This window comes from Adiantum capillus-veneris, chromosome 24 (genome assembly GCF_014529385.1).
Source record: "Adiantum capillus-veneris isolate H3 chromosome 24, ASM1452938v2, whole genome shotgun sequence".
NCBI classification, from domain to species: domain Eukaryota; kingdom Viridiplantae; phylum Streptophyta; class Polypodiopsida; order Polypodiales; family Pteridaceae; genus Adiantum; species Adiantum capillus-veneris.
The window spans coordinates 102,937,850-103,082,028 of NC_140954.1; positions in this window are offsets into that span (position 1 = coordinate 102,937,850).

Below are 144,179 nucleotides of genomic sequence, written 5' to 3' on the forward strand. Positions count from 1 at the left end.
CCACATGCATGAGCACGTTGACACACAAGGGCAAGGCCCAACTACTGATACATTGCATACTCTCACTGCCAAAGAGGTGGATGACTTGTTAAAGAACTTTAAACCACCAGTCTTTAAGGGAGAAGACCGAGACCGCAATAAGGATGCAGTGAATATCTTTCTCAGCAAGTGGGATGGAATTCACTCCTTACGGTGTACTCCGGATGCAGTCAGAGCTCTGCAGACGAGCTTAACTCTGGAAGGCAAGGCCTACAAATGGTGGATGTCTCTTAAGGAGAAGAACATCATACCACATAGTTGGGCAGCTTTCAAAGCCATGTTTAGCAAGGAATTTTTGCCTACAAACGAGGCCGATCGGAATTGGACGGCTTGGGACACATGTTCCATGCGCCAATACCCATCACTCCTGGAATATATCTCTCACTATCGGGACATTATCCTCAAGCTGGAAGTCTTGGATACCTTTCAACAAGTACGAGGGTTCATACGAGGTCTGACAACCGAGCTTAAGAAGTATGTCAAGACCTAAGACCCTAAGACACTTGAGGAGGCCATAGTGAAAGCACATATTCATGATGATCCTGATGAGAAGAAAACACATAATAGTCACGTGCCTGCTAGCATACATGGTAATACACGCACTCAGTATGGGCACAATAAAAGAAAATTTATAGTTGCTAATTTAGATGCATCTAAAAAACCCAAGGGGTCCAGGGGTCCTCTCTCTCCTGAGGATTTTGATAAAGCCAAGAAAGAAAAGTTATGTTTTCAATGTTTAGGAAGAGGTCATGCATTGTCCCAAGGGGAAATATGCTGCTCAGGGGAAGGAGAAAGCAGTGCACATGGTGCAACTGCTACCTCTTGAGTCTTCCTCAAGATTCTCTACAGTGGAAGTAACACACACTGAGGTGGTGCATGAATGCTGTCTCACAGCTTCCATGTGGCAACCAACCTTTGGACCACATGAGTTAGTACGTATGCATGGATATCTACAAGGGCACAAGGTACGCATCTTGGTAGATGACGGTGCTACTCACAATTTCATCAATTACGGATTGATGAAAAAGCTCAAATTGCCTCAAACTCCGAGTACCCACCTCTACAAGGTAGCAATGATGAATGGCCATGATACTAAAATAAGGGATACTCAATGTCGAGCTGTTCCATTGGAAGTACAAGGGTACTCTACTTGTTTGGATTTTCAGGTTATGACATGGAAAGTGATGTGGTTCTTGGTAGGGAGTGGTTGCATAGCCTAGGACCATCACTGAAGTGTAGCTATGAGCACAACATCTTGATGTTTGAATCCCATGGCGCACATGTGTTATTGTTAGGAGAAAAAGATATACCTTCATCACCACTGATTTGTACCGCTGAGCTTATACAACTCGTTTCTGATAATGAAATAGGTCAGGTTTTCTTGTGTTACTCACTGTCTCATTTTCTTTCTAACATTGAGCCTGTTGAACATTCCTCAACGCCGCATGCTTCTCTCTCCTCTATTCCACCAATTGCTAATTCTAAAAAAGCAAATGTTTCTAGTCAATTACAAAAATTATTAAAGGAATTTCAAGATGTATTTCCTAATGATTTTCCATCAGGATTACCGCCGACACGATCAATACAACATAGCATTGACGTGGCTGCAAGCTGTAAACCTGTTAGTAAACCACCTTACCGTATGAGTTATTCAGAGGCTGCTGAGGTGGAACATCAGCTTGCTGACTACCTTAGAAGAGGGTTTATACAACCCAGTTCTATACACGGGCTTCGCCTATCCTTTTAGTGAAGAAAAGGGACGGTAGTATGCGTATGTGTGTAGACTACTGGGGCTTAAATGAGGTTATAGTTAAGAACAAATACCCATTGCCAAGAGTAGATGAGTTATTTGATAAGCTAACTCATGCTCGCATTTTTACAAAAATCGACTTGCGGTCATGATATCACCAAGTCCGTATTCAGCTTGCCGATATACCTAAGACTGCATTTCGAACATGGTTTGGACACTACGAGTTTTTAGTGATGCCCTTTGGGTTAACCAATGCACCCGCAACATTCATGACACTTATGGATAGTGTCTTAAAGCCATATTTGGGCAAATTTGTCATTGTTTTCCTCGATGAAATCCTAGTCTATAGTGCTTTTGAAGAAGAACACTTACAACATCTCAGGCAGGTGTTTGAGTTGTTACGTACAAACGAGTTATACTAGAGAGTGAGGCATACATGAGAGAGAAACTTTTCAAAGTTGAGGATTCTCAAAAGATGATATTGGCATCTATTGAGAATCTTTGAAAAGAGGCTTCGCGGAGTCAACGTGAATCAAAAGGACAAATGCAAGACAATAATCTACGACAAATCATGCCAGGATTGAGAAGTATTGTCAACAAGCTCAGTGCTTTGACAAAGGTTCAAAGTTCAAGACTTTCAGATATCCGAGCTACCTAAATAAATTAAGTGCTTTGGCTAGATTAGTTCAACCAAAGCAGTGTCAAGTTTCTCAACGACCTAATCCTACTAATATGTAATGTTATGCTGTATCTTCATCAAACTGTACTTTTTAATTGAGTCACTATCAATGTGTCAAATGTATTTAGTCCTACTTATGGTAGAAATATGTAATGTTATGTTGTATCTTCATCAAAATGTACTTTCTAATTGAGTCACTATCAATGTGTCAAATGTATTTAGGTTAGAGGATATAATTAGATGTTCCTTTTTATATTGATTTTCTATTATGCATAAGAATTTCCTTTTAGTGACTGATCAAAATTATAGCAAGTATATTATATTATAATATGAGATCTATTTGCACTTGATTTCATAGATGATATCTGGACCACGTATATTATCACCTGGTCATGCACGACGTAGTCTACTGTGTGATGAATCGTGAAAGGCGAGGCGCCAAATAGCACGAGAGGGAACAAGGCATGCACTACAAAGTACTATTGGAACTTTATTGGAGTGCAATGAAAGGTAGAGCATGCATGATGTACATGAAGGAAACTCTGAAGCCATGAATGTTGGGACAACAATGAACATAGTAGAGGGAAACTACTCTAAAGCAGAAAAACATTGTTTGTCCATCCGCTTTGAATATCCAACGCCTCTCCTTTTACATCACAAGTCTATGGCACCAGTTCTATCCCAAAAGTGTGTGTTGCACAACTTAGGAAGCTTAGATTTTGTTTGCTCCAAATGTGGAGCAAAGGCATGGAAGGATGAAGGAAAGACTATCCAAACATTTGTGGGTAAATATTGCTGCTCTGATGGAAGAGTTCGATTACTTCCTTTGAATGAGCCACCAAATGAATTGAAAGATTTGATAAGCTCAACCACAACAAGAAGTAGACAGTTCTTACAAAACATTCGGGGATATAATAATGCATTGGAATTTGTGTCTCTTGGTGTCCATATCGATGAGACTATTAATTATGGTGGGAGAGGTGTATACACTTTTAAGGTTCATGGCTCTATCTATCATAGCATTGGTTCTTTAGCGCCTGTTGAAGGACAAAATGAAGTTCCACGCTTTGCACAATTATATTTTTTTGATACCGAACATGAGTTGAGCAACAGATTGCATCATGTTTCAAATTTAGATTGTAGTATTCTAAAGTGTTTACAATTGATGATGCATAGAGTAAATCCCTATGCAAATGCTCTACGATCTGCCGCTTCTTTGTCTCGAGATGCTATTGTACCCAATATGAGGATGGTTATTGTGGGCATCATTGTGATGGTTGGCAATATCTTGCTCCAAGGGGTTCGGAGGTTGCTGCAATTATGCCAGGACAAGGGGATGATAGAAATATTGGCTATCGCGACATTGTACTGAATTTTTGACACGGGGACTTGAAAAGAATCTCTAACATGCATCGAGCTTAAATTTCCTTATTGTATGTTTTATTATTTCCAAGTGGAGAGGATGGGTGGCATCTTTATTTACAGACTACCGATGGAAAAAAAATGAGTCAAAAGCAATATTATGTCTTTCGCTTACAAATAAGAGATGATACCATGGAGTGTCTTCTTTGAGGTGGTAGGCTATTACAACAGTATGTTGTGGATGCTTATAGTACTCTAGAGGAGTCACGGATTTTTTGGATTCTAAATAACCAAAAAACACTTCATGGTGAAGTGTACCAAGGATTGGTTGACATGGTTGAGGCTAGAGATGGCTGAAGGTCAAAATGTTGGTCGTAGAATTGTTTTGCCTTCATCTTTTGTTGGAGGTCCAAGATATATACTATTTCAAGATGCAATGGCAATTATTTGTAGTAGGGGTAAACCGGATCTCTTCATCACATTCACATGTAATCCACCATGGACAAAGTGCTATTGATCGTCTTGATCTGATTATACAAGTGTTTTATCAGAAGTTCCAAGATATCATGCATTTACTAGCTTATCAAGCAGGCCGTATTTGGGAAGGTGATTGGACATGTTTTAGTGATTGAGTTTCAGAAGAGAGGTCTTCCTCATGCTCATATATTGTTGATACTTGCATTCGAATATAAACCCATAGATACATTACACTATGACAAGTTGGTTTGTGTAGAGCTCCCTGAGAAGAATGTGTTTCCAAAATTATTTGATGTAGTGAGTCGTTGTAATGTTCATGGTCCATGTGGTCCTTTGAACCCAAGTTCTCCATGTATGGTTGATGGAAAGTGTAGATTCAAGTTTCCACAAACATCTTCTACGTCTACAAATGTAAATGAAAGTGGATATCCTATGTATATGAGACGAGATAATGGAAGGTTTGTTCTGTCTAAAAATTACAATTTATAAAATTGTTTGGTTGTACCTTATAGCCCTCTCTTATCACTAAGATACTGTAAGGTCTCTGACCCGATCACAAGAGCACCCTTGTACCACAAAATGAATACAATGGAATAAGTTACTATTTTTAGCAGTTTTTCAGATTCTGTCAGTGCCATGATGTTTAGAATGTTATAAAGCTTAAAAATGTGAATTAAAATAATTTTTGTGAAAAATTTCCAAAAATAGTAAGTTTTTGGTCACCCGACCCGTCCAGTCTTGACCGTCTCGAAAATCTGCACCCGTACCCCGAATTTGAAAAAAATGCATTTTCAGACCCCGGGGGCTGCTAAATATGGCAGGTACTCGGGCCAGTACGCCTTAGTTAGAGCTTCGTATGGCAATTTACGGCATCAAAATCCGATTCGTATGACCCGTTTTAGCTTAGAACCAAATTTCCTAAAAATTGTCCGGGGAGGCACCGGGGGCCCGGAACTGTGTGGGAACAGGTCCCAGGCCACTCCAGATCATCTTTAGCAGCTAGGGGGCGCCCTCTTGCTTTGTGGGAGTCTTGGGGAAGCTGCCAAGCCTGCAACTCAGTCTCAGAACTAGTTAACCAAGCCAACCTGACACTTGGTGGGCAGAGAACTGGACTTGCCATGCTTAACTGGAGAAGCTCCCAGATGCATTTAGCAACCCAGATCGATTTTCAGCTTGTAGGAGCCTATTTAAAGACCTGCACACACACACACACACACACTTATGATCACACACACTCACACAGTGCATACACACACACCCACATACATTGGGGAGGTGCTGCCGAATCACACACCTATTGAAGAAGAAGCTAGGAGGGAGGTGCTGCCGAATTTTCATCTCAAGAAGCTCGATTAGATCAGAAAATCGAGAAGATTACCAGCTCTTAATCACGGTAACGACAGTTTAATTAATGCCATCTGAAAATCCCTTTTCCCACCATCAAATTTTCTCGTACATTATGTCTATTCCTAGCCGAAAATCTCTATGACTATTCTCTAAATTCTCCTTATTCGTACTCTATTATGTAATCATCATTCCATAGCTGAATTATCAGCCATTCTTCACTCTCGATTAATGATTAGAGCAGAATTATCAGAATCTTCTCTCTCTAGATAGCATAGTAATTAATCGGTAAGCTAGTATTTGTGCAGATTTAAGAGAATCACTATTGTAATCACTCATTAACATTGCAGCTTAATTGAATTCATTTTTTTCTTATGCATTAAGACGTAATTAAGGAGAAGTTAATCCGTCATTAAGTCTCTAAGAATTGGTTTTTCCTCACACATATGCATAGGGTAAATCTGCATCATCTAATTGCTAGGAAATAGTCTAATCATACTTAATCCAATTCTCTGGTAATTCCAATAATGAGATCCTAATTATTCTTGATCATGCAAGCCGAATAATTATCTTAGAGCCGGTTCCCATAGGATTATGTGCCATCCTTAATGATTGCTTATGAAAGAAATCTAGACTCTCATATAGGAGGAATTAATTGATGTCACTAATCTACCCATTGGACTGTTATGATGCTTGTGAACATTAGCTCTTTCTCCAAGCTAATCATTTAAAGTAGTGAGAAATGGCCCCGGTTAAGAGGACACGCTTCGGTGGTGCCCATGATCGCGAAGCAGGAACGAGCAATGTCAACGGAAAGGGAAAGGCTCCCTTGGCTGAGCAAATACGGCCATCTCACGGGCCATCGATGAAGAAGTGGAAGAGGTAGATCATATTTTTTCTCAAGTTGTTTAAATTAACATTGCATACGCTAGTTAGGAATGCTCATATCCCCAAACATGTTGGAGAAATCCGACGGAAACCTCGGCATTGAAATCATTATACATTAAGTTCTAAAGTAGGAAGGTAATGTTTGATGGGTATGCTGTTTGCAAGAGGAAAGAATGTTTGCTAGGAAAAATTTAGCTCGGCATGTTCATTTTATTTCCAATGTTGAATCAGTCCTCGTTAAGGGCTCTTGAATCCACGACTTGCTTTCTATGCGGTGGATACCCACGACTTGCTTTCTATGCGGTGGGAACCCACGTCTTGCTTTCTATGCGGTGGGAGTGTCCATGACGTGCTTTCTATGCGGTGGACATATCTAGTTGTATGGGCAGCTAGGCGACAACGGGAGGAGTGAACTCTCGCTAGAGGGGGGATGTTGTACCTCCAGAACATTGGAATTTTTATGAATAAGTTTGAGTATAATTTTTACTAGAATTCTGTCTTGGTGTTGTTTGCAATACTGGTTGAAGGGCTGTTTTAACGAACCATGTGATTCGGAATTAAACAAGGAATATTTATGTTGAACAACCTTTGTAGTAGTAATTAGGTCACACGATGAAGTGCGAGTGTGGGGGCTTGGCTCAGGTTGCCAATGCCTACGAGATGGGTGGTCCCGATTGGTCGGGAACTCTCTGTCCCCATAGTGCTTACTCGATATTAGTAACGCTCATTGGCCCTAGAGCGGGGAATTCTCGAGAGTACGTGCCTCTGAAACATGGGGAAAAAGGCACTCGAGGTTTCTCTCCTCTTGGAAGGTGGGTCTTAGGATCGTTAGATAGTTAAGTACGCTGTCCCTGCGAGGTGGAGCTAGATCTCGTTGCTAGTAGGCTCGAACTCGACTCACTTTGTGATGAGAGATCGTCCGCTAGTGAACCCTGAACCTTTTTGTTTACTTCCGCTATAGATCTAGTGGCCACCAGGTTTACCATCAGATCCGTTGTTTGATACGACGAGGTGGGGACCTCACACCTGGTATCAGAGCCTAGGTTAGGCTAGGAAAATAAAGTCGTATTGTTTGAACATTTAAAAGGAACTGAAAGTATATAGGTAGTTGATCCGAATTCCTTGCATTGGTGTTGCAGGAAGACCCCGTGCTCGAATATCGGAAGTTCCAAGTGTTTGAGCTTATTTATGAGCAAGCTCGAAGATCCCCTGTTTACCACTTCAGGCGAGATGTCATGGAGATACTGTTGAAGGCTTATACGCCACACTCCACTCGCATTGATAAAGGATGGGAACTTGATTAGACATTTCCAGAAGGGGTTTACTACATCAACGCTCGGAAGCTAGGATGCCTGGCTACCGACTTGAAGAAGATACGTTGGGGAGAAGAGTTGAGAGTGATAGAGATATTCTACTTGGTGCCCACACGATTGGATCAGACTGTTTCGGGAAACTCCAACCAAACCATCAACGACTGGCTCTTGGAGAAGGTCACCAATGTGATCCCAGCAAACCGAGTCAAAACCTTTGGATTACTGAAAGCGGAACTCCGGCCCGATATCTTAGTTTATAATCCCCTCAAGAATGTGTATAAGAACTATTACACGAATGAAGTAGTGCATCATGTCAATACCATTTCCTAGGCGTATGTTATACGCAAATCCATTAAGCCATGTAATAAGCGGTCATCAGTCATTCTAAACCTTGAGGGGTTTCGATTGTAATAAATTTCCATCAATAAAGTGCTTTTTGCTTTTTGTCTCTGAATCTCTGTCTCTTGATAAAGTGGAATTTTGAATTTTATTAAAGTTTCGTGTCTCTTGAAATTCAAGTAATGGTAGCAAGAATTTCGTATAACCCATGTAGGTACCGTCTATTGCTCTGTACTCGGCAGCGCAAGAGAAGAAGCTCCTCCTTAAGCAAGCCCAACCTCCGATCTTTAAGGGCGAGGGGGCAAATGTGGAGAGAGATGCGGAAGTATGGATGGAAGCCATGGACGATTACTTTGAAGTTGCGGGAACCCAACCCGTAAATCAGACCATGCTTGCGATGTTCCGCCTGACTGGCGATGCCAAGATATGGTGGAAGCAACATTGCAGGGACATGGATATTAAGGGATCTTCCCAGTCCTGGGAAGACATCAAAGCTGCAATAATGGGACGTTATTTACCGCCTGCCTATAGGACCTTGAGAATGAATGAATTCTTTTCACTTCGGCAGCTGAATTCAACGGTTGAAGAATACTATGCAAAGTTTGTCACTCTTCGGAGATATGCTCCTAAGATGACCTTGGAACAACAGGTGGCAAGGTTCTGTCAAGGACTAATCGATCCCTTGAACACTCGACTGGAGGCTCTCAGGCCGTCAACGCTACAGGATGCCTTGTTGAGGGCTAAACCTCTAGCTCTCGAAGTACAAAAGGCTAATCAGAACAGGAGGAATCGTTGGTCAAAGAGGGCAAGGAACACTGCTGGGGACAACAGACCAGCCAACCAAACCTATAACCAGCGCCCTATTGTGGCTACCACTACAACCATGGAGTTCCCTGATGTCCGATGCTATGGTTGCGGCGAGCATGGACACTACAGATCAAATTGCCCCAGGAACATTCATGCAACCAACGCCAATGCCATACCCTTGAATACCCGTGGGCGTGGCCAAGCTAATGGAAGAGGAGGACGCGGAAGAATGAACAGAGGTCGAGGGCGTGGAGCTACCGCCAGAGTGAATGCCGCAGTAGTTCAACCAACTGTGGGTGACGAAGCAGTGGAGAGAGCAACCCTGCATGCTGCAATTGACAATCCCAATGGTTGCGAGCAATACGCAGTCATTCATACGCCAGGATCTCTCAGAGGTGAACAAGTTAACTTCCTTATAGATTGTGGCAGTACTCTTTCATTTCTTTCACCCAGATGCATGAGAAAGCTTAAGCTAGATAAGTATCCGTCAAGTAAACTAGTTGTCGAGTTAGCAAACGGCAAGGAGGTAGTATCTCAACACTCTTCAGGCAAAATTGACTTTGATTTAGGGGGACACCCAACTTCTGCCCAATTTCGAACCCTACCCTTAGGATTCTTTGATGGGATATTAGGGATGGACTGGCTAAAGCAAAATAGGGCCCACATACATTGTGCACAAGGGAATTTTACCTTTACAGATAACTTGGGTAATGAAGCCTTAATTCAGGGGGAAAATGGGAGACCTAAGGCTACTCTAGTTAAGGCCAGCAGACTTTTGAAGGGACTAAGGAAGGGTCAGCAAATATATGCAGTTAAACTCAATAAGGTGGATCAATCAGATACCTCACTTTGACCAGACTGGCTGAGGGAGTATGATGACGTATTCCCCGAGGACCTTACAAATCTTCCACCACACAGAGAGGTAGATCATGAGATTGAGACTATCCCTGGGTGTGAACCTATCTCAAAAAGACCTTATAAAATGTCACTTCCGGAGGCCATCGAACTCAAAGAACAACTTAGGCAACTCATTGAGCAAGGATTCATTCGACCCAGTACTTCTCCTTGGGGTGCTCCAGTTCTTTTCCAAAAGAAGAAGGATGGGACCTTAAGGCTATGCATAGACTATCGCGGACTGAACCAGGTAACTGTCAAGAACAAGTATCCAATTCCAAGGATTGACAAACTTTTGGACAGACTCCACGGCGCCAAAATATTTACAAAGATTGATCTGAGGTCAGGATATTACCAAATCAGGATCAAGGAATCAGATATTCCGAAGACAGCTTTCAATACTAGGTATGGGCACTACGAATTCACAGTAATGTCTTTTGGTCTAACAAATGCTCCTGCAAGCTTCAACCGACTTATGCAGGATATTTTTAAACCTTACGTGGACGACTTTGTCTTGGTTTTCTTTGATGACATTCTAGTCTATTCTAAGAATGAAGCAGATCACAAGGAACATGTTCGCAAAGTACTTGATCTCCTTCGAGAACACCGGCTTTATGCTAAGGAGAGCAAGTGCACTTTTTGCTCACCAAAGGTCAACTATCTTGGATTTGTCATTTCGGCTGAAGGGATTTCAGTGGACCCAGACAAAGTCAAGGACATCGTTGACTGGCCTCAACCATCCACTGTCAGCGAAGTAAGGGGATTTCTTGGAATAACGGGATGGTACAGGATTTTGTCAAGGATTATGAACGTATTGCTGCACCTTTGACGGGACTCCTGAAGAAAGGAATGAGGATCGATTGGAAGACCGAGCACGAGTCTAGCTTTGCTAAGCTAAAAGAGTTCTTGGTCTCAGCTCCTATTTTAAAGCTTTCAGACTTCAGTAAAGAATTTGAAGTAGCGACAGACGCTAGCAAATTCGCTCTAGGTGGAGTTCTTACTCAAGAAGGAAGACCGGTGGCATATACTTCGCGAAAGCTGAGAGATCGTGAGAAGAATTATCCCACTCATGATCTGGAACTTTTAGCAGTTATACATGCACTGAAGTTATGGAGACATTATCTTCTTGGACGCAAATTTCAGTTGATTACAGACCACAAGAGTTTAAAGTGGATTTTTACTCAACCCATTCTCAATATGCGACAACGGCGATGGATAGAGCTATTACAGGAATATGACCTTGACATAAAGTATAGACCAGGGAAGGAAAACGCAGTTGCAGATGGTCTTAGCCGAAAATCGTTTCTCGGAGCTATCTCTATTCCAAATAACCCTATCTGGGATAGAATCAAAGGAACATCCCTCGAAGATCCAGAGTACCAACGTATGGCTTCATTAGTCCAGCAGAATAAGATGCCTGAAGCGAAAGATTACTCTCTTATGGGAGGATGTCTTTACTACAGGCATAGACTCTGTGTACCCAGAGACCCAGCTTTAAAGAAGGCCATTCTATATGAAGCACACGATAGCCCTACATCTGGACACCCAGGCTATGCTAAAACTCTTCACGCCGTCAGAAGAAGTTATTTCTGGTCTGGAATGAAAGGAGACATACTTCGCTATGTGAGACAATGTCTTTCTTGTCAACGGATAAAAGCCGAAAGGATCAAATTACCAGGGCAACTTCAACCTCTTGACATACCCCAGATGAAGTGGGAATGCATCAGTATGGATTTTGTTACAGGGTTACCTTCTACAGGAGGTTATGATTCTGTTTTCGTGGTTGTTGATATGCTCACAAAAGTGGCTCATCTAATACCCGTAAAGACAACCTTTACTGCTTCAGATATTAGTCGGGTATTCATCAAGGAGATTTTTAGGTTACATGGTCTACCCAAACGTATCGTCAGCGATAGAGATGCCAAGTTTACATCAAAATTTTGGACCTCTCTTTTCCAATCTATTGGGTCACAATTAGCCTTCAGCACAGCATATCATCCGCAGACTGATGGGCAAACCGAAAGAGTTAATCAAGTCATCGAGGACATTCTCAGAGCCTATTGTTCGCAAGAACCAAAGAAGTGGTTACAATATCTACCTCTGGTAGAATATGCTTATAACTCTTCCGAACACAGAAGCATTGGAATGTCACCTTTCAAAGCTCTTTATGGACAGGACTGTTTAGCACCATTGAACTTTTCAGATCCAACCATCAGAGTAGAAGCCTCTAGAAAGATGTTAGAAGATATGGAAGCCCAGACTAGAGCCATTCGCCAGGACATTCAGGCAGCTCAGGATAGACAGAAGCACTATGTAGATAAGAATCGTTCGGAAAGGACTTTCAAAGAAGGGGATAAAGTTTTTCTGCGAGTCCGACCTAAGAAAAGCAACTTATCGCTAGGCAGATATAAGAAGCTTAGCCCAAGGTACTGTGGACCATTCGAGATCATTAAGGTTGTAAGTGACCAAGCCTACAAGCTAAAGTTACCTGCAAACTTGAAGGTTCATGATGTATTCCATGTCAGCTTACTCAAACCCTATATTCCCAACCCTGATCAATTCTTGGACTCAGATCAGATAGTCATGCCAGCACAAGGAGTTCTCGAGCTCCAACCTGACTATGTACTTGAAACAAGAGAAAGGAAATTACGCAACAGAACTATCACAGAACATCTGGTAAAGTGGAAGGATTACCCTGAAGAAGATGCAACTTGGGAAGACGAATCGACTCTCTTAAAAGATTACCCAAACTCATTCTTGAGATGAGGACATCTCAAATTTTTCACGTTGGGGAGGTTGTAAGGTCTCTGACCCGATCACAAGAGCACCCTTGTACCACGAAATGAATACAATGGAATAAGTTACTATTTTTAGCAGTTTTTCAGATTCTGTCAGTGCCATGATGTTTAGAATGTTATAAAGCTTAAAAATGTGAATTAAAATAATTTTTGTGAAAAATTTCCAAAAATAGTAAGTTTTTGGTCACCCGACCCGTCCAGTCTTGACCGTCTCGAAAATCTGCACCCGTACCCCGAATTTGAAAAAAATGCATTTTCAGACCCCGGGGGCTGCTAAATATGGCAGGTACTCGGGCCAGTACGCCTTAGTTAGAGCTTCGTATAGCAATTTACGGCATCAAAATCCGATTCGTATGACCCGTTTTAGCTTAGAACCAAATTTCCTAAAAATTGTCCGGGGAGGCACCGGGGGCCCGGAACTGTGTGGGAACAGGTCCCAGGCCACTCCAGATCATCTTTAGCAGCTAGGGGGAGCCCTCTTGCTTTGTGGGAGTCTTGGGGAAGCTGCCAAGCCTGCAACTCAGTCTCAGAACTAGTTAACCAAGCCAACCTGACACTTGGTGGGCAGAGAACTGGACTTGCCATGCTTAACTGGAGAAGCTCCCAGATGCATTTAGCAACCCAGATCGATTTTCAGCTTGTAGGAGCCTATTTAAAGACCTGCACACACACACACACACACACTTATGATCACACACACTCACACAGTGCATACACACACACCCACATACATTGGGGAGGTGCTGCCGAATCACACACCTATTGAAGAAGAAGCTAGGAGGGAGGTGCTGCCGAATTTTCATCTCAAGAAGCTCGATTAGATCAGAAAATCGAGAAGATTACCAGCTCTTAATCACGGTAACGACAGTTTAATTAATGCCATCTGAAAATCCCTTTTCCCACCATCAAATTTTCTCGTACATTATGTCTATTCCTAGCCGAAAATCTCTATGACTATTCTCTAAATTCTCCTTATTCGTACTCTATTATGTAATCATCATTCCATAGCTGAATTATCAGCCATTCTTCACTCTCGATTAATGATTAGAGCAGAATTATCAGAATCTTCTCTCTCTAGATAGCATAGTAATTAATCGGTAAGCTAGTATTTGTGCAGATTTAAGAGAATCACTATTGTAATCACTCATTAACATTGCAGCTTAATTGAATTCATTTTTTTCTTATGCATTAAGACGTAATTAAGGAGAAATTAATCCGTCATTAAGTCTCTAAGAATTGGTTTTTCCTCACACATATGCATAGGGTAAATCTGCGTCATCTAATTGCTAGGAAATAGTCTAATCATACTTAATCCAATTCTCTGGTAATTCCAATAATGAGATCCTAATTATTCTTGATCATGCAAGCCGAATAATTATCTTAGAGCCGGTTTCCATAGGATTATGTGCCATCCTTAATGATTGCTTATGAAAGAAATCTAGACTCTCATATAGGAGGAATTAATTGATGTCACTAATCTACCCATTGGACTGTTATGATGCTTGTGAACCTTAGCTCTTTCTCCAAACTAATCATTTAAAGTAGTGAGAAATGGCCCCGGTTAAGAGGACACGCTTCGGTGGTGCCCATGATCGCGAAGCAGGAACGAGCAATGTCAACGGAAAGGGAAAGGCTCCCTTGGATGAGCAAATACCGGCCATCTCACTGGCCATCGATGAAGAAGTGGAAGAGGTAGATCATATTTTTTCTCAAGTTGTTTAAATTAACATTGCATACGCTAGTTAGGAATGCTCATATCCCCAAACATGTTGGAGAAATCCGACGGAAACCTCGGCATTGAAATCATTATACATTAAGTTCTAAAGTAGGAAGGTAATGTTTGATGGGTATGCTGTTTGCAAGAGGAAAGAATGTTTGCTAGGAAAAATTTAGCTCGGCATGTTCATTTTATTTCCAATGTTGAATCAGTCCTAACCCCCCTACTGTTCACAGGGGGTAGAGTTCCTCGTTAAGGGCTCTTGAATCCACGACTTGCTTTCTATGCGGTGGATACCCACGACTTGCTTTCTATGCGGTGGGAACCCACGTCTTGCTTTCTATGCGGTGGGAGTGTCCATGACGTGCTTTCTATGCGGTGGACATACCTAGTTGTATGGGCAGCTAGGCGACAACGGGAGGAGTGAACTCTCGCTGGAGGGGGGATGTTGTACCTCCAGAACATTGGAATTTTTATGAATAAGTTTGAGTATAATTTTTACTAGAATTCTGTCTTGGTGTTGTTTGCAATACTGGTTGAAGGGCTGTTTTAACGAACCATGTGATTCGGAATTAAACAAGGAATATTTATGTTGAACAAACTTTGTAGTAGTAATTAGGTCACACGATGAAGTGTGAGTGTGGGGGTGGAAAGTGGGGGCTTGGCTCAGGTTGCCAATGCCTACGAGATGGGTGGTCCCGATTGGTCGGGAACTCTCTATCCCCATAGTGCTTACTCGATATTAGTAACGCTCATTGGCCCTAGAGCGGGGAATTCTCGAGAGTACGTGCCTCTGAAACATGGGGAAAAAGGCACTCGAGGTTTCTCTCCTCTTGGAAGGTGGGTCTTAGGATCGTTAGATAGTTAAGTACGCTGTCCCTGCGAGGTGGAGCTAGATCTCGTTGCTAGTAGGCTCGAACTCGACTCACTTTGTGATGAGAGATCGTCCGCTAGTGAACCCTGAACCTTTTTGTTTGCTTCCACTATAGATCTAGTGGCCATCAGGTTTACCATCAGATCCGTTGTTTGATACGACGGGGTGGGGACCTCACAGATACCAAGCCCATATTAATGTGGAGATCTGCTCAACTGTCACTACCGTGAAATATCTTTATAAGTATGTCTACAAGGGACATGATCGAGCCACTATTGTTCTTCAAGATTGTGAAGGAGCTACTGATGATATCAAGAGTTATCTCAATGCACGTTATGTTTCTGCATCTGAGGCTATGTGGAGAGTATTTGGCTTCGACATGTATAGTGAAAGGCCAGCTATTCAACGATTGCAAGTACACCTTCCATTGCAGAATATGGTTACATTTCAAGATGGTGATGATGTATCACATTTGCTGGATAATGAGAAAAATAAAAAAACTACCTTGACAAAATGGTTTGTTGCAAATCAAAACTATCCAGAAGCAAATAGCTTCACATATACTGACTTTCCAAATGGTTGGGTATGGAATAAAAGTCGAAAGGCATGGTCTCCACGACAACATGGTGTTTCTATTGGAAGAATGTATAATATTGTCCCTATTGCTAGTGAGGTTTATTACCTACGAATGCTTCTCAATATTTGCAAAAGATGTAAGTCTTTTGAAGACTTGTGGGTGTATGATGGTCACATTTATGATACATACAAGGAGGCATGTATAGCTAGAGGATTATTGCAAGATGATGAAGAATGGTCACTTTGCCTCCAAGAGGCATCTTTTTTTCAAAATGGAATGCAGTTGAGACAACTATTTGCAATCATATTAGTCTTTTGTGAGCCACTTCATCTGGCTGCTCTTTGGGATAGGTTTTGTACCGAATTTTGTGAGGACTATTTTTATGCCCTAAGGATGTGAATTTCATATGCAAGCGTGCGATTTGATGTGGAAAAAAATCAAGTTTTGCTTCATATAGAATGCTTTTTGCAACAACATGGCAAGAGGCTTTGTGATTATATGTTGCTTGCAATAGACTCAACAATGGTATCCTTAAGTGAAAATGGTGTTATGGCTGAAGAGACCATGTTCAACGTTGATGAACAGTGTAATATAGCAGATTGTATGGAGACTTCCTTAAATGAGGATCAAAGAGATGCTTACCACCAAGTGCTACAAGCTGTTGACACACATTCAGGGAAGGTATTTTTCCTAGATGGTCCCGGTGGCTCAGGAAAAACTTACTTATATAATGCACTTCTTTCACGAGTGTGAGGAAGTTGTAGAGTTTCTCTTGCATGTGCATCCTCGCGTATTGCAGCTTTGCTTTTGAGTAATGGAAGAACTGCTCATTCTAGGTTTAAGATACCTTTAGAGCTTCACTCTGAAGCAACTTGCAATATAAAGGTAAATAGTCAACTTGCAGAACTTCTAAGGAATGCAGCTTTACTTATATGGGATGAAGCTCCCATGACACATCGCTATGAATTTTGAAGCAGTGGACAGAACTTTAAGAGATATTATGCAGCAAGATACTTTGATTGGTGAAAAAGTCATTTTGCTTGGAGACGACTTTCGACAAATACTACCTGTTGTACCAAAAGGTAGTCGTACAGACATTGTAAATGCTTCATTGTGTCATTTTCATATGGAAATATACAAAGATATTGAGGCTTACCAGAAATATGCGTATACTTGATTGCGGTTCAAATTCACTTCAACAAAGTTTTTTCCGTTGGGTGCTTGATAATGGCAATGGGGTTATGGATGATGGACAAGACTTAGACAGAGTCAAAATACCTTCACACATGATGCTTCCAAGAAATAGTTTGGCAGATCTTCTAAGCTTTATATATGGAGATTTGTGTCATGTGCAAGATCATGCAACTTTTTTCAGAGATAGAGCAATACTTGCTCCGCGGAATAAAGACGTGGATTTAATTAATGACTATGCATTGCAAAGAATACATGGAGATTGCAAAGAGTATCTGAGTGCAAATTCAATTTGTATGTCAGAGAAAAACACACATTTGTACACAATTGAATATCTAAATATCCTTACTCTTGGTTGTGGTTTTCCACCTCATGCTTTAGTCTTGAAATAAAATGCTCCTATCATGCTGCTGCAAAATTTGGATCCAAGACGTGGATTATGCAACGGAACCAGTTTGATATGCAAGAAATTTCATCATAAGGTAATTGAGGCAGAGATAGTTACAAGATTGAATATTGGAGAGAGAGTTTTTCTTCCAAGGATTGAATTTATTATTGGAAACTATCAGGAGCTTCCATTTCAAATGAAGCGTCGTCAGTTTCCAATCAGGCTGGCTTTTGGGATGACTATCAACAAAGCACAAGGGCAAACACTTGGAATTCTTGGTCTATATCTTGCATCATCGATCTTCTCTCATGGAAAGTTGTATGTTGCAATGTCACGTGTACGAAGTGTAGCTTCTATGAGGAGTATTGTTGTAAATATTGAAAACACTCAAGCGGAGTGTTACTACACTCCAAACATTGTATTCAAGGAAGTATAACTAGCGAGCTCATAACAATAAGTTCAAATTGACATTGTGGCTCTCACTTAAAGTCAGACACACTTGATGTTAAATTTTATTCATATCTCTTAGATCAAAGCATTGCCCATAGATGGATCCTCGACGCAGTGCCTCCTATGTAGTCTGAATTCATTCGAGGTATTTATCTTCTTTTTTGAATTAGTTTATTAACTTGACCTATTATTTTCTTGAGAAGATTGGCTTATACATTGACTTACTTTGTTGAAGATCCACCGCAATGGAGGAGAAGAGTTCCTACTATGTTTTTGGTGATCTTATTTGATACACCTCATATTATATTGTAAGAGTTTTTATTTTTTATATATGGTATATTAGTAGTTTTAAGCTTTTATTGCTCTATATAATTCATGGATGCCTTTGCAGAGATCACTCCCATCGAGGTTTTATCATCGTAGGTGTTTATGAAATTCTATACTTAGGTAGAAATATGTCTATGGAAGTGCTTGGATACTACCATGTTGCCTTTTCTTCGGACCACGAGCATCGTCAAATTCAAGTTAATATTTGGTTTGTGAGTGACGAGAGGCCAGTCAATGCACAACAGGTGGGGGTTGCTGGAGACCGCACTACACCATATCGATTGAGGTTATTTACTCAAGTTGAAACACCACCCCGTATCTTGCAAAATGTATACAACATAGATCCTTGGACTTATAGAATCCCTAATGTGGTCTCTCAAAGGCTACACTTTGAATAATTGTTTTGTATTTTCTCTTTGTGAAGTTGTGAAATTTCAAAGTGTTTTGAATTGCTTTCATTCCTCTCTCTCTCTCTCTCTCTCTCTCTCTCTCTCTCTCTCTCTCTCTCTCTCTCTCTCTCTCTCTCAAATCCTTCACTAAAACAAAAGAAAGAAGGACATGGTTCTCTATGGCATGATCGTCAAAGTCTTCTTTATTCTATTTCATCTTTGTTCTTCTTAAACTTCCAAATTTGTGTTGTTAGAGCAGATAAAGAATGGCACGATACATCATGGTTTTGTACACCCTCAATGATGTACCTACTTATATTAGAGGTATGTAAATGTAAAATCTTATCTTTGTTACTTAATTTTACCATGAATGAGAACTTTGTGGCCTTTATTTTATATGTTTACACGTGTTACATTTTTTCTAGATCCTCCATTGTGGAGGGGTCCTGCACATGCTGAGGATATTGTTCATATTATCGAGGATTTTGAGATCCTTCGGTGCGTATAGCTTGAACTTCAATCCATATGACGTTAAATGTGTTGTTACTTTTTATGTCTGAATGGTTGGTTGTTATTTTCATTGCAGGCTTCAATATTATTGCAGACATTCTGTCTTGGCATTATATGAAGCACAATATTTTAGAAGTGTTGTAGGTTATTATCACATAGAGTTTGATATAGATGATATGTGAATCACTATACGAGAGTTAGGTATGCAACAACCTTTCACCCACTGTTCATACGATCCCTATGGAGTGAATGAATGGATGTTTAGAATCTATTCTTTGGGTGAATCATCTCGACGCCTCGATCGCAGTGTTCAACGTTGGAAAGGGGGAAACGAGAAAACCACCAGCACACTCAGTGAATGCCTCTGTATAGCCCAATGATTTCATAGCACCCCTATCCCCTATTTAACATATACACAGAGACCCAATCTGCTAACAATTGTTGTCTAGGCCCGAACTTGAACATCACTGACCGTCCATACCCAACCACCCAGCATGCAAGCATGGAGTTACTCCTTAATTCTTCATAGTATCTTATACTATAGGTAAGTTATCCAATATGTGTCAACATATACGAATGCTTCCACCACCACTAGCACACCCACAATTCCTTATACAAGCTTGCTCTTGTGATACACTACTCACATAAGAAATACACCCACAAACCTTCACTCAGAGAGAGGAAAAATGGAGAGAATAGAGTGGGTAACAATCACAACAAAAAATTCTTCAAAATATTCAAAAAGAAGGTGTACAATGATGGAACCTCCATTCCTCCTCTTCACATCGGTTGGTCACTTCACTTATGGCCACCCTTACCCCTTGCCTGCAGCCCCTCGATGGCTATTGTAAAGCCCCCCTGTCCAGAAGGTTGGCGGCCTTGCTCGACATCTCCTTACAGCTCGTAGATCTCATGGGACTTGGACTTCCATGGCAAGTTGTCCCCTCAACAAGTAGATCTCCTCCCCTCCTCAACAATGCCCTGCGACACTAGCTCCTCCCCTCTTCCTCACCTTGGCAGCCTCCAAGTACTTAGGGCTTCAAAACTCTCTTGTTGAAGGTTGCATCCTTGCACACTAGCTCCTCAAGACCATGAAGCACCCTCTCTATAATGATCTTGCAAACCTCAGCAACCGCTTAAAAAACTCCTCCACCTTCTGCGACACCGAGGGACACCCTCCTCTTGTGCTATCCAATAATCTGTAGGTCCGAGCCACCCCCGACTGGCAGCCTCCACCTTGAGCACGCAGCCTCAACCTCTCTGAAGCTGGCCTCTATGGCTAGGGAACCTGCCTTCAGCCCCCGAGGGAACTCGCCCTCCTTCAAGTACTGACCCTGCTGGCCACCCCCTATCGCTTGCACCTCCGTGGATACTGTAAAGCTCCCCCTTCTGGGACTTGGCCTGTGGCAGCCTTCTTCTGTCTGGATCATCCTCCGCCCACTGCAGCCCCCTCTTGTATTCAACTGGCGGGCTCTTGCAACTGGGCCCACTCCCCCCCTGCAATGGCGCAGCAGCACTGCTTTTTTTCTTGCCTTTTGCACCTGATGAGTCCACATCACCCAGCCGATGGTGGCCCTTTGCCTCCCCCCTTCCCTCCATGCCTCACTCTCACCCAGACTCCTCTCCTTCCACCTGCACTAGCGCCATCCCTCATGCAGCGCTATCCCTTTTTTTCCCCAAGTTAAACTTCACCTTTAAAAAGTTTGGGGTTGGCCTCCTTTCACATGCACTGCATGGACCCGATCAACGAACTACCCTTCACGCGTATACTTGACCGCATATGCCAAGAAAATTCAATTAGTTCGCCTTAGCATCATCAAAACAAAGCTTTGAGGCTTCATGGCCGTCAAGAAACAAGGATCGCTCCACAAGAATTGACCCCTGGTGACGAGATCTTCGCCTAGAGAGGTGGTGACCGATAGGACCATTGACTAGCCTGTGCCACCATAACTCTCAATTGGCCGATGTGCTCTCCGACCACCGATTGAGTTAGAAAATAATCTTTGACCTACTAAACGTCACATATGGCATACATATCTCAATGGAACTGGCTCAAATCTGCATCTGGTATCCGCCAAAGCATTCTCCGATCACTCTACTTGATGTCATGCACCTGATGCTGGCGTTTTCATGAGCTGACCATCTTCAGTTGTACCAACGTGTCGGACCTTGGATCTTGAGAGTTCCAAGTAGAGTGTGTCGTAGGCTCAGCTTCTCTAGATGATTGAACACTTTGATCCATTGTCTATGCATGCTAAGTACCATATTTTTTTAGTTATTGTTGGCTTATTGAAGTGGGTTTTTATCTACTAGATAGGTTAATGAGAGAGAGAGAGAGAGAGAGAGAGAGAGAGAGAGAGAGAGAGAGAGAGAGAGAGAGAGAATTTGCGAATTGCTAATGTAGGTTAAACATGGGTCATGATGTATTGGTTATTCTCCCAATACATATAAGGATGTCAATTATATATTTGAAAGTTAAGGAAGAGTACATTTGTCAAGGATATGGTACATGGTGTTGGTGGCATCATTGGCTGTATTCATATGCTGATGGGTCCTATGGAATTTGTGGACGGTTAAGCATTTCACTATGCAAAGAGTCACAAATATTGAGCAAAATAAAATTGATGAGAGTCCTACAAGAACTACATATGGTTGATATTTGATATGTCAATGTTTGTGGTTGTGATATTCAGTTGCGAAAGATATATCACAATCACAAATCTTACATTTCGGATGAAGAGTTTGAAATTTGAAATTAATTGTGAAGTTTATCAATAGGGTATATTGGAGTGATCCTCAACCGTCCAATTATAGAGTAGAATATGAGTCGTTGTAAACAAAAAAATTGGAATGTTGTAAAGACTTTGACCTAATGAACCTCTTGACACTTTTTGGCATGACAATTAGTAATTAAAGTGTTCGTATTGCGCTTATACTTTTTTAAAGTGTTTAAGTGGCCATGTTGATCATCTATCTCTCTCTCTCTCTCTCTCATTTTAAGCTTTGAGTACTAATGTTGTCTTCTTTTCTTGCACCCAATTAAATGGCCCACAAAATTGTGAATATTTTTCCAAGTGTAAAAAAAATTATTGTTGATGCCTTTGAAGAAAATTTGTTACCTGCTGAACGGGGATGGCAATGGACATGGGAAGTGATTGAGAAAAACTACATTGTTTGGGGGTCATATGTAGATGAAGAGTTAGACACGATTTACATCAAGTTGCTTGATCCCTATTTCTTTTCCAACATTAGGTTCATGCTCTTAAAGCAAGAGCTTGGGTTAAGTCATCATTACAAGATTTACTTGAGCTGGTTCAAAAAATAGATTTAAGATAAGTTTGTAGAGCTCCAGCTCAATATCTTGATCCTGTTGAAATAACACGACTAAGAGTGCTATATAGATATGTTCCTGAGCCTTTTTGGCAATAATGTAAACTATTTTTTAATGTAATGTGCTTTAGTCATTTGCTTTTATGTAATCTCTCTCATGTGCTTTTTATGTAATCTCTCTCTCTCTCTCTCTCTCTCTCTCTCTCTCTCTCTCTCTCTCTCTCTCTCTCTCTCTCTCTCTCTCTGTGCGCAAAAGGGGCTAAATGTACCAGGAGTAGTTTAAAGGGGCCAAAGACAGAAAGTGTCGATCGTGTGTGTGTCATGGAGAGATGTATAAAGATGCACACATACACAAACAGAGGGCTTTGGAGCAATCATGAACAAAGCAAATAAACAGTGTAGCACAGGTTATCTCCCACATGTGTGTGTGTTCCAGTAACAATATAACATATACACCAAATAATTCTTTCAAGTTCCAAAAGACACTAGAAACTATGTCAATGAAAAGGTGGAATAATTCCCATTCATAGTACCGAATAGTCTTTATAAACAAGTACAAGAGAATCAAGAGCTTGAAGATATATAAGTCCGCCATCTTCAAGCCAAGTAACTTTGAAAACCATAGTTGAGAAGGTAACCCTCAGCTACACCCATGGAAACAACACAACATATAGTTAGCATTGGCAACATATGCAGGTGATGCATGGGTATCCCACATGTTATTGATGTCACCCAACTAGATTGTTTTCAAAGACAAATAATAAGAAAGGTAAAGCTAACCATAACATATATTTAGAGATGGTTTCATTTACAAGGGGTTGAAGGGAAACCATGTGGAGCCCCTTTTGCTTTGCAAGCTCTCATGAGATAAGGCCATAGACGAGTTTTATGAAGCAACTTATCCTTGAAGTAGGCCACATATACCTGTTTCTTAACTTCATAGAATTTGGCATTGATTGCTGCTATTTTTTTTGGGGTCAGTGACAGTGCTGATACGTGCATTTAATCTATACTTTGGAGTCACCTCTAACATAAAGAGATGTTAGTAAGTAAGTCCTACACCTTCCTAGATGGAGTCAAAAACCACATGTAAGGTAGTAAGTATGAGTTCTTAATCCCCTTAATCATAACACATATAGGTGGGATATTCTAGAATCCCCTAGTTGTTCCAAAAGCCAAGGGAATGTGCCACCAAGGCCCATAAAATTGATGCAATAAGCAACCATATACTACCTCATGAGCAGCCCTAAGCTAACCATTTACAACCATATCTACCATATTCCACAACCCTTCATAACCATATTCGGCCACAATCAATCTTAACCCTATTCACAACCAACCATTCATAATCATATTCGGCCACAATCAATCTTAACCCTATTCGCAACCAACCATTCATAACCATATTCGGCCAATTGAGCAACTTTGCCAAAGATCTGTACACACAACACTCAAATGATATAGACGTATATGAGCAAGAAAGGTAAGATCAATTAAAAACCCTAGAGGCACATCATCTCAGTAGAATAACTGCAGTAGCAACCCCAATAGAATATACCAGGCCGCTTTTCTTACACCCCACAAGTAAGTTAATCCTACCATATAGGGTCATTCACCAAGTAGTAAAAAAACTTTTATCATTACTCTTCAACTAAAAAAGAAATTCGAGGCAACCATTATCTAGTATTGATGGACGGTACAACCTTTTAATGTTTTTTTCATATACATGGCTATGATAGGTCTGTAGATATGTATTGACAGAGATCCCTAAACTCGAAAGGGAATTGCAAAACCAATGCTGTAGACACCAAAAGGGTGCTCATATACATGCTTATGATAAGTCATTCATAAATTCAAAGCATCTCCTAAACTCAAAAGACGAGTAAAAAAACTAGTTCCGTAGATACCAAAGGTCAGTGGAAGCTGCCAACCATATTCATATTCCGACTTAGTATAGCCAAGGCATCGACTATTACTATATCAACAGGTGAATCACAACACATCCAAATAGTTCGGACAGGGGTTAATTTTATTTGCGAGTTAATCAATTCGTGTTTTTTTGCTACAGGTGATGCTTTTTCGAGTTTATAGAAGCATGGATTCCACTCATATGTATGCTCTCTAAGGTGGCGTTGTGGTATGTTAAATAAGTACCGAGGGAAGGAGAGAGAAGAAGGATTAGACGGAGAGAGAAAAACATACATGTGAAATAGAGATAGGATCGGGGTGTGAGAGTACCGACAACGAGAGAGAGAGAGAGAGAGAGAGAGAGAGAGAGAGAGAGAGAGAGAGAGTGGGAGATGAGGGGGAGAGAGGAAAGATAGGTTCAAAATGAAAAAAGTCCGGCTCAAGTTTGGGCAAGAAGGTTCTCAAGCCGGTTCAAATTATTTCATTTAGTATCTTGGTATAGAATTGTTTATGTGTTGGTTTAATTTATATATTTTATAAATATCCCACATTTTAATTGAGATGAAAGTGGAGTTTTGTTGTGAAGAAGTAGGTTGTGTGCACGTTTTCTGCTCACGTGTGTGTGTGTGTGTGTGTGTGTGTGTGTGTGTGTGAGAGAGAGAGAGAGAGAGAGAGAGAGAGAGAGAGAGAGAGAGAGAGAGAGAGAGAGAGAGAGAGAGAGAGAGTTTGCCTGTTCATATGCATGTGAAAAGGCTCCAAAGCCGGGTCCACAAATAATGTTTTCCGAGCCCTTAGAGAGGCAGTTAGTGGTGGTTACTCATTGCACTATTATATGCCTATAGTATTCATAGAAGAATAATAATCATTGTGTTTTCCGAGCCCTTAGAGAGGCAGTTAGTGTTGTCTACTCATTGCACTTTTAGATGCTTATAAATCTTATAGGGGAATAATAATCGTAGTGACAAATCATGCATATTTTATTGCACACCCCACTTTAAAAGTTAGTGGTGGAGTAGTAGACGATTATAATATTCATATTGACAAATCATGCATATATTATTGCACGCTCCAATTTAGCAGTTAGCATATGCTGCGTGGGACCCCTCATGTCACTAACACATGCCACTCTTCCATCACTATCAATGCTTTTTGAGAGCATGGTGCTTTAGCCTATATAAATGTTACAAGGCAAGCACCATATGCTGCACAAGTGAATTGGAGGTGCTAATCAAGAGAGATTTTTTCATTTTCCCTGTACTTATACAATGCCTATAGGATATGCAACTACTAGTAATGAGGTAGTTGCAAAAATCCATGAAGAGCTTCACAAACTCCCCCCCAATGCACCCCTTGAAGAAAAGAAGACGTTTACACAGAGAGAGCGTGACACAAACAAGGCGATCCGGATGTTCAACCACCTTAATCGCGCTCGCAACACCGGAGACCAGGAACTCAATGATGGCTTTGAGACAATGCGAGAAGCTCTGGGCAAGTGGGAGACATGGGGGTACATAGATAGCTCTCGAAGGGCCGCTTTACAGGCGGAGATTGACCATTTGCTTGTCTGCAAACGCACAATCAACCTGGTTGACATCTCTGGCTCTAATGTGGTTGAAGATTGAGGCAAGATTTAAATAATTATGCACGAAATAATATAGTTAAATAAATATGCACTAGCACATGATAAATTGTACTAGTGTGATGCAAGTTGTACTGTGTGTGTGTGTGTGCAGGTTTGATTCCCTACCTAATCATGTAAACAACATATTTTAATTATATGATGCTTATTTTAACTATATGATGGTGTTCCACTCTTCAATGCCTTGGCGAGAATAATTCATATGTCTCTGTCTGACTTATTATTATTGAAGTAGCTGTGATACTTTTAATCGGCCTGGTCTACTAACACATCATCAAGATCTGTCATAATTTAGGGTATTGTTGATATCTTGTAGCTAAACTGAACCGTCAAATGTAACTATAAGCTGTTTGAAAGCCAAATGTAAAGAAAATCTATGTGAGTTTTTTATATAATGCAAGAAAAAGATGAGCATGTCTTTAGTATTTACCCTACTTTTAGTAGAATATACTTTCTTGTCCATGTAGGTGTTGTTGCAAACAAGGATGAATGCCTAATAAGCCAATTTGAAACTAGGAATCTAAAAAATATTGATGGTTATACTTGTTTGGGCGAAGACCTCAAAGTAATGATACACGCATAGACTCTTGCATATAAAATAGTAATTAAGAACACTTTACTGAGTTGAAGAACTGCATACGTACATAAACACACACATATAAATAACTATATATATTGTATAAACAAGTACTTAAAAACACTTTACCGAGTTGAAGATCTCCTTACGTACATAAACACACACATATAAATAAATAAATAAAAAGATATTATATATATATATATAATATAAATATTATATATAAAACTATATATATTCTTAAACCGACAGTGTAAAGAAATACTGACAAGAAAATGAAATTTTGACAGCATAACAAGGTGAAAAATAAAAATAAAACCATTCCATACTTGCTTCTGTGAAAGCTTGCCTAACTTTTGTTAAGCTTTCCTATTCTATACTTGCTTCCGTGAAGCTTACCTAACTTTTGTGTATACATGAAACCATGATTATGTTTCTAAACATGAACAAAAAGCATGATTATATTCACAAGCAATCAAAATTTCGACAGCATAACGGCGCGAACATACAAACAAAAAAATTTCCCATTCCATACTTGCTTCCGTGAAGCTTGACTAACTTTTCTGTATACGTGAAATCATGATTATGTTTTCAAACATGAACAAAAAGCATGATTATATTGATAAGCAATCAAAATTTCGGCAGCATAACGGTATGAAAATTCAAACTAAAAAAATTCCCATTCCATACTTGCTTCCGTGCAGCAGGGAATGCTCACGGGAAGAAGAAATTACATAAGCAAAAAAGCATATGTTGGTATATTACTTTGGTAAATCCAAAGCTAACTCAACAAACTTCTATCTAGTATAATAAATATGAAATCATGGCTGAATTGATAAGGACGATCAACACCAACAACATGTCTTCAGTAATACCAAAAAAGGGGCACCCAAACACCATGGTCACACGTCGTTCCATAAAAATCACAAACTAGAAAAAATGATAGATAATACCAATGTTGATGTCAATCAAGGGCAATGTGATCCGGGCTCATATTGTTGCCAATCAGTCTCCTCATCGCTATTTGCATCAACTGCTGAAATAGCACGTACACATGGAGCCTTGAAGCATGAAAGATGTTGATGGAAGACCTCTGGATCACTATCTATGCAGAGACAGTGTCTAGACAACTCAACGCAAACATTGCCCAAGCCACCACATCCAGAAAACATATCAACAATGTAGGTGTGCTCCGCAGCAAATGTCCGCACAAGCCAGCTAAAAAAAGCAAAAAATATGCGTATTTTTACTTTATGTAACATAGTCCAATAACGCATAGTAGGAAGCATATATTCTTACCGAAAGAAGTCAAGGCTACGCTCAACGGCACCTTTAAGAGCGTGTCCTCCAATGTACTCTTTGTCGGAGCGCTCCACCAGTATTCCAGACTTGGCATCGAAAGAGTTGTTGTCCACGCTCTCTCCATCTCGTCGATCGTAGATAGGACGTTGACCCTTACGATAAAACAATCCTAGCAATAGTGTTTCCACCTACAAATTACAATTAGAATGTGATCTAATTGAAGAAAAATACAAGCATGCTTTTCAATCAACAAATAAATTTACTTACTCTCTCAATCTCAATGTTCTTTCGCACATAACCATCGGGGATCAAAATAAGGATGGTGTGCATCATTTTGAATCCCATCTCGATGGCATGGCTAGACACAATGCCAAAGTGATCAGTGGAGCTTAGGGTGATGTACCACCCATTGTCTGCCACATACTTTGAAGCTATTACGGCCACTTTCTTACTTAATTTTTGAGAGAATTGATTCCATGGAGGGACCTTCATAATACGCATTGTTAATTTAATTAAAGTTCCAAAACTATCATAGACTGTCCATTGTGGTTTTGAAGGATGCATACTTCGTTCTCTGAAAAATTTTCAACTTTAAAGTTTGTTGGAAAATCCGCAAACAAAAGGGAGGCCACTTCATTGCTCTTTTCCCCATCAACATGGGCTGAATGAAGAAAATCCAAGATCCTGCATACGATCAAATAAATGTATTTCAAACATTCACAACACACACCACACATAGTTAGTCTTTCTTTTCACATGTGTTTACCATTTCTCATCATCGAGAGAAATTTTGTAAACATCTAGCATGTTCCCAATAACGTTCACATCACAATCTATGGAAGGCACTGCATAATCAGAAAATAAAATATTTCATCAAGAATTGTTGAGTAGAAAGAAAGTGACAGCTAGATATCTATACAAGCAAGTTTACCTGTGGAGCCTTGAGCACCTTTTTGGTTCTTTTTGGGAGACTTCTTGGGCTTCTTGGATCTAACAAAATCCAATCATTTCTTTATAGAGGAGATTGTACTATTGATTACTCTTTTCGAAGAGGTGGCTTTCTTGGAAGCTGAGCCAATCTCCTCAATACCATTTTCATTTCTTTCAAGAACGTGCTCTAAAGCAAATAAAAACATTTTTCTCACAAATATAATCTAAATAGTATGAGCACTTTAACAATTTTGTAGTTTTTATAAATGCCAAAAATAACCTTTATATAAGTTCCCTTCATCACGTGGGTAGGTGCCTTGAGTGTAATCTAGCCACCAAGGGCAATACTCAATTTCCCAAGCAATCAAACCATAATCTCTCATCCATAGTGGATACATACACTCCTCACAAGAGAGGTCCCTCCAACTTTCAACAGCAATTGGCAACTTCTCCAACAAAGTTTGATCGTAAAGCTGAATTAGCCATCTACATAAAATGCAGTTAACTTTATTTGAGCTCCTTTCCTAAGTGACTTATTTATTATACAAACTCTAAGTAAAAAATAGAATAACAACCATAAAGATATCAATTGTATTACCTGAATAATACTCTCCTTGAAGATTCCATAAGCTCTGGAATTTTTTCATCCGACTCTTTTGTGTTGAGCTTACTCCAAAGCTCCACAAAAGCTTTATCAATGTGGTCCCTCAATTGGTGATGAAACCATGCTTCAAAGCCCTCCGGCATTTCTTCAATCATTTTCCCTTTGATCCTCAAGCATTGCTTCAAGATACTTCCCCAATACCACTCTTTACGCAAGTACATTCTAAATTTCATTGCACTAATATAACGCTCAGAAGTAACATCATCTATACGACAATGCATCAAAGAGTGCAATATTTCCTTTTTCCTATAGAGCAAACAATAAACAAACCATAAATGCATTGATTCATTTGATGATTTCATGTGTATTTTTTATCCAAAAATTATTACCTCTCTGGTGATATTTTAGAAGTTGCCAAAGAGTGGACTTTGTCTCTTGTAAGGCCCACTTGATCCTTTTCTCTTATCCAATTGAAGTTAAATAATAAAGAGAAGAACCATTGGCCATTGGCGGGGTTGGCAATGGCCAACATCTATGTTACATTAGCACGAGATCAAATCAAATCAATTTTTCAATCAAATATATCAAATTCAAATGACATGTCAACTTACAATTTTGTAGAAATTCAAACATAAACGGGGAGAAGAGAAAGTGTTTACCTTATAAGCTCTTTCTTTGAATATTTTTTCTACTCTTCCTCGAGCAACCATTTCCTTTTCTGGCAGTGAAATCGAGGGATCATTGATCTCTTGCATCTCTTTGATAGGAGACAAGTCAAAGTCTTCCTTTTGTAGAGCAAATGAAAAAAAAAGTAAGATTTTACAAAATAATGTCAAGCTTTAGAAATTACATAAACAGTGTACTTTAAGGCAAAAAAATATACCTTCCATATGAGCATTGCTAATAAAAGAGCAGGAGCGTTGTACCAACTCCCTTTAGATGCCTTCTTCTCACAAGCAAGCTCTACCTCTATCCATCGAATTCAATCTTGGGGAAAGTCTTTCATTAAAGAATCTTTGCTTGCCACAGCCAGTTTTTGGAACAAGAAGATCTCCTGCCCAAAATTTATGCTCACAGTGGTTCTACCAATCCTAAACCACAATATCTTAAATTAAATGGCAGTAGAATGACATCGATAAAGTAATAGCAATAACGTTCAAAACAACAAATGTGCTTACTCATTTTGAGAGCGCAAAGCTAGCATAAGCTCCCCCTCTGCACTTCTATCAACAAAGACAAATTGACATTTCACAAAACAATGTCTCCACTTTATCATTGAAAATTCTACAACAATAAAAAAGAAAATTAGAAAGCATAGAGTAATACAAGTCAACTTTACATTAAACAAAAAAGAAATCACTTACGTGTTTTTATTAAGCGCATCCAAGTTTTCAAACGGTGATTACCATCCCAAACGATAATTTTTTTTCCCCTTAAGTCTTCCCACTCAAGGGGAAGGGAATTATCAAAATCATCGCTTATTTCTCGCCAAATAGGCCCCCATTCATATTTGTCTAAGTCGGAAACATAATTTTGATCATGGCCTGGCTTCTTAAATGACACAAGAAATGGAGCTCCAAGCACACTATATCCAGACATCTCAAACCTTTTCACCAAGCCCTCAGTGCCTGGACCCACCGCTCTAATGGCTTCATTTTCCATCAATCTTCAAAGAGGAATTCGAGGAGGTTCCCCACCTCTCTTTACAATAAAACCCTCTACAATCTCCTCCAATATTTGACCATGAACATCCTTTCCGAATACTGTTGGATGATCGGGAGGTTTAGCAACAATTGTTGTTGCTTCAGACACGCTGTGAGCCACCAATTTACCTTGTGTAGCATGAATATCTATGAACACCTCTTCTTCATGCACATCACTCAATATATCCTCTTCTTCATGCACATCACCCAAAATATCCTCCTTTCGATGGACATTGGAAGAAGCAATGGAAGATCGTGCATTGGCCCTATGCCCTGTAGTGCCAGACCTTAATGTGTATCCTACTCCTACAAGCAAAAGACAATAAGAACACAAATAGTTTAGTGAGTATGATGAGACAAAAGAAAAGAAAACAAATAGCTTAATGTATTTGAACTTACTTTGAGAGATACCTGTGCTGCCACGTTTAGATGGTGTACGAGCCATAATCTATTAACCACAAACAACAAAAATCTTCTTAGCAATGACAATACAAATATAAAATTCTAAATTTCGGCATCATAACGGCGTAAAATGAAAATTAAAAAAAAAACCATTCTCAACTTGCTCATGGCAAGGAAAAATACAAATCCACTTTGACCTTTGTATACCTCTTCTCTACAACGACCTGTTCTTACATCATTGTAATTGTTACTGTAAGTGTGTATACAAGTGTGTTAAAGTGTGTGAATGCAAGTGTTTATATGTGTGTGTGTGTGGATGTATTCATGATTGTGTGTGTGAATGTAAGTGTAATATGTGTGTCTTTATCCATGATTGCGTGTGTGTTTGTGCTATGTATGCAAATGTGTTGATGTTGTGAATGCAAGTGTTTATATATGTGTATGTGTGTATGTATGCAAGTGTGTTGATGTTGTGAATGCACGTGTTTATATATGTGGGTGTATGTATGTATGCATGTGTGTGTATGCAAGTGGATGTGTGCATGATTATGTGTGTGTGAATGTAAGTGTAATATGTGTGTGTATGCAAGTGTGTTGATGTTGTGAATAAAAGTGTTTATATATGTGTATGTGTGTATATGCTTGACAATACAAATATAAAATTCTAAATTTCGGTAGCATAACGGCGTAAAATGCAAATTAAAAAAAAAAACCATTCTCAACTTGCTCATGGCAAGGAAAAATACAAATCCACTTTGACATTTGTATACCTCTTCTCTACAACGACCTGTTCTTACATCATTGTAATTGTTACTCTAAGTGTGTTTAATATGTGTGTATGCAAGTGGATGTGTGTGAATGCAAGTGTTTATATGTGTGTGTGTGTGTGTGGATGTATGCATGATTGTGTGTGTGTGTGTGTGGATGTATGCAAGTGTTTATATGTGTGTGTGTGTGTGTGTGTGTGTGTGTGGATGTATGCATGATTGTGTGTGTGTGTGAATGTAAGTGTAATATGTGTGTGTCTGTATGCATGATTGTGTGTGTGTTTATGCTATGTATGCAAGTGTGTTGATGTTGTGAATGCAAGTGTTTATATATGTGGGTGTACGTATGTATGTATGTGTGTGTATGCAAGTGTAATGTGTGTGCGTATACATGACTGTGTGTGTGTTTGTGCTATGTGTGCAAGTGTTTTGATGTGTGTGTATGCAAGTGTGTATCACGGTGTGTGTGTGAGTGTGTGTGTGTGTGTGCTTACCTGCGCACGCTCGCCCGATCCACCGGAGGAGGTCCAATGGAACCTCCATTGGAGCTCCTCCATGCCTTGAAAGGCATTGGAGCCCTTACACCTTGAACCAGATTGATGGACAGGCTCTCTAGTTGATTGGTGATTTGTTGAAGTAATTCTTGTTGAGAGGACTCTTGGTCTGTTGCTCCTGTCCCTGCCACTACCATTGCCGTAGGTTGAGCTAGCGGTGAAGGCTCCATTCCCCCTTGTAGTTGAGCTTGGAATTTTAACTTCCTATCCTTCTCCCTTGCATAAGTCATAGCTTTATCAAAGGTATCTGGGAATTTACCTTTTACCTTTTGTCGAAGGATGGGGTAAAGCCCTGCCAGGAAACAGTCCTTCTTTAGGCATTCTGGCGCCCTTTCTCCTTCACCTAGTGATGCACACCATTTCTCCCACAGGTTGGAAAACTTTCCTTCATAGCTTCTATAGTCATTGGGTGATGTTTGGCGTAGCTCTAAGAGCTGTCTCCATATCTCCTCTGGAGGCTCATGGCGGCGAAATTCTTCGATGAAGGCCATCTTTAAGGACTCCCAGTCTCTTCTTTCTTCAGGTGCCAAAGTTTGATACCATAATTTTGCACCTTCCCTCAAGACCAAAGGAAAGGCCCTTAACTTAGTAGCTTCGTCATCCCTTCCCGATACCAGAAAGGCCATTTCCAAATTATCCAAAAAGTCTGGAGCAACCTCCCCAGGCTTACCATAAAAATTAGGGAAGGCCATAAGTGAGAGTGTAAACAATTACACAAACAGCTCCAATTTATTTTAAAATAGAGTATGGTAATTACAATTTGGAGCTTTAGCACAACTTAGCTCAAAATAGGATGAAGATTGACACATCAAAGGAATGGTAATAGTCTAGTAAGGGTAGAATGATAGGATGAGGAGAGCGCAAGATTTCCCCAAGTCTCTCGGATCCAAACAACAGGGCTATTCTTTGCTGATAAAAGATTTTTCTATCAATAAAAATATTCACACGGATATGATTCACAAAATGGAAAGGAAACATGCGGGGATCATCATTCTCATTATTGGCATCCATACTTACACACAAGAGCCTAGCTTAGTTGCACCACCTTGGGACCAATGAGCCTGATCAGCCACAGAAGATCAGCACCTCGGATCACTTCGACTCTTCATGATGCATTTGTGAAGACGTAAGGCATGATGGCAACACTTTGTACAATGCTGAGCCTTTTAGCAAGCAACAATTGGATGCTATTACCATAATCAGCATGACGAATGAAAGTGACACCATTAATGTGCAGCACATCATCAACTAAGATAGTTTCCTTAGATTGAGATAACTTCTTGAAAATTAGCAGCAAAGGTAGGGCATGGAGGCTTTTCACCCGGTCTCCAAAGCACTTTGGACAATATCCAAAGTGATCTTCACGCGGACAGGAGGTTGGCTTGGGATTGGTGGTGTCTGGATTCACAAAGTGCACTGGGAGCACTCGCAGACGGACGACAATCTTGTAGGCAAGCCTTCGCCTCTTTGCTTCAGGAGGATTTAGGGGTGAGAGTCGTGGTTGCAAGTTGGAGGTTGAAGTTGGTTGCTCACTAGCCTTTTTCTTGCCTGTAGTGGTCATGTAATCCCTTATTAATGAGATTAAGCCAAATGTTACCTTACGCTTGAGCACGCGCTGCGGCCTTGGGCGACTTAGGTGTAGAGGTGATCTTCCTCCTCTTAGTCGGCTCCTCAGGAAAGAGAGGTCTGGTGATGCTTTCTCTTCCCTTAATGTGTGTCACAGTACCTTCGTGTATGTTGATGTAGAATATTTCAAGCTCGTGTGCGTTGGAGGTTTCTGGAGCACTCATAGGTTGAGAGGAGAGGTATATCAAGCTCTTCTTCTTACTCTCCTTCGTTGGCGACGATCACGAACAAGGCATGTAGAAGAACTTACTTCTTGAATTTCAATGACACTGCAACCTGGTAACAAGACCTCGATGAAAGCTTTTAAGGCCTCTAAAGCCTCCTCCTCTTCTGTTCTCCAATTTGCAAACTCCTCACGCCATTCGTCCATGTTGTAGATTGCACATCTTCATTGCTTGTGGACTGAAGGTCTGTGTAGCCCTCCTCAGTGGGGGCACCAAAATGATAGCGGAAAAAAGAGCAGTGCAATCGGGTGGCCTCTGTACTCGTGCACACTCCACAAACCACGCCTCATGCAAACAAGCAAAGAACAAAACAAAGGGGGCACCACCCTAAATTAAGAGGTTTAGGGACCTCACACATAATGCACATAGGCAAGTGAGACTTCTGGCATTATGATGGCATCAAAACATATGGTAAAACACATAGAAACGAAGCTTAGGGACCTTATGTAGCATATATATACACAAGACATCAGCTTAACAATACAACGGCATCTGATCATACATAACAAGGATATAGAGAAGCAAGCCAAGGATGGCATAATCCCTTGTCAAAAACAATCAACCCAGCAAGTAGGTATGATCCTACTAGCAACACATCAATACCTTAGAGAATGATGGCGAGGATGGTGGCCATGGAGCATGAGAAAAGACTCCTTATTTAGGTTTTAGGGCTAGTAATGTAGCATACTAGAGGGAGAGAGAGTAGAGCTCCATCCATAGCTCCTCGTTGTGAGCAATGTCGTCATAGCTTCGTTGCTTGGTGAAGTGGGTGAAGTGTTGGTTTTGAGTGAGAGAAGGCCTCCTGATATAGGTTTCTGAGAGGGTTTAGGATTAGGGATAAACATGCTTAAATCCGCTGATTGGGGTTACTTTTTGCTTAGGGTGGTCAACAGATTGAGGTCACCTGATATGTCACCATCAAGATATTCTCTAGAGTGATGTGAGAGGGGAGGGTAAATGCTGATTTTTCTAATTGTGACACATGGGGATAAGGCCTTGACCAGCATTTAAGAGCAGGTAGGTGGCTGTTGAAACTGGAGGTTCTCCTGAATATCAAATTCGCAAAAAATCCTCAACCATGGCTTCTTTTGACATGTGTTCTTTGAAAAAATCAGCATGTCTCTTTTCAACTCAAAAGTCTTTACCCCTGTTGACTCACCTTTACCATAGGATTTTCTCCTTTTCTCCTCCTGTAACTGCATTGTTGATGCCCAATCACTGCTTCTAGTAACGGTGAACAGTTACCTACCAAATACTTATGGTGCAGTAAAAAATATTTACCATGGGTAAAAAAAGTTACTGTAGGTAAAAAGTGATTTGTATTTACCATGTAGGTGAGAAATATTTACTGTAGGTAAAAAATATTTACTGTGGTAAAAAATATTTACTGCCGGTAAAAAAGTGAAAACGGAGTATGCTGTGCTGTGAGTCCACACGAACATCCTCGTGTAAATTTCACTACAAATTCACACCTAGAATGGGCTATTCTGTAAGATATAGGTTGTAGGCATGCGTAAGAGCTCGTTCCCACGTATCTTCTGTCCATGGCACTTTTTACTCTTTGGTGCTTGTGAAGTAGATTTTTCTTCTCTTTCGAGATCCCTTGGACTAGAGTATCCTCATCTCCCCAACAACTGACTGTGCCTTTATTGCATCTTCAGAAGGGGTCCTAAAAACCATGCATCATATAGCCCTGCCCCTTAAGCTAGAGGTATTTGATGCCTCTAGCTGTAGGTTGTGCTACAATAGGGTTCTCTTGAATACTTACCCACCTGGTACCAATTGAATTTGCCATATTACTGCTTTCTTGGCTGATGCACCCTGTTTAGTCCTTTCTGATGAATAATTGTATCCATCCATGACTAACAACTGGTCTCCTAGACCCTTGAAATCCATACCCCATCCATTGTCAATATCTGCTTTCACTGGTAGCATTTTTTCTTTTTTTCTTCTCTTTTTTTCCTTTTTTTTTGTTTTTGCCCAACCCCTCGTTGAGCATTCATGCTCAACCATAGTATTATTTAGGTAAAAGATGACTGTATAGAGAGAATTATATAACATAGAGCTATAGACTGTATAAGAAAAACGATAGTATAGTGGCTATATAGATAGGATAGAGATAGAGAAAAAAGCATCTGCTACTGCATCACCCTCTAGGGTCAAATGGAAAGCTCAAAGCTCCCCCACGCATGGTGTAGAATCCACATGGATCAAAAGTAAAGCATTGCTCATTGCCATCAACCTGTAAAACATGTATATCCAAGCCTTCCTTTGCACTTGTAGGCCAATAGACAGGCCACCCTTCCAGCTCTTTATAGCACGGAGCTTCGTCACCTTGCATCCATAATCCTTCGTGTCCACTATAAGCATACTTGCCATCACTTGAGAAACCTGAATCATAAGCAGCTATCCTACCGTCTGCTACAGAACCCTCCATGGTATAGTCCACTTCAAAAAAACCTCGCCATTGACTCAAAAATATATGTAAGGCAACCTCCAATAACACATGTATCCATAGCATCACATAACATAGCAAGACCCTGCCATTTGCCTCCACTTGCTGCATAGCCAAGCAAAACTGATCACTTTTCAAACCTGTATCCAAACCCTCTGTAAACGTCTCCACAACCATCTCTTTATACTCAGAAACATGACCTACTAGAGCTTCAACCTGTGCAAATACCTCATCACCAACAAGGTTGACGGCACCTTCCTTTAATTGGATATGGTGTTGGGTTACCGTCACTCCTTTAATGTGCTCGTAATCAGTTATAAAGAGGCCATCATGCTTCTTTAGTACCTGCAAATAGGGTTCTCTCTCTTCTTCTAGTAGGTCCTTAGCTAGCATCTCCTCTAAGCCTGTGGCTTCTTCCTTGTTTAGAGAGTCTTGACCACCTTCTCCTTCTGGGTTTCGCAGTATTATACCCATGAGTTCCAAAGAGCTAGCATCCTCCTCAGATGACTCATCCTCAGATGAAGAGCAATTGCTTGTGCTCCATTCATCCATAGAAGTCTCCATCTCTAGGTCTTGTTGTCTACCCTGCTTCATGTCATACACAATTTTTTGTTGCTTGCCACCTACCTTATGATTTGGTCGCAACTCAAGGGAACCTGTCTCCCAATCTTGCCTAGCTTTCATAGCCATAAGCCAAGGTCTTCCAAGGATTAGCGGATAGCCCTCCCCCTTAGTTGGGATCACATAAGCATCAATTGAGATTGCCACACCAAAAGCTGAAACCTTCACTCCATTAACCTTTCCCACACAAGCCACCCTTACATTGTTTGCCATCTTAGCTTGTAAGGAAGTTTGCTCATTTACTTCCAAACCCAACCTGTGCATTAATTTCTCTGTCATAACACAAATCTCGGCTCCACCATCTACGTACACATTGGAGACTCGCTGACTCTTAATCTCTGCATCAATGAGTGGCACGATATCCTTCATGCCTCTTGCACTAATAGACCCAGCTGACTTTGCCTTAGCCCTCCTGGTGCTGACCATCCTAGACCAGGTTCTACGCATCTTTGGGGAAAGGTGGAGGAGTTTCTGCCATGAAATCTTTGGTCCTTGCTTACTCACATCTGCTACCAGGTCGTAAGGTATGGATCCTACCCCAAGTGGAAAGTCTTCTACTCCTATGTGCCTCCTTGACCTAATCTTCCTTTTCTTATCTCCTATCACTTGGGAGGAACCCTCATTCCCTTTATCCGGATCTGAAGCTTCCATTTCATCAGTTCTTTGTCTCCTAACTCTCTTTATTGGCATGGCAACAGCTTCCTCCATTTTTCCTTTCCCTTTATCCTTACCATTGTCAAGACTTATGACAGAGACAGCCCTGTCCTCCCCTCCTGATGGTAGTGGAGGGATCTCTGCTCGTGCTTGTGGTGGTGGAGGAGGGAGTCTTAATATTTGGATTGGTGGAGCCACGTGTGCATTTTTTCCATTTAGTGGCCTAGCTCGAGGAGGAGTGACTTGCTGGCGAGGAGGCCGTCTTTGATTACCATTTCCTTGATAGCGTCATGGATGGGGGCAATAATACATGCTGTGACCTACCTCTCCACAGTTGTAGCAAATGTACTCACGTGCTTGCCTTTGTCCTTCTTGTCTATTTCGTTCATTTCCTGGCTGGGGAGCCCTTACACCTTGAACCAGATTGATGGACAGGCTCTCTAGTTGATTGGTGATTTGTTGAAGTAATTCTTGTTGAGAGGACTCTTGGTCTGTTGCTCCTGTCCCTGCTACTACCCTTGCCGTAGGTTGAGCTAGTGGTGGAGGCTCCATTCCCCCTTGTAGTTGAGCTTGGAATTTTAACTTCCTATCCTTCTCCCTTGCATAAGTCATAGCTTTATCAAAGGTATTTGGGAATTTACCTTTTACCTTTTCTCGAAGGATGGGGTAAAGCCCTGCTAGGAAACAGTCCTTCTTTAGGCATTCTTGCACCCTTTCTCCTTCACCTAGTGATGCACACCATTTCTCCCACAGGTTGGAAAACTTTCCTTCATAGCTTCTATAGTCATTGGGTGATGTTTAGCGTAGCTCTAAGAGCTGTCTCCATATCTCCTCTGGAGGCTCATGGCGGCGAAATTCTTCGATGAAGGCCATCTTTAAGGACTCCCAGTCTCTTCTTTCTTCAGGTGCCAAAGTTTGATACCATAATTTTGCACCTTCCCTCAATACCAAAGGAAAGGCCCTTAACTTAGTAGCTTCGTCATCCCTTCCCGATACCAGGAAGGCCATTTCCAAATTATCCAAAAAGTCTGGAGCAACCTCCCCAGGCTTACCATAAAAATTAGGGAAGGCCATAAGTGAGAGTGTAAACAATTACACAAACAGCTCCAATTTATTTTAAAATAGAGTATGGTAATTACAATTTGGAGCTTTAGCACAACTTAGCTCAAAATAGGATGAAGATCGACACATCAAAAGAATGGTAATAGTCTAGTAAGGGTAGAATGATAGGATGAGGAGAGCGCAAGATTTCCCCAAGTCTCTCGGCTCCAAACAACAGGGCTATTCTTTGCTGATAAAAGATTTTTCTATCAATAAAAATATTCACACGGATATGACGCACAAAATGGAAAGGAAACATGCGGGGATCATCATTATCATTATTGGCATCCATACTTACACACAAGAGCCTAGCTTAGTTGCACCACCTTGGGACCAATGAGCCTGATCAGCCACAGAAGATTAGCACCTCGGATCACTTCAACTCTTCCTGATGCATCTGTGAAGACGTAAGGCGTGATGGCAACACTTTGTACAATGCTGAGCCTTTTAGCAAGCAAAAATTGGATGCTATTACCATAATCAGCATGACGAATGACAGTGACACCATTAATGTGCAGCGCATCATCAACTAAGATAGTTTCCTTAGATTGAGATAACTTCTTGAAAATTAGCAGCAAAGGTAGGGCATGGAGGCTTTTCACCCAGTCTCCAAAGCACTTTGGACAATATCCAAAGTGATCTTCACGCGGACAGGAGGTTGGCTTGGGATTGGTGGTGTCTGGATTCACAAAGTGCACTGGGAGCACTCGCAGACGGGCGGCAATCTTGTAGGCAAGCCTTCGCCTCTTTGCTTCAGGAGGATTTAGGGGTGAGAGTCGTGGTTGCAAGTTGGAGGTTGAAGTTGGTTGCTCACTAGCCTTTTTCTTGCCTGTAGTGGTCATGTAATCCCTTATTAATGAGATTAAGCCAAATGTTACCTTACGCTTGAGCACGCGCTGCGGCCTTGGGCCACTTAGGTGTAGAGGTGATCTTCCTCCTCTTAGTCCGCTCCTCAGGAAAGAGAGGTCTGGTGATGCTTTCTCTTCCCTTAATGTGTGTCACAGTACCTTCATGTATGTTGATGTAGAATATTTCAAGCTCGTGTGCGTTGGAGGTTTCTGGAGCACTCATAGGTTGAGAGGAGAGGTATATCAAGCTCTTCTTCTTACTCTCCTTCGTTGGCGACGATCACGAACAAGGCATGTAGAAGAACTTACTTCTTGAATTTCAATGACACTGCAACCTGGTAACAAGACCTCGATGAAAGCTTTTAAGGCCTCTAAAGCCTCCTCCTCTTCAGTTCTCCAATTTGCAAACTCCTCACGCCATTCGTCCATGTTGTAGATTGCACATCTTCATTGCTTGTGGACTGAAGGTCTGTGTAGCCCTCCTCAGTGGGGGCACCAAAATGATAGCGGAAAAAAGAGCAGTGCAATCGGGTGGCCTCTGTACTCGTGCACACTCCACAAACCACGCCTCATGCAAACAAGCAAAGAACAAAACAAAGGGGGCACCACCCTAAATTAAGAGGTTTAGGGACCTCACACATAATGCACATAGGCAAGTGAGACTTCTGGCATTATGATGGCATCAAAACATATGGTAAAACACATAGAAACGAAGCTTAGGGACCTTATGTAGCATATATATACACAAGACATCAGCTTAACAATACAACGGCATCTGATCATACATAACAAGGATATAGAGAAGCAAGCCAAGGATGGCATAATCCCTTGTCAAAAACAATCAACCCAGCAAGTAGGTATGATCCTACTAGCAACACATCAATACCTTAGAGAATGATGGCGAGGATGGCCATGGAGCATGAGAGAAGACTCCTTATTTAGGTTTTAGGGCTAGTAATGTAGCATACTAGAGGGAGAGAGAGTAGAGCTCCATCCATAGCTCCTCGTTGTGAGCAATGTCGTCATAGCTTCGTTGCTTGGTGAAGTGGGTGAAGTGTTCGTTTTGAGTGAGAGAAGGCCTCCTTATATAGGTTTCTAAGAGGGTTTAGGATTAGGGATAAATATGCTTAAATCCGCTGATTGGGGTTACTTTTTGCTTAGGGTGGTCAACAGATTGAGGTCACCTGATATGTCACCATCAAGATATTCTCTAGAGTGATGTGAGAGGGGAGGGTAAATGCTGATTTTTTTGATTGTGACACATGGGGATAAGGCCTTGACCAGCATTTAAGAGTAGGTAGTTGGCTGTTGAAATTGGAGGTTCTCCTGAATATCAAATTCGCAAAAAATCCTCAACCATGGCTTCTTTTGACATGTGTTCTTTGAAAAAATCAGCATGTCTCTTTTCAACTCAAAAGTCTTTACCCCTGTTGACTCACCTTTACCATAAGATTTTCTCCTTTTCTCCTCCCGTAACTGCATTGTTGATGCCCAATCACTGCTTCTAGTAACGGTGAACAGTTACCTACCAAATACTTATGGTGCAGTAAAAAATATTTACCATGGGTAAAAAAAGTTACTGTAGGTAAAAAGTGATTTGTATTTACCATGTAGGTGAAAAATATGTACTGTAGGTAAAAAATATTTACTGCCGGTAAAAAAGTGAAAACGGAGTATGCTGTGCTGTGAGTCCACACGAACATCCTCGTGTAAATTTCACTACAAATTCACACCTAGAATGGGCTATTCTGTAAGATATAGGTTGTAGGCATGCTTAAGAGCTCGTTTCCACGTATCTTCTGTCCATGGCACTTTTTAGTCTTTGGTGCTTGTGAAGTAGATTTTTCTTCTCTTTCGAGATCCCTTGGACTAGAGTATCCTCATCTCCCCAACAACTGACTGTGCCTTTATTGCATCTTCAGAAGGGGTCCTAAAAACCATGCATCACACTCCACTTTCATCTCAACTAGTACTTTTTTCACACACACCATATATTACAAAAATGATATTGTGGTATAAACACTCACACACACACATTCATTTATATATATATATATATATATATATATATATATATATATATATATATATATATATATGTATATACACACACAAAGATATACACAAAATGGATTCATATATATAGTTTTACTAAAAAAATACTATGTTTTTTACACACACACACACACACACACAACCATATATTTAAAAAAATGATTGTATGTGTTTGTGTGTATAAAAAACGTAGCATTCTTAAAGTTAAGTTATGCACACACACACACACACACACACACACACACACACAAAATGGAAAAACTATGTGCACAGTTAAATATCTTATGTGCACATACACTCAACTTAAATACACTCAACTTAAAAATATCTTAACTTAAACTATGTGCACATACACTCAATTTAAAAAAATGTTACGTTAAGTATCTTAATTTTAAAAAATGCTACGTTAAATATCTTAACTTAAACTATGTGCACATATACTCAACTTAAATATCTTAACTTAAAAAAATGCTATGTTGTTTACACACACCCACAAAATCATTTATACACACGCATAGTAATGTATATAACTTAACTAAAATAATTATATATACACACTACCAAAAACACACACACACATATATAAAATGGCAAGATGGAATCATATATATAACTTAACTAAAAAAATTGCTACGTTTTTTATACAAAGTCAGTCATATAGAATGTTATTTTTTTTATACACACACTCACACAATCATATATATATATATATATATATAGATATATATATACACACACACACACACACATACACACACAAAAGATGGAGACACTATTAGACTGCATTAAATGCAGTCCTTGAACCACCATTTAGAAATTAAATGGCCCCTCAAATTTGATGACATATTCCACTGCACATACATTCACAACCGTCATATATTAAATGCACTTCTTCAATTATGATTTTCATTATTCTTTGAGCCATCACAAGATCTTATGCAACTGTCTTTTCGTCTATCTACCAATCTTTCACTTTCATTAACCTTCACATCTTTCATTAACTTTCACCAGTTTCATTAACCTTCACTTTATCTTTAACTTTCATTAACCTTCACCACCTTCACTTAATCCACCACAGTTTTCTCGCATCTCCACCCTGTAATCTGTTGCTTGAGAGAATATGTCCAACATGAAAGTAACAATAACTTGGAAGGTTGGTGGTCAAATAGTCAACCACAACATTCAGTTGAAGGGAAACTCATTGTTGCTTAGTGCTTACTATTTGCAGAGTTTACTACCTCCATATTGCCATTTTCAGTCACTATCTGCTCTTATTGAAAGTGATTGTGGCCTAACAAAAGTCTTGCTGCAACCACAGTGGGATATAGAAGGTCATTAACATTTCTTAATAGATGGTTCTTTTTCGAGCTTGTTTGAGATGCTTCATTCAGACACATTTATACAGGTATCTGACAATGAGAAAGGAAATGACAAAGAGATATCTGAAGATGTTTTAAGCATTGTGCATCTTGAAAGTAGTGGTGATGATATAGGACAGCTCAAAACTCAGTCAATCGTCATTTGGATTCAACAAGATCCAGGGGCAAAAAAGTTAAATGATCTGTTAACATTATGTGGAGCTCCTTTGCAAGTTGCTGAACTTCCACAACATTATGATGGAAATTTGTGTTTTGAGTTACCTGCGACTCAGGATAAAACAAAACGAATGACAGGGATGGAACAACGCTTTGATGGTCACTTGTGGACTCGCCCATCTGTGACAACCATGGCAATAGCATGCACAATTAGTCTAAGCCACTGTTTGGGATTCATGCAGTGCAATTATTCAACGTGTCCTCATTATATTAAGGAACAAGAATTCAATAGTAGAGATTTCATGGATATTTGAACAGACAGGTGAAAAAGGACTACCTTGCAATGGAAGAGAATACAACAATAACTTGTCATTATTGTCAGAAGGTTGTTACTTGTGTTGCTGCTTGTCCCTGCAAACTCTATTATGTTTTGCCCAGAGATGGTACAATGTCGCGACTTGCAATACATGTTGGTAAACATTGTCATAATGTTAAGGCAGGAACCTCTAGGGCTGCTATTTCAAGAGTGCGAAAACTGGTAGGTGCAGTACTAAAAATAGAAAAGGGTGGCCCAAGAAAAATTCAAATGTTGGTGGCTCAACAACTTGTTCTTCACTCCTTGATTTGTGAGGAAGCTGAAGCTACATCCGATGTACAATTCAATGTTTTTTTGGAAGAAATGATGCCACTGGTTCAAACCAAAGGGTAAGAAAACTCAATTTGGTTCCTTGAATTTGTTAATTTTTTAACTATTATAAATTTAGCCTTCTTGTGATGCATCGTGTAGGTTTTCTTCAATTGTTTCAAAGGAGAGGAAGAGTCAAGGTGCTGTTATTGGGGATGGATATGATAATATTTTATTGCTTCAAAAAAAGTGCATGTTTCCTTTTTTTCATGGGAGTAGATTTCCTGGACAGGGTGAAGAGGATGACAAGTGCTTCCTATTTAAAATATCCACTAAAGGACCAGGTTCTGGGATTGATCTAGTAAATCGGATGAAAAGAACTGAAATTGGTGACTTGAGAAATGCGTAGGTACATTTTGATTTTACCCATAGAATAGATGGATGGGCAAAAATGTCATGCTCAGTTTATGATCCAAGGTAATCTTTAAGTATTTAAATATCTCGTATTTTTTAATCATTAAATAAAAGAAGATGCGTGAAAATGTTTATGTTGAATATCTTGCAGCATACGATCACTACAAATAATTGCTATATGTGAAACTAAAGAGGAGGATGCAAAGACTCAAGTTATTTTTTGCGAGAGCCTTAATTCAACAATGGAAAAGTACATGGTGCAGCTGACTTTGCAGGTTTTATGTCTGATGAAGCTGGTGCAAATTGGAATGCTATTCGAACAGTCTTCAATGGCGGGCCAGATAATATCATGGAGGGACGTGAACGATCATGCCTATTTCATTGGGAGAAGAGTCTCCACAAATATGCTAAAAAGTGGATACCTCAACATCTAACAAATCAACACATTGATATGTGTGAGGAATGGAGAGCTTGTAAGACCATTGTGCTTGCATCTCAAAAGGCACTTTAAATTCAAAAGTGGTGGAGACAACATCTATCTACAGAGAGTATCACAAGAGTGAGCAGATGGTTTAAATGGTGGGAGCAACGAATTTCACACTGGGGAGGAATTGGAACAGATGTAAGTACCTTTATGACAATCTATATTTTTAGAAAAATTTCTTTTCATACATGAAATTTATAAATTTTAATTCATGTTTTTTTGCATTTCATAGGGTGGTCTAAGTCCGTGGGAGCGGGCACAAATTCCCAATGTTAATTTATCAGAAAGTGTACATGCCAGTTGGTTAGCAGGTGAAGGTGGAAAGAGAAAAATATCTTGTATGATGCATGTGTAACAGATGTTATAAACTCATATATTCAATGTGCAAAGCGTTTGGGATATACTACTGGGCGTTATATAGGAACGGGTCCCACAATGGAGACCTTGCTTTCTCGAGTTGAATCTCAGCAAACTCCAACTCCAACCAACGTGGCCCATATATTACACGAGGCTGTTGCAGGGACTCCCATGTATGCGCAGCCAATTTTGCATGGAGACAAAGAAACAGTACAACGCAAAAAGAGTGGCAGAACAGGAACAAGTAGCTCCTATCGGCCGGAATATTTCATGGAATCTAAGCAACGAAACCATCGCGGTCGACCAAAAAAAATCAAATTTGATACCCAAGGACCAGGTATTTCTAACATTCCACTGCAAATTAGTGACAGTGATGATGATATTGGATCTCAAAAAGAAACAACCACACCTTTGTCATCTCAAAGAAACAATGTGTTTGAGAGTGATGTGCCATGCACTCAGTGGGCCCTCAGGAGAATGCCCATTCAAAGTCAAAGAAAATGTTTTGGAATAGTAGGGAGAAAAAATTGTGACAATATCTTGCATAGTCGCTCAGTTGGTCTTGTTGCTCCATGTATATGGTCCGAAAGAATGTTCAAGGGTAAAACAATCGAGCAATGGTTATGGTTTTGTAATCATGATATTTTGCATACCCAATCAATCAAAAGACAAGTCAAAGATTTACCTCCTGCTCCAAATGTTTGGCCAGTAGCAAGAGGGACAGATATCTCCGCACAGGAACTTGCCGCGCTGCATCAGAGTGGATTTCGGACAGAGAATTCAATGGTAAATCCACAACCTCTTGCTGGCGACTGCAAAGAAGGTGGTGGCAGCTCGAGGAAGAAAAAGTGGAGGCATGGAATCTCTAAAGAGGCCATGAAGAAATTGGAAGCATGTAATAGTATGACAATTATATTTTTGGATGAAGTGAAAAGGTCTCAAGAGCATGTAATTTTCCGAGTTCTCACTGAAAATAGTTATGAGATTCATATAAAACAGAGTCCAACATGCACGTGTCCGGATTTTCAAAAGCGAGAGAATACCAACAAATCCTTTTTGGCATGCAAACATATGTACTATGTGTACACAAAAGTGCTCGGACTTGAACCTAAGGAGCACATGATTATTTATCAGCCAACCCTCTCACCAATGGACATCGCTTTTATTCTTGGACAACCAAGGAGGATTTCTCCCTCCATTTAATTACAACTGGTTTGGTATGCTTCTTGCACTCAACTAGAATCCTCCTTGGACAACCAAGGAGGATTTCTCCCTCCATTTAATTACAACTGGTTTGGTATGCTTCTTTCACTCAACTAGAATATTGATCTATGATATGAAAGTGTTTTTCTGTATTTATTTTGGTTTATTATACTTGTGATTATTTATCTTGAAAAAACATTGTTTATGCAGCAAAGGACTTCAAATTTCAAGCAAAAGATATGAAGCATCTTGCAAGCTATTTGGGAGCAAATTACTTGCCTTTTAGAGTGACCATTACATTTATGGCGACTATCCTTTTTTGTACTCTAATTTTGATCTTATCCTGTGGTAGTTTTGCGAATGTACTTACATCCTCAAACTTACGTTGTTTCAAAAAGCAATTGCTTGGGAAAAATAGTATTGTCTCTATCTGGCATTATTTTTGACTTCATCACATTTATATATGCTGTGGATTATATTTAACTCTGAAATTAGTGTTGTCTCTATTTTGCATGATTTTTTACTTTATCGTATGTTTATATGCTGTGGATTATTTGACTCTGATCACATGCGTTGCGAGCATATTTGACTCTAATGGCATGAGATGTGAAATGGTGATTTTATTTGTTTACATTTTTTCCGTCGTTATGCCCTCTCGGTCTCTCTCTCTCTCTCTCTCTCTCTCTCTCTCTCTCTCTCTCTCTCTCTCTCTCTCTCTCTCTCTCTCTCTTTCTCTGCGTAGTGATATACAACTCTATGATTTTACTTTCTCTCTCTAGAAGAGAAGTCACTCTCTCTCTCTCAAGGATTTATGATCTCTTCTTCCAATGGTAACTTGCATAAATACTATCTCTCTAGAATTTATACTTTCTCTCTCCGTCAACCACACATATATGGAGTCTTATGACGATTGAAAATTACATTAAATAGATACTTTATTCTATGACACATATTTGGTTAAAAAAACTCTAAAGATTGCTAAAATTGTCAAAAAAACTTGAAATGAAATACTCGCAAATGTTAAATCCCCTTCGGACAGTAGTCTCATATCAATGCCTTAAGTCACTTGAGATTGAGTCAGAGAAGCCAGCTCCACAATAGCCTGAAAAAGAGGGCATACATGGGAGTGAACCATAAAATGACATTTTCAGCATTTGGTTGTTCATAAATATGCCTAGAATGTGTGACCATATCCACAAGACTCAAGCTACCAAAATTCTCAATTCGCTTGCCCCTCAAGTTTCTCCAAAATCTTCCACATGCACGTGCCTTTTTTTGGACTTGAAAAAGTTGTTGCTTTACTTCCCATCTTCTGCAAATGACTTTGATAGTTGTCTTTGTCCATAGTTGCATCAAGCTTTGTCAAGGACTTTTGAGAATCTTGATATTCTTTATGAAACCACCTTTTGTGTGATCTATCTTTGTTGATACCATGGAGATGCTTTCTAGCAAATCATTCTTCGGCACAAGAACAAAAAAATTTCTTTCCATTTAGTTTCCAATGGTGCACTATATTGAAGCTTTGTCATCCATAATTTTTATTCAACCATTTCAATGTACATTGGTTCCCGTTTAAAATCCATACATAGTGATAACTTCTCTTCCTTTTGGCTGAGATTATCATGCCTAGTTTCTTCTCCACATACAAGATCAATACATAAGGTCCTATGGTCTGATTCCAAGGTCCATTGGCAAAACATAAAACTCTTTATGCAGTACATGATGGCTTTGGAGACTAGCATATAGTCAATCACACTATCCCCATTATGTTTTCTACATGTAAATATTCCATTGTTTCCACTCCACAAAGATACACCATTGGCAATGAGCATACCTGTGATATTACACATGTGTAAAAGTAACTTTCCATAGTGATCCGGATCTTTCTCATACAAGTGAAATTCCTCAAACTCCCTCGAAATGTATGGCATATCAAATTATTGAGTATCATGTTGCAATGTTTTTGTGCGAGCTTTCATATTCCCAAATACAATAACATCATCTTCGCCTTTGAAATAAGCAATGTTCTTTTCTAAATCAAACAATGGTTGATCTCTATCCATGCAAGCATAAAAGGGAAAATCATGATGAGGAATGTAGCAACCGGCTACAAAAATGGGTGCTCTTTTTGGTGTCATAATTTTCAGCCATACATAATGTTTGTACTTGTCATCTTTAACAATTGATACAATATCTTTCAATCCTTTCTTAACCATAGAAACTACCCCTCCTTGCCCTCTTCGTTGCTTGAGATTCTTTGACCACATCAATGAATGTACATTGTAATCCTTCAAGCCGTTAATCCTTTGTGTATCATGCTCCCAAGTTTCAACAAGAAGTACAACATCAGCTTTGCTTGTTATTTCATCAATGTCAACCCCCGCATTCCATTGGTATCCATTGTAATTCCAAAAGCATATTTTTATTTGTAACTTGGCCTCATAAGTTGTGCATCCCTATTTGCTCGAGGAGTTTGTCTCCTCCTTGGGCACATTTTCTTTGTGAGATATCTCCTTGTTTTTCTTATTCTTTTCCTCATATGCCTTGCAACGCATATTTTGTTTCTTAATAGCGCAATCTTCACATAAAATACAAAACATTTTGTATCCCTCAAATAGATCCAACTATTATCAAGGATAATCTTTTGTTTGGTCTCGTCCGGCGTGGTGCATACAATTGGCCGTTCTCTCGAGCAAGGAGCTCCTTGCTTATCCTCTCTATGTGCTCCATAGACCATAACTTCGGACATGCCAAAGTGGGTTTTGAAGAAATCTTCGATAGCAATGGCAAGGGAAGGAGGAATCTCTAACTTCTCTTCGGGAATTCCATGAATAACAATGTTCTTGGAATGTCGCTCCCATTCCTTCAACTCCTCCATATCCACATTCTCAACATTCTTTGTTTGAGCCATATCTTGCATGAGGGAGGAATTAGGAACCACATTGCTACCACATATATCAGCCCAAGACTTGTTTGTGCATATATTTTTCATGTCGCATACATTCCAGCTCATGGTGTTAAATTTCTCCTCTTTCAATACATGGTCATGCTCTACTTTGCCCATGCGCTCCTTCAAAGCATTCATGTCCGCAAGAGAGCATTTGCATTCCTTGACTTCCTTGTCAAGTTGCATCAAACGTGTTGTTTGAATCCCAAGTGTCTTCTTGAGATTCTCATTCTCAACCACAAGAACCCTTAGCGTGCCATTATCCATTGCAAGTACCCATAAGTCTTCACCTTGCTTGTTTACGGTCTCTTGCAGCGATACCAAGACGCTGTTGGGGGATATGTGTTCGCTACGTGAGCCGGGCAGGTGCCGGGCCTCTAGCTGTGGGAGGTGTTAAAGAGAGAGAACAAGAGACACTGACAGCTCTGCCAATCACCGCAATCATCAATTAATTGAATATTACTTCGAGTAAAACTTAGTCCTTAGCCAAGGCGGGTTGTTAACAGCGCCGTCACTTGAATAATCTGCTAACTAGGATTTTATGCTCCTGCTTTACAGAATTAACTGGGCCGTTAACGACACCGGGGCTTAACAATTATTTAATCAATCTCTAGTCAATGACGGTGATGGTAATTTATCTCTTTTGCTTCATCTGCTTCAAGTTCCCTTAGATTCAGTAGTCTTCAATTCAGTTCACTGCCTCGATCATCAATGCTTTGGACCGGCTTAATTGCCATATTCTAGTTGTAACTTCCTCCTGCTTCTTACCTTGCTTCATTTACCGTGCATGACTTCTCCTGCTTTCTTCTCTTGCTTTGGTTCAAGGCCAAGCTCGCCTTCTCAAGCTTACTCGCTTCGACCTCCATCTTCCTTGCTTGCATGACTCGACAAGCTTATCCCTTGGTTGCTTCGACCGATTTCTCGCCTTGGTTGCTTCGGAAAAATCTTTAAGCTCCTTCCTCTTCTTGCTTTCCTTACCCTCGTTATCTCTCTTCTTAATTGCCTTCCCTTAGAATCCCTTTGCCAAGAGAGAGAGATTTTGTGTCTTTCTTTCCTCCTTCAAGTACGAGAGAGCGGGATATTGTGTTCCCCTTGGTTAAACAACATGAGAGAGAGAGAGAGAGAGAGAGAGAGAGAGAGAGAGAGAGAGAGAGAGAGAGAGAGAGAGAGAGATTGCCTTCAAGCTTTGAGAGAGAGAGCTTTGCCTCCTCTTCTTCTCCACTTCGTGATGCTCATTTTCCTGCCTCTTTCAACCCTTCTTGCCCTCGTTTTTTTTATGCTTCTTCGAACCACTCTCTTTTTTTTATTACCCTTTGCGTTGCCCTACAAAACCTCCAAGTTTTTTGCCCCACCACGCAGTCACGGCGCCGTGACTGACGTGGCGTGGGAGCACATGTGATGACGTGGCAGCTCAAGCCTCAAACCAGCGCGAAAGTTGACGTCGACAGTGCCGAACTGGTTCACCATAGGTTGAGGAGTTTTTTGCTTCATACACGAGCTTGCCCGAGCACTATACAGCCCAGCGCAAGAGATTCATTCCCTTCTTCCTACTGCTAGTCGCCCTCCCTGCTTGTGTTTTCCTTTTTTTTTTGTTTTTCATTCCCCACTTAAGACCTTATTATATCCACTGGGCGGGCGACTTTTTTACTTCATTGGGCGGCCTATGCTTGGGCGGCCATTGGGCGACGAACTTAACCTTTTTGAATATGGGAGCTTCATAAAGGTAGCACATTTGTCATGCATATCGGCCAAGGCAATGCCTTGTATAACATCTTCAGTACATACCGTTTTGGCATACGTATCGATTAAAGCATTGCCATTAACAATATCTTTCTGCAGCCGCCCTCCACCGACATTATCACCGAGAGTTTTGTGCTCGTTTCAGTGTTGCGGACCTTGCCACAAGCATGCTAGATGCAAGTGTAAGTGATTGCATTTGGAGAGTTATTCCGTTTTTGCATTTGTTGAAAATAGACAGCTTCCTAGCCCTGCTTCTGTTAGGTCTATCCCGCAATCATTGCATTCCAAGAGATGACATTCCAAACACAATGCTCCTCGAGCACTTATTAATCTTTTAATTGCACTATATTCTAGAGAAGCCTGGTTGAACCACAAAAACTCTCATATGGCACTCCGATTGAGCGGACCACACTGGTATGAAACCTGCCCCCGGTAAATCTTGAACGGACAATAACTTGGCAACCGTAAATCCGATCACCGATCTGAAAAGACCGACGCGCTCCAGAAATGAAGCACTTCATCCCGATGCATTCATTTCACTTTTGTCCCCTCAGCAGCCGCATCTGGCATACATTAATCATTAAACTTGAACTATTAACAAGCCCTGATCACTGACCATTAAATGTGTAGGATTCAAAGAAGCTTAGCTTGCATTTCTCTGCTCTTTTTCTCTTCATGGAAGCGGACCTGCACGACAACGCCATGATTATGGTTTTCGATGTCGTTGGTTGAGTGGTTGTGTTGCTATCTCCACACTTAGAATATTTTGGATCATTTTCTACAATGGTTGTGGACCTTGTTGAAGAAGAAGAACCCTTGCGAGTGCCAAAAGACATTGTATGTAAAATAAGAGATGAGAGTCAACTTTCCTGAACCTGTTCGCTTCAAAAATGCTGCTATAGAAATGTATATCATAACTTTGAAAATTTATATCTTTACAACAATAAGTAGAGGGAATTTTGCTCTTTGATTGAGGCTATACTTCACCCAAATCGGAGTTCGGATGAAGGAGTTATGATCAAAAGAGTGAATTGTTGTCTACTAGGTCAAAAAACGGCAGCACTAGAGAGAGAGAGAGAGAGAGAGAGAGAGAGAGAGAGAGAGAGAGAGAGAGAGAGAGAGAGAGAGAGAGAGAGAGAGAGAGAGAGAGAGATGTAATGTATGCAGCATAGCAACTTGGATTTTGTTGAAGCCAAAATACACTGGGGTGTGTGTGTGTGTGAGAGAGAGGAATCTGGGGTGAAAGGGCCTCAACACTATATGGTATGGGCATGTTCAAATGGGATCAAGGGTGGAGGTGAAAATGGCAAGGTGTGTGCATTGTTGGTAGTGCGATCGAGTAGCCCAAACTTACAAATTTGCGCGCCCCAAATTTACACATCGGCTCACATTTACATATGTAGCAGTGAAATGCCACATTCTTCAGTGCACGCATGCAGGCATGGTGGTTAGAGCACATGCATTTCACGGGGGAGGTCGTGGGTTTGAAGCTCAAGGTGCAGACCTGAAATTACTAGCCCACCCAAGTTTACTTTTTGCCCCAAATTTACACGATAGCCTGAATTTACAAAAATGCATCTAATGGCTTGAATGACCACCACCGTCGATCCCACTTGAAAATGCTCATGCCAAATAGTGTGGAGGGTTGGAGAGGACGAGAGAGAGAGAGAGAGAGAGAGAGAGAGAGAGAGAGAGAGAGAGAGAGAGAGAGAGAGAGAGAGAGAGAGAGAGAGAGAGAGAGAGAGAGAGAGAGAGAGAGAGAGAGAGAGAGAGAGAGAGAGAGAGAGGTGGGGTAAGGAAACTATCCCAAGAGGCCTCAAAGATCTATGTGAGGAGAGTTGAGCTTAAGACATGTTACTATGTGTGTGTGTGTGTGTGTGTGTGTGTGTGTTTCAATAACATAATAACATATACACCAACGATTTTTGACAAGATACAAAAGACACATAGCTACTATGTCACTGAACAAGGTGTATAAATCCAATTCATAAAACAAAAAAGGTCTTATACAAAGTAGAAGAGAGAACTAAGAGCCTCTTAGTAGGGTGAAGAAACACAAGTCCGTCTTCTTCATCCAAAAAGAAAACTTTGACAACCAGAGTTGAGAAGGTAACCCTCACCTTCATCCATAGAAACAATACAACACGTAGTTAGCATTGGGACTGTATGCAGGTGATGCGTGGGTATCCCACATGTTATAGATGTCACCCAACTAGATTGCAGTCAAAGTTTACCAACCAATCTTAAGACCAAACCATAAGGTAAACGCAATTTCAGCATCCTAGTTCTCGGCCAAGAATACAAGGAAATAAGCCTAGCATATCAATACCATAAGATCAGCACCTATATGTATATCTTATGATGCAAATATAACATAACAAACATAAAAGAAATTGATGTATGAAGTATTGCTACAACATCAAAGGAGGCCAACAAACCAGCCAGTGGAATTGAAAAACGCTAGTAAAAAGAGCTCCTTTCAGTGTTTAAATCATAACAAAGGCATCAGTCACAAGGCTGATGTCAAGAGAACAACCTAATAATCCAATCATTGGTTAGTCACAGAGACCATAACACTAAGCAACAACACTTGCAAGATTTATAACCTGTCTAGGGATAGCAAAGTATACCAACCACTATCCAATATGTTCCAATGTATCCACAATAAACCAAGTAGCAGCCAAAAAATCCAATCTGATGTGTTACCTTCGAACTTCCACTTGCATAAAAAAGATTGTTGATGTTACAATATATATAGGGCTATAACCAAACCCTTCACCATCTAACTAGGCACCTGCACACATAATAGAATAGGATCATCCAACCATCCAATAGCCACCAAAGGTTTCATAAGGTCAGTAAGCCACCCATCCATAAATCAAAGTACAGCTATCAAGTGTAACCAGGAAACCAAGAAAATGATAGTAAATAAAGTGGTTGAGGACCAACCAACCTCCAATCAAAAGATCAACACATCCAAAAAACACCTGCCAAGTGTAACCCAACCATCCAGTACTGCCAGGCAACAAACCAGGCATCCACGAAACATCAGTCACACCAACAGGTGCCTGAAGATTAGTAAGCCACCAGGTCAAAGTCCAGGCTTCAACTGTTATGTATGTCCCAACAATAATGTGCAGCCAGGTAACCAAATTGCTAACCAGAAATTTCAAAGTGAGCAGAAGAGACTTAGGACAGCAATTTATGGCAATCATATAGAACTATCATAGAATACTCTAGGTATCAACACATCCCATTTCAATCTATGTTATTACCATAGAAAAATCATTATGACAACAACCCTTTCCTTATTTTATTCACAAAAATGTGAAAGGGAATTTGAACAGCAAGTTGAAAAAAGTTCATCAGTGTTAGCCCACGACCAATCATCCTCATGTTAGGCATTATGTAAAGAGATTTCATTAGCAATAAGAAGACATCAAAATGTTATTTCAACAAAGCTATAGAAATCCTTCTGAGCAATAATCCAATTATTAGCCCATTAAAGCATAGGTCATATGACACCAAGGCATGGTACCACATGCCATTCATGTTTGACTAGAGGGAAGCACTTAGGAACATTCATATAACATTAAAATATTGAGTATCAAGCAGTGCTATCCATCAAAAGTACGATAGCATAGGAGCTATACCAGAGCTTCCAGTATAGTGAACCATAGCTTTTTGAACACCTACCCAGATTTAGTTCTAAGGGCTAAAATGGAAGACAAGGGAAATAGATTGAACCAGAGGTTGGATTCATAGAGCTACACACCATAAGTACACATGCTCTAAGTGTATTTAGAAGAGATGAGCATTTAGTAAGGCTCAATCATTGAAACAATTCAAGAGATAGGGGCTTCATAGAAGAACCCTTAAATAGACTATATCAGTGAGGGAGACATGGAAAATTCAGTCAGTGTGCCCATCCTTTCATATCCCTGAAACAACAATGTTCATTGCTTATACCTTATGCATCTAAAAGGCTGGGAGTGTGCAGAGTATGATCACTTGCACAAGAGCAAGTCTAAACCAAAGGGTGGATACACAGAACCAGATAGAATGAATAGATGTCCTATGTGAATTAACAGTAGATGAGCAAAAAATGCTCATCTGGCAGACTAAAAAATGACAATGAGTAACCAACAAAATCCACATCATCCCAACCCTGAGCCATATCCCTTGATATTCAGTCCTTAGAGGAGAGTATGCAGAGAAATCTTCAAACATAATGCTAACATATCCAGAATAGAGGCTAGTACATACCATGTGAAAGAGAAGATAGTGAAAAGGCAATCAACAACTTGTTATAGCTATATGACTTCACGAAGCCTATCCCAGCACCAATATAGCTAGAAGATATTCCATTCAATACTCAAACTATGCCCAAGGCATGACTCTAAATATTTTTAGCACCCCAGATTGAAGGAAACAACTTTCTTATTTCAAAGCAGAGTCAGGAGGCAGCCAGCTCTCATCAACTTTATAAAGTACAATTGTTGATTCCTTATGACATGTTGTCCATAAAGAATTCACAATCACAGCTAGGAACTAAAAACTCTAAAGTCTGCAGGCCACAACTCAAACCAAGCGCAAACCAAAGGGCCCATCATGAAACATGCTCATATAAGTGCAGCATCTTTAATCAATATAGGGAATATGTGTTCATAATCAACAACCATACTTTTATCAAAAAGTTCCTCAGCTATCAATGGTCCTTACATAACCATAGGCAAGATATAGAACCATACAGCAAGGCCAAAGGTCTTTGCCATCCTCAATGTCACCAAGGAGCACCAATACCATTACAACAGCATGCCCTGCAAAATACTACTCAATACTCATCATATCTATACTAGCACAACCAATATTAGCAAGGCTAGATGGCAGTGAGAGATTTTGGCAGCAAAAAAATATGATATACTCATCCATACATCAATTAGACAGCTAGAGTTTATGAGAGAAATTCACGGCCATACAATGCAGGTTATTTCCAAGCTAAAGTCCCATACAATATCAGAACAGTATGAGCAACCAAGAACCATGGCTTCATAATGAGAGAACCAATTAGCATATTCCTTTTAAGCCATAAAAGTAAAAAAGGTACATCTTCCATCAGATTCAGAACTTCAGCTACCTGAGACTGAGTTGGAGCTGATAACTGTACAATGGCCTGCTTGTCCTTTCCTTTAGCCATTTTCTTATAACACAGTGAACCTTCTCTCTATACCACAAGATACACAAACAAGCAGATGCAAAGGTAGCAATGTTAAGTGAGTCTAAAGACTCACCAGTTATATAGAGGAAGACCATTCACTAGAGAGCATCCCTTTCTGCTCCACTGGTCCACAGCCGTGGTCCACAGCCCTTAATGGCTCGCCGTCTCAGAGCCGTCTCCGCATTAGTATTGTTGGGTGGATCCCAAACAAGAAAATGCGTAATGTGCATCGGACAAACACGCCACGAGAGCCAGCATGGAAGAGAGTCCACACCCAAATTCAAGTGGCCACAAACCCTTCAGTGGCTAATAAAAACTTAAAAAGACCCCACCAAACCCAATAGAAGAAAGTATCTAATTTTAAGGGGTTGTGGCTGAGGGCACCCAAAATGGACTGAGTACAAAGGATCAAGTAAGTAGGTTCAGTTTCAGAGTAGCCGAAATGAGGAAAGGGAGTCAAATTGACTCATACATCTTCCACATGGAACTCACCAAGACTATGCCAACATAGGGTAGTTTTAACCCTACTTAGATAAAGTGAACCTTTAGGTTGGAACTAGGGGTTTAGTAGCATTCAATGTTCCAAAGAGACCTTATTACAAATCAAATCAATCTTACCTCATTTACAGGGGAAATAAGTAAAACCAAAAGACTTAGACAGAACCAGAGGATGGTTTTTCCAAGGGAGGCTCTTTTAGGGGTCTAACTAGAGCATCAGAACCAACTGTAAGGAGACCAATCATAGGTAGAACAGTTGAATTAGAGTAGAAGCGACTTAGTGGAAGTAAGTGTGGGATTTCATCAGCCAAACCTACCAAATGAGCGACCAAGTGTGTGTGTGTGTGTGTGTGTGTGTGTGTGTGTGTGTGTGTGTGTGTGTGTGCGCGCATGCACCCCCCCTTACCCAGGCACATATCTAATGAGTGAGTAGGCCCGTTAGATATGGGCCTACTTCCTCAGTAGTAGTATAAGAAGTGTGATATCAAACTTAGCCACAGGACATTCCTTTTTACCTAGAGAAAATGTTAAAGTTGAGATCAAGTCACTCTTATGAAAGCCATTTGCTTGAAATTTCCTAATGAGAGAAGAAATCTCCTCAAAGGCAGAAAACACATTTGAGGATGAGTAGATAATAAGATGTAAAATACTCAAGCAAGTATTAACTGCAATTTTGAATGGTTTGTTACTTTTTTTCATAAGAAACTCAGAGGCAGTGAGTCATAAGTGATCTCGTTTCTAGAAAAATCTAGTAGAGAATTCACCTCTAGTTGGATTTAAAACAGATAATTCAAAAGATAAATAGTTAATGCATTTAGTAAAGAGGTTATCTTCAAAGGAGTCTTGTTCTAAAAGGTGGTTTCAATCACTAGACATGGTGGATAGATATCCAGCCTGGGTTATTAATACTCAAGATATCATCCATAAATCGATAAGTATGATTGAACCTTGTGAGTGTCTATATTCCTTCCATATGAGAAGTTTGTCTAAGGATCCACTTATATTCAAAGTAGAGTAAGTATAGGTTACACATAATAGGAGAATAGGAAAAACCCATTGGGATCCCACACATTTGTCGAAAACATTTGTTACCAAATAAAATATAACAATGGTTAAGGACCCATTGAATACTTTCTTGAAAATGAATCCGGTTCATGTGAGAAGGAGATGATTTTTTTTTTTGGATCCATTTGGAGGAGGTAATAAAGGAGAAGCCTACAAACCCTTTTTTGGCTTTGTGAGCAAAGGCTAGGTCTACAAGAGAATCTAATACATTCATGAGACCAAATTCTCCAATAATTGGGATATTCTCGTAGCACTGAGTAATGTCAGCAGTAAAGACTGAGTAAATAGAGGAAGGGAGATTCAAGAAGACTTCCGTTGAGTTCCCAATCAACCAGAAGGGATGTATTTTAATTCCAGAAAATCTTTTAACATCATCCCTCTTACATGCACATATAGTTTTTGCTACAGACGGGAGCGTAGAGAGCCCTGCAAAATACTGAAAACAATATACTGCAAGCCATAAAACGGACAAATCTCCATACCTGGCGAATCCACGAGCACATAATCGATGCTATACGCGAACAGATAGAATTAAAGAGCGGAAGAGAGCGAAAGAACATGCCCAGGGGCACCTCCGCGAGCGGAGTACTACGCCTGGCATGGCGAGAGAGAAGAGGGGAGAGGAGAGAAGAAGTACACAGGCATTGGGTGCAATCTCCCCCCGTGCAAGAGTGACCATTTCCCTCTTGCACGTATTTCATTTATAGATTTCTTGAATGGTCAAATTGGTTACAAACTGGCCAGCCGGTCATAAATGGCCAAAGCTCATAAAGAGCACTTGAATAATCAAATATATATAGAATATAATATCCTTCTGCATAATCCATTATCTGCTAATGCTTTTTCCACCTTTCAGCTGTAATAAATGGATAAATGTCAATTCCGTAACATACCTCTCCGTTGGAAAGCAACTGTCCTCAGTTGCGAAGATAAAATCTGCAAACAATACTTGTCAAAAACAATGATTGGAAATCTGTATCAAATAGTAACAAGATTCATAAAATTAGACAATATTGCTTATGCCTGCCGTCATCCACATACTACCTATTCTAGTGTCCCATACCACTGGAATAAGCAGTATATGTCATATCCTGATGAATCAGGATATCATTGGTCACACTCATCATTCAATAATCCATTGATCTTATCAATCTCAAGTCCAATTCCATAAATACTATCGCGACAGAAAAATCATCATATACCAATTGTAAATCCCATTTTGAAATCCAAATCCAAAATATCTTTCAGTTTCTATACCTAGGTAACAAAATCATACTAGTTACAGTGGTGGCCAGCCACTGCAGCATGATTTTGTGATCGGTGTTGCCTCATCCGGCGAGTCTACACCAATAAAACGTGCTGCCTAAATCGGAGAATCTGCACTAATGCTGCCTAAATCGGCGAATTTGCATTTGGTATAAGTGTAGAAATCATGAATCTGCAATTTATCAATGTACTGCCTAAATCGGCGAATCTGCACAGATAACTGGTGTTGCCTAAATCGGCGAATCTACACCAAGGTGAGTATTTACACACTGCCTAAATCGGCGAATCTGTGTGCATGTGGCCAATGGACTAGACAAGACATAAAGGAGAAAAAAATATTCACTATGTGTTTGACATATTCATTGTGCAATATAACAAAGTACTTACAAATTGTTTTTCAGTATCCCAGAGCACCTTAGATCACATGAGTAGTAGTAGAGTATACTGTATTTGAAAATATATATACCACTGTTGGCACATGGGGAGAGGTACAAGTGCTGCAACTAGCAAACTTACACCAAAGTAAGCTGATAGATTCAAAATGTGTTAGTCATGTGGTTAATAATTGGTCATGAACTTGCAATGACAACTACAAAAGGGATTAGTATACAACTAACAAAAATGTGAGACAATTGAACGGAAAGAAAATTTTTGCAGTTTTAGTTAAATAGCATACGTCAACTAATGTCACTAACCAAAATAAATAAATACAAGAACGAACTGCGAGTTGTTGCATGTGGCCAAAGTAAAAGATGTGAGTATGACATGTTGCTGGACTCATGACATGAATCGGACAACTCGATAGGAAAAAAACAAAACAAATTACGTTGACTTCTTATCGCGGTCTACCATGATTAGCCTTTGATTGCTGAGATAGTGGGATTATTCTGCTTAGATTGTGTTAGAAGATGATGTATTCGTTATATATATGTCATGCAGTTTGATGTAGCATTCATAGATATATATTTTTATTTTTTATTTATTAAAATCATTCCGAGATAGGTGAGCAATGACAAAATAAAAGTATAACCATTCTTTTGAGGGAAAAATATGTTGATTCCTATTATGTTCATGCAAAAAATAGTATGATGATTATTATCTAACAATCTATACCTAGCTAGTAAGAGAGTAGACTGTGTGTTGTTCATCATCGTGGGATCTAGGCGTTTATACATGGTATCTATCATTGAGTTTTTAGTGAACATGTAGACGCATGTGTAGTTTGGTCTTGTACTCGACAAATGCTATTGAATGGAAGACGAAAGAGACTATTGATGGTTGTAGAAAACGTTGCATTCCATAGTGTAGAAGCAACAACCGGAGGCTTCAACCTTGCATGGTTGTCAGTGGGTGAGATGACTCACAAGGGTATCGTTACATGAGTTGAAGCCCTTCCGTTTTTATTAAACAGTGAATAAATAGGTTAGATTATCTGAGAGTAGGGTCGCTACATGGCTGGAGGGGGTTGGGAAATGCAACATCTCAAAAGAGGGAAATGACATTTTTTTTTGAGAAAGTGCTAAATAAGTAAACCTAGTCGTAAGACTCGCATTTGAAATGCAAGGCACAAGTGAATGAATAAATAAATAAATAATAATAATAAAAGAGCATTTACACTGTCATAATAATCAATATCTAATTCTCCTAAATGATTTTCTCATATTAAACTGATCATTTAATGTGGGGAGGTACCAGGGGAGAAAACGCTAGAATATTGGTTAAGCTAGCAGACCGGCCACAGTAGGTATCCAAAGGAGGGAAAATAGGGATCCAAAGGGGGGGCCATCTGCAAAAGAGCCATGTGCAACAATGGGCTAAAAAGACCCTAAGGTTCAGCCCATTAAGACTTCCAAAATGCTAAGGTTCCAAAATTCAAAGGTTGTGTCCAAAGGTCAACCCTAGGGAAAATTGGATGCTTTGTGTGTGCCATAAAAGTCTTTGCACATCCCTACATGGGAGGGGGCGAGCCCTAAAGGTAGGGGATGAGAGAGAAAGCCACACACACACACACATAGGCTCCCTTTACACAAAGGGAATGAGGGACACATGTCAGCTCCCTAGGCCAGATGCCCACAAGGTGTGCCCAAATCCTATTGGAAGACCCTTGAAGTGGAACAATGAGAATTAAGCTAGAGTAAATGTAGTTTAATTAATTTAAAAACATTTAATAAAATAAAGCAATGAGAATTAAGTCTCCTAGAAGACTATTGGGCAGTCTCCCAAAGGGTCCAATGAGCATTCAGAAGCCCCATGGCTTACCTGATTTCTATTGGCCAGGAGGCAAAGGGGTCCAATGAGAGTTTAGTTTAATTATTGAATTACCTAAAGCTCTCACAAAAGGGGAAAGGGGGACACATGTCAGAAGGCTATCACTTATGCTGCTTAATACCCATTGGCTTGACTTGGGGAGGTCCAATGAGGCAAAAGCCATACCAAATTAGCAACAAGGGCTCGCCCAAGAGAGAGGGGGACTGATTTTTGCTTGGCATTGACACACACACACACACGCACACTTGACCATTTATGAAGGAAGAATACCCTATCTCCTCCCAAGCTTTAATGGAGAGCTCATCACCTACTCCAAGCTTGTGAGATAGAAGCCTACATCAACACTCTCTTGGCATGTGGATGCAAATCCAACCAAGAGCCAAGCTTCAATGCATGCTCATCTTCTCTACCAAGCTAAGTACTAAGCTAAGCTATGCTAATATGAGTGATTATGCGAGGAGATGTACATCTTTCTCGTAAGATACTCCTTCTTCCTCTCAATCTACTCTCATACCCTGCTAGCTCTCACCATCTTCGAAGGTGTGTGAGGTCTTGGGTCTGAGAACGGGGATAATTCAAGTTGTGTTTGATTAAGTGTTTTGCTTAGTGCATGAAGCTTCCATCTTCATTGCATTAGCTAATCTTGAAGGAACACAAAGAATTGTATTGTACAATGTCTCTCTTGATGGGAGAAACCATAATACAAAGCCTTTTGGAGGGGGGACCGGCTCCATGCAAATCCGGTCCTCAACTGTTGTCAATAGCTTAATTTCTCTCTCTTTTGAAAGTATTGTTGATGCTATCTAACTAGGTGTTATGCTTTTAGTTGCTCTCTCCACCCAAGCACTCTTGTAATTCTCATTAGGAATCTATTCTAATGGAATGCCCACTATGTTCATGCTAATTTCCGCTACACATAAGTTATTAGGCCATTAATTGTTACATTGGTATCAGAGCTCAAGGTTTCTCTTTTCTTGCTCAAGAAGGAAGGTCCTCAAGCTAGCTACAAATGGTTGGTATTATTAATTGCCTGTGAGTAAGTAGAATAGGGATTTTTTAGCCTTGCAGTGCGCTTTCCTTTGTGCAGTTAACGGGGCATCACCGTCGAGAGCTATGGTCTTAATAGTGGAGTCCTACGGGGCTTGCCTACGGCTTAACCACTATTGAGCTATTAGAAGCTTGACAGGAGCCGGTGCTGTTTTGGTGTCGAAAGACCCTCTCTTCTATTCCTTGCAATTAATGGTATTCGAGCCGCGGGTACAGTAGCTTGGGTGCTTTTTCTAAAGGGGTAAAGAGGAGTAGCAACTAGGGCTTGAAGTGCCAAAGTACACCTAAAAAGTTTACACCTAAAAGTTTATAGAATGGCTGACAATAGTAAAGAGAGTGAAATTAATGTTGATAACTTTGATTTTGCTCATGAGCAAGCTACTAATGATGCTTCAATGCTTGTTAACTATCTTGTTTCTAGGCTTCAACAAGCCATGGGCAATCCATCTCTCCAAAGTGAAGTGCAACGGCAGCTCCTTGCTCACGGGATTCTCCAAGCTCATCACCATGACGAGAGAACACCTAGGAAGCCTCCTTGTGAGACTACCAAAAGAGGTCTCTCTCCGATTCGGGAAGAAGAAGAGAATCCATATGAAGGGCTCAAGAATTTACTTCTTGATGATGCATCTCCTTCCCAAAGGAGAACTCAAGAGCCTCCACCGAAGGAACAAGAAAGAAGCGAGTCTCCCGCCACCTCGGTGGAGACGGCTCCACGAAGACGGCGAGCTAAACGCTCTCCATCACCACCAAAGCGGAGAAGACCATCGTATTCTTCTCCTCACCACAATTCAAAGAGGGATGATAAAAAGCAAGAGAAGAAAAAGGCGAGAAAGAGGACACCCTCTTCTCCATCCTCTTCCTCTTATGAAAACTATGGTGAAGATGACAAAGATCAAGACAAGAAAAAGGCAAGAAAGAGGTCACCCTCTTCTCCACCTTCTTCAACTTCTTCACCTTCTGAAGAAAGTGATGGCGCAGCTTTTGAACCATCAAAAAGAAGAGGCCATAGGAAATCCTATGCCGCATGAAAGAGGTCGTCCAAGTTGAGGAAATTCAAAGAGGGAGGGAAGAGCATCTCTTTCCTTACCTATGATGGTACCTTTGGTGCTACGGACAAAGTCTTGGCCTTTATCTAGCAATTCGATGCGGCGTTTGGAGATGAGGGCTTCACGGAGTCCTCTAAGCTACGCCATGTAGCTATGCACTTTCAAAAGTCCGCCAGACAATGGTGGTCTAGCCTACGAGCCAATGGTGAAGCTCCACGAACATGGAAGGCTTTAAGAGCTTCCATTATGAAGCAATTTTTGGCCACCGATGCCAAAGACAAAGTACTCACCGAATGGCGAAGCTTAAAGCTCTCTCCCAATGAATCCATCCACAAATATGTAGACAAGTTTTGGGACCTACAACTCAAAGCCACTATCTTCAAAAGGTTGGATTTTGGAGAGCAAAAGCAACAATTTTGTGCGGGCTTAACCGAAGAAATGGCGGAGTATGTCAACTCCCAAAGACCACGTACCATATCGGCGATAATACACCACACTATGGTTGCCTCTCGAATCAATTTCCAAACGGGGGCAAAAAGAAATAATAAGCCCCCGAAAAACAAGGGTTCCAATGAGCCTAAGGGGAAGGACAATGTCCAAAAGTCTCCTAAGGGCAACTCCAACAAAGCTAAAGAGAAGGGAATTTACAAAGGTAAGAATAAACTCTCTCCTGAAGAGCTTGAGCGTTATCGTAAGGATAACCGGTGTTTCAAGTGCGGCGAACAAGGGCATGCGTACCGCGCTTGTCCCCAAAAGAACAACCGCCAAGATCCTCCTAGAGCTTCCTTGGTTGAAATCCAAGAGGAGGAGACTCACCAAACTCACCACAAATGATCTCCTCTATGCCATGCTTGGGGAAAGGTAAGAGAACATGATGCTTTTATTCTCTTTGACCCTGGTTCTACTCACAATGTTATATCTATAGAGTTGGCCACCAAGCTAGGAATACAATCCTACGAGATGGGAGATGTCCTACCCGCAGACAGTGCCTTCAAGGGGCAAGAAGCTTCAGTCACTCCCTTAATTGGGAAATTGAGGCTTCATGTCCAAGGCTATGTGGACAAAGAGGACTTCTTTATCCCTCCTCTCAAGCATGAGGATGTAATCCTAGGGGCACCATGGTTTGACCGCCTGGCTGCCGATGTTAAATTTCTTGAAAGGAGAATCTCCTTTAAGTTCAGGGAAAAAGACATGTATATAGATGCTAAGGAGATGGGTAACACCATCCCCATTGTACATACACCAGCTTTCAACAAGTCAATAAAGAGCTCTATTTCCGTGTACATGATTTTTGTTAAAGACTCTCAAAATGAACCTAATGCTTTAGCAAAAGAAAATAAAAGTAACCAAAAGGAATTAGAGTTATCCAATTTTCTCAAGGGGTTTCAAGATGTTTTTATTGACGACATCCCTTGTGAGCTACCTCCTAAACGAGGTAATGATGACCATGCAATTGAACTTCTTCCAGGAAGTTCACCGCCTAATAAACCTCCTTATAGAGTTTCTCAAGCTCAACAAGAGGAGATTATGCGGCAAGTGCATGAGTTAGTTGAGAAGGGCATGGTTAGGCCTAGCTCATCTCCATTTTGCTCACCTGTGCTATTAGTGCAAAAGAAAGACGGCACATATCGTATGTGTGTCGACTATAGAGCACTAAATAGGATCACTATCAAAAATAGGTTTCCTGTTCCACGGTAGAAGACCTATTTGATAAGCTACAAGGATCGACCTACTTCAGTAGGATTGACCTAAAAAGTGGCTATCATCAAATAAGGATAGTTGATCAAGACATTGTAAAGACCGCATTTCGTACTACATTTGGTCTTTATGAATACATTGTCATGCCTTTTGGCTTGACCAATGCACCAGCCACATTCAACCGCTTGATGGAGAAGCTGTTCAGGCCTCATCGAACCTTCACTGGAGTGTTCTTTGATGATATTATCATCTACTCTAATTCATTGGAGGAACACAAGCAACACCTCCAGGTAATATTTCAAATTTTAAGAGAGAATAAACTTTATGTTAATCGAAAGAAAAGTGAATTTTTCGTGCAAGAGATTCAGTATTTAGGTCACATTATCTCTCAAGATGGCATCCAAATGGATCCATCCAAGTTAGAGGTAATAAAAGGATGGCCTAAACCAAGGAATCTTCATGAACTAAGAAGCTTCATAGGTATGTGTGCATACTATAGACGCTTCATAGAAAAGTTATCACAAATTGCGGGACCATTACATGACCTAACAAAGAAAAGCGTTAGGTATACATGGTCTGCTAAGGAGAACAATGCTTTCGAAAATCTTAAAGAAAAGCTTATCTCTCAACCTGTGCTTACACTACCGGATCTCTCAAAACCATTTGAGGTCCAATGTGATGCTTGTGGTGATTGCCTTGGAGCTGTTTTGCTCCAAGAAGGGCACGCCATAGGCTATGAGAGCTGAAGGCTCGACCCTGTTGAGCAGGCTCTAGGAATATACGAAAAGGAACTCCTTGCAGTTCTACATGCCTTAGACTCATGGAAGCACTATTTATTGGGGACTCCTTTCATTCTACGAACGGATCACCAAAGTCTTAAGTACTTCATGACACAGACCAAGCTCTCCGACAAACAAATGAGGTGGGCAAATTTCCTTTCGCAATTTCATTTTCATATTGCTCACATTGTTGGCAAGCATAATCAAGTAGCCGATGCACTCTCAAGACGACCGAGAGTGAACGCGGTTTCCATAGCAACTCACAATGATCTATCTTCAATGATAGATGAGTATGCTATTGATCCCGATTTTAGAGATGTGATTTCAGCCCTTGCATTAGGGAAGAAAGAAGAACCATTTACTTTACAAGATGGTTATCTTCTCTATGGCAATAGACTATGCGTTACTAACTCACTACGTGAGAAAGTAATGTATGAATCTCATGCTCCCCCGTATGCGGGGCATAGAGGGATTCAGTCTACCTTAAAGGGAATTAAAACATATTTCTATTGGCCTACCATGAAAGTGAACATACAAGAGTATGTTTCCAAATGTGTGGTATGTCAAAAGACAAAATTTGATAGAGGGAAGCAACCTGGATTGCTTCAACCCTTGCCAATCCCTAATTCACCATGGGAGAGCATATCCATGGATTTTATCTTTGGATTGCCTAAGTCTATCCATGGGAATACGGGAATATGGACGATAGTAGACAGGTTTAGCAAACAAGCTCATTTTATACCTGTCAAAAAGACTATCAAAGCCCATCAAATGGCAACCCTCTTTATTTCACAAATTTTCAAATACCATGGCTTGCCAATGTCCATAGTGTTGGATAGAGATCCTAGAATGACCAATAATTTCTGGAAGGGTCTCTTTTAGAATTTAGGAACAAGGCTAAACTTCTCTTCGGCCTATCATCCACAAACTGATGGCCAAAGTGAAATAGCTAACCTAACCATTCTCGATCTACTAAAAGCCTATGTAACGGAAGTAGATCAAAGATCCCAATGGGAGAAGTACTTACCCTTAGTGGAGTATGCTTACAATAACACTGTACATACTTCCACGGGAAAAGCACCTTTCGAGGTAATTGAGGGAAGATCAAAAAGTCCCTTGCTACTTAAGGTACATGGGAAGATCTTCGCTGCAGATGAGTATAGCCGAGACCTACAAGAATATTTCCAAAAGATTAAGGATTCTATCTCTATCTCACAGCAAAGGCAAAAGGCTGCTGTTGACAAGCTCAGAAGAGTCCAAGCCTTTAAAGAAAATGATTGGGTCTTGTTAAAGTTTCCCAAGTCTCGATTAAGGCACACAACGGGCAAAAATCCTACGGGTCACCAAAAGTACTATGCTAAACTAGCAAAAAGGTATTATGGTCCCTTCCAGATGCTTAGGCCAATCAATGAGATGGCCTATCAACTTAAGTTGCCCAATCATTGGCTCATACACAATGCTTTTCATGTGAGCCTATTAAAGCCTTACAAAGGAGATCCACCTCAAGAACCAACTATTGAAGACCCACCGGAGATCGAGGACCAAGAAGAGGTGTTGCATCCCGAGTCCATTCTCCGACATGAAGACAAGGTACTAAGAGGCGGTAAGACTATCCGATGATATCTTATTAAGTTTAAGAATTATCCTTTTAAAGATGCTAGATGGATGCAAGGCATACAATTAAAAAACCTTGTCAATGCTTACAATGCTTCCCAAGAGTAAGCAAAAGTACAAAATGTTAAAAATGAACAAAATTTTTGTCTTATAAGACTCTCTTTTTCTTTATTTGTGCACAAAAATGAAGTAGTATGCATGCTTAGATCAAGTTCGCGGAGACGACGTCTCCCAAACACCAAGTAGAGCTTGTCACTCTACTATGGAAGACTGATAGGACTAATGTGCAGACATGCTTGCGGCAGCCTCAGGCTCTCAAGCGCCAAATGGACTAGTCATCCATTATGGAATGATGTCGTAGGGTAACATAGGGATCCTCTACCCGCTAAGAAAAGGACTCATGAATATGCTTTATCTTCTCTACACCATAGTCGAGGACGACTATGATTTCAAGAGAGAGGTAATGTCATAATAATCAATATCTAATTCTCCTAAATGATTTTCTCATATTAAACTGATCATTTAATGTGGGGCGGTACCAGGGGAGAAAAAGCTAGAATATTGGTTAAGCTAGCAGACCGGCCACAGTACGGATCCAAAGGAGGGAAAATAGGGATCCAAAGGGGGGGCCATCTGCAAAAGAGCCATGTGCAACAATAGGCTAAAAAGACCCTAAGGTTCAGCCCATTAAGACTTCCAAAATGCTAAGGTTCCAAAATTCAAAGGTTGTGTCCAAAGGTCAACCCTAGGGAAAATTGGATGCTTTGTGTGTGCCATAAAAGTCTTTGCACATCCCTACATGGGAGGGGGCGAGCCTTAAAGGTAGGGGATGAGAGAGAAAGCCACACACACACACACATAGGCTCCCTTTACACAAAGGGAATGAGGGACACATGTCAGCTCCCTAGGCCAGATGCCCACAAGGTGTGCCCAAATCCTATTGGAAGACCCTTGAAGTGGACCAATGAGAATTAAGCTAGAGTAAATGTAGTTTAATTAATTTAAAAACATTTAATAAAATAAAGCAATGAGAATTAAGTCTCCTAGAAGACTATTGGGCAGTCTCCCAAAGGGTCCAATGAGCATTCAGAAGCCCCATGGCCTACCTGATTTCTATTTGCCAGGAGGCAAAGGGGTCCAATGAGAGTTTAGTTTAATTATTGAATTACCTAAAGCTCTCACAAAAGGGGAAAGGGGGACACATGTCAGAAGGCTATCACTTATGCTGCTTAATACCCATTGGCTTGACTTGGGGAGGTCCAATGAGGCAAAAGCCATACCAAATTAGCAACAAGGGCTCGCCCAAGAGAGAGAGGGGGCTGATTTTTGCTTGGCATTGACACACACACACACACGCACACTTGACCATGTGTGAAGGAAGAATACCCTATCTCCTCCCAAGCTTTAATGGAGAGCTCATCACCTACTCCAAGCTTGTGAGATAGAAGCCTACATCAACACTCTCTTGGCATGTGGATGCAAATCCAACCAAGATCCAAGCTTCAATGCATGCTCATCTTCTCTACCAAGCTAAGTACTAAGCTAAGCTATGCTAATATGAGTGATTATGCGAGGAGATGTACATCTTTCTCGTAAGATACTCCTTCTTCCTCTCAATCTACTCTCATACCCTGCTAGCTCTCACCATCTTCGAAGGTGTGTGAGGTCTTGGGTCTGAGAACGGGGATAATTCAAGTTGTGTTTGATTAAGCGTTTTGCTTAGTGCATGAAGCTTCCATCTTCATTGCATTAGCTAGTCTTGAAGGAACACAAAGAATTGTATTGTACAATGTCTCTCTTGATGGGAGAAACCATAATACAAAGCCTTTTGGAGGGGGGACCGGCTCCATGCAAATCCGGTCCTCAACTGTTGTCAATAGCTTAATTTCTCTCTCTTTTGAAAGTATTGTTGATGCTATCTAACTAGGTGTTATGCTTTTAGTTGCTCTCTCCACCCAAGCACTCTTGTAATTCTCATTAGGAATCTATTCTAATGGAATGCCCACTATGTTCATGCTAATTTCCGCTACACATAAGTTATTAGGCCATTAATTGTTACATACACTTTAAAACTATAGTGGTCAATCGTTAAGTAGACATGTTTTTCTTGAAATATTAAGTAATAAAGTATAAAAGTAGATGTAAATACACACTAATCTACATCAGAATTGCATTATCAATTCCATCACGTGGATGTTGATGCAAGTTTCCATTGGTCACATATCACATAGGAAGAGGACATGTGAAGTGGGTTCTTAAAAAAAAAAAAAAAAACATTTCTTGAGGCTGCGGCTAAAATTTATAAAAACCTTGTGGATGCCGCCTTGGGTGGTCGATTTGCGCTCTGCGTAGGTGAGGTGGGACTAGAGTGAGTGGTTGGATGCGAGAGTCGCCAACCATTGCATGGCATCAATTGTAATTTGCATGTTGCCATTGGGCCAATCGAAAATTTTGTTGCCGTGATTGTTGTTGTCGTTTGTTACAAATCAAGCTGTAGTGACTACTGTATGTGCCCTACGGTATTTCTTACCACCTTGTAATGAGTTCCGCTTTAGATTTTCTCTGTGGTTCCCCACTGTTGCCAATTGTGCCGGTGTGCCAAGGACACATGCTCCTAGTCACTTCGCACTGCCGTGCAGATTCGCTTGCTATGGGTGCCAAGACATCATTGACCTCTGAACGTGTGAGACTAACACAGGACATCACGGAAGTATTGCGAGAGACTACCAACGAGCAGCACATGCTGCTTTTTTTTTTTTTTTTTTTGGCAAAAAATGCTAGACAAAAAAGCTAGGGGTTGTCCTTCAGCTTGTGTAGGACACATGAACCCTAATTTGCTGAAGTCCTTGATCCCACACTTATTTTGCTACAAAGATACACAGCTCGATTGGTTTTTCGAGAGGTGGTGGTGGTGGGTAAGTTGCAAACCTGGAGGAGGCCGGATTGTGGGTTACCGGGAGGGTAGCTTGCAAACCCATCCATTGTTGAAGCTCGCCTTCTCCAGCTGTGAGTGGCGAAGGAGGTAAATTGTAAGGTAGTCTTTCAGTGGTAGCAAAATGACACATCTATCTATGCATGCTAGAGAGACGATGGGGGCGTGGGCGTGTGATAGTAGAGGAGGCGGTGGCCAGGTTGAGCCGTGTGAAGAGTCGAGGAGACGAAGGTTGTTACTGCTGCTGCAGGACGCAGGGAAGTGGAGAGAGAGAGAGAGAGAGAGAGAGAGAGAGTTCTCTGAGTTCTAAGTCCTTCTGCCTTGTCTTCTCTGCTTGTGCTCCCTCCTATCGAGCAGCCATGCTTCGTAATCCCCGTCTACAAGCATTTACAGCCATACACCGGATGCTGCTGATTATGACATGGCCTGAATGGCAGCACCTCAAAGGATTGCAATAATTGCTTGTGAAGAGTCTACGGTGACACAGAAGAAGATCGAAAACTTGATGAGTACGGCTATCGAACCTGCAAAGAGTGAGAGAAAGAGATGGAGAGAGAGAGTTGAGTATATAGCGGCCTGCTCATGGATGAGAGCTGTAGCTGTACGTGATCAACATCACCAGATGTGCTGTGTGTCCCAGGTCTGCTGCAGGTTATGCATGGTGTGAGCAACACCAGTTGCATGTGAAAGCAAACCATTAGTCGGTTGCGGGCGTCAGTGATGGTCGCCAATGACGACGAGAGGGGGGGGGGTGATGATGAGACAGTTGAACTGCAGTCAGCGCGAGAGAAAGAGAGAGAGAAAGTGAGAGATTGAGAGAAGAGAAAGTCATGCAATTTCTCAGCCGATGAGCCTTGGGAGGCTGCGAGTGCTATGATTTGCAGTCACTAGTTTTAGTGAGGGAGTTGATGGTTGGCGGCTGGGGTAGTTGAAGACGAAAAGAGAGGGCGAGAGAGATTGACTCAGAGATAGATAGAGAGAGTGAAAGAGCTGGTTGGTATTGGCTGCATGGCCGTCCAACAGTGCAAGAGAGAGAGACAAACGAGGGAGCGAGATGACTGAACACTAGTCCGCAAGTGGTAGGCAGCAAATGCATGCAAGGGGTAGTTGACGGAGGATTGCGTGTGGTGCAGCCACTTGACCAGAGAGTGGGAAGCAGGGGTGTGGTTCTGGTGACCTGTGGGGATGAGAGCCAACTGAGCGTATGCAGTCGCCAATTGACAAAGAGAGAGATAGAACGTTTGGTGAGAGTCGAGAGAGAGAGAACTGGTAATTGGCACTTTAAGTCCATCGAGTGTGCAACCTGTAAATGGGGATACACGCAAATTGATGATGGTGTCCGGTGTGCTGATGTGGCGTACTACTACACAGAATCGAGGAGCTGACCTCGAATGTCTGTCATCAAAATATTATGCTCAAATTTGGTGGTCACCGACTATACGACATGCAGGTGCTGTTGAGAAATCATCAACTGCGGAGATAACGATCGTTTGGAGATCACCAGGATTATATATATTTATATATATATATATATATATTTTTGAGTATATACGTTCTGAGTGGGTTGTTTCCACACGAATTAAGGATTATATATATTTATATAATATATATATATATATATATATATATATATATATATTTGAGTATATACGTTCTGAGTGGGTTGTTTCCCACACGAATTAAGAATATTCATCTGGATTCACGCCTGTTTGTGAGAGTTGAACCTCTTCTTTGTATGAGTATTCTCATAACGTTAAGTTTTAATATGTTATTATGTTTAATTATCATAACTATATTGCTAATCACGATATTACGACAACGAAGAAGGGATTCTCTTTCATTTCCAAGACCCTTAGCTGTCTTGTTCAATCACACTAATTACTACAAATGAAAGCAAATAACAAACTCTTCAAACATAAAAACAAGGTACTTAGCTGTTGATTATCTTCAATCTTTGGAGCGTAGCCTACGCTCTGATACCACTGCTACAGACGGGAGCGTAGAGAGCCCTGCAAAATACCAAAAACAATATACTGCAAGCCATAAAACGGACAAATCTCCATACCTGGCGAATCCACGAGCACATAATCGACGCTATACGCGAACAGAGAGAGAGATAAAGAGCGGAAGAGAGCGAAAGAACATGCCCAGGCGCACCTCCGAGAGCGGAGTGCTACGCCTGGCATGGCGAAAGAGAAGAGGGGAGAGGAGAGAAGAAGTACACAGGCATTGGGTGCAATCTCCCCCCATGCAAGAGTGACCATTTCCCTCTTGCACGTATTTCATTTATAGATTTCTTGAATGGTCAAATTGGTTACAAACTGGCCGGCCGGTCATAAATGGCCAAAGGTCATAAAGAGCACTTGAAAAATTAAATATACATAAAATATAATATCCTTCTGCATAATCCATTATCTCCTAATGCTTTTGCCACCTTTGAGCTGTAATAAATGGATAATTGTCAATTCCGTAACATTTTTCATCTCTTCGCATGCCAAGCTAAGTCCTCCAGTGACATGATTAGTGATATCAGAAAAGATGCAGTTAGATGCATCAGAGATCCAACGAAATTTGTTTTTATGACTCTTAAATGTAGGAAATAGAATAGGCAGTTTGGTTGTTATCAGAGGATAGCCTAACTCAAATAGACTTTCACAAGTTCTCTCTACAATAAGGTCTATATTTTCCCCAAGAGATTGAAACTCAACCCCTTTGAGTCTGCCTTCAGCTGCTTCAAAGGCAATTTTTTTGCAAATAACCGATGCCGTATTAGAAGCCTTATCTAGCCCAACCACAAACCATTTAGCTTTCAGCCTACGAAAGGCAAGAGCTAAGTCAGAAGAGAGCCACGTAGACTCGTTTTGTAACCAGCCATCAGGAAGCCTTGATACAAGATTAGAGAAGACAAATGTTAAAGAGTTTTTTAACTCAAGATGAGTTGATGACTCCAATTGGAGTTTACTAACCAAGTCGGTTAGACAGTCCTTAAGTGCCTCTAAGACAGTTTGAGGATTAAGTGGGTAAGGGGGGATATGGTTGAGTCCTTTAGAAATGAAGCCTCGTATAGTTCTATTTTCAATAATAGCAAGGTCAGTAGTGCAAACATGTTTACCAAGATTACCAAATTCCTTTGAAAATCCTTCCCATAAATGATAGTCACAAGTCATAGGCAATGTCTTCCTAAGAAACCCATTAGAATATACATGATGTAAGATGGATTCAGTAAATCTCCAACCTATCTTAACTTGATTCAAAAGATCCAAATTACCAAAAACTGTCATAAAGCATTTGTCGAAGATAAACCGAGGAGAGAAAAACTCCAGAATTTTTTTAGCAAAGGAAAATAAACATAAATTCCACCAGGACAATCTTCTCTACTGGTGAAATGCATCCTCCCAACTCCATTACAAAGTACGAGCAATTATAAATCCAATAAGTGCTTGACCGGGTAACCTCTACCTCTCCCTCTGATAGCACTCCTAGCTTTCCCTCTTCCACCATAGGACTTAGCTGAGGATGAAGCAGGGGTCAAAACAGAAGTGTAAGAGGATGTCGGTGATATAAGTGAGGCGGTTTTTCAGCTGCTAACTCCTTAAGGAGAGATAACATAAGGTTACGGAACTGTATAAAAGCCATTTGAGCCAGCACTAGCTCTTTAGCTTGACCACCTAGCCAAGAGCAGAACATGTAGAGGTAATGGGCAGAGGGTGTATCTGGGAACATTAGATCTAAGTTGTTAAGAGCATACCAGGTAGCGTGGTCAAACCAAATTATACTCGATTCGCACGAGGCTTTAGGATCCAAGAATCGACAAGCACATTTGATGTAGGGCCTGTAGATGGTCCAGATGGACTCTGTATAATAATCAGAGTTGCTTTTTGAGAACTCCATTAAGCCTCCTTTAGTAATTCGGACATATAGACCTGTGTTAGAACCGCACTTTTTCGCATCAAGGAATTTCATTGTAAATGGTGCTTTTATGAGATCCCCTTTGTCAAGGCATTGAGTACCTCTTAACACTTCGAGACAAGCCTCTTCCATAGACGAGGATGTAAGGTTAGCCAAGAAGACCCAAGTCTCAAGGGAAATGGGTGCAAGGAAACCTTTGTTAGGGAGGGCCCACAGATGATGGTCTACCCCAAGAGACGCAATTTCAACCTGTTTGGTAGGTAGAAATGAAAAAACCTTAGATACTTTAGGGACCATCTCCATGAGGGAGTTCTCACTGAGACAGCACATTTCTTTTTGGAAAGCTTTGACAACATCCAAGGCCAGGGGGTCCCTGCAAAAAAGACTGTTGGAGACTATTTGAACTGGAACAGAAGGAGCAGAGACAAACCCAGGTGATAAACCACACAGCTTGCGTAGGTAGTTGACTAGCTCCGCACCCTCAGAGGAGAATTTGGCTAACTCTACTTTATGTGCAAGAGTAAGAGCAGGGATGTGTTCAATGAATTCTGCAATTCTAACTACTCCATCTTTAGAGTTATTCACAAGTTGTGCCAAAGTGTGGACATACTTGTCAAAAGACATAGTCTGGACCAAGGAGTTGGCCAGGTTTGCCGATGCACCTACAATTAGTTCAGAGGCAGCCGGATCATGAATACACCTGAGGACCTGCAAGGAGGCTTTAGAAAGAGGCTCTGAAGGCAACTCTAGTCCTTGAGAAAGGACTAAGCTTTGTACGTGAAAAATATGACAGTTAGACATAAGGTCATTAAGGGAAAGAAATCGGTAGCCCCTTCATCCTTCAACCGACCAGGTAGACCACAGAGGTCGTGTGAAGAAAGCCCCATCCTAAAGAAACTTTCCTAGGCCAAAAAGGTCCTAAAAACAAGACAGTAGGACAAAGTAAAGTAACTAGGTCTTTGAATGGTCAAGAAACCACTCTTGGTGTTAGGTGTGTGTGTGTTTCAATAACATAATAACATATACACCAACGATCTTTGACAAGATACAAAAGACACTTAATTAGCTCCTATGTTAGTGAACAAGGTGTATAAATCCAATTCATAAAACAGAAAAGGTCTTATACAAAGTAGTAGAGAGAATAAGAGCCTCTCAGTAGGGTGAAGAAACACAAGTCCATCTTCTTCATCCAAAAAGCAAACTTTGACAACCAGAGTTGAGAAGGTAACCCTCACCTGCATCCATAGAAACAATACAACACGTAATTAGCATTGAGACCGTATGCAGGTGATGCGTGGGTATCCCACATGTTATAGATGTCACCCAACTAGATTGCAGTCAAAGTTTTTATTAAAAAATCATCATATGTACCAAAGTTTCAAATGCACAAGTGACAAGAAATCAGCAAAGTTTAATTGTTCATTCCATGCAAAGTTGGTGGAATATTCTTAGCTTTACAGGCTCTAAAGAGAAAGGGTCGGAGCCGAGTTTTAGGGACCATCTTTGCCCGAAAGTGGGCAACATATTCCTGTTTCTTAATCTTGCAAAGTTTGACATTAATGGTAGCTACTTTTATCGGATCAGTGATGGTACTCATACGTGCCGTCAATCTAAACCTTGGTGTCTCTTGAAGCACGTAGATAAGTAAGTCAAATAAGTGTACTATCATGAGAGAACAAAGGGAATACCAGCAGTATATACACCCTTATAAGCATTTGTGAGGCTTCCAGCAGAGTTTTATTGAAAAATAAGTCTACTAGCTGAAAGCATATTCAGCATATATAGAGATCACCACATCTTGTAGCAAGTTAAGTGTCTCTAAACCACTATTATATCTTAGTATGATCACAATGAGACCTATGTATGCATCAGTATCAAAGACTAGCAGCAATAAGCCTAAAATGCATATGAAATTATCATTCCAATTACCCATCAAGCAATCAAAGGTTTCAAGAGTTTACCAACCAATTTTAACACCAAACCATAAGGTAAACACAATTTTAGCAGCCTAGTTCTCGGCCAAAAATACAAGGAAATAAGCCTAGCATATCAATACCATAAGCTCAGCACCTATATGTATATCTTGTGATGCAAACATAACATAACAAATGTAAAAGAAATTGATGTATGAAATATTTCTACCACATCAAAGGAGGCCAACAAACCAGCCAGTGGAATTGAAAAACACTAGTAAAGAGCTCCTTTTAGTGTTTAAATCATAACAAAGGCACGAGTCTCAAGGCTGATGTCAGGAGAACAACCTAATAAGCTAATCATTGCTTAGTCACAGAGAACATAACACTAAGAAATAGCACTTGCAAGATTTATAACCTCTCCAGGGACAACAAAGTATACCGACCACTATCCAGTATGTTCCAATGTATCCACAATAAACCAGGTAGCAGCCAAAAAATCCAATTTGATGTGTTACCATAGAACTTCCACTTTCTTAAAAAAGATTGATGTTGTTACATTATCTACAGGGCTATAACCAAACCCTTCACCATCTAACTAGGCACCACACATCAGAGAATAGGATCAGCCAACCATCCAATAGCCATCAAAGGTTTCATAAGGTCAGTTAGCCACCCATCCATAAAAACAGACTACAGTTGTCAAGTGTACCCAGGCAACCAAGCAAATGACAGTCACTAAAGTGGTTGAGGACCGGCCAGCCTCCAATCAAAAGCTCAACACATCCAAACAACACCTGCCAAGTGTAACCCAACCATCCAGTACTGCCAGGCAACAAACCAAGCATCCACCAAACATTAGTCACCAACAGGTGCCTGAAGATCATTAAGCCACCAGGTCAAAGTCCAGGCTTCAACTATTATGTATGTCCCAACAATAATGTGCAGCCAGGTAACCAAGTTGCTAACCAAAAATTTCAAAGTCGGCAGAAGAGACTTAGGACAACAATTTATGCCAATCATATAGAACTATCACAGAATACTCTAGGTATCAACACCATCCCATTTCAATCTATGTTATTACCATAGACAAATCATTATGACAACAACCCTTTCCTTATTTTATTCACAAAAATGTGAAAGGGAATTTGAACAGCAAGCATAGGTCATATGACACCAAGGCATGGTACCACATGCCATTCATGTTTTACTAGAGGGAAGCACTTAGGAACAGCACTTAGGAACATTCATATAACATTAAAATATTGAGTATCAAGCAGTGCTATCCATCAAAAGTACGATAGCATAGGAGCTATACCAGAGCTTCCAATATAGTGAACATCTTGCAGACTCAAAAATGACAATGAGTAACCAGCAAAATACACATCATCCCAACCCTGAGCCATATCCCTTGATATTCAGCCCTTAGAGGAGAGTCTGCAGAAGAAGCTTCAAACATAATGCTAACATATCCAGAATAGAGGCTAGTATATACCATGTGAGAGAGAAGATAGTGAAAAGGAAATCAACAACTTGTTATAGCTATATGACTTCACAAAGCCTATCCGAGCAACACTCTAGCTAGAATATGTTCCATTCAATACTCAAACTATGCCCAAGGCATGACTCTAAATATGTTTAGCACCCCAGATTGAAGGAAACAACTTTCTTATTTCAAACCAGAGTCACAAGCAGCCAGCTCTCATCAACTGTATAAAGTACAACTGTTGCTTCCTTATGACATTTTGTCCATAAAGAATTCACAATCACAGCCAGGAACTAAAGGCTCTAAAGTCTGCAGGCCACAGCTCAAACCAAGCCCAAACCAAAGGGCCCATCATGAAACATGCTCATATAAGTGCAACATCTTTAATCAATATAGGGAATATGTGTTCATAATCAACAACCATACTTTTATCAAAAAGTTCCTCAGCTATCAATGGTCCTTACATAACCATAGGCCAGATATAGAACCATACAACAAGGCCATAGGTCTTTACCATCCTCAATGTCACCAAGGAGCACCAATACCATTACAACAACATGCCCTGCAAAATACTACTCAATACTCATCATATCTATACTATCACAACCAATATTAACAAGGCTAGATGGCAGTGAGAGATTTTGGCAACAAAATAGTATGATATACTCATCCATACATCAATTAGAAAGCTAGAGTTTATGAGAGAAATTCACGGCCATACAATGCAAGTTATTTCCAAGCTAAAGTCCCATACAATATACAAACAGTATGAGCAACCAAGAACCATGGCTTCATAATGAGAGAACCAATTAGCATAGTCCTTTTAAGCCATAAAAGTAAAAAAGGTACATCTTCCATCAGACTCAAAACTTCAGCTACCTGAGATTGAGTTGGAGCTGATAACTATACAATGGCCTGCTTGTCCTTTCCTTTAGCCATTTTCTTATAACACAGTGAACATTCTCTCTATACCACAAGATACACACACAAGCAGATGCAAAGGTAGCAATGTTAAGTGAGTTTGAAGACTCACCAGTTATATAGAGGAATACCATTCACTAGAGAGCATCCCTTTCTGCTCCATTGGTCCACAGTCGTGAATGGATCGCCGTCTGAGAGCCGCCTCCGCATTGGTATTGTCGGGTGGATCCCAAACAAGAAAATGTGTAATGTGCATCAGACAAACACGCCGCAAGAGCCCGGCATGGCAGAGCGTCCACACCCAAATTCAAGTGGCCACAACCCCTTCAATGGCTAATAAAAACTTAAAAAGACCCCACCAAACCCAATAGAAGAAAGTATCTAATTTTAAGGGGTTGTGGCTGAGGGCACCCAAAATGGACTGAGTACAAAGGATCAAGTAAGTAGGTTCAGTTTCAGAGTAGCCGAAATGAGAAAATGGAGTCAAATTGACTCATACATCTTCTACATGAAATTCACCAAGACTATGCCAACATAGGGTAGTTTTAACCCTACTTAGATAAAGTGAACCTTTAGGTTGGAACTAGGGGTTTAGTAGCATTCAATGTTCTAAAGAGACCTTATTACAAATCGAATCAATCTTACCTCATTTACAGGGGAAAGAAGTAAAACCAAAAGACTTAGACAGAACCAGAGGATGGTTTTTCCAAGGGAGGCTCTCTTAGGGGTCTAAATAGAGCATCAGAACCAACTGTAAGGAGACCAAGCATAGGTAGAACAATTGAATTAGAGTAGAAGTGCCTCAGTGGAAGTAAGTGTGGGATTTCATTAGCCAAACCCACCAAATGAGCAACCAAGAGTGTGTGTGTGTGTGTGTGTGTGTGTGTGTGTGTGTGTGAGAGAGAGAGAGAGAGAGAGAGAGAGAGAGAGAGAGAGAGAGAGAGAGAGAGAGAGAGAGAGAGAGAGAGAGAGAGGGGGGGGGGGGGGCTGGAGAGGGACAGAGAGGGCGAGTGAAGAGAGAGAGAGAGAGAGAGAGAGAGAGAGAGAAGAATGTATGTGTGTGTGTGTGTGTTTGTGTGTGTGTGTGTGTGTGTGTGTGAGAGAGAGAGAGAGAGAGAGAGAGAGAGAGAGAGAGAGAGAGAGAGAAGAAGAAGAAGAAGAAGAGAAGAATTTTAGCATCGTAGGAAACTATCTCAAGAGACCTCAAAGATCTATGTCAGGAGAGTTGAGCTCAAGACGAGTTACTAGTGTGTGTGTGTGTGTGTGTGTGTGTGTGTGTGTGTGTGTGTGTGTGTGAGAGAGAGAGAGAGAGAGAGAGAGAGAGAGAGAGAGAGAGAGAGAGAGAGAGAGAGAGAGAGAGAGAGAGAGAGAGATTGGAAAGGAAAGTAAGAGCAAAGTCACTTTTCTTCTTTAGCATAAAATTTGAAAAAGAAAAAGGGAGGCATGGACTTTGCTCTTACTTTCCTTTCCAATCTCTCTCTCTCTCACTCTCACATACACACACACACACACACACACACCTCTCTCTCTCTCTCTCTCTCTCTCTCTCTCTCTCTCTCTCTCTCTCACACACACACACACACACACACACACACACACACACACACCTCTCTAAAAAAAGGGAGGCATGGACCAAGCCCTAGCGCTAGCACGTGCTTGGTCCATGCCGCCCTTTTATTTTTTCAAATTTTATGCTAAAGAAGCAAAGTGACTTTGCTCTTAATTTCCTTTCCAATATCTCTCTCTCTCTCTCTCTCCAACCCCCTTCCCCCCGCTTCCAGCCCCCCTACCTCCTTGCTACTAACCTCTCTCTCTCTCTCTCTCTCTCTCTCTCTCTCTCTCTCTCTCTCTCTCTCTGACCTCCCACACTATATTCCATTGTTCCTTGCCCACTACCCTCTCTCTCTTTGGTCTCCTCCCACCCCATATTTCTCCATCCTCCCTCACCTCTCTCTCTCTCTCTCTCTCTCTCTCTCTCTCTCTCTCTCTCTCTCTCTCTCTCACACACACACACACACACACACACACACACACACAGAATGTACTTTGGATTTGATAAAATTGAATGTGCATACATTACATAACCCATATTGCCCCCAACTACTAAACCATGTATAGAAAAAACCATATTTCCACTAATATGATTGAGACTGTCCCCTTGTTGATGATACACACGATCTGAATCATTCGTCCTAGCTCCCACTCCACTTGAATGCACAATAATGAGAAAGATAGGGTACATCACAGGGAGAGAGAGATATATAAGAAAGTATGGAGAGATATGAAAATGGATAAATGGAGATGATTCTCGACACACACATTGTTGAAAGGGTAATTAATTAACCAAAATAGTGCTCAGTCAGATTTTGCTCAGCTGGAGCATGTGTGTTGAGAGAGATTCTTGTGTTGATGAATCCCAACACATTTGGCGATCCTGCTGTGTTTACAACTTAGTTTTTCTTGGTGTGATTTTCCTCAGTGTCAGCATTTGCTGTTGGTTTCTGTGTTTCATTAACTGATGACCTATGTCAGAGAGACCAAGAAGGGTATCTAGGGTCTATTACACAAGGGCTCAGGCCCAAGTGCGGAACATTGATCATTTCCACTATGAAGAAACAATAGAAGAAGAAGTAGAAGAGGATGTCTTTGAATTGCAAGCAAGGCATCACGTAGGGGAGAGTTCATGAGCCTCAGCAGGAAGGAAGGTGGGGTAATTTGTCAGGGCTCTACTCTTGATAGCAAGATCTGCAAGAAGTAGGAGAAGACTCCACTTTGACCCACTATAGTTATCTACCAGGCAAAGACCTAGGAGAGTACCTAAGACTCCCCCTATGGCTCAATCGCTTCCTAACCCTAAGGTTAAAGCAGCTAAATTCAGAGGCAAGTCAGGTGAAGATGCAGATTGTCATGTGGGTCAATTTGAGAACAAGTGGCAAGCTAGTGAACATCAGGCTGTATATGGTGATGATATCAAATTGTAGAATTTGTAGCAACACTAGAGCCAAGGCCAGGAACAGTAGACAAGGAAGTATGTTGGTGGAAGATTATGCACAGAAATTCAAAATTTTGGTGGAAAGATTACAGAGTAATGAGAGACCCACAGATGAGATGTTGACATGTTATTTTTTGAAAGGTCTGAGAAAAGGATTGAAGAGTGTTGTGGCCAGCATAGACATTGCAGGTAGCTTCAACAACTTGGTCACAACTGCAACAAGAGTTGAAAAAAACTTGGTATGACCAGGACAGAAACTAGAAGCAAGCATAGCTCTGAATCAGAAGCAGAGTAAGAGGTTGAGTCTGGAACTGATGAAGATAGTGATTCAGAGATGTCCTTTGATAGTGAGGCTGAAAGTAGCAAAGGAAAACAGAAGAAGAAGAAGCACAGTGGTAAGAAGAAAAAGGATAAGAAGGATAAAGAAAAGGATTTGATTCGTCAATTGAAGAAAATCGGATAATCTGTTGTAGCTCCAAAGGAAAAGTAGTATTGTGAGATTTGTGAAAGGGAAGGCCATAACATAGCCCAGTGTTGGTACAACCCTAATGATAGAAGTAGAGCAACTCCACATGAAAGAAGAGGGAGAAATGATGCTGAAACTAATCAAATATCTCCATTTAGGGGGAGTCCACAATTTCAAAGACCTCCTACACCTGCATGAACACCTTGGGGAAATCAGGATAATAATCAGAGAAGACCACTAGGCATAATTCCATGTGTGTATTGTGGTGCACCAGATCATTGGGTTGGTTTGAATTATGCTTTGTGGGTCAAGCATAAGAGAGAGGAATACCAGTTGTACCCTACAATCAAGATAATCAGCAAGTTAACCCACAACAACAACATCAACCACCAGCTCAAGCAAGGAAAGTGTCCATTTTATCTTTGTCATACATCATCTTCGACTCCTGCTCTTTACGCAGCAATGCAATTTTTGTCTCATTGGGACTTGCATAAAGACCAGCTAGAATATCCCAAGCCTGTTTTGTAGATTTTGTTGAATGAATGTGGGGAGTAATAGTGTACTTCACAGAAAACGCAAATCAATGCATGAGCATGCGCATATTTTACATCCCAACAAGCTTGCTCAGCTGTAGAAAAACAGCTCTGACAGCAACAACCTTGCCACCAAAACTTGCAACATCCTCAACATCACCTACATCCTACGAACCAGGGCGCCCTGCAATGTTCCAAACGCCCTTCAATACAACAATATGTTGCATCATATAAACCCACATAGGGTAATTGTCCCAATCCAATCTATCCTCATCAACAAACATCTTGAACACATCTGTGTTGTTGTCAGCCATGGTAAAAATTGCACCTATGTGAAAACTGCCCAAAAAGAGGAGAAAGAAGAAAGCAGGAACAACACGTGGTATATAACACAAACAATAGAAGAGTGCAAGGGACCTGTTATGCAGAAAAAAACCCTAACAAAATTTTTGCACAAAATGACAAAATAGCCTACACTGTTATGCCAATAGGACATAGCTAAATTGATAGTAGAGTAGCTTACTTAATGGAGAAGACAAATTTTCACATATGAGAGATTATAGAGGGGAGAGAGAGAGAGAGAGAGAGAGAGCACGATATACGTGGCTCACCCAATGTGGGCTACATCCATGGGAAAGGATCCACTGAATGGCTTTAGTACTTCAAACAAGAAGTAGGTTACAAAGGGATTATACCCTTAATAGAGCTCCCACCTTGCTTCAATCTCACCACCTCACACCCACCTTATTACATCAACTTCACAATGCAAAATGTGTGTAGAAAAGGCCTCCTTTTATAGGCCAAAAGAGATGCCCTCTCTTGTGAGAGGCAGTCGTGTGTGTAGCTACCCTTGTATAGACAAGTCGAAGTTGGACTCTCCAATGTGACCATGTGTGGCCGCCCTTGAGAAGAAAAGTTCGTCTTAAATTTGGCCACCGGGCGGCTATTGACTATCGGCCACCGGCCAAATGATCAATCGTTAGAGTTAGAGAGAGAGAGAGAGAGAGAGAGAGAGAGAGAGAGAGAGAGAGAGAGAGAGAGAGAGAGAGAGAGAGAGAGAGAGAGAGAGAGAGAGAGAGAGAGATACGTGGTTCACCCAATGTGGGCTACATCCACGGAAAGGAGACACTCAATGGCTTTAGTACTTCAAACAAGAAGTAGGTTACAAAGAGATTATACCCTTAATAGAGCTCCCACCTTGCTTTAATCTCACCACCTCCCACCCACCTTATTACATCAACTTCACAATGCAAAATGTGTGTAGAAAGGCCTCCTTTTATAGGCCAAAAGAGCTTCACTCTCTCATGAGAGGCAGTCGTGTGTAGCTTCCCGGACTCTCCAATGTGCCCATGTGTGGCTGCCCTTGAGAAGACAAATCCATCTTAAATTTGGCCACCGGCTATTGACTATCGGCCACCGGGCAAATGATCAATCGTTTCTGATCACTTTCGGACCATCGTGAAAATTTTGGTTTTCGATGAGTGATTTTTCTTCATGCACGATGGCTTCTCCTCATAACAGGGGCCTTACAAACGTGTGTTTGAAAATTACAATGGATAAATCAGGCTCCATGTTTAACAATCTTCCACTTGGAGACTGATCTCCAAACCAAACCAGTGACTGCTTTTTATCCTAGCTTCTTATCCTTATTGAAGATGATCAAAATCTCAACTTCTCCTTGTTGACCACCTTTGTAAACATGTCTTCAAGATTTTCACTTGTATGCACCTTTCCTAGCTTTAGTTGTGCCTCTTCCAAAAAAGTGCGTATGAAGTGATATCTCACCTCAATGTGCTTTGTCCTTGAGTGAAAGGCTAAGTTCTTTGCAAGATGGATAGCGCTCTGGATATCACTGTACAAGACACAATTGTCTTGTTTGAATCCAAGCTCTTCTAAGAATCTTGAAGCCACAAAATTTCTTTGCTTGCCTCTGTCATTTCTACATACTCTACTTCCATGGTAGAAAGTGCGACCACTTTCTGCAGTTTTGAAGCCCAACTTATTGTTGTGCCTTCAACTCTAAAGACATATCCAGTACTGCTCCTTCAAGTATCTTTGTCACCTGCCATATTTGCATCAACATACCCTTGCAAGAAAATATCAGTCCCTCCAAAATACAAAGCATTTGTTGTTGTCCCTTTCAAATACCTAAGTATTCACTTTACAACTTGCCAGTGTTCTTTACTTGGATTAAACACTTTTTGGACTTTGAATCTAGCTTTGATCTTAGGCTTCTATCTATGTGCATGAAAGCCTTGCACCCAAACACTTTGATAAATGAATAATTCATTGGTTTACCTGTACATGCCTCTTTTGGAACTCCCCCATCCAATGTCGTTGAGGGCGATCGGTTGATTAAGTACACAGACGTACTTACTGATTTTTCCCAAAGCTCAAGCTATAAGCCTGCATGTAGCCGCATGCTTCGTGCTCGCTCCATGATTGTTATGTTCATCCTTTCTGAAATTCCATTTTGTTGAGGTGTCCTTGAGGTTGTTCTTTGCCTCCAAATGCCATTGTTAGCACAATAGATTTCAAAATCTTGGCTGCAATACTCGCCTCCATTGTCAGATGTGAGACATTTAACCTTGGTACATGTTTCATTCTCCACAAAGGCTTTCCATCTTTGAAATATGGAAAACACATTGGGTTTATTCTTCATTACATAAACCCATGTTTTCCTAGTTGCATCGTCTATGAATGTTACATAGTACAATGAGCAACCAAGGGATGGTGTACTTGTAGGACCCCAAACATCAAAATGAACCAGTTCAAGTTTTTTATTTTTCCTTTCATGTCTTGCTTTTAGGAATTGTATCATTTTTTTTAATACATAAATACAAACTTCACAGAACTCTAAGTCCACTTCTTTCAAACCTCGTAGAAGTTTCTTCAGTTGAACTATTTGCATTTCTTTGGCACTCATATGCCCAAGCCAGTCGCATGGAATGAAGTCTTGGAATCTACTATCTAGGAATTAGACACATTATCTAATGAGAGAATTAGAGCATCTTGCTTTAGTTTACTTGCCACATTGGCCTCCAATGTTGGCTTTTTGTCTTGAGAGTCTAACTCCTCCTTCTTCTTGGACCAGCAATCCTGCTTGACGTGGCCCTTCTTGCCGCATTTCTAATATTCAAAGAAATGACTTTGTGTGTGACTTTCTTTGCCTTGAGCGATCACGACCCTTTTGGTTTTTGAACCTCTCCTTAGGCCTTCCTCTTGTTTCCATTGATAATGCAACACTTGATGATTCACATGTGCTTATCCTTCACATTTGTTTGCTTAGGAGAACACCCACAACATCATCAAACTTAAGAGTATTTGTGCCAAAGATAGAGTTACTTATAGCCATCATAAGGCTGTCCCAACTATCCGGTAGAGACGATAGTATAAGGAGAGCTTGCACTTTGTCATCGAAATTGACCTTCACCGATCAAAGTTGACTTATGTTGGTGTTAAAGTTATTTAGGTGTCCTGCAACTGAACCATTCATCTTTAGATTAAACAAGCACTTCATGAGAAATATTTTATTGGATGCCGATGGTTTCTTGTAGAGGCCATCAAGTGACATCATCAAGTCCTCCGTGGTCTTCATCTTGAAAATGTTAAAGGCCACCATTGATGCCAAGCTTATCCGGATTGTTTCTAATGCCTTTTAGTCAAGGACAATCCATGCTTCATCTGTCACTTTTGCGGGCTTCTTTGCAAGACCGCATAGTGACAAATAAAGGTTCTTTTGGTAGAGATAGTCTTCAATCTGCATCTTCTAGCTGGTAGTTCTTGTCCTTGAACTTCTCCATCTTGAGCTTCCCTTCCTCCTCCATTACTCCCACTCAATTCAAGGAATCCTTTCCTTGAGATACTTTAGCTACGATCAAACCTTTCTCTAATACCAATTGTTAGGAAATATAAACTAGCTAAATAGATAGTAGAGTAGCCTACTTAATGGAGAGAGACAAATTTTCACAGACAAGATATTATAGAGTAGAGAGAGAGAGAGAGAGAGAGAAAACACGATATACGTGGTTCATCCAATGTAAGCTACATCCATGGGAAAGAAGCCACTCAATGGCTGTAGTACTTCAAACAAGAAGTAGGTTACAAAGGGATTATACCCTTCATAGATCTCCCTCCTTGCTTCACTCTCACCACCTCACACCCACCTTGTTACATCAACTTCACAATGTAAAATGTGTGTAGAAAAGGCCTCCTCTTATAGGCCAAAAGAGTTTCCCTCTCTCATGAGAGGCAACCGTGTGTAGCCACCCTTGTGTTGACAAGTCCAAGTTGGACTCTCCAATGCACCCATGTGTGGCCACCCTTGAGAAGACAAGTCCGTCTTGAATTTGGCCATCGTCCACCGGCCACCGGTTAATTGATCGGTTGTTTTCCGACCACTTTTTGCCGTTGTCCGGCCATAATCTTAACGCGAAAAGGCCATGAAAATTTTGGTTTCCGATGATTAATTTTTCTTCATGCAGGATGGCTTCTCCTCATAACGGGAGCCTTACAAATGTTCGTTTTTAACATAGAAAATTACAGTGGGTAAATCAAGCTCCATACTTAACATACAGAATACGGCATGTAGTGGAAACAGAGGCCAAAATGAGTGCAAATCAAAAATCTAAGCAAGTGAGCAGGTGACCTGAATATTTGTTGACCTACGAATGATAGCCAAAGCTCACAAAAATTGGATAAAGTGAGGAAGAGTGTGTTGGAGCTGTTGGGGAGACTAAGCCTGGGAGGATGCAACCTGCTCTGATACCAATTGCAAGAAAAAACACACAGCTTGGAGAAGAAAAAGGAAGCTCAAGGCACACAATAGAGAGTGTGTTACTTAGTGTGTAATGGAAAGATCAGATAGCCCTAGAGTGGTGGGTGTATATACAATGCATGAGGGGAAAAACCTCCTAACGAGGCAAAAAATGCCCCGGGGTTCCTAAGTGTGCTCACACACATCACTACCACATGTATATGGTAACACATAAGTGCAATCTGCACGGAAAGCCCATTCTTCATCAACATCAGCATCACAATCTCCTTTCACAGAAGACTCAACAATGGCTGCATTTGTAGTGGAACGAGTATTAGTAGTGGAGCTAGTCTCTTTCTTCTTAGCTGTTTTTGCCTTCAACTTAGGACACTGCTTGATCAAGTGATCATTAGCTTTACAATATTGGCAACACATCTTCTTTTTCCCTTATCACCAGAATTCACAGACAAATTGTTGCCAGCAAAAACATTAGGAATAGGTGATTTTCCACTTGCAGAAGAACCATGAGAAGTGGCTACATTGTTGTTACCACCTTTCTTTGAGCAACAATAAAGGACTATTCAACTGCATGTTGTCTAATCCTGTTTTTTTGAAAAGTGATTCTTGCAAAACAACAATGTGCATAATGCATCAAACTTGATAACTTCAGTATTTCCTTGGGTCACAAATCTCCAAGTACAAGCAAAAGTCTGGTAAGAATTTGGCAAAGCATCAAGAACAGTCTACACAAGGGAATTGTAAAAAATGACTTCACCTGCAAAAATAAGTTTCTCATTGATATCCTTGACACTAGCAAAGAAAGTGTCCATGTCATCTTCCTCATGCATAATCTTCAACTCCATCTCTTTACGCAGAAATGCAATTTTTTCCTCATTGCGACTAGCATAAAGACTAGCCAGAATATCCCAAGCCTGTTTTTCATATTTCGTTGAACAAATGTGGGGAGTAATAGTGCACTTCGTAGACAACGCAATCAGTGCATGAGCATGTGCATCTTTTACATCCCAACGAGCTTGCTCAGTCGTAGGAAAAATAGCTCTTACAACAGCAATACTTGCAACATCCTCAACATCGCCTGTATCCTGAGAACCAAGATGTGCATCAATGCCTTGCACAATGTTCTAAAATCCCTTCACCACAAGAATATGTTGTATCATTTAAGCCCACATAGGGTAATTGTCCCCATCCAATCTGTCCTCAGCAAGCAAACATCTTGAACACATATGTGTTGTTGTCAGCCATGGTAAATGTTGCACTTGATGTGAAAATTGGCCAAAAAGAGGAGAAAGAAAGAGGGAACAACAGGTGCTATATAGCACAAACCGTAGAAGAGTGTAAGGGGTTGTTATACAGAAAAAGGCACTAATAGAAACTCTACACAAAATGACAAAATAACCTACATCATATTGCCTATAGTGGAAACATACGCCAAAATGAGCCCGAATTGAAAAATCTGAGTAAACCAAGCTCTAGAGGTCTCCCAAAAATATCTTTGTTGACCTACTGATGCTCTCCAAAGCTCACAAAAAACAAAGAAAGTGAGCATGCGTGTGCTGGAGATGCTTGCGACTAAGCCCGTGCTTAGCTTAGAATTCTAGAACTTGAAAATTTTGAAATTTCATGAAACAACTCAGTTATGATAGTTTAGAGAGTGACTCTACGTAGGAATCCACTTTGATGTCTACTTAACCTACTCCTAGTTAAAGAAACAAGTGAAAAGTGTCCACAAAGACTAATTTTATTTAATGAATTGACTATTACCTTTTAGACTCTACCATAGTCCAACTTATCAACCACTCAAAAACAACCTAATTTATACCTAAAAGATCCTCGCAACAAGTATGACCACTCCCAAGACACCTCTACACAGCTAAAGATGACAATCCTCAAGTAGGCAATTTCTAACACATGGTGTTTTTCTCCAAGTAAACCTAAAGGAAGTGATCGACAATGATATCCAAGAATTTATGTTTTTCTAGTTTAGTTTAAGTCATCTCATCATCAAAAATAGTGTCAAATGTATGTATGGGGGTTGCCAAGGCTCACTCTATCGTACTGTAAAGATAGCAAGAACCACACGTAAATAAATGTAATACCGTGAGACGGAGTCAACATGACTAGTGCATAGAGGCTACAAGAGGTTGTCAATTTCTTGGAAAACACACTCAATACATATCCACTCAATGCAACACTCGCCTGTATGTCAAACCAAAAAAGCTAATCCTCACATTAGCAAGAAAACCTTGACAATTCACCAAGCTATCGAGATCCAAAAATCACCAAACTTATAGGTCGGACAGATAGATTCTATACACACAGGCCTACATTCTCAATCCACATTTCGTTAAATTAAAAAAAATTATGATTATTATCTACACGGTAGATTTGAACTAGTCTGTTTTGGCTCAGAATGCACTTGGAAGCTTAGCAATGTTGCCCTAGTACCTCTTCTATACTTAAAAGTGCAGCTTGGATGCTAAAATCTTGAGTTATGAACCAATTACGAAGATGGTTAGCAGCAACTAACTCATGGATCATCGCAAGAAATTTACAATGTTGCATAAAGCTTTCACTTGTGAACACGTTGGAGCAAACGACACTCCAAACAAAGAATCCAAGAGGGATATATGAGCATGAGAAGGAAGAGGGAGAGTACACAACACTTAGAGGTAGAACGTACAATTCATTATCTGAAACCTACCAGGTTTTTACAAAAAATTGGCTTTTTATCCCTTAACCAAGGTTTTAAAAGTGTCTTAACTGGCTCAAATTTGGGGTACAAAAGGGATGGAGATAACACGAGGAAAATGTTCTGTAATGGAAATGGCTTATTAACTTTGAGAGTATCGGCCATTAGAGAAAGTACTTTTGTGAAATTATTTTGTAAGCATAGTGGGTGAACTTAATTGATGGTATAAACATAAACATAGCATTTAGTTAACTTGGCATGAACAATACTTTTGCAACAGAGAGATTTTAGAGAGCATGACAACAGTTGAGGACCGGATTTATGTGGAGCCGGTCCCCCCTCAGATAGGCATTTGTATTATAGTTTCTCCCATCAAGAGAGACTTGTTACAATATAATCTTTGTGTTCCTTGTGACCTAGGTGATGCAATGAAAATGGAAAGCTTCATGCATCACGAGCATAACATAAACTTTGTAAAAAGCATTAACTATCCCAATCCTCAGTTCCAAGACCTAAAACACCTTCAAAGGTGGAGAGAGCTAGCAGCGAATGAGGCTAGGGAAGAGGAAGAAGAAACATTTCATAGGAGAAAGAATTAGTTCCTCACTTATCATCACTCTTCTTGCTAGCATACATAATAGCATAGTAATGAAGATGCAAAAGATGGAAAGCTTAAGCATTGAAGCATGGCTCTTGGTTGGATTTGCATTCCAGATCCAAGAGTGTTGGTGTAGGCTCTCAACCTCTCTACTTTCTTGGAGAAGGAGAGGGAGCTCTTGCACTTTGCACAATTCACAATGAGAGTGTGTGTGTGACTGTGTGTGGGAGAGTAAACCCCTCAAGCAACCTCTAGCTTGCTTTGATCAACCCCCCTTGCAACTCATGATTGAAGCTCATTGGACCCCTCCTGGCCTAGCCAATCACAAGCAAGGGCACATCAAGCAACAAGGGCAGCCTTGGGACAAGTGTCCCCCTTTCCCCTTTGAGAGAGAGGACTTGATAAATGCAAAAATAATTAATTAAATCCACTAAATTATCAGTGGACCCCTTGGAAGGCTAACCAATAGGCTTTAGGCACACCATGAGGGTAACCTAGCTAGGGGCGTGAAACGTGTCCTACTTGCCTCTTGGGCAAGGGGTGCCCTTTGGGGGAGAGAGTGGTCAAGCAACCACCCCCCCTTCTTGCATGGCTTGCCCCCTCCTTGTAGGGATTTTCGTTGACTTTTGTGACACCTCAAGCCCCTCAACCTTGGACCGAGTTCTCACCACAAGATTGGCCCTTAAGCCCCTCAAAGCTTGGGTTGGGTTCCCACCTCAAGTACAACCCAAACATCTCAAACATGACAAGCATCTCAATCATCAAGCACTTCAAGCATTTCAAGCATCTCAGTCATCAGGCATGACAAGCACCTCAAGCTTGGGCCGGGTTCCCACCTCAAGCACAACCCTAGCTTACCTAAGGTCAGAGGAGTTTTAACACTAACTATTGGAGGTCTTCAATGAATCTAACCCTACGGTATTTAAGCTCCATTGGTTAACCTTTCTCTTTGACAGACCATCTCTCATTTGGGCCCCTTACCATTGGCCCCGTGTTGAGATAGATCTATAAGCACATGTCTATATCCTGAACCTTGCTCTCATTTATTCTCCCACATTAAACGATCAGTTTAATACGAGAAAATCATTTGGGTTGGTAAGATATTAGATTTCATGACATTACCTCTCTCTTGAAATCATAGTCGTCCTCGACTATGAGGTAGAAGAGATAACATCTTTGTCATTAGTCAATGGTTCTTTGCACGTAGAGGATCCCTTTTTACCCTAGAACATCATTCCAAGATGGATGAATAATCTATTTTGTACTTGGGAGACATAGCTGCCACAGGCATGTCTTCTCTTTAGTCCATTTCATTCTCCCAAGTAGAGTGACAAATTCTGCTTGGTGTTTGAGAGACGTTGTCATCACAAACATGATTCTAAGTATGCATACTACTTAAATGTGTGCACAATAAAAAGAGAATTAGTCTTATAAGACAAAAACATTGGTCATTTAAAAGAAACATATACATTTTCTTACTCTAATGTCGCATTGTAAGCATTGACAAGGTTCATCCTATCCTTAAGTTGTATTCCTTGCATCCATCTAGCATCTTTCAAAAGATAACTTTTGAGCTTAATAAGATACTGTCTGATAATCTTACCATGTCGTAGTACCTTATCTTCATGCCGAAGGATAGCTTCGGGTGGTAGCACCTCTTCTTGGTCTTCAACTTTGGGAGGGTCTTCAATAATTGGTTCAGTTGGTGGCTCTCCTTTGTAGGGCTTAATTAGGCTCACATGAAAAGCATTATGAATGAGCCAATGGTTAAGCAGCTTGAGTTGATAAGCCATTTCATTGATTGGCTTCAAGATTTTCCGTTCATGCAAAATCCCTTCTATTCCTCTCAATTTCCCCCGCGCCCATAGCCTTCTTTTTTGTCGATGCCAAGAGCAAGCGCAAGAGTGCGAGAAAAATCTCTCTTTTTCCTCATGGCCTCGAGATCCCACGAGTGATCGTTCCCTTTCGGAATCTCTCCTTCTCACTGATTTGTTTCCTTCCTTCTAATGCCCAAAATCTCTCTCTTCTTTTTCTTCTTTCTTTTTCTTTCCTTCTCTTCTTCCTCTTGATTTCTTTCTCCTTCTTCTTTTTTCCTTCTCTTTTTCTTCCTCCTTTTTTTTTCTTCTTCCTCTTCCCTTTCTCTCCTTCTTCTTTTTCTTCTTCTTGAACTCCTATGAAGTATCCCATACATGGATTCTTGATTCGGGTGCTTCGTTGCATGTCACACCTAATAGGCATTGGTTTACTACATATGAGGAAACCATTGGCTCTGTTACACTTGGTGACAGTTACTATTGTGACATTGTTGGCATAGGTGATATTGCCATGGTTATGGAAAATGTGGTGAAGTTTATCATCCATAATGTGCGTCATGTGCTAGCCTTGAGGAAAGGACCATAGTATCTTTTTGCTAGCTTAGCATAACACTTTTGATGGCTGGTAGGATTTTTGCTCGTCGTTTTCCTCAATTGAGCCTTGGGAAAACTTGAGTAAGACCCATTCATTTTCTTTGAAGGTTAAGGCCCTTGTGTGCTTATCAGAAGTATATTTTTGCCTTTGTTGATAAATGGATATAGACTCCTTTATCTTTTGAAAAGAATCTTGTAGGTCACAGCCATACTCATCAGCAGCAACAAAGATCTTCCCATGTACTTTGAGTAGCAAGGGACTTTTAGTCTTCCCTCTATGATTTCAAAAGGTGCTTTTCCCATAGAAGTATGTATAGTATTATTGTAGGCATACTCTACAAGAGGTAAGTAATTTTCCCATTGTGAGCGTTGATCTACTTCGGTAACATAATTCTTTAGTAGATCAAGTATCGTAAGATTGGCTATCTCACTTTGGCCATCCGTTTGTGGGTGATAAGCCAAAGATAAATTCAATCTTGTCCCTAGATTTTCAAAGAGACCTTTCTTGAAATTACTGGTCATTCTAGGATCTCTATTTGACACGATGGATGTTGGTAATCCATGGCGTTTGAAAATATATGATATGAAGAGAGTTTCCATTTGATGTGCCTTAGTCTTTTTGACAGGAATAAAGTGTGCTTGCTTGCAAAACGTGTCAACTATTGTCCATATTCCCGTATTCACATGGATAGACTTGGGTACACCAAAGATAGAACCCATGGATATACTCTCCCATGGTGAATTTGGGATAGGCAATGGATGGAGTACTCCTGGTTGCTTCCCTCTATTGTACTTGGTCTTTTGGAATACTACACATTTTGAAACATACTCTTGTATGTCCACTTTCATGGTAGGCCAATAGAAGTAGGTTTCTACTCCATGGAGAGTAGGTTGAATGCCTCTATGTCCCGCATAGGGAGGAGCATGGGATTCATACATGACTTTCTCACGAAGGGAGTGGGTAGCACATAGCCTATTTCCATGGAGATGATAACCACTTTGCAAGGTGAATGGTTCCTCTTTCTTCCCCAAAGAAAGGACTACCATTATGTCTCTATAGTCATGGTCAATAGCATACTCATCTATCATAGAAGATAGAACATTATGAGTAGCTATAGACACCGCATTAACTGTTGGTCATCATGAAAGTGCATCGGTCACTTTATTGTGCTTAGCAGAAATATGAGCAATATAGAAATTAAATTGCGAAAGAAACTTTTCCCACCTCATTTGTTTGTCGGAAAGCTTGGTTTGCGTCATGAAGTACTTGACACTTTGGTGGTCGGTTCGTAGAACAAATGGAGTCCCCAATAAATAATGCTTCCATGTGTCTAGGACATGTAGAACAATTAAAAAGCTATTTCTCATTAATGCCTAAGACATGTTCATCTGTATTGAGCCTTCGGCGCTCATATGCTATGGCATGCCCTTCTTGAAGCAAGACTACTCCAAGGCAATCACCACAAGCATCACTTTGGATCTCAAATGGCTTTGAGAGATCCGGAAGCATGAGGATTGGATGGGAGGAGGTAAGCTTCTCTTTCAGCTTGTCAAAAGCATTTTGCTCCTTAGCAGTCCATAAATACTTAACGTTCTTCTTAGTTAAGTCATGTAGTGGTCCTGCTATTTGAGAAAATTTTGCTATGAAGCGTCTATAGTATGCACACATACCAATAACTCTTCTTAGATCAAGTAGATTCCTTGGATTAGTCCATGCTTTTATTACCTCTAACTTTGATGGATCCATAGGGATACCATCTTGAGAGATAATGTGACCTAAGTATTGAATCTCTTGAAGGAAAAATTCGCTTTTCTTTTGGTTGAGAAAAAGCTTGTTCTCCCTCAATGCTTGAAAAATTATTTGGAGATGTTGCTTATGTTCCTCCAAGTTCTTGGAGTAGATGATGATATCACCAGTGAATTTGCGGTAGGGATTAAATTTTTTCTCCATAAGACGATTGAACGTGGCTGGTGCATTAATCAAGCCAAAAGGAATGACTACATATTCATAAAGACCAAATGTTTGTGCGAAACGCGGTCTTTAGGATATGTTCATCCACTATCCTTATTTGATGATAGCCACTTTAGGGGTCAATCCTACTAAAGTAGGTAGGGCCTTGTAGCTTATCAAACGGATCCTCTACCCAAGGCATGGGAAATATGTTATTGATAGTGATATGGTTTAGTGCTCAATAGTCCACACACATACGATATGTACCATCTTTCTTTTGCACTAAAAGGATTGGAGAACAAAAGGGCTAGGAGCTAGGCCTCACCATACCTTTGTCTACCAATTCATGTACTTGCCTCATGATCTCGTCTTGTTGATCTTAAGAAAATCGATAAGGAGGCTTATTAGGCTGTGAGCTTTCTGGTAGGAGCTCAATTCGATGGTCATCATCCCCTCATTTTTGGAGGTGAGTCCATAGGGATATCATTGATGAACACATCTTGGAATGCTTTTAGAAAATTACACAAGTCTAACTCTTCTTGATTCTTAGCATTTACATTTGATGAAACATTAGGAACTTTTAGGGACTCTTTGACAAAAACCATGTACGCAAAAACTGAGCTCTTCATTGATTTATCAAAAGCAAGTGAATTTACAATTGGTATAGTACGACCAAACTCACTAGCATCTATATACATGTTATTTTCCCTGTAGGTGAAGTAGATGCTCCTTTCAGGGAACTTCATGTTGGCAGCCATGCGATTGAACCATGGTGCCCCTAGGATAGCATCCTCATGTTGGAGAGGAGGGATGAAAAATTCTTCTTTATCGATATAGCTTTGGACATGGAGCCTCAACTTCCCAATCAAGGGAGTAGCGTGTTGGGGTATAAAGCCCAATGTGGTCGCCTAGGTAAGTGGGCGGGCCGCCAGGTATGTACACATATTCTTTTGTGAAAACCTAATAAGAACTCACTATGCTCTACACATTATAGTAGAGCGAGTTCACCATATCGTCGTGCTCTTCTTCTCACACTCTCTCTCGCGTCGCACTTCCGCTCGTACTCCTTCAATTGGTATCAGAGCTTAGATCGAGGCTCGGGGCAACATTTGCAGGTAGCCAGAGTCACCTGCTCAGATTGGAGTGAGATTCGACAGGTGAAGACACGGCCCCAAATCCTGTCATTCTGAGGTCATCTCGGCCACTATTCGGCTTCGACAGAGTTCTGCGCAGGCCATTTTCGACTACGTGGTCTTGGTGGGTGCAGATCTGACTCTGCAAATTTGGGGTTTCGGCCTACGACTGTAGGTGCTGAGGATATCTGCACTTCCAGAGTGCTGATTTGTGGCTGTCTACACAACGAAGGACGGCTCACAGTTCTTGGAGGCGTGTCACATACGACACGGACGCATCTACACACAGACTGTAGGCGACATCCACTAGTTCATCAGGTAGCTTGTGTTTGCTGCTTGATATTCCAGATTTCATCCTGATTGCAGGTACTTCCACATGGGATGTATTGTCAGAGATGATGTATGTCTGTTGAGGATTTGCAGGCTGTGAGTCACACAGCAAACAACCACCGCAGCTGTTACAACATACAGTAGGAAATTTGTGGATGTATGACTTTGTGGGAAGTCTATGTACTATCAGATTTACTGCAGCCTTTGTTGAGGGTCGAGTGAGGTTTTATTGAGCTGGGGGATTCTTGAATGTTGAGATCCTTTCGGTGATACAGGTCTTGGAGTGATCCCTCGAGCACCCTTAGATAGGCAGCTAGGATGTATTGACTGTGAGTTAGACAGTTGGGATTGTATCTTTGCTTTACTGCCATTGAGGCATTGTCGTAGTCTATGCTTACAAGACAGTGATAGGACAGTGAGAGATAGTACAGGTGCAGGACAGGTTTACCCACAGCTTACAGTGTTAGAGAGATAGTGGTTTTTGAGCTGTTTTTGGTCTGTTTTTGAGTACACCAGAGCCATTTTACAAAGGAGACTCTGCCGAAATTTCTGCAGAATCTGAAGCTTTCTTGGTTCATTTGACAGGTTGATATTGGTTCAGAGGTCAGTTTACAGGGAAAACTCTGCCAAATTTATCCCAGGAAAGTAAACTACTCTGAAGCGTAGCTATGGCTGGATCACAGGACACTGCTCTTTACAATATCAAGAAGCTGGATGGAACCAATTTCCCATTGTGGAAGAAGCAGATTTGGCACGTGTTGGTACAAAAGAAGTAGATAAAACCTATAAAGCTCAAGGGGATAAACCAGAAGATATGGACAAAGATGAATGGACCGAAATGGATGAATTGGCACTTTCTACCATTATGCTAACTTTGGCAGAAAGCGTTTACTTCAATGTAGCAGACGTGATGTTGGCTTATCAAGCATGGTTAAAGCTGAGTGATCTTTATGAGAAGCTGTTGGAATTAGGGTTGCAGAGAAACACACACAGCTTGGAGAAGACGAAGGAAGCTCAAGGCACACAATAGAGAGTGTGTTACTTAGTGTGCAATGGAAAGATAGATAGCCCTAGAGTGATGGGCGTATATACAATGCACGGGGGGAAAAACCTCCTAAAGAGGGAAAAAATGCCCCGGCGGTCCTAGTGTGTTCACACACATCACTACCACATGTATATGGTAACAAATCCCCCGTGGAGTGATGTGGTGAACGAGAACTGGCACATGAGTAAAGGGAAGTGCCATGCTCTGAGGACAGGATCAATCCACAAAGGCGAGTAAGCCCAAAGCTTTGCGGAAAGCTTCAAGCTTCTCACGAGACAATTCCTTTGTGAAAAGATTTGCAAGGTTGTCCTGTGTTGGCACATAAGCCAAGCTGATCTCTCCTGCTGAGAGCGTCTCCCTGACATAGTGGTAATGCACCTCAATGTGCTTTGTGCGAGCATGAAAAACTGGGTTCCTCGCAACTGCCAATGCGCTCTGACTGTCAGTGTAGATAGTGTTGGCAGTGTCCTGTCCAACACCCAAATCAGCCATAAGGCGTATGAGCCATACACACTCAACCGTAGCTGTGAAGACTGACCTGTACTCAGTCTCACAACTCGAAGTGGCCACAGTAGGTTGCTTCTTGCTCAACCATGATATACATGAACTACCAAGCATGAAACAAAAACCACTTGTGGACACTCGCGTGTCAAAACAACCAGCCCAATCTGAGTCCGAAAAAGCATGTAAGTCTGGCGGCAATGATCCCCCCTTGGGATAAATCAAGCCAAGATGTAAAGTGCCACTAAGGTAGCGGAAAATCCTCTTGACAGCCTACCAATGCTTAGACCCCGGGCTATGCATGAATCTGCTGACTTGTCAGACTGCAAACTGAATATCCGGCCTCGTTTTGCATACATAAATGAGACAGCCAACAACAGTTTGGTAAAAAGTGACATCAGCAGGATCGCCAACATCATGTAGACTCAACTTCAAACCTGTTTCCATGGGAGTGGAAATAGGTTTGCAATCCTCAAGTCCAAACTTACATAGCAATGTCTCTATGTAACTTTTCTGACACAAGGCAATACCACCATCACACTGCTTAAACTGTATGCCCAAATAATGATGCAACAGCCCCAAATCTTTCATCTTGAAAGTAGCATTCAAATCAGCCTTAAATTCAGCAATATGTCTCTGATTTGGTCCAGTGATCAGCAAATCATCAACATAAAGAACCACAATGAGAAGTACATCACCCTCACGCTTTACATATAATGTGCTTTCTGTTGGACTGTTACGAAAGCCTTGTTTGACCAAATGAGTGTCAACTTTCTCATACCAAGCACGAGGAGATTGCTTCAACCCATACAAAACCTTCTTACATCTGCACACTTTGTCCTCTTGTCCTTTTATGACAAAACCGCGAGGCTGCGTTACATAAACTTCCTCGAATATGTTACCATTCAAGAAAGCAGTAACAATCTCTGATCGATGTACATCCCAACCAAAATGAGCTACCAATGCACATAGAAAACACACAGTAGTCATACGACAAGTGGGAGCAAAAGTCTCTCAATAATTGTTAACCCTCACGGCACACGGACACCCTATGATCTATAAACGTTGTATTATGTATTTGGTAGAGTCAGGTACCGGGCTTGTCGGTCCAATAGGGAAAGGTAGAGTGATCGTCGATGAGAGGCGCACTTTAACTTGGACATTCAAGGGATTAGTTGGTTAAGCATGGGCGCCCAAGTGTGAATGGGGTGAGCTCCTATAAAAGCCAACTAAACCTAATTTTTACTCATTCTCTCATTTGTGCAATTGAAGAGTGCTCTTGCTCCATCTCCATCTTCTTCTTCTTCACCTCCTTGTGTGTGTGTGTGTGTGTGAGAGAGAGAGAGAGAGAGAGGGAGAGTGTGTGTGCGATCGAGCATTACGAAGGCACGACGGCGGCGAAGCGGTTGAGCGCGGCACAACTGCAGCTTCTTCTTCATCGCGGCGAGGAATCCACCACGAAGGCGAGCGTAGAGCGGTGAGTGACACACCCTTTGTTCTCTTGAGCTTGCTAGTTTAGGCTTGTTGTGTGCTTGGAGCCGTTTGTGGCTCGCACACGGTGTATTGGCAAGTCCCTTGCTTCGACAGTGCGGCAAGGAGCGCACATTTTTGGCGCCGCTGCCGAGGATATGCCCTACACTAAGCTCGGTTAGCACTTTACGCTTTCTTCTGGTGCAATTTCTATCATAGGAAAGGCAGGGAAGGAGTGTGTGGAGATTTCTGTTTTTTGCGTTTTCTGCATTTGCTGTCAAGTTTCAATTTCTGTTATTGTCTGCGTTTTTTCAATTTCTGCAATTTTTGCATTTTCAAGTTTGGCGTTTTCAATTTCTGCAATTTTCTGCATTTCTGCGTTTTTTCTGCAATTTCTGCAATTTCTGCGTTTTTTCTGCAATTTTCTGCAATTTCCGCAATTTCTGCATTTTCTGCAATTTCTGCGTTTTTCTGCATTTCTGTAATTTCTGCATTTCTGCGTTTTTCAATTTTCTGCATATCTGCGTTTTCAATTTCTGTATTTTCTGCACCCAAAAGAAAAAAATTTCAAATTTCATTTTCTCCCAAAAAAAAAAAAAAAATTCTGGAAAAGAAAAATATTTTCTAAAAAAAAAAAATCGGAAATTAAAAACGCGAGTGAGCGGGCGGCTAAATTTTTCGAAAATAAAAAACGTGACTCTTAAAACGGACGGGTTGGTTTGTATAAAAGATAGACCGGGATCATTTTCCCAAGCCCAAGCCCAAGCCCAAGCCCCAGTCCTCAGTCTTATGATATACACTAGACTCACTCTTATATATATACCCTACTCCCTCAAGAGAGAATGAGAGCATGTGGGACAAGTCATCCACTCTCCTCCTTTCTCTTCCCACTTGCACCCTTAGACTTTCTAGTTTGGGCCTAGTTCCCTACTAGAAATTGACAGTTTTAGGGATTCCGAGGGCATAGAGTGACCAAACGGAGGGCTGTAAAGCACGGCACGACCCTCTGACCGATACGCTCGTTTTGAGCTATCACACGGCCCATTCCACGACACGCTCTAAAAAATCTAGCAAAAAAACAAACAAAAAACACGCTAAAAACTAGTCACAAGGCCTCCTAGAGCAGCTTTTTGACACCTTAGGGTATCAAAAGCACATGCACTTACGCTCTGGGCGGGTGCTAGAACACGAGCATATTGAGGGTGCCTCTGTTCATACGAACACCCATTACCCATCCACGATAAGCTCTAGACCCTCAGCGGGGACACAAGGTAGCACCACCCAAGACCCTAAAATAGCCGCTAGTGATTCCTCCTCCGACTCAGAAATCATGGAAGCATACCCTACCCAAAACACTGAGAGAGAAGGCCATGCACCTCCCGAAGCTCCACAGCCTAGTACTAGTATGTTTAGCCGTTTCATGGAAACATTAGGTAGAGCTACTCGCTCGGAACCTGATGCAAATGAAGCACACGAAGGGGGTGGGGAAGTGGACTCTCCTTTCACATCGCACCTGGACCCCACACCCCCAAAGAGTGTCCATGTGGATATCCTACCAACTTCTTACCAAGAAGGCCCTGTTGAGCTGCCTCCTTCAGAAGTTCCCTCTAGAGTACCGTTGGTGACAAGTAAAACCACGGGGAGCAACATTGCTTCTACCTCACAAGAAACCGTTAACACGTCGACTCTAGAAGGATTGTTCATTAATGATCATTGGACATACGACCTCCACACTGAGGTGTTGACGGATCTACACTCTGGCCACGCCTACCATGTAGGATGGATAGAGATTGTACAATCCACCTCTAGTGCCACGAGCATCGAAGATCAACAGAAAATGATCTGTAATGTTATCCATGGCATTATTCAATTAGAGAGGAAAAACCAAGGGGTAAATATACTCTCAACTGGCCCCATGAGATTTCTGGATACGAGCAAGGCTCAACAGCCTACTCTATCACAAATGGAGACTCCTCTAATGAGCCCCATGGACCCATCTTACGTCATTTCACCTGGGGTCTCTATGCAATCTGAGCCTCCGAGCGAAAACTTTAGCTTCCCTAACTTGGCTCAACCCTCTATTAAGGAAAACACAGTGCTCACTCCAGGGATAAGCCTGACAGAGAATGTACCGATGACATCTACGGTTAGCGCAGTGCCACTACCTAGTGTCATAGTACCTAATATGGGGCCTCGACCATATGTGCCTCTAGCCCCTTATGCACACATGGCCCCCACACCTCCAATTGTACCACTTGCTTATGCTCCTCGAGTGCCGCTCCCTAGCTCTTATCCGAGTGGACCTATGCCCGGTTATGTTCCATATCCTGCATCATCTACACATATGCCAAGACCGGTACCCGTTCCTCTCCCACATATGATTCCAAGAGTACCTCCACCGGCCCTACCTCCTCACATAGGTGACTTGGCAGCGTTTGCTCAAACCATAGGTCGATCTATCGCGGAAAATATGCGTCATGCATCTGATAGAGAGCCTAGAAGTAAGGCAGTACAAATTGCCAAACTCACACAAAAATTCAATGGGGACGAAGATGCTAGGAAACACATTGAAGTGTTTGAACAAGTATGTGATTCCTTAGGGGAACGCAACGAACTACATAAGTGCAATGCCTTAAGCTTGACATTAAGTGGGAAGGCTGGAGATTGGTATAGAACCCTAAGGGTGGACGAGAAAACAATCTACCCTACCCTTCGAAGGTTGTTTCTAAAGGAGTACATACGAGAAGATGTGCTTTGGGGTGTAGCATCTCAGCTACAGAAGGCCGAACGTAAGGAAGGAGAGTCAGTAAGGGACTTCATTAGTCGTCTAAAGCACTTAAACTCTCGCTGCCCTGTAAATGAGCGCTTCAACAATAACCAACTGCTTGATCGATTCATTCGAGGGTTGAGGAATGAAGGAATCTATAATGGACTAGTGATTAGAGGTATCACAACCTGGGAAGATGTCACTGCCAATGCAATCCAATTAGAGGACAACTTGATGATAGCAGGCATGAGGGTGTCTACTGACACGAGATCCACTAGCTCACAAGCCATTGAGTATGAACCCATGACTGCAAAGCCCATTGCCAATGAGCCAAAGGTATTTGAGACATTCTTGACAGACCTCACCAAGGCAATCCAAGAGTCTCTTAAGGATAATCGACCCCCTCAAAATAGTCACATGTATCCAAGAAGGGAGCAACAATGGTGTTCCATTTGCTTAGGTCCACATAGCACTAGTGAGTGCCCTACGTTTAGAGTAAAATTTAATGGAACTTGCAACGCATGTGGTAAGTATGGTCACCAAGCTAAGGATTGTTTAGTGATCAAACGTATGATGGCAAATAGACCACCTGTAGCCTGGACGGATGCGCCTCGAGCTCCTGTATTGATGCCTACTCCACCTGTTGAGCAACTACCGCAACACATGGTCCCTAGATCTCAAAATGTTGTACAAGCTACACCGCTACCACCTCCTGTGCTAGGACCGCAGCCCCCGCATCCAAGAGTTGCCCCTATGAACCAAGTAGGTTGCGATCCATCAAATGCTTATCCAGATGGCTGTGAGGAGGAAATAGACACTAGTATTGCCTACGGACTTGATACATTGGAAGAGTGTCCTATATACTACATGGAAGATTGTTGGGGGCAAGTCAAGCCGGTTTATCAAGTTGCTGCTCTCGCATCCAGAGGTCAAAATATCAACACCCAGGCTAGGAGGCCACCTCTTCAATGCTACGAGTGTGGTGGACCACATCGAGTAGCGGAGTGCCCTATTAGGCTGCAAAAGAATGCTGCACAGATGCAAATGAATCAAGGGAGCACGTCTGCAATGCCAATACTCACATGTAATCGTTGTGGCATAGATCACTTGATTGCTCAATGCCCCTATAACCCAAATGAGCCTAAAATCACACCCCTGAATTTGGTCGAAATTGCTAGTGTGACGTCGCCAATACCACCCGTCGCACCTGCTTATGCGATTACACGGTCCATGCTTCAAGGGCCAGGACATATCCTCGAAGAGAGAGATACCGCGTCAGTTATCCAAGCAAAGAAAAAGAAGACACGAAGGAAGAAGTCACAGAATACGGAAAATTCAAAGCCAAGTTCCAAAACAAACATAGGAACAGGAGATGACCCCGTGTATATGAATGACCTCGAGGATGATTCAGATTCAGTCGAGACAATGGAGACTAGAACCAATACCACAAAGGGAAAGACCGACAAAGAAAACCGGAACATGGAACCAAATGAAAACCGAATAAGAGAAAACCATAAAGAGCCTCTGAAAACACCACAAGTGTTTCCAAATCCAATCCAAGACCCCCAAGATAAACCGCAGGGGCAAAAAGGGAAGAATCGTAAAAAGAAAATTGGGACGTACCCAAACCCAGTAGACGAGATTGAGCAGGTGAAACATCTAAGAGGTTTAGTGGAGGAGACTCAAAGGAAACTAGAACCAGAACCCATGCAGGTCAAAATTCATGACACAGTGTTTCCCACGCAAGTTCATCCACCCCACATGAACCATAGACCGTTAGCCATATCTAGTATCATCCAAGAAGGGAGTGAGGACAGGACATCAGAAAGTGAGCATACACCCTTCTTGTTGGGAAGGATGTTTAACGAAGGAATATCTGATCCCATTGAGGAATATGAGATTCCATCCTCACCAGTTCCTAGTCAAGGACCTACACCCTGCAAAACGCCAATGAATGTTGCCAAACTAGTGGACTTCATGTCTTCTGAGGTCCGAACCACGATCATAGCAAAGCTGTATGGAGATCCTGAGTTATTCCTTGCACTTCGAGCATTCCTTAACGGAGAGCTACGAACGGGATTACCGCAGTTTGCGCAACCAAATAGGCCTGACTCGATTATGATTGATGAGGAAAATCATGTGCAATCACTTGACTTAGATGGACACGAGTCTGTGATCGAGGTACCCATTAACGAATTAGGGCAGTATTTTGAAGGCGACGAGTCTAATGCGACCCTACCCATCACTACCAAGGGATTAACTATAAAGGGAATTCTTGATGGTGGTGCGGGAGTTAGCATCGTTACAAAAGATTGTTGGGAATCCATGGGAAAACCCCGCCTCAGTGTTACTAACATTGTGGTAAAGATGGCAAATGGTACCATAGCCAAACCTATGGGGATGCTCAAGGATCTTAAGATCAAATTTCTAGGACACAAGGTACGACATACGTTCATTGTAATGGATTTCTCTAAACACCTTATGTCATATGAAATGATTTTAGGACGACCATTCATGAGGGAAGCACAAATGGTTCACGATTGGTCTAAAAATCCTGTCTATTTGCAATTCCAAGACTCTGTCCTTAGAGTGGATTTGGTGACTGGTAAGGTACACCCCTTAGGGAGTAAAACCATTGTTGATCATCGCTCTGACACCACAGTTCACTCGGCCCCACTACAATATTGTTACACTTGTAAGAAGGATACAGACATTGGCCAAGATTCTCCTTATATGGATGTGTTACCGGGTATGACGGAATCAGACAATGTAGACTGGGTCCACCTAGCATCAACCATAGACACTTGGGGAAATAGGGGGACGACCTGGGTAACACCTGAGGGGGATGAAATGCCTATACCCTTAAATATGCTACAAGCAATGCATGTCGCTTTCGACAAGACTCATCCTAATGTAACGAAGAAAACATACAAGTGGGTCCCTAAAGCTTCTTTAGCGACCATAGCTAGTGCTAAAAAACAGAAGCCTTGTAAGAAACGTACCACTCGCTCCAAGAAAAGTAAGAAAATGTTGCGATGGATCCCTAAACGACTATTGGAAGCCCAAGGCTACTATCAAGGAAATGATCAAATCTGGGTGCCAAAACGTAGATTGTGCTTTTACCTATCACCTGACCCAAGTGAGCCCAATCCCGTAGCTCCAAAACAAATCAATGATCGTGAAAAGAAAAAAATCACAGAATGCTACACACCCGCTCCCGAGCTAGTTTGGGTACCAAAGAAAGAACGATTTGTTCCACCTAGCTCAGGAACAGGGAAATCAAATGAAGCTTCTTGCTCTTCATGTAGTTCCTATACGCAAATAGAAGCTTCGACACAACCTCCACCTACCACTGTACATATCCATCCAAGCACGAAAGAGTTTGCACCTTCCGGGGTAAGTTCACCACCTACAACAACGTTGCAAATAAAATCATGGGAGAGTACCTTACCACCCTTGCAGCTTGACAAGGCACCTAGGGTAATAACAAACTACTGGCAAAAATCCTCACCTATTACCAACTGGAACAATTGGTTTCAAAGGGTGACAAGCTCATTTCAAACGGTATGATCTACCCAAGGAAGGGGGGAGTGTTTGCTGACAGTCATCATTCATTTGCTTCCCTCTCAACCTTTCTCCCTGACCTCTTAATCTCCGATCTTAGGGAATGTACATATAAAGCTTTATACTCACAAAAAAAAAAAAAAGAGCAAGAGCAATTAGCAAACGAGCATGCACAATAAAAGTCAAAACATTGACTCAGACCTACACATGTCACATTTGGTACACTGAAACAGAAACCTATGTCATGACTGTTTTAGAGTTGAGAGATTAGCGAAGTTCTCTTTTCCCACTAATGTGCCTCCTGGAGGTATTTCTTTTGTTTCCTAGTGTGTACAGGAGCGTGTTGCTATTGATAGGATTTGGACCTTCATGGAACCTTCAAATCAAGCGCGACCATCAACACAAACAGGTGTTTCTTGTCCATTAGCATTGCCCTTATCTTTTGTGCATGCATGTTTGTCTGCTTTGATTGTGATTGGTAGCATAATATTCAGCGCATTTGCTTAGTATCAAACATTTAATTCAATGCAATCTTTTGTCATAATCACTTGTTTAGGTGTAAAAATCAAGCAGTTCGACTAAGCTAGTTTGACCAAGCTAGGTATTAGAAATCTTCTCTTAATACCATGGGGAATGCCTTCCTAATAAACAATGGTTACTTAGGTTCTTAATCCGATTTAGGCAGCATTGTATGAAATGTACTAGGGCTTTCTAGTGGGCTTAACCCTATTGACCTTTAGCTTAAGTATTATAAAGGGAGTTTACTAATGTGATGAGCCTGGGGAGGGTAATAGTGTTATATGACCCCCCAAAGTTACAAAATTTAAATGCTGAAAATGAACAAGCAAAAAATCAAAGTGCCACAATGTCAAATTTTAAGCTGGAAGAGAAATCTCAGCTTGATTTGGTACTTCACTCACATGTACCGCCTATGGTACTAGAGCCCTAGAGGTTCCCAGTGTGGGCGCTTTTCCTTGAAAAGAAAAAAACCCAAGGCATACAAAATAAGCACACACATCAAAATTGAATCAATGTGAAAAGACCTTGGGGGGTCAAAGAAAAAGTAATCAGTCAGGCGATGATTTCATGAGAAATTCCTTTTATGGTAGCTTAACTACAAAGTTTTCTAGATATAGCCTCTAGTCAGCCCTCGAACATGAATACTTGGCTCTCGCGATTAAACAACTTAATTGACCACAGAAAATTAAGAAGCTTACCCATGGTATTAATATTCGATCTCTAGTGCTTTTCGACCGTCAAATTAGCGACCCCAGACTTGTTTAATTTTCTACCTTTACATCTGTTTATGCATTTGATTACATTGCAATTTAATGTTCATTGCTACCAAATTGTTTGAAATTCTTTGACCAATCAATTTGTCTACCTAAAACTGCATATGCTTTTTAAGAGAATGCCATTACTGTGCCAATGTTGTTTGATTTTGCAGTGACTGAAGAAGGCTAAGGACATTCATCTCAAATGCTCTTCCACCTCGACGAACCAGCTTCAACTCAATAGCTTCCGAGGACGGAATCTACATCAGGAAGGGGGGCATGTTAACCCTCACGGCACACGGACACCCTATGATCTATAAACGTTGTATTATGTATTTGGTAGAGTCAGGTACCGGGCTTGTCGGTCCAATAGGGAAAGGTAGAGTGATCGTCGATGAGAGGTGCACTTTAACTTGGACATTCAAGGGATTAGTTGGTTAAGCATGGGCGCCCAAGTGTGAATGGGGTGAGCTCCTATAAAAGCCAACTAAACCTAATTTTTACTCATTCTCTCATTTGTGCAATTGAAGAGTGCTCTTGCTCCATCTCCATCTTCTTCTTCTTCACCTCCTTGTGTGTGTGTGTGAGAGAGAGAGAGAGAGAGGGAGAGTGTGTGTGCGATCGAGCATTACGAAGGCACGACGGCGGCGAAGCGGTTGAGCGCGGCACAACTGCAGCTTCTTCTTCATCGCGGTGAGGAATCCACCACGAAGGCGAGCGTAGAGCGGTGAGTGACACACCCTTTGTTCTCTTGAGCTTGCTAGTTTAGGCTTGTTGTGTGCTTGGAGCCGTTTGTGGCTCGCACACGGTGTATTGGCAAGTCCCTTGCTTCGACAGTGCGGCAAGGAGCGCACAATAATCTATGCCTTTTTGCTGTGCATAACCCTTTGCAACAAGTCGAGCCTTATGGCGATCGATCTCACCATCCGGTTTGCGTTTCAACTTGTAAACCCACTTCGTACCAATGGCCTTTTTGCCAGGAGGCAAATCACATAAAGTCCATGTGTCATTTTCTATAAGTGCATCATATTTTGATCGCATGGCAGCCATTCAATTTTCTGAATTCTGTGCTTCAGCAAAAGTCAGAGGCTCCTCAACATCATGTAAGCTAGACACAGCCAAAGCATAACAATTTGATGCATAACATGCATGGCGAGAGCCTGAACGAGTACGAATAGACAAAGGTGCATCCAATTTATTGTCACGCAAAGTGTGCACCAGCCATTTTGGCATACCTCTAGCTTGCTCATTTTCAGCCCTTTCCTCATCAAGTACATCATGTACATCTGCATCAGTAATAGGCTGATCTAAGATATTTTCAGAAACCCCCATAGCTGTACATTTGCCTCATTGGAACTTACATTCATATTTCCACCACTGAAAAGAGGCAACAAAGTGTCACAAATGTCCTGTGAGCTTACATTACTATCTCTAGTACATGACAACAAGGGCTAAACAGAATCTTCCACAAACACTACGTCCCGAGAAACCAGAATACGTTTTGTTTGCGGATGATACAACCTGTAACCTTTGCTTTCAGCACTATAACAAACAAAAATACATTTGACAGGCTTATCATCCAATTTTCTGCGCTGCACTTGTGGCACCAAAGCATATGCTAAACAGCGAAAAACACGCATGTGCTCAATAGAAGGTTTTCTATCATGCCATGCTTCATGTGGAGTAATAGACTGCAAAGATTTCTTAGGACACCTGTTAAGTACATAAGTGGCACACATAATGGCCTCAAGCCAAAAAGAATGCGGCAAAGCTTGACTTTTCACCATACATCGTGCCATTTCCATCAGTGACCTGTTTTTCCTCTCAGCAACACCATTTTGTTGAGGTGTATAAGGCACTGTACATTGGTGTTTTATCCCACAATTAGAAAAAAATGCATTAAATTCATGAGACATATACTCCCCCCCTTGATCGGAACGGAGGGTGCCCATAGTACATTTCGAGACATTTTCAGCCATAGCTAGAAATTGTTTAAAGCACATAAAAACCTTGGACTTCGCTTTAAGCGGAAATACCCATGAATGCCTGGAGTAATCATCAATGAAAGTCACGAAGTACAGGTAATTGCCCAAGGACGGAGTTTGCATGGGCCCACAAACATCACTATGCACAAGCTGCAACCTACATGTGGCCCGAACTGAACCATCCTTTGGAAATTTAGAACGCTGCATCTTACCCAAAATACAGCCTTCACAAACATGTGTGACAGCTGCTTCAAGAGGCAACAAAGAAGCAACCATATCAAATTTCTGCAAACGCAACAAACTGGCAAAATTCAGATGACCAAGCGTGCATGTCAAAGTTTTGCATCTGAAATAGCCCTTGAATCTGCAACAACATTTGCAAAAATTTTTCCACACTTGTCATACAAGGTGAGCTTATACAGCACACGGCACAAAAGCCCAGATGCAACAATTTCATCACCAAAACTGAGATCATGAACTGTACATCTGTCATCCACAAATTTGACTACAAGTCCAAGTCTAGCAAGTGCGGATACAGACAAGAGATTCTTCTTGATCCCAGGTACATAAAGTGCATCAAAAAGTGTGAAGGAACTGCCATTAGCAGCAGTGAGCACAATCTTTCCAACTCCTTGAGTTGGATAAGAGGCGTTGTTGGCACAAGTGACTGAATTCCCATGAGGAACTGACTTGAGAGAGGTAAACAATTCACGATGTGAGGTAATGTGCTTTGTACCACCACTGTCAAAATACCACACATGTGAATCTGCAGTAACTGACAAGCATGCATCATGGACAGTAGGATTGTAAGTGCACTCTGCGCTAAAAGCCCATTCTACATCAACATCAGCAACACAATCTCCTTTCACGGAAGACTCAACAATGGCTGCATTTGTAGTGGAACCAACATTTGCAGTGGAACCACCCTCTTTCTTCTTAGCCTCTTTGGCCTTCAACTTAGGACACGACTTGATCAAGTGATCATTGGCTTTACAATAATGGCAACGCATCTTATTTTCGCCCTTATCACCAGAATTGCCAGACGAAGTACTGCCAGCAGAAGCATTAGGAACATAATTTTTGCCATTCGCAGCAGAACCATAAGAAGTGGCTGCATTACTGTTACCGCCCTTTCTTTGAGAAGCACTAAAAGCCTGTTCACCTGCACGCTGCCTAGTCCTGTTTTTTCTAGAAAGTGACTCTTGCAACAGAAATGTGCATAATGCATCAAACTTGACAACTTCAGGATTTCCTTGGGTCATCAGTCTCCAAGTACTAGCAAAAGTCTGGTAGGAATCTAGTAAGGCATCAAGAACAGTCTGCACAAGGGAACTGTCTGAAATGACTTCACCTGTAGAAATAAGCTGCTCATTGATATCCTTGACACTAGCAAGGAAAGTGTCCATATCATCTTCCTCATGCATAATCTTCGACTCCAGCTCTTTACGCAACAAAGCAGTTTTAGCCTCATTGTGGCTTGCATAAAGACCTGCTAGAATATCCCAAGCCTGTTTTGCAGATTTTGCTGAACGGATGTGAGGAACAATGGTGCGCTTCACAGACAACGCAATCAATGCATGAGCCTGCGCATCCTTAACATCCCAACGAGCTTGTTCTGCCGTAGGCAAAACAACTCTAACAGCTCCAATCCTTGCAGCAAGACCTGCAACATCCTCAACATCGCCTACATCCTCAGAACCATGACGTACATCAATGCCCTCCACAATATTCCAGACACCCTTTGACACAAGAACATGTTGCATCATATAAGCCCACATAGGGTAGTTATCCCCATCCAACCTATCCTCAACAGCAAACATCTTGAACACATCTGTGTGGTTGTTGTCAGCCATCGTAAATGCTGTACCTGATGTGAAAACATCTCAAAAATAGGAGAAACGGAGCGGGAACAACCTGTGCTATATAGCACAAACCGTAGAAGACTATAAGGCACCTATAATGCAGAAAACGGCATTGACAGAAATTCTGCACAAAATGACGAAATAGCCTGTGCAGTACTGCCTGTAGTGGAAACGGAGGCCGAAATGAGCCCAAATAAAAATTATGAGCAAACCAAGCTCTTCGAGCTTGCCCAAAATATTTGTTGACCTGCGAACGCTCGCCAAAGCTCACTTAAATCAGAGAAAGTGAGCAGGCGTGTGCTGGAGCAGCTGGCGACTAAGCTCGGGAGGACGTGGCCTGCTCTGATACCAATTGTTGGAATTAGGGTTGCAGAGAAACACACACAGCTTGGAGAAGATGAAGGAAGATCAAGGCACACAATAGAGAGTGTGTTACTTAGTGTTCATTGGAAAGATAGATAGCCCTAGAGTGATGGGCGTATATACAATGCACGGGGGCAAAAACCTCCTAAAGAGGGAAAAAATGCCCCGGTAGTCCTAGTGTGTTCACACACATCACTACCACATGTATATGGTAACAGAAGCAGAGTGCAGCTTCACAGGTATACTGGCTTAAGAAGCTTGTTGACTTGAAGATGAAAGAAGGGACACCTATTTCCAATCATCTGAATGAATTCAACACAATCTATAGTCAGTTGTCAGCTCAAGGTGTCAAGTTTGATGAACATGTTAGAGCTATGTTCCTGTTGATCACATTGCCAGAAAGTTGGGACACTTTTCGCACAGCTTTGAGTAATTCTGCACCTCCAGATGGTTTGAACATAGCAGGTGTAGAAGGAAGTCTACTTACTGAAGAAACCAATAGAAAGACAATGGACAAAGGCAAAGGAACAGCCTTAGTTGTCAGGGGAAGGACCAAAGAAAAGTACAAAGGTGAAAAGAGGAATCAGTCTCGTAGCAAGTCCCGCAGTGCTAAAGGCAAGAGTGACATAGAATGCTACCATTGTGGCAAGAAGGGTCACATGAAAAGAGACTGCAGAGAATGGAAAGCAGAAAAAGGCAAAGAGAAAGCTGAAGACCATGGTGAGAAGAACAAGTCCTCAGTGAATATTCAAGAAATAAATGTGACAAACACTGTTGTAGAGGATGACAATCTAGTGTCAGGAGACATCTACTTCTTGAAGAATACAATGGACTCAGCTCTTCTTACAGCATCTGATGGAAATGCACTGAGTGACTGGATTATAGACTCAGGGGCATCACTTCATGTGTCTCCAAACAAGGAGTGGTTTACCTCTTATGTGACCACTAAAGATCATGTTCGGCTAGGCAATGGGCAGACATGTGAGATCTTAGGTGTTGGAGATGTTCAATTGAAGTTTCAGAATGGCTCTTCTTTAACGCTGAAGAATGTGAGACATGTTCCCGCAATTACAAAGAGCTTGATCAACACAGGTTTACTTGATGATGCTGGCTACGTCACCACTTTTGGACAGAACATGTGGAAGATATCCAAGGGTTCTATGACAGTAGCACATGGAGTAAAGTCCGGAGGACTTTACATGATTTATGTATCAAATGTCTCTAAAAATGTAATCAATGTAACCGAGCAGCCGAACGTTTCTTTGTGGCATAACCGGTTAGGACATATGTCCAAGAAGGGAATGGAAATCTTGTCTCGTTCTGGTTATTTTCCTGGCTTGTCATTTAATGATTTTGAATTCTGTGAACATTGTCTGTATGGTAAGCAAACACAGCAGCCACATAAGCATAGAAGCAGTAGAAGAGATACACAGTTGGCACTTGTTCATAGTGATTTGTGTGGACCTATGCCTAACCTATCTCTAGGGGGAGCTTCTTACTTTATGACATTTATAGATGATTACTCGAGGAAAGTATGGGTTTACTTTCTCAAGCACAAGGATGAAGCGTTTAGTGTTTTCAAAATGTTTGTGACACTTATGGAGAATCAGAGTGGCAAGAAGCTTAAATGCTTACGCACTGACAATGGTGGAGAGTATGTTTCAAAGGCCTTTCAGGACTTTTGTGAGTCAAAAGGTATAAAACGTGAACTTACTGCTCCTTACAATCCTCCTCAAAATGGTGTTGCTGGCAGGATGAATAGGACCATACAAGAGAAGGTCATAAGTATGTTGTCTAATGCACAGCTGCCAAATGGGTTTTGGGCTGAAGCTGTATCAATAGCTGTTCATCTTATAAATAGATCTCCTAGCAAGGTTTTGCAGAAGGATTTAGTGGCAGAGATGGTATGGTCAGGCAAGGTGCCCTCATACAAGCATCTTAGAGTCTTTGGCTGTGAGGCATATACTCACGTTGCAAAGGAATTTAGGAACAAACTTGAGCCAAAGAGTAGAAAGTGCATCTTTCTAGGCTATGGTAATTCTGGTGAGATGGGGTAAAGATTTTGGGATCCCGAATCCAGAAAGGTTATCCGCAGCAATGATGTTCACTTTAATGAAGACAAATATCATTCTAAACCAGAGAGGGTTGAGGATATTAGAAGAGTTGTCTTCCAAGAAGATGGACCTGCACGTGCAAGACAAAATGTCAGGGCTCAAGAGGAGCAAGGATAGGATAGAGTGGAACCACAGGTTGTGGCTGAGCCTGAGCCACCTATTGTGCGTAGATCTGGACGTATCACGCGACCTCCTGATAGGTTTGTTCCATCTATGAACTATGTCATGTTGTCTGATTGCAATGAGCCTTCCTGTTACAAGGAAGCAGTGCAAATGAAGGACTCCGGGAATTGGCAATTGGCCATGTAGTCAGAGATGACAGCTCTGCATAAAAATCAGACATGGAAGCTAGTTAAATTACCACAGGGCAAAAGGGCTCCACCTTGTAAATGGGTTTACAGGTATAAGATCATCGCTCATGATAGTCAGCCAAAGTACAAAGCAAGGCTTGTTGCCAAGGGCTTTAAGCAAGAACAAGGCATTGACTTTGATGAAGTCTTATCTCCAGTGGTCAATATGACTACATTGAGATGCTTTCTTGCATTAGTTTCCATATTAGATTTGGTGTTGCACCAAATGGATGTCAAGACAACGTTCTTGCATGGTGATTTAGATGTGGAAATTTACATGCAGCAAACAAAAGGGTTTGTTGAGAAAGGCAAGTAAGATTGGGTATGCCAGTTGTTAAAGAGTCTTTATGGCTTAAAACCATCACCGAGGGCATGGTACCATAAATTCCACAAGTTTATGCTTTCTCAAGGCTACAAATGTAGTGAGTTTGATCACTGTCTATATACAAAGAAGGCTAAGGATGGTAGTTGGCTGATCCTTATTTTGTATGTGGATGACATGTTGATTGGTGGCAAGCACTTGGAAGAAATTTCAGCTTTGAAGTCAAAGATGGTAAAATCGTTTGACATGAAAGATATGGGTGAGGCAAGTCATATACTTGGTATGTGCATTGAGAGAGACAGATCAAAGAAGTTGATTTGGTTATCTCAAATAGAGTATATTGACAAGGTTTTGCAACGTTTCAATATGGAGAAGGGAAAGGCATTGAGTGTTCCATTGCCACCATATGTGAAACTTAGCAAACAAGATTTTCCTGTGTCTAAGGAAGAACAGGCTGAAATGGATAAGATTCCATATGCGTCTGCAGTGGGTAGTTTAATGTATGCAATGATTGCTACTCGCCCAGACATTGCATTTGCAGTGGGAGTAGTAAGTCGATACATGTCAAACCCAGGCAAGAAACATTGGGAGGCAGTGAAAGGAATATTGAGATACTTGAAAGCTACAAAGAGTATGCGTATATGCTATGGGAGTCAGGAGCTAAGTGTAAAGGGTTTTACAGACTCAAATTATGCAGGTGACTTAGACAACCGAAGGTCTACGTCAGGGTATGTCTTTACATTGACTGGTGGAGCAGTATCATGGCGTTCTAGATTACAAGATTGTGTTACTCAGTCTACTACAGAAATATGTTGCAGCATCAGAGGCATGCAAAGAATCAATTTGTCTTAATCGACTAGTAACAGATTTGGGAATCAAAGAAGAGATGCCTGTGTTATATTGTGATAGTCAAAGTGCTATACAATTGGCTCTCAATCCAGTTTATCACTCAAAGACAAAGAATGTGGATGTGAAGTATCATTTCATCAGGGAAATGCTCGAGGATAAGCAACTTCAGCTTGTCAAAGTTCACACCACATAAAATCTTGCTGATCTACTTACAAAAGGACTTCCCTCAAAGAGCTTTGCGCATTTTTGCAAGCAGTTAGGTGTAGGGTAGTACATAACTTCTCTACATCTCTTGTATATTAGCTTGTATAGTAGCTTCTCTCACACTTAAAGTACCACATTGGACTTTAAGTGGGAGGTTGTTGGGGTATAAAGCCCAATGTGGTCGCCCAGGTAAGTGGGCGGGCCGCCAGGTATGTACACATATTCTTTTGTGAAAACCTAATAAGAACTCACTATGCTCTACACATTACAGTAGAGCGAGTTCACCATATTGTCGTAACATAAACTTTGTGGAAAGCATTAACTATCCCAAGACTTAGTCCCAAGACCTCAAACACCTTCGAAGGTGAAGAGAGCTAGCAGGGAATGAGGGTAGGGAAGAGGAAGAAGAAACATTTCATAGGAGAGACAATTAGTTCCTCACTTATCATTCATCACTCTTCTTGCTAGCATACATAATAGCAACAGTAATGAAGATGCAAAAGATGGAAATCTTAAGCATTAAAGCATGGCTCTTGGTTGTATTTGCATTCCATAGCCAAGAGTGTTGATGTAGGATCTCAACCTCTCTACTTGCTTGGAGAAGGAGAGGGAGCTCTTGCACTTTGCACAATACACGATGAGAGTATGTTTGAGTGTGTGTGGGAGAGTATACCCCTCAAGAAACCCCCCAGCTTTCTTTGGTCGACCCCCCCTTGTAGCTCATGATTTAAGCTCATTGGACCCTCCTGGCCTAGCCAATCACAAGCAAGGGCATATCAAGCAACAAGGGTATCCTTTGGAAAAGTGTCCCCCTTTCCCCTTTGAGAGAGAGGGACTTGATAAAATAATTAATTAAATCCACTAAATTATCATTGGACCCCTTGGAAGGCCAACCAATAGGCTTTAGGCACACCATGAGGGTAACCTAGCTAGGGGCGTGAAATGTGTCCTACTTGCCTCTTGGGCAAGGGGTGCCCTTTGGGGGAGAGAGTGGTCAAGCAACCATTCCCCCTTCTTGCATGGCTTGCCCTCTCCTTGTAGGGATTTGCATTGAATTTTGTGACCGTGTTACTATCTAAGCCCTTGACTCACCCACCCTCCCTTACATTCTCGTATTCTTGTGTCGGGTGAGTGTAGGTAAGTTCGCAGGTGGCGCCCTGCCTGAGCTCAAACTCCTAGAAGACTTTGTGTGTGTGTGTGTGTGTGTGTGTGTACATGGCTACTTGAGGTAATCTAGTAGGTGTCTACTTGAGGTAAGCTTGTGTGTGTGTGTGTGTGTGTGTGTGTGTGTGTGTGTGTGTGTGTGTGTGTGTGTGTGTGTGTGTGTGTGTGTGTGTGTGTGTGTGTGTGTGTGTGTGTGTGTGTGCCCGTGTGTGTGCATGTGCGCATGTGTGTGTGTGTAGACATGGCTACTTGAGGTAAGCTAGCAGGTGCCGCCAAGCTCGAACTCCTAGAGGACTTGTAGAGGTCATTTACAACTACAAATAAGAGTTATCCATTATCTCGAGGGAGGTCACTTAATAACAATATGAATATCATGTGAGTGCTAAGGATAGATACCAAAAAGGCTTTGTTAGGTAGAACCCAGAGCTGATGGTTCACACCAAAGGATTCAACTTCAATTCGTCTAACTGGTAAAAAATGAAAATCTTTGGATACTTTGGGTACCATTTCTAAAAGGTTAGAGTCACTGAGGGAGCAGAGGTTGTTTTGAAATTCCTAGACGGCTTCAAGAGCAACACTATCTCTGTAGAAGATACCAACTATTTACGGGATAGCTAGAGTGGTGGGGGTACTGATAAAAGTTGGGTTGAGGCCACATAATTTTTTGAGAAAGTTAGATAGCTCAGGTCTAGATGAAGAGAGCTGGGCTAACTCTTGTTGGTATTGTAAAGACAGTATGGGTAACTGGGCTATGTATTGGGAAATCATAGCTACCCCATCTTTGAAGTCCTTGTCCAAGGTTGCCAAGATCTTGATCCAATCATTATAAGAAAGCATGTGCATGATAGAAGACTTTTTATCTATAGTTAAGGCCAAATCAAAAATTAGTTGCGAAGCATCCAAGCTGCTAATACATCTGAGGACAAGGGAGGTTGCCACATAGAGAGGTTCAGAGGTCAATTCCAAGCCTTGAAAAAGAGCAAGGGTCTGCAATTGACAAAAAGTTCAGCTAAGAAGAGATTACTTAGGGTAAGATGTAACAATGCTTTTGGCATATCGAGCCAAAAAATATAATGGAATTGGCCTATTAACTTAGATTGTAGCGGAAAGAGAATAACATAGTGAGCATTTCATTAAGGAAATTCCTTCTTGTAGGTAGAGAGAGTTCTTGAATGCAGAGAGCAACATTAAACACATTTCCTAGCTAATATGGGATGAGAAATAACTTGAAAAAGAGAGAGAATAATTAGAGACATTGACAACATTTAAGGACTGGATTTATGTGGAGCCGGTCCCCACTCCGATTTGCTTTTGTTTTATAGGTTCTCCCATCAAGAGAGACTTGGTACAATACAATCTTTGTGTTCCTTGTGACCTAGGTGATGGAATGAAGATGGAAAGCTTCATGCGTCATGAACATAACATAGACTTTGTAAAAAGCATTAACTATCCCCAGCCTCAGTCCCAAGGCCTCAAACACCTTCAAAGTGGAGAGAGCTAGTGGGGAATGAGGGTAGGGAAGAGGAAGAAGAAACATTCATAGGAAAAAACAATAGTTCGTCGCTTATCATCACTCTTCTTGATAGCATACATAATAGCATAGTAATGAAGATGGAGAAGATGGCAAGCTTAAGCATTGAAGCATGGCTCTTAGTTGAATTTGTATTCCATAGCCAAGAGTCTTGGTGTAGGCTCTAAAGTTCTCTACTAGCTTGGAGAAAGAGATGGAGTTCTTGCACTTCACCAAGTGAAGAATGAGAGCAATTGAGATAGAATGAGAGGGAGTATACCCCCCAAGCACACCCCTTGCTTGCTTTGGTCGACCCCCCCTTGTAGCTCATGCTTGAATCTCATTGGACACTTGTAAACCTAGCCAATCACATGCAAGAGGCATATCAATCAAAAAGGTTAGGTTCTAGACAAGTGTCCTTCTTTCCCCTTGGAGGGAGAGAGGCTTGATAATTCCTTAGATTTAAATTCTCATTGGACCCCTTTTAAGCCTATCCATTAGGATTCATGCACAACTTGAGGGCAACATGGGCAGAGGCTTGACATGTGTCCTTGGTGCCTCTTGAGGCTTCGCCTTACCTTGTGTGTGTGTGTGTGTGTGTGTGTGTGTGTGTGTGTGTGTGTGTGTGTGTGTGTGTGTGTGTGTGTGTGTGTGTGTGTGTGTGTGTGTTCTCTTCTCATCCCCTTAGCTTTAGGGCTCGCCCCCTCCTTTGTAGAGATTTTGTTGACTTTTGGAACACAAGCACCTTAGTCAACAAGCACGACAAAGCACCTCAAGTTTGGGTAGTGTTCCCACAAGCACCTCAAGCTCCCTAGTTGGCAAGCACGACAAGCACCTCAAGCATTCTAGCTAGCAAGCACGACAAGCACGTCAAGCATCTTAATCAGCAAAGCACGACAAGCACCTCAAGCCTGGGTAGGGTTCCCACCTCAAGTTGAGTCCTAGATTACCTAAGGTCAAAGGACTTTTAACACTAACCATTGGAGGTCTTTAACAAAGCCAACCCTAAGGTCTTTAAGCTTCAGTAGGTAACCTTTCTCTTTGACAGACCATCTGTCATTTAGACCCCTTTACCATTGGCCCCGTGTTGAGAATGATCTATAAGCACATGTCTATATTCTAACCCTTGTTTCCGTTTATTCTCCCACATTAAATGATCGGTTTAATATGAGGAAATCATTGGATTGGTTAGATATTAGATTTTATGACATTACCTCTCTCTTGAAATCATAGTCGTCCTCGACTATGAGGTAGAAGAGATAAAACCTTGGTCATTAGTCAATGGTGCTTAACGGGTAGAGGATCCCTTTTTACCCTACAAACTCATTCCAAGATGGATGAATAATCCGTTTGGTGCTTGGGAGACATAGCTGATGCAAGCATGTTTTCTCTTTAGTCCATTTCATTCTCCCGAGTAGAGTGACAAATTCTACTTGGTGTTTGAAAGACGTCGTCATCACAAACATGATTCTAAGTATGCATACTACTTAAATTTTTGCACAACCAAAAGAGAATTAGTCTTATAAGACAAAAATATTGGTCATGTAAAAGAAACATGTACATTTTCTTACTCTAATTTAGCATTGTAAGCATTGACAAGGTTCATACTATCCTTAAGTTCTATTCCTTACATCCATCTAGCATCTTCAAAAGGATAATATTTGAACTTAATAAGATACCTTCGGATAATCTTACCATGTTGTAGTATCTTGTCTTCATGCCGAAGGATAGCTTCGGGTTGTAGAACCTCTTCTTGGTCTTTGATTTTGGGAGGGTCTTCAATAATTGGTTCACTTAGTGGCTCTCGTTTGTAGGGCTTAAGTAGGATCACATGAAAAGCACTGTGTATGAGCCAATGGTTGAACAACTTGAGTCGATAAGCCATCTCATTGATTGGCTTCAAGATTTGAAAAAGACCATAGTATCTTCTTGCTAGTTTAGCATAATACTTTTAATGGCCTGTCGGAGTTTTTCCAGTCATTTCCCTCAATCAAGCCTTGGGAAACTTAAGTAAGACCCAATCATTTTCTGTAAACTTTAAGGCCCTTCTGTGCTTGTCAGTGGTAGCTTTTTGCTTTGTTGAGAGATGGATATAGCCTCCGTAATCTTTTGAAAAGATTCTTGTAGGTCACGGCTATACTCATCGGCAGCAAAGAGCCTCCCATGTACTTTAAGTAGCAAGGGAGTTTTAGGTCTTCCCTCAATGATTTCAAAAGGTGCTTTTCCCCTAGAGGTATGTAAAATATTATTGTAGGCATACTCTACATGAGGGAAGTACTTTTTCCATTGTGAGCGTTGATCTACTTTTGTAACATAAGTCTTTAGTAGATCGAGTTCGTAAGATTGGGTATCTCACTTTGGCCATCCGTTTGTGGGTGATAAGCCAAGAGAAATTCAATCTTGTACCTAGATTTTTAAAGAGAACTTTCCAAAAATTACTGGTCATTCTAAGATCTCTATCTGACACGATGGATGTCGGCAATCCATGGTGTTTGAAAATCTAAGATATAAAGAGAGTTACCATTTGATGTGCCTTAATAGTCTTTTTGATAGGAATAAAGTGTACTTGCTTGCTAAACGTGTCAACTATTGTCCATATTCCCTTATTCCCATGGATAGAATTTGGTAATCCAAAGATAAAATCCACGGATATACTCTCCCATGGTGAATTAGGGATTGGCAATGGCGGGAGTAATCTAGGTTGCTTCCCTCTATCATAATTAGTCTTATGGATTACTAAAAATTTTGAAACATACTCTTGTATGTCGACTTTCATGGTAGGCCAATAGAGAGGTATGTCTCTACTCCTCAAAGAGTAGGTTGAATGCCTCTATGGCCCACATAGGTGTTACCATATACATGTGGTAGTGATGTGTGTGAACACACTAGGACCGCCGGGGCATTTTTTCCCTCTTTAGGAGGTTTTTTCCCTCGTGCATTGTATATACGCCCATCACTCTAGGGCTATCTATCTTTCCATTGCACACTAAGTAACACACTCTCTATTGTGTGCCTTGAGCTTCCTTCGTCTTCTCCAAGCTGTGTGTGTTTCTCTGCAACCCTAATTCCAACAACTGGTATCAGAGCAGGTCACGTCCTCACGGGCTTAGTTGTCAGCTGCTCCAGCACACGCCTACTCACTTTCTCCGATTTCAGTGAGCTTTGGCGAGCATTCGCAGGTCGACAAATATTTTCGACTCATTTCGGTCTCCGTTTCCACTACAGACAGTACTGAACAGGCTATTTCGTCATTTTGTGCAGAATTTCTATCAGTGCCGTTTTTTGCATAATAGGTGCCTCACAGTCTTCTACGGTCTGTGCTATATAGCACAGGTTGTTCCCGCTCTGTTTCTCCTATTTTCGGGCAATTTTCACATTAGGTGCAGCATTTACCATGGCTGACAACAACAACACAGATGTGTTCAAGATGTTTGCTGCTGAGGACAGGTTGGATGGGGACAACTACCCTATGTGGGCTTATATGATGCAACATGTTCTTGTGTCAAAGGGTGTCCGGAACATTGTGCAGGGCATTGATGTACGTCCTGGTTCTGAGGATGTAGGGGATGTTGAGGATGTTGCAGGTCTTGCTGCAAGGATTGGAGCTGTTAGAGTTGTTTTGCCTACGGCAGAACAATCTCGTTGGGATGTTAAGGATGCGTAGGCTCATGCATTGATTGAGTTGTCTGTGAAGCGCACCATTGTTCCTCACATTCGTTCAGCAAAATCTGCAAAACAGGCTTGGGATATTCTAGCAGGTCTTTATGCAAGCCACAATGAGGCTAAAACTGCTTTGTTGCGTAAAGAGCTGGAGTCGAAGATTATGCATCAGGAAGATGATATGGACACTTTCCTTGCTAGTGTCAAGGATATCAATGAGCAGCTTATTTCTGCAGGTGAAGTCATTTCAGACAGTTCACTTGTGCAGACTGTTCTTGATGCCTTACCAATTCCTACCAGACTTTTGCTAGTACTTGGAGACTGATGACCCAAGGAAATCCTGAAGTTGTCAAGTTTGATGCATTATGCACATTGCTGTTGCAAGAGTCACTTTCTAGAAAAAATAGGACTAGGCAGCGTGCAGTTGAACAGGCTTTTATTGCTTCTCAAAGAAAGGGTGGTAACAGCAATGCAGCCACTTCTTATGGTTCTGCTACGAGTGGCAAAAATTATGTTCCTAATGCTTCTGCTGGCAGCAATTCGTCTGGAAATTCTGGTGATAAAGGAAAAAAGAAGATGCGTTGCCATTATTGTAAATCCAATGATCACTTGATCAAGTCGTGTCCTAAGTTGAAGGCCAAAGAGGCTAAGAAGAAAGAGGGTGGTTCCACTGCAAATGCTGGTTCCACTACAAATGCAGCCATTGTTGAGTCTTTTGTGAAAGGAGACTGTGTTGCTGATGTTGATGCAAAATGGGCTTTTAGCGCAGACTGCACTTACAATCCTGCTGTCCATGATGCATGCTTGTCAGTTGCTGCAGATTCACATGTGTGGTATTTCGACAGTGGTGCTACAAATCACATTACCTCACATCGTGAATTGTTTACCTCTCTCTCGTCTTTCCCTCATGGGAATTCAGTCACTTGTGCCAACAACGCCTCTTATCCAGTTCAGGGAGTTGTAAAGATTGTGCTCACTGCTGCTAATGGCAGTTCCTTCACACTTGTTGATGCACTTTATGTACCTGGGATCAAGAAGAATCTCTTATCTGTATCCGCACTTTCTAGACTTGGAGTTGTAGTCAAATTTGTGGATGACAGATATACAGTTCATGATCTCAGTTTTGGTGATAAAATTGTTGCATCTGGGCTTTTGTGCCGTGGGCTGTATAAGCTCACTTTGTATGACAAGTGTGGACAAAATTTTGCAAATGCTGTTGCAGATTCAAGGGCTATTTCAGATGCAAAACTTTGGCATGCACGCTTTGGTCATTTGAATTTTGCCAGTTTGCTGCGTTTGCAGAAATTTGATATGGTTGCTTCTTTGCCGCCTCTTGAAGCACCTATCAAACATGTTTGTGAAGGTTGTATTTTGGGTAAGATGCAGCGTTCTAAATTTTCAAAGGATGGTTCAGTCCGGAACACATGCAGGTTGCAGCTTGTGCATAGTGATGTTTGTGGACCCATGCAAACTCCGTCCTTGGGCAATTACCTGTACTTCGTGACTTTCATTGATGATTACTCCAGGCATGCATGGGTATTTCCACTTAAAGCGAAGTCTGGAGTTTTTATGTGCTTCAAACAATTTCTGGCTATGGCTGAAAATGTCTCGAAATGTACTATGGGCACCCTCCGTTCCGATCGAGGGGAGGAGTATATGTCTCATGAATTTAATGCATTTCTGGCTAGTCATGGGATAAGACACCAATGACAGTGCCTTATACACCTCAGCAGAATGGTGTTGCTGAGAGGAAAAACAGGTCCCTAACGGAAATGGTACGATGTATGGTCAAAAGTCAAGCTTTGCCGCATTCTTTTTTGCTTGAGGCCATCATGTGTGCCACTTATGTACTTAACAGGTGTCCTACAAAAGCTTTGCAGTCTATTACTCCATATGAAGCATGGCATGATAGAAAGACTTCTATTGAGCACATGCGTGTTTTTGGTTGTTTGGCATATGCTTTGGTGCCACAAGTGCAGCGCAGAAAATTGGATGATGAGGCTGTCAAATGTATTTTTGTTGGTTATAGTGATGAAAGCAAAGGTTACAATCCGCAAACAAAACATATTCTCGTTTCTCAGGATGTAGTGTTTGTGGAAGATTATGTTCAGCCCTTGCTGTCATGTACTAGAGACAGTAATGTAAGCTGATAGGACATTTATGACACTTTGTTGCCTCTTTTCAGTGGTGGAAATACAAATGTAAGTTCCAATGAGGCAAATGTACAGCCTATGGGGGTTTCTTAAAATATCTTAGATCAGCCTATCACTGATGCAGATGTACTTGATGAGGAAAGGGCTGAAAATGAGCAGGCTAGAGGTATGCCAAAATGGCTGGTGCACACTTTACGTGACAATAAATTGGATGCACCTTTGTCTCTCCAGGCTCTCGCCATGCATCTTATGCATCAAATTGTTATGCTTTGGCTGTGTCTAGCTTACATGATGTTGAAGAGCCTCTGTCTTTTGATCAAGCACAGAATTCAAAAAATTGGATGGCTGCCATGCAATCAGAATATGATGCACTTATAGAAAATGACACATGGACTTTATGTGATCTACCTCCTGGCAAAAAGGTCATTGGTACGAAGTGGGTTCACAAGTTAAAATGCAAGCCGGATGGTGAGATCGATCGCCATAAGGCTCGACTTGTTGCAAAGGGTTATGCACATCAAAAAGGCATTGATTATGAGGAGACTTTTTCTCCCACTTGTCGTATTACTACTGTGCATTTTCTATGTGCATTGGTAGCTCATTTTGGTTGGGATGTACATCAATGAGACATTGTTATTGCTTTCTTGAATGGTAACATATTTGAGGAAGTTTATGTAATGCAGCCTCGCGGTTTTGTCATAAAAGGACAAGAGGATGAGAGAATTAGAGACATTGACAACATTTAAGGACTGGATTTATGTGGAGCCGGTCCCCACTCCGATTTGCTTTTGTATTATAGGTTCTCGCATCAAGAGAGACTTGGTACAATACAATCTTTGTGTTTCTTGTGACCTAGGTGTTGCAATGAAGATGGAAAGCTTCATGCATCACGAACATAACATAGACTTTGTAAAAAGCATTAACTATCCCCAGCCTCAGTCCCAAGACCTCAAACACCTTCAAAGGTGTTTGAGGGTAGGAAAGAGGAAGAAGAAACATACATAGGAGAAAGAAATAGTTCCTCGCTTATCATCACTCTTCTTGCTAGCATACATAATATCATAGTAATGAAGATGAAGAAGATGGAAATCTTAAGCATTGAAGCATGGCTCTTAGTTGGATTTTCATTCCATAGCCAAGAGTGTTGGTGTAGGCTCTCAACTTCTCTACTAGCTTGGAGAAAGAGATGGAGTTCTTGCACTTACCAAGTGAAGAATGAGAGAAAATGAGATAGAATGAGAGGGAGTATACCCTCCAAGCACACCCCTTGCTTTCTTTGGTCGACCCCCCCTTGTAGCTCATGCTTGGTGCTCATTGGACGCCTCCATGCTTAGCCAATCACATGCAAGAGGCATATCAATCAACAAGGGTAGGTTTTGGACAAGTGTCCTTATTTCCCCTTTGAGAGAGAGAGGCTTGATAATTGCTTAGATCTAAATGCTCATTGGACCCCTTTTAAGCCTATCCAATAGGATTCATGCACACCTTGAGGGAAACATGGGTAGGGGCTTGACATGTGTCCTTGGTGCCTCTTGAGGCTTGGGCTTACCTTATGTGTGTGTGTGTGTGTGTGTGTGTGTGTAGCTTTTCTATCATAAGTAATAAGACATAATTGAACTTTTTACATTCAAAAGACAGTTGGCTTTAGAAAAGAGGAACTGATAAGTACAAAAACAACTTAGCCTTAGAATTATCTTTGTACAATGTTTGTGAGAATGAAGCCTCATTCCAGTATACAAATAGCAGAAGAACTTTCCTTGCAGTAGGTGTATGTGTAATCTGTGACGGGGACAACTTGCCAAAGCCAAAAAAAATCTTTTTCAAGATAAAATAGAGTCCTTACCTGCATCCATCCAAACAAGACAACAATTCAGTTAGCCTTGGACGTGTTTTACAGGTATCAATGGACTATACCAGTTGTTATCCATGTCCATCTTACAAACCTTTTTTTTTAGAACTTTACAAGCTATATTCCAAAGTATTTATTATTTTTTAATTTTTTTAACAAATATTTTCTCTTATTTCCCAAAGTTTCTTAGTAAAAGAGTATCATTTTGATTAGAAGGTCATCACTCCTAATCCAAGTGTTAGAATCCCCCCCTTTTTTTCTGTTTATGAAAGCTACATTAAAAAAAAGAATTATTTATAAAAAATATCTCAAGATGCTTTGAACTTGCTACTAGGTTAGATACCTATCATAGTGAATGGTCCCCAAATCCACCCTCACTTTGTACATCATTTACGTACCATATACTGCACTTAAGCCATCCAAGTACCAAGGGGTACTTGCTAAAAACCAGGCCTTATTCCCGAATCTATGAAGTTTTCCACGAAAAAAAGGTCCTTTTTTTTTGAAGTACTAGCATCATAGTAATAACCAAAGCTATAACTGGAGTAACAACTGGCTTAGTGAATGAAAAAACAATATTGTTCATCTTAACCATACCAAAGTATAGGCCAAGAATTGCCACAGTGTGCTTCCGGGTACCATGCTGCAATACCATATATACTCTCCATCCAACAGGGACCACCAAGTTTTAGAGCGAAAACTATATGCAGACCCATAAAAAACTAGCATCATTTACAAAACTTCCCCCTTTCCTCTTTTCTTTTTTATAAAACCTGCAACGAAATATGTCTAGGCCAAGAATTGACATAGTGTGCACCCGGGTACTATATCGTAATGTTGTATTAAAAAAAAAGAGTATAGTAGGCCATAAAACATCATCATCCGCCCAATCCAACCAATGTGCAGTAAAACATCTTTCAAATCATGTAAGTATCCATGGCCCTATCAAGCTCCTTAAAGAGAGGCAACAGTGATAGGTAAACCGAGCAGTATATTGATGTTTTTCCAAGCTATCAAGGTGAGTTCGGCATTCAGTCACAGAGTAATGTCGGTGGCAGTAAAATAGTTTCCAAAAAGTCAATGCAGACGTAGAGTGCCTATCAAAAAAACCAGAGACTGTGAACGGCAATTTTCGATATTACACACCCCCTTTTTTTTACCAGTAAAATAGTAACCCAAAAAAACCCAGTGGGAGGAAAAATTCATGTTGTGATACCATATATACTCATAGTCCAATAGGGACCATCACCAGGTTCAAAGCACAAACTTTATGCACACCAAAATACAAAAAACTATCATCATTACAGAAATGCCCCCTTTCCTAAAACCTGCAACGAAATGTGTCTAGGCAGAGTAGCCAACCTGAGTTATTGTTGTAGCGAGCTCCATACTTTAGTGTTCAAAAGAAACACGATATTTAGCAGAATACCAAAAAATGCTAAGTGAGGGGCAGATGTGTGCCCTCACCTCTTTATATAGAGGAGGGTGGTGGGCCATCAGTCCTTTGTGATAAGCAAAATCGGTATGAGTGGAGCGACTCTTCCTTGGAGACAATGAGTGTCAGGACAAGGGTCCTACGGGGCAAGGCCCAACCTAGGGGGTCAGGGACCTAGGCCAAGGGCCTGGACTGGACCAGTGTGGACTGGGGATCCGCTTAGGGCAAGAGCTAGGAGCTAGGCCTATATAAGGGGCGGTAGCAAGGAGGATCCTACGTCTCAGTTCCCTAGGTCTTATATTGGTATCAGAGCTCAGGGGGAGGGAGGAGCTATGGAGGAGGAGGAAGCCTTGCGGAGGAGGAGGCATGGAGCTCTCTCTCTCTCTCTCTCTCTCGGGATTGAGCCATGAAGGACATAAGCAAGGTCGTGGCCAGAGAAAACCGTGGGCACAATCCCTTTGCTGAGCATGGCGCTGCAGGAAACTAGGAGGGAAAAACGTGGGCACAATCCCTTTGGTGAGCATGGCGCTGCAGGAAACTACCCCTCTTAAGGGCTCGACTGTGAAGCGACCACACGGGCATGAGCCTTACATCCACAAGCGGTCCAAACTGACCTGCATGGAATTGGTCGCTCTCTGTCGCGTTGGGTTCTCCATGGCCCAAGGGAAAATTTTCGTCACAAAGTCGCCATGAGAGGAGGACCTGCTCGAGCTCCATCTATTGCTTTGTCTGCGCGTAGAGCGGCCGCCATCGCTGCATGAGATAAAGATTTATTTTTATTTTTTTATTTTAAAAAAAAAACTCCCTTTTCTCACCTTGGCTTCCCATGAGGAATTAACACCATGTAAGTTAAGGGGGGGTGCCCATAGTTGGGCCCCCCAATCGCCTTCTTGCTTGATTGGCTAACCAAAGGTAAGCCACGACTCCATAATTGAGGCAACGGCAGCATGCGATTGAGTATTGAGAACTCGGGGAAATTCACGGATATGAAGCAAGGCTTCGTAGTCATTGATCATTGATCACAAGCCTATGCGAAGATAGTGCAAGTTCTTAGGACTGCATGCACGAGCCATGCAAAGCATAATACATCGTCGGAAAAACGCCGAGATCGACACCAAAGTGTCTCCATAATTTGAGACAAAAGTCGCCTGGATTGGCAAGAAGCTCGATCACAGGGCTATATGGGAAAGTAGAGATGAGTGCCTCACAAGGTAAGCAGTAGCTTTTCTTTTGTTTGATAATTTGTGTAACGCATACTGCATAACACCATCATGCAACAAAGGTGAGTGCACTTTAAGCACTTCACTCAAAAGCATGGTTTGTGACAATTATCATATATATTACATATTTGCTGCATATATCATTGAGAACTATCCAAATCAAGCACAACTTTAGTACAAATAGCATCTCAAGGAGGTTGGCATGACCTCTGGCTAGAATTGGCTAGACAACTTCTACGAAAGCAAGATCCAGACGGGGAAATTCACGGACCACTGATGGTCTTATCTAGTCAAGGACGATCGTAATCAAGCCACGTAGGTACGAGGTACATATTTGGCAGGAGATTTTTATTTTTATGTTTTGCTTCTCACTACATTGTACACTTCGACAAGGTCGATTATTTGTCACTGCTCGACAAGGTCAACTTTCTTTTACTCTGACATTTGTCTATGAGTAAGACTATCTGTAGCTCTGCAGCATGGTAGTATCCAAACTAGGTCTACTGAGAAGTATCATGCAAAGACAAGATTCCCGCAATTGGACTATTCTATGAGCATACAAATTGGCGTGGAAATTGACAATATGCTTGCAGATTATTTCATTCCATACCAGACGGGTGATATGATATATGAGGGTGTATATGATAGTTCTCACTCGTACAACATATATGGCTATGCACCATTTTTAAGCGAGTTTTCTTCCACGGAATATCGGCACAACTGGTTATAGCAACGACCAGGCAGCTGCATAGAGGCAGACTATGCAAGGCACTAATGGTTTTGGCCCTCACATTTGAGACCATCACTCTCGCCAAGGGCTTAAATAATCTGTATGCCAGGCATACTAACAAGGTGGCATGAATTCCACTGCTTCAGGGAATACGCTTCCGCTATCACACTAGACACTCTGTCAAGGACAAGCTAATCTCTGGATTGTTCAAATTTTTGGTTGCTGTCAACGCACAATACCACCAAATGGAACATAAATCTAGGACTTATTTCACAGGCCAAGTGCCATATTACGTCATTTTTGTAAAGTCACGACCCCATACATGGTAAGTGGGTCAAGCTGTGGCTTGTGTTTTCCCCTGTCTTGAGGAGAGCATTGTACAGGAAAATGGTTGCATGTTCATAGGATAAGCTGCAAGTCAGGCATAAGATGCGTCAGAGCACACAGATTGGGCACAACATATACTAAGTCGTCACTATAGGAGAAGAATAATGAAAACTTTTTAACAACCTTTTGATACACGTTTTTTTTGGAAGTTGGCATGAGCCAAGGTGCTTGGCCAAGATGCCATTCACATTAGTCTTCATCGGTTCACCGATTGACCATTAATTGCCAAAAAGGCTAGGAGCCACACACACTGGCTAAGAGTCATTGTCAGATCTCAGGTATGACCCAATTGTTGGCATTCCTTGGGTGATTGTTCTTAAGATCGAACAGATCTACCCATTGTACTACACCACGACGTAAATGGACAAGCAAGCATCTTGTCATTACGCATGTTTAGGGTGTCATTTTTGCACTACATGTTTTCAGTGCGACACTCAAGTGAATTTTTTATAATCTTAAACTCACACCAGCTAATCTCTACCACGGAGTATAGACGCAGCAATCAGTTGTGACAGCATGGCTATCCATAAGAGATCGGCAGTTCACTTGTGTGAGTCTCCTGCTCTCTCTATAGCACAACGGAGTGTCTATGGACATACTGTTTTGGGGTAAGACCCGACGGGTAATTGCTACATCACCCCATAGGCATTAAGGATCACAGTTTGATCTGCATTGAGGATCACCTTTGATCTCTAACAGTTATACTTTCAAGGAAATAATTCCGCAATCTACCACGTGGTAGCAGACAAACACACTTTTCAAGTTGATTCCAATCAATATGTACATGGTTGACTATGTTGGTTACCGTTATCTGCTAGTCGAGCAGTTTCTACAAAGACTCTTATCAAGGGGTTTGACTATGTAGATTCTAATCCAAGAGCTTGGATTTTAAAGGCAACACCCAGGCTTCCCAGTGCAATGCTGTTTGTTTTTTCAGGTAGGGGACGTGCTCCTCTCCATTTGAATCCGAGTAAGTGAACATTACGTTCAAATCTCCAGGTATGCATCTATTGATTTGGTGTTATTCCATTTTTAGTATGCTTTGCTTGGTTTTTCAAGACGTATAAGTACGTTTGAATGTTACAGAGTCATGCCAAGAGCATGTCGGCACCAACTATTTTGGGCCAAGAGTCCAATCTATCTTTCTTCCTTATGCTGTTACGAACCTACTTGTAGGGTTCAATTTGGCACATGTTGTCACATGGGATACAACATGGTCTAGGAACTCAAAGAGTTCGGTTTAGCCACTATGGAGAAATGAATGAGGGTCCCTCTCACTCTTGTTGTAAAGTGTTTAGAGCTACCTCCACACACAAGTACATCTTGTACTTGTAGGATGCTTTTCCAGACATCCTTAGTTGAGACATATTCCACAGGTGGCGAATATGAGTCTCTGGGACTGACACTGGCACCCCTATTTCAAATATGTGTCATGACAAAGTCCCTAACTGCTGGTCACGTCTGTTTTTTAGACCATTTTTAGCACAACCTATCAGGAGCAATTTCGTGGCCAGAAATTGTCGGATACTTAGAATGAGTTGTTAAAGTACAATTATTGCTAAACAACATTACCGATGGTTGTTTATACATATAGCAAATGGAAAAGTTTCATTGTTTGAACCTAGAAGTGATCACTGTTTCACCTTCTATTATGGTTTAGACGTTTAAGAAAAGCTTGCAAAAGATTGCAAATGAAAGTATTTAGTTTCTTTTCAGAACTATTTACATTCTTGCTAATGTGTGCTAGGCGCATCACATTTGCCATAACTATTGGCAAGAATTACCACGGATATACAGGTTCGGATCTGTTTTTTGCTAAATGCATGCACACTAGGTGTTATGGACCCTAGTGTTTAGCAAAGGCTGATTTGGAACGGCATGCATATTCCTCAAGTTGTTGCTTATGAAGCATTTTGCACTCTATGTGCAGTATCTCTAGGAGATTACTTTTGGGTCTACTAATCACCAATAGAGGTCATAGCTCGGTTTGAGTGTTTGTGGACTTTTCAAGTTAACCACGATGGTTATTCCGTACATTGTTGATTCCTCAACAATGTTATACGATATTGTGATTCCCAGTGGGATGACTGTCTGCAACACGTAAGGAAACACACCTTAGTACTCTCAGTTATCCAAGGGGATAGGCAGATTACAAAGTGTAATCTTGGGCTAAAAGGATATGAAAAGTGCATACATTAGCACCAAGCATATCCAATTAATAAGCATTTATTGCTCTATTTGGAGTTTATTTACTATCAGTTAAAGCATGTTTGCAATTAGGTTTCGTCTCTTCATGTATATTGATTGTTTATTGTTGAAATTTGGTTGTTTATTGATGAAATTTGAGAACAAGTCAAGGACTTAAACTTGGCTGATGAGTTATGTCAGCAAGTCACTTTCAAAGAAACTAAAAAAAGACTGGAACATGTGTTTTCTGTTATGATCTAATGTGTTACCTAAGTAAATGAATGCTATCAACCTATGTTGATTCATGCATTCTTGTATTCTACAGGCTAGGATAAAGGTTTTTTATTGCATGCACACTAGGTGTTATGGGCCCTAGTGTTTAACACTCTTTTTTCTGAGGCGACATGAGACTACATCTCCAGTTGTTTCAAGGATGAAACCTCTCTTTCGAATGGAAGGAGTAGATCATCAATCATTCCTGTAACTTAAGTTATGAGCATGTTATAAACAAAGGTTTATATTCTGCAACTTAAGAACTGACAATAGACATGCTAAGAGCATAAAATTGCCACGAGCATAAAATATAGGTGGCAACACCATTCAAAGGTGCTAAGAGCATACATTTAGGATATGCTAAATAGCATATGCACATTAAAACTCTTGATATGATTCTTAGGGTACGGTTTTAAGATGGTTTGACTAGTCTACAGTCAAGTCTATTGCTTTACAAATTTTGTAGAAACTTATTCTTTTCACTCTAGTTTTCGAGGACGAAAACTCTTCCTTAAGGGGGGAGTAATGTCAGGACAAGGGTCCTACGGGGCAAGGCCCAACCTAGGGGGTCAGGGACCTAGGCCAAGGGCGTGGACTGGACCAGTGGGGACTGGGGATCCTCTTAGGGCAAGAGCTAGGAGCTAGGCCTATATAAGGGGTAGTAGGGAGGAGGATCCTACGTTTCAGCTCCCTAGGTCTTATAGAGAGGCCACCCATGTTGCAGGGGAGGTAACCCTAGCGCCTTCACGACCGCCTATGTAGCAGGGGAGGTAACCTTAGAGCCTTCACGGTCAGTATCGCCATAGGGTAGTAAACCACTTAAAAGAAAAACACATATTTCCAGTGTAATGGACGGGCCAAGTCCCATGTTGAGGTCTTTAATAAAGTGAGGCCTTTTAAAAGTCATAATAAGCTAGGGGCTTTTCTAGTAATACTGTATGTGTGTGTGTGTGTGTGTGTGTGTGTGTGTGTTCTCTTCTCATCCCCTTAGCTTTAGGGCTCGTCCCCTCCTTTGTAGATATTTTATTGACTTTTGGAACACAAGCACCTTAGTCAACAAGCACAACAAAGCACCTCAAGCTTGGGTAGTGTTCCCACAAGCACCTCAAGCTCCCTAGTTGGCAAGCACGACAAGCACCTCAAGCATTTTAGTCAGCAAGCACGACAAGCACCTCAAGCATCTTAGTTAACAAAGCACGACAAGCACCTCAAGCCTGGGTAGGGTTCCCACCTTAAGCTCAGTCCTAGCTTACCTAAGGTCAAAGGACTTTTAACACTAACCATTGGAGGTCTATAACAAAGCTAACCCTAAGGTCTTTTAGCTTCATTAGGTAACCTTGCTCTTTGATAGACCATCTCTCATTTGGACCCCTTTACCATTGGCCCCGCGTTGAGATAGATCTGTAAGCACATGTCTATATTCTACCCTTGTTCTCGATTATTCTCCCACATTAAATGATCGGTTTCCTATGAGGAAATCATTTGGGTTGGTTAGATATTAGATTTTATAATAGAAAAGATCTAGTTCTAATAGCTAGGGCTTTTTTTGGAGGATGTTCCTTTAGGTAAAACCTAATTTGTTCTAAAATCTTTGTATGCTTCTCCGAGTCGTGGATAACTCTCATGAAAGCAGTGAGTTTATAATGTTTGTCATCCTGAAAGTTAATAGAAAATTAAGGTTAGTAATGTAGGATAGACCTGCAACCCTTAAACCGGTGAAACTAAAAATATTATGATAGCCATGAGTAGGTATACAGAATTATATCTAAGAGATACCGATTAACACCAGTCAACCTAAACAGGAATTATAGACAGTGGGTCCAACCTAGCAATATAATTCAAGGAATTTCCTAAAGCCAACGTCGTGGTTTTCCCAAAGAGTTTGGAAAGCGTTATGTATAGGACGTGTGTGTAGCTGCTTTACTTATATAATAAAACGGAAATGAACTTTTAAGTTCAAAAGACGGGTGGCTTTAGACAAGTGACAATGATTAATACAAAAACAACTCGGTCTTAGAATTATTTTTGTACATTGCTATAAGAATGAGGTCTCATTCTAGTGTAGAAGTACAATAGCTGATTTAAAATGTATGTTTCAAGAAGTGGTAAGATCTTGGAATGTTAAGGACAAACATTTGCTTCAAGCCAAAAAAATTCCAAGAAAAGATAAGAGTCCTCACCTGCATTCACTCAAAGAAGACAATAGATACATTAGCCTTAAAGCGTTTTACAGCTCTCAATGGACTATATCAGTTGTTATCCATGTCCAACTTACAACTTTTCTAACTTAAAACAAATGTCCAAAGAGCTCCTATAATCCATATTCATTTTAATGTTTGGATACCCATAAGAAATACCTTTCCACGGTTTAGTCATTAGACTTAGCCTTAGTAAATCAAGAAAAAATTAAACTTTTAGAGCCCCTCAATAGGATCAGAGGTATCCCATCATACTTTGGATTGTATCAATAAGTGTCATACCTAAAATGAAGATTTTTTACTTTACCCATTCTACTCAGCCATAAGAATTACAGTAAAAGGCCGACCTTTGGTGAGCCAAAAAGAAAAAAGCGGCATCCTTATTTCGCAAGCAGCCCAACAGTTAACTCAATAAAAGATGGTATCAACGATACGTATCAATAGAGCGGCATAAGCTATCAACCCCAAATCAGAGGCCAGATATCTCACGCCCCTTAGGGCATGGAGTGCCATCACTCAATACATATACTACATCGTTGTTCCTGCAAATGCCAAGGGCATACAATACCAACCCTCGACCTCACTCCCCTTTTCTTTATTAACAAACCGTCAGAGCAATAGATTTCAAATCATTTTCACAGTATTACGTCAAACTACAAAAAAAACCAAAACGATGCAAGTTTTACAGGCCTACTCAACTTGTACATGGTAAAAACGCCATTAATTTTCATCCATCAAGCGGTATTCATACCAAGGAGTGTCGAATATCAACAACTAGAAACCTTTAGTTGGTGCACAATAATGTAAAGAATACAATAGAAAAAAAAATTGTTATGGCTTAGTATCAACATGTGAAGCCTCCTTATGTTCAACCATCTCCGTAGCCACACAGTAAGCAAATGTTCAGGCCCTCAAAAACTCTCTTTCACATACACACACACAAAAGTGCAAGAGCTAAGGCTAAGTGAGGGTCATAAAGCAACCCTCACCTGGTTTTAAACGCCCAGTTGGTAAATGTTCTGAGGAGCCACAATCTTGTCGAATCATCTTTGGACTGTCATCATCACGAGGTGTTACCATATACATGTGGTAGTGATGTGTGTGAACACACTAGGACCGCTGGGGCATTTTTTTCCTCTTTAGGAGGTTTTTTCCCCCGTGCATTGTAAATACGCCCATCACTCTAGGGCTATCTATCTTTCCATTTGCACACTAAGTAATACACTCTCTATTGTGTGCCTTGAGCTTCCTTCGTCTTCTCCAAGCTGTGTGCGTTTCTCTGCAACCCTAATTCCAACAATTGGTATTAGAGCAGGTTGCGTCCTCCCGGGCTTAGTCGCCAGCTGCTCCAGTACACGCCTTCTCACTTTCTCCGATTTCAGTGAGCTTAGGCGAGCGTTCACAGGTCAAAAAATATTTCAGGATTGCTTGTAGAGCTCGATCTGCTCATTTTTTTTATTTGGGCTCATTTCGGCCGCCGTTTCCACTACAGGCAGTACTGCACATGCTACTTCGTCATTTTGTGCAAAATTTCTATCAGTGCCGTTTTCTGCTAATAGGTGCCTTATAGTCTTCTACGGTTTGTGCTATATAGCATGTGTTGTTCCCGCTCCGTTTCTCCTATTTTTGGGCAGTTTTCACATCAGGTGTAGCATATACCATGGCTGACAACAACAACACAGATGTGTTCAAGATGTTTGCTGCTGAGGACATGTTGGATGGGGACAATTACCCTATGTGGGCTTATATGATGCAACACGTTCTTGTGTCAAAGGGTGTCTGGAACATTGTGCAGGGCATTGATGTACGTCCTAGTTCTGAGGATGTAGGCGATTTTGAGGATGTTGCAGGTCTTGCTGCAAGGATTGCTGTTGTTAGAGTTGTTTTGCCTACAACAGAACAAGCTCGTTGGGATGTTAAGGATGTGTAGGCTCATGCATTGATTGAGTTGTCTGTGAAGCGCACCATTGTTCCTCACATCCATTCAGCAAAATCTGCAAAATTGGCTTGGGATATTCTAGAAGGTCTTTATGCAAGCCGCAATGAGGCTAAAATTGCTTTGCTGCGTAAAGAGCTGGAGTCGAAGATTATGCATCAGGAAGATGATATGGACACTTTCCTTACTAGTGTCAAGGATATCAATGAGCAACTTATTTCTGCAGGAGAAGTCATTTCAGACAGTTCCCTTGTGCAGACTGTTCTTGATGCCTTACCAGATTCCTACCAGACTTTTGCTAGTACTTGGAGACTGATGACCCAAGGAAATCCCAAAGTTGTCAAGTTTGATGCATTATGCACATTGTTGTTGCAAGAGTCACTTTCTAGAAAAAACAGGACTAGGCAGCGTGCAGTTGAACAGGCTTTTATTGCTTCTCAAAGAAAGGGTGGTAACAGTAATGCAGCCACTTCTTATGGTTCTGCTGCGAGTGGAAAAAATTCTGTTCCTAATGCTTCTGTTGGCAACAATTCCTCTGGAAATTCTGGTGATAAGGGCAAAAACAACATGCGTTGCCATTTGTAAAGCTAATGATCACTTGATCAAGTCGTGTCCTAAGTTGAAGGCCAAAAGGCTAAGAAGAGAGAGGGTGGTTCCACTGCAAATGCTGGTTCCACTACAAATGCAGCCATTGTTGAGTCTTCTGTGAAAGGAGACTGTAATACTGATGTTGATGCAGAATGGGCTTTTAGCGTAGAGTGCACTTATAATCTTGTTGTCCATAATGCATGCTTGTCAGTTGCTGCGGATTCACATGTGTGGTATTTCGACAGTGGTGCTACAAAGCACATTACCTCACATCATGAATTGTTTACCTCTCTCGAGTCTGTCCCTCATGGGAATTCAGTCACTTGTGCCAACAATGCCTCTTATCTGGTTCAGGGAGTTGGAAAGATTGTGCTTACTACTACACAAGGGAGTTCCTTCACACTTGTTGATGCACTTTATGTACCTGGGATTAAGAAGAATCCCTTGTCTGTATCCGCACTTGCTAGACTTGGACTTGTAGTCAACTTTGTGGATGACAGATGTACAGTTCATGATCTTAGTTTTGGTGATGAAATTGTTGCATCTGGCCTTTTGTGCCGTGGGCTGTATAAGCTCACTCTGTATGACAAATGTGGATAAAATTTTGGAAATGCTGTTGCAAATTCAAAGGCTATTTCAGTAAGCAAAACTTTGGAATGCACATTTTGGTCATTTGAATTTTGCCAATTTGCTGCGTTTGCGGAAATCTAATATGGTTGCTTCTTTAACGCCTCTTGAAGCACCAGTCAAACATGTTTGTGAAGGCTGTATTTTGGGTAAAATGCAGCGTTCTAAGTTTCCAAAGGGTGGTTCAGTTCGGGCCACATACAGGTTATAGCTTGTGCATAGTGATGTTTGTGGGCCCATGCAAACTCCGTCCTTGGGCAATTACCTGTACTTCGTTACTTTCATTGAGGATTACTCCAGGCATGCATGGGTATTTCCGCTTAAAGCGAAGTCCGAAGTTTTTATGTGCTTCAAAAAATTTCTAGCTATGGCTGAAAATGTCTCGAAATGTACTATGGGCACCCTCCGTTCCCAGGCGGGGAGTATATGTCTCATGAATTCAATGCATTTCTGGCTAGTCGTGGGATAAAACACCAATGTACAGTGCCTTATACACCTCAGCAAAATGGTGTTGCTGAGAGGAAAAACAGGTCACTGACGAAAATGGCACGATGTATGGTCAAAAGTCAAGCTTTGCCGCATTCTTTTTGGCTTGAGGCCATCATGTGTGCCACTTATGTACTTAACAGGTGTCCTACGAAAGCTTTGCAGTCTATTACTCCATATGAAGCATGGCATGATAGAAAGACTTCTATTGAGCACATGCGTGTTTTTGGTTGTTTGGCATATGCTTTGGTGCCACAAGTGCAACGCAGAAAATTGGATGATAAGGCTGTCAAATGTTATTTTGTTGGTTATAGTGATGAAAGCAAAGGTTACAGGTTTTATCATCCGCAAACAAAACGTATTCTCATTTCTCAGGATGTAGTGTTTGTGGAAGATTCTGTTCAGCCCTTGTTGTCATGTACTAGAGACAGTAATGTAAGCTCACAGGACATTTATGACACTTTGTTGCCTCTTTTCAGTAGTGGAAATACGAATGTAAGTTCCAATGAGGCAAATGTACAGCCTATGGGGGTTTCTTAAAATATCTTAGATCAGCCTATCACTGATGCAGATGTACATGATGTACTTGATGAGGAAAGGGCTGAAAATGAGCAGGCTAGAGGTATGCCAAAATGGCTGGTGCACACTTTACGTGACAATAAATTGGATGCACCTTTGTCTATTCGTACTCGTTCAGGCTCTCGCCATGCATCTTATGCATCAAATTGTTATGCTTTGGCTATGTCTAGCTTACATGATGTTGAAGAGCCTCTGTCTTTTGATCAAGCACAGAATTCAAAAAATTGGATGGCTGCCATGCAATCAGAATATGATGCACTTCTAGAAAATGACACATGGACTTTATGTGATCTACCTCCGGGAAAAAAGGTCATTGGTACGAAGTGGGTTTACAAGTTAAAATGCAAGCCGGATGGTGAGATCGATCGCCATAAGGATCGACTTGTTGCAAAGGGTTATGCACATCAAAAAGGCATTGATTATGTAGAGACTTTTGCTCCCACTTGTCGTATTACTACTGTGCATTTTTTATGTGCATTGGCAGCTCATTTTGGTTGGGATGTACATCAATCAGACATTGTTATTGCTTTCTTGAATGGTAACATATTTGAGGAAGTTTATGTAACGCAGCCTCACGGTTTTTTCATAAAAGGACAAGAGGACAAAGTGTGCAGATGTAAGAAGGCTTTGTATGGGTTGAAGCAATCTCCTCGTGCTTGGTATGAGAAAGTTGACACTCATTTCGTCAAACAAGGCTTTCGTAACAGTCCAACAGAAAGCACATTGTATTTAAAGCGTGAGGGTGATGTACTTCTCATTGTGGTTCTTCATGTTGATGATTTGCTGATCACTTGACCAAATGAGAGACATATTGTTGCATTTAAGGCTGATTTGAATGCTACTTTCAAGATGAAGGTGTTGCATCATTACTTGGGTATACAGTTTAAGCAGTGTGATGGTGGTATTTCCTTGTGTCAGAAAAGTTACATAGAGACATTGCTATGTAAGTTTGGACTTGAGGATTGCAAACCTATTGCCACTCCCATGGAAACAGGTTTGAAGTTGAGTCTACATGATGCTGGCAATCTTGCTGATGTCACTCTTTACCAAACTGTTGTTGGCTACCTCATTTATGTATGCAATACGAGGTCGGATATTCAGTTTGCAGTCTCAGAGGTCAGCAGATTTATGCATAGCCTAGGGTCTAAGCATTGGAAGGCTGTCAAGAGTATTTTCCACTACCTTAGTGGAACATTACATCTTGGCTTATTTTATCCCAAGGGAGGATCATTCCCACCAGACTTACATGCTTTTTCAGACTTAGATTGGGCTAGTTGTTTTGACACGCGAGTGTCCATAAGTGGTTTTTGTTTCATGCTTGGCAGTTCATGTATATTATGGTTGAGCAAAAAGCAACCTACTGTGGCCACTTCGAGTTGTGAGGTTGAGTACAGGGCAGTCTTCACAGCTACGGTTGAGTGTGTATGGCTTAGACGCCTCTTGGCTGATTTGGGTGTTGGACAGGACACTGCCAACACTATCTACACTGATAGTCAGAGCGCATTGGCAGTTGCGAGGAACCCAGTTTTTCATGCTCGCACAAAGCACATTGAGGTGCATTACCACTATGTCAGGGAGAGGCTCTCAGCAGGAGAGATCAGCTTCGCTTATGTGCCAACATAGGACAACCTTGCAGATCCTTTCACAAAGGCATTGTCTCGTGAGAAGCTTGAAGCTTTCCGCAAAGCTTTGGGCTTACTCCCCTTTGTGGACTGATCATGTCCTTAACGCATGGCACTTCCCTTTACTCATGTGCCAGCTCTCGTTCACCACGTCACTTTAGGGGGGATTTGTTACCATATACATGTGGTAGTGATGTGTGTGAACACACTAGGACCGCTGGGGTATTTTTTCCCTCTTTAGGAGGTTTTTTCCCCCATGCATTGTATATACGCCCATCACTCTAGGGCTATCTATCTTTCCATTTGCACACTAAGTAATACACTCTCTATTGTGTGCCTTGAGCTTCCTTCGTCTTCTCCAAGCTGTGTGCTTTTCTCTGCAACCCTAATTCCAACACGAGGTATACGCTATCCAGCGACAGCGGTCATGGTTAATCCAAGTGTTTGGGGGGGGGGGGGGATGTTTGGTCAAGTGTGTCTTTGGAAAGCGAACACACAAAAACAGAGAGCAGAGTGAATACAATAACTAAATAAGGGTAAACGATGGGAGTGGGGAGCGATGCCACTATAGACGTGGCATAGAGTGGGGAGTGATGCCAGAGTAAACACGGGACAAAGTATGGATCAGAGAAGAAAATATTCAGGCTTCGATAAGGGGGAGTTTCTGTGTGGATTAATCCCCAAAGGCAGAAACCTACTAAGGTAGTGTATCCCACGTAGGGTGGAAAAAACAAAAACATCACCACCTGATGTCAGGGGGAGGCCTTGAAAATATCAATAAGCCATTGTCGTCTAATAGTTGTATTTGTACTTAAGAGTGTGTGTGTGTGTGTACGTGCGTGTCTATGTGTACACGTTCTCGTGCCACTTTGTTGGCAGGGGGTGAAAGATGAAAATTTGCATACTTATTCAAGGTTTTGCCAAACTTATGAACAATGTTAACAAATGTTATGTCAGCAAGAGGGAGGAGATGTATGCTTTATGTGGTTTTATAGACCAAGAGGGCTCCAGATAGGGCCTAAGAGGGAGATAGGTGAACAATGTTTGAGGGGCTAGTTTTTGGCCCAGTTATGTTGTGCTAAAGGAGCAAGTCCAGACGGCTCGTCAAACAGAGCCACGGTGCCCAAGTAATAGCAGTTTGAAGTTGAAAGTCATTGCAGATCCGAGACGGATAGGCCAAGTGATGCCAGGTAGTCCAAGCCAGTTTGGAGCTATGGGTGTGTATTGCGTGATTTATGGAGCGTGTCGATCTTTTCAGATCGTCGATCGAAATCCTGGATGCCAAGATATGGTTGGTCAAAGTTTTGGCGAGGGCCAGATTTGTGCTGGGTTGGTCGCCTCGGTAGATGTGCCATCTAAAGATTTTGGAGCTTTGCCATGGATAGTATGCATTCTATGCGGTGTATGGAGCTAACAGGAATTGATTGCTCGTTAAACAAAGTTATGGACTGCAAGTTATGGCCGGACAAAGATTGGGTGCGGTTGCTCGAGGTTGGTTGCAGATGAAATTTAGCGTTTTCGCGGCTTCACATGGCGAGCTTAGAAATCTCAAAATGTGGAAAGGAGCAAGTGACTTGAAGTCGGGAACGGGGAGTTTTGGCAATTCTTTCTGGATTGGTCATCAGACCCCTTAGCATGAAACTAAAGTGCACTCAGGTTGGGGACAGAAAAAAGATATTGTTTGCAATTTTTAGTAAACTTGGCAATGCTTTGGAGGGCGATTACTAGGGGGCGCCATGTGGGAGGACATTGAGCCCGTATGCGGAGCTCGAAACCCATGCTAAAGTTTTTATAAGCTGCAGCGGGGCCCCTATGGAAGTTTACAAGGGAGGAGGGAGAGCTCTCCCTCTCATGGGCTATGGCGGGCCTGTGGGCGATGCTGTGTGCGGGCTGCAGGGCGGCGACGCCGGTGGTTTTTGGCAGTGTGGCGAGGTAGTTGGTTGAGACAGTGGCCGGTGGCATGCCCGTGAGCAGTCAACAGTAGCTGATAATGTGGTGGTTGCGCCCGGTTGGGGGCAGTTCACATGCATCCGTTGGGCCCAAATTTTTTGAAAGAGATGGGGAGCACTGACGGTGCCATCAGTGCCCCGGGTAAGTGTGGGTTCATGTAAAGCTTGGGGCCGAAAATAGCAAAGGTGGCCCATCACATGCTGGGGGGGGGGGCTAAAAATAGGAGACTTTGGAGCCAAAAATAGGAAGAAGGGATTTCTCACACGCCCATAGGAGGCAATTTTGGACAATTTTTCAAAAATAAAAACGGCGAAAGCTCTTTGGGGAGTGAACGAAGAAGAAGAAGCAAGGTTGTGGAGAGTGGGTGGAGTCGAAGAAGAACAAGCAAGTGTGTTTTGGGGGAAGTTGTCAAAGAGAAAGAAGGGTGTTGTTTTGCAGAGCGAGAGTTGTCAAAGAGGAAGACGCGTGTTGTTTTGCAAAGCGAGAGTTGTCTAAGAGGAAGAAGAGTGTTGTTTTGCAGAGCGAAAGGAGTCGAAGAAGAAGAAGTGTGTTGTTTTGGCGAGCAGGAGGAACAAAAGAAGGATTTTTTTATCAACAAAATTCTCGTTCGAGAAGCGTCTAGTACAGGATTCAAGAGCAAAGGAATAGTACAGGGTGGGTATTCTGCTTGGCAGTTACGAGTTACTTCCAACGGATTTAGGTTATCGAAATAGGGGATTTCAAATCAACAGGCATACCGACGTTGGCGTATGCAACTGTTTTGCCAGCTCAATTAAGTGTTAATATTTGTTCTAAGTTGGATTTTAGCCATTAACTCTGTTCCAATTTGTGATATATTCTCTTGCAATTCTCTCTAAACACCTCTATATCATCTTATTAACACTAAATCGGCCCTAATCACACTAGTTTCCCTTGACCCTGGAGAGACGCGCACTCTGACAACGCGCAAGGACATGGCTTCTTGAGGTAAGCTAGTAGATGGTGCCATGACTGAGCTCAAGTTAGCTATTCTCTCTCTCTCTCTCTCTCTCTCTCTCTCTCTCTCTCTCTCTCTCTCTCTCTCTCTCTCTCTCTCTCTCTCTCGCTCTTTTACTTTGTCTTACTTATTTTTGGATTTACGAGTTACTTCCAACTGGTTTGGGTCATCGAAATAGGGAATTTCAAATCAATAGGCATACCGACGTTGGCGTATGCAACCGATTTGTATCAAGGGTTCCAGATATCTGTTTAATGGAAACATCTTCTAATTGCCAGCTCAATTAAGTGTTAATATCTGTTCTAAGTTGGATTTTAGCCATTGACTCTGTTCCAATTTGTGATATTCTCTTGCAATTCTCTCTAAACACCTCTATATCATCTTATTAACACTAAATCGGCCCTAATCACACTAGTTTCCCTTGACCCTGGAGAGACGCGCACTCTGACAACGCGCAAGGACATGGCTGCTTGAGGTAAGCTAGTAGATGGTGCCATGACTGAGCTCGAGTTAGCTATAATTACTCTCTCTCTCTCTCTCTCTCTCTCTCTCTCTCTTACTTTGTCTTACTTATTTTTGGATTTCTTCATACCTAACACTAAAAAGGACACGCTCTACATTTGACACTAACCTTTGAATTTTTTTTTCTCTTGACAATAGTCCAAGTAGGAATTAATTAGGGGCATAAATGCTACCTAATAAGCTTGACTAGTAGCATTCCTTT